General features: G+C 28.5%; 7 protein-coding genes and 1 long non-coding RNA gene across 9 annotated transcripts; 6 read left to right on the forward strand and 2 right to left on the reverse strand.

Annotated features, from left to right (window-relative positions):
* The first annotated feature begins 1,053 nt into the window (after nucleotides 1-1,053).
* LOC139426502 (cuticle protein 10.9-like) lies at nucleotides 1,054-11,712 on the forward strand. The gene is made up of 6 exons (XM_087162814.1): nucleotides 1,054-1,064; nucleotides 1,192-1,216; nucleotides 4,563-4,685; nucleotides 7,446-7,556; nucleotides 8,674-8,960; nucleotides 11,408-11,712. Exons 1-5 carry the CDS (start codon nucleotides 1,054-1,056, stop codon nucleotides 8,911-8,913), a joined length of 510 nt encoding a protein of 169 aa, XP_087018940.1. The 3' UTR covers nucleotides 8,914-8,960; nucleotides 11,408-11,712.
* A 6,823-nt stretch (nucleotides 11,713-18,535) lies between these two features.
* On the forward strand, nucleotides 18,536-22,363 carry LOC139425505 (uncharacterized). The gene is made up of 2 exons (XM_071180513.2): nucleotides 18,536-19,153; nucleotides 19,243-22,363. Exons 1-2 carry the CDS (start codon nucleotides 19,118-19,120, stop codon nucleotides 20,146-20,148), a joined length of 942 nt encoding a protein of 313 aa, XP_071036614.2. The 5' UTR covers nucleotides 18,536-19,117; the 3' UTR covers nucleotides 20,149-22,363.
* LOC147809447 (uncharacterized) lies at nucleotides 20,773-21,291 on the forward strand. Its single transcript, XM_087162815.1, has one exon. It carries the CDS (start codon nucleotides 20,773-20,775, stop codon nucleotides 21,289-21,291), a length of 519 nt encoding a protein of 172 aa, XP_087018941.1.
* A 170-nt stretch (nucleotides 22,364-22,533) lies between the features above and the next one.
* LOC147809448 (uncharacterized protein F54H12.2-like) lies at nucleotides 22,534-23,977 on the forward strand. The gene is made up of 2 exons (XM_087162816.1): nucleotides 22,534-23,718; nucleotides 23,933-23,977. Exons 1-2 carry the CDS (start codon nucleotides 22,534-22,536, stop codon nucleotides 23,975-23,977), a joined length of 1,230 nt encoding a protein of 409 aa, XP_087018942.1.
* Nucleotides 23,978-24,857: 880 nt separating this feature from the next.
* On the reverse strand, nucleotides 24,858-31,835 carry LOC147809449 (uncharacterized). The gene is made up of 2 exons (XM_087164143.1): nucleotides 29,807-31,835; nucleotides 24,858-29,130 (listed from the first exon to the last, which is right to left on the reverse strand). Exons 1-2 carry the CDS (start codon nucleotides 30,854-30,856, stop codon nucleotides 27,082-27,084), a joined length of 3,099 nt encoding a protein of 1,032 aa, XP_087020269.1. The 5' UTR covers nucleotides 30,857-31,835; the 3' UTR covers nucleotides 24,858-27,081.
* Nucleotides 31,836-43,941: 12,106 nt separating this feature from the next.
* On the forward strand, nucleotides 43,942-63,450 carry LOC107455559 (integrin-linked kinase-associated serine/threonine phosphatase 2C). 2 transcript variants are annotated; one of them, XM_016073174.3, is made up of 9 exons: nucleotides 43,942-43,965; nucleotides 44,111-44,168; nucleotides 44,255-44,413; nucleotides 49,045-49,168; nucleotides 51,673-51,779; nucleotides 53,612-53,793; nucleotides 53,944-54,065; nucleotides 56,495-56,696; nucleotides 58,257-63,450. In XM_016073174.3, the coding sequence occupies exons 1-9, from the start codon at nucleotides 43,948-43,950 to the stop codon at nucleotides 58,380-58,382; spliced, it is 1,098 nt and encodes a 365-aa protein (XP_015928660.3). In that variant the 5' UTR covers nucleotides 43,942-43,947; the 3' UTR covers nucleotides 58,383-63,450. The 2 variants fall into 2 exon arrangements, with proteins under 2 accessions (XP_015928660.3, XP_087020270.1); XM_087164144.1 differs by lacking the exon at nucleotides 43,942-43,965 and adding an exon at nucleotides 44,014-44,032.
* Nucleotides 63,451-71,000: 7,550 nt separating this feature from the next.
* Nucleotides 71,001-76,024, reverse strand: LOC122269068 (uncharacterized). Its single transcript, XR_006224957.3, has 2 exons — nucleotides 75,694-76,024; nucleotides 71,001-73,613 (listed from the first exon to the last, which is right to left on the reverse strand). It is a non-coding gene; the product is annotated as an uncharacterized LOC122269068 (long non-coding RNA).
* Nucleotides 76,025-76,031: 7 nt separating this feature from the next.
* defl (Integrator complex subunit 7) lies at nucleotides 76,032-119,345 on the forward strand. The gene is made up of 22 exons (XM_016073165.4): nucleotides 76,032-76,426; nucleotides 82,157-82,269; nucleotides 84,398-84,527; nucleotides 85,656-85,802; nucleotides 86,871-87,008; nucleotides 89,013-89,142; nucleotides 92,261-92,377; nucleotides 93,997-94,119; nucleotides 94,212-94,326; nucleotides 95,446-95,553; nucleotides 95,641-95,759; nucleotides 96,428-96,524; nucleotides 98,827-98,975; nucleotides 99,831-100,016; nucleotides 102,964-103,122; nucleotides 107,745-107,939; nucleotides 110,567-110,670; nucleotides 111,363-111,431; nucleotides 113,179-113,326; nucleotides 115,854-115,952; nucleotides 117,526-117,711; nucleotides 118,930-119,345. Exons 2-22 carry the CDS (start codon nucleotides 82,173-82,175, stop codon nucleotides 119,191-119,193), a joined length of 2,880 nt encoding a protein of 959 aa, XP_015928651.2. The 5' UTR covers nucleotides 76,032-76,426; nucleotides 82,157-82,172; the 3' UTR covers nucleotides 119,194-119,345.
* The last annotated feature ends 4,708 nt before the right edge of the window (nucleotides 119,346-124,053 follow it).

Genomic DNA, 124,053 nt, shown 5'->3' on the forward strand with positions numbered 1-124,053 from the left:
AAAAATGATTTCAAAATTGATGGTATTAAAGCTAGAAAGATGCTTTTAACTTCTCATTTTGGTCAATCCGAATTTTGCACATTTTTAAAAGCTTCTAGCATGATCTTTCAAACTGTGAGAACAGTTTTGCAAAGTAAAATTTTCCAAAATATTTACTGCTAATAGAAAGATTGTTTACATAGAGAAAGTATAGAAGTGTTCGTATTATTTCGTCATCGATCTGTAAATAATGATACTGAGCTCAAAACTAATTTAAAATCTTGTACTTAAGAAACACCCTAAAAATAAATACTGAAAATGATACAATTTAACTGCGCATTCTTATAAAATATTCCGAATGAAAATTCCGAGCGTTTTAAAACCATTTATGTCCTTCTTTACCATATTAAAAATCGTTAATCCCTACATATTTAATAATTTCACTAACATTTTATTAATAATAGGTTTTCTTAAATTTCTACGTAAGACTTGATGTAACAATCATTGGAATCATTTACGAAATTTTTTTTATTTAATTAGGTGACATTAAAGCCACCTTATGTAACCAACCTTCAATTGACTAAATGTGCCTTATTCTTAAATTGCTTCATATTTAATATTTGCTTTCATTTAATTAAAAGCGCATAAATATTACTCTGTGGATATATGTCCCAATATTTGAGACTAATCGATTTTGTGAAATCGATCAAATAAAAAGTGAGAAAAAAAATTGTCAAGCTTTCCTTCAAGAAATTGTAACTTTTTTCGCTTAGAGGCTAGGCGCGGTGGTAAAAGCGTGTAACTAATAAGTATACCTTTGACCTGAACTTGAAGTAAAAATCTTGAAGACGTTTAGGACAAATTCCGTCGTAACCGTAATTCACAGTTTTTTTTTCTTCTTTGACTCGTTAATGTATTTCAAGGGTGTTGTATTTTTTTATAATTTATTTAATAAACTTCATGTAATTTTTTTCTAAATTCTAGTAGTATATAAAGTGTTCGACTATCAGTCCTTCTCACTGAAATTTTATTGTATTTCATTGCTTGGTGTATCTTGCAGTAAATCTTATCAACATGACGCTAAGGTAAGAAAAATTGCTTGATAATTGAGTTCGAAATTCATTTTCTGTGATTCCATACCATTCGTTTGCAATATTTTTAACCATTTTTAAGTGTTTAGTTATTTATTAATTTATAAATCGAAATTTTTAGAATTAAAAGTCCTACAACATGGATGGTAATTCCAAATTTCCCTTTCAAAACGTCAAAAAAATATTTTTATTCCAAAACTGCTTTTCTTGAGATTGTTCTATTGAGCCAAATTTTTTAAGCCAATTGTTAAACTGCTTTTTAAATTGTTGAAATTTTTATGATATTTGATAGCAGGGTTTTATTTTTTCGAATAAAGTGTTTAAAAAAAATTATACGTTTTCTCAAAAATAAGCATCCCTTGAATTACGGTTTAACATTTCCAACATATTATAATATTGAGATATTATTATATCACTTTATTGAATGAAAATCATACCAACAATTCAAAAATTAATAAGATTGAGAGTTTTCCTTTTCTTAACTATGCATTTTTTCCTTACTGAATACTTTATTCGATTAATCAAATTTGGCCAATATGAATAATATTAACATCGCTAATTTTGATTTTAAAAAAAATTGTTGAAAATTTAATACAGCTGCATGCAGTAAGACCAAAATGGTTTTGGAACCCGAATTCATTTTTCAAGCGATGCTGACGTGATTTTAATTGTTGTTGAATTTAAAACAATTACTGTTTGTTCTACAGCATTTTATAAATTCTTCATCAGAAATCATAAACTTTAACAGCATTACTGAATCTTAATGAAATTTATTCCATGCTTAATCAAGGAATCATATTACTCTAATTAATTAACACAGCCCTGAAATTAATTACATCAAATTAAATGAGTTGTTCATGGTATTTCTCTAAAATCAGCGGACACATCAAGGGGAAAATTTTTTTAAAAATTCTATTTAAATCAAACGCGAAATATTACAATCTCCAGACAACAGTATTTTTGAAAAATATTTCTCGTTTTTTTTCCTGCAAAATTTACTGTAAATTTGTTAGTACCTTTTGCGAAAATTTTACTTTTTTGAGCAGAATATGAAACACATAAATCAGTCCTATTTCATTTGTAAAGAGTTTCAAGATGTTACTACTTTAAGAATTCCCAGAAAAAATACATTTGCTTTTATAATGTATAGTTTCAGCTAAATATAGTTAAAAATAATACTGATTAAAATTACCAGATTTTTTCTTAATTTATTTAAGAAAAAAGCTTTGTCGTTATTACATTTGAAGTATAATAAGACAAACATCTTTAACTGTAAGCAATATGTTTCTGTTTTTAGTTAAAACATTTAAGGTTATTCGACCAAATCATACTGTTTTCTCATTTTTCTTTATCCTCAAAATATTTTTATTTATCCTTATCGTCATAAAACTTGACATTCAAAATTAAAATGTGAAATCTGAATTCACTAAACTATTAAAAACAATGCATGCCTTTAAATGAAAAAAGAAATGTTTTATCATTTATTCAAGCAAAAAATAAGAAGAAAGAAACTTAGATTTGATCTCCATGCCAATCATCATTTTCTCCGCTGTGAAGAAAATGAAAATGTCCGATATAGATAGATATCTTTGAGAGTTGTGAATCACATTCTATACATTTTTTGTTCTTTTTATGTAACTGGCTGGAATATTTTAACGAGTGAATGAGTGAATCACATTATACATATTTTTTTTATTTGATATAACTGACTGGAATCTTTTAATGAATGAATAGGAAAATCACATTCTATGAATTTGTTTGCAAAAAAAAAAAAAGTTTTTAAAAAAAAACTTTTCATGTTTGGTCTCCATGCCAATCATCATTTTCTCCGCTGTGAAGAAAATGAAAATTTCCGATATAGACAAATATCTTTGAGAGTTGTGAATCACATTCTATACATTTTTTGTTCTTTTTATGTAACTGGCTGGAATATTTTAACGAGTGAATGAGTGATAGACATTATATATATTTTTTTATTTGATATGACTGACTGGAATCTTTTAATGAATGAATAGGAAAATCGCATTCTATGATTTTTTAATTTTTTTAATTTGATATAACTGATTGGAATATTCAAAGACTAAAAGTGTGAATAACATTCACTGCTTTTTTTTTATTTGATGCAGCTGACTGGAATTTTTTAATGAGTGAATGTGTGAATCAGTAAATTGCGTTCGATATATTTTCCTTATTTGGTATAACTGATTGGAATATTTTAATGAGTGAATGTATGCGAATCATTTTATACTTTTTTTTTTAATTTGATATAGTTGACTGGAACCTCTTTCTGCTAAAATGATGTTGTTTTTTTGATTTTTTAACAGTAAATCTCAGTTTTAGAGTTCAATTAAAATGTTTAAAGGAGTCTACGATACGAAATACATGAAAATTTATGAATTTTAAGTATTATTATTTTTTCAATTATGCTATTAGTTCCCTTAACCTTTTCGAAACAACAAATTTCGGTAAAAAAAAATTTAGTCAGGCAACACATTAACTACAGCGACCTCTTGGCAGTGTATTGCTATTAAAGAGGCATATTTATCTCTTTGTTGCTTAAAGAGCAGTGATAGCTATTCTAAAAATTGGTGAAAGTTTAGAAGCAAATGATTTTATATTTATAGCGATTTGTAAAATTTTCGCATTACGAGTTGACAGACTAGCAACACTGAGCCTAAAGGGTATAGTATAAAGGGAGGCCTGAGGTATAGTATAAGGGCCTGAGTATAAAGGGAAAATTCATTTATGTCTCTAAATTAGAACACAAAAGATAAGACTTATTTTTTACTGCTTTTCCAACTAAACTTCAGGTGATGTTGAAGTTTTGAATGCTTTTTCATAGTGATAAATTTTTTTCGCATTTTTTTTCAACAATAGATATATTTAAAAAATTTAAATTAGGAAATGTATATTTTGGATATTTTAATTTAATATGTTTTCAGGAAATTAAAAATTTTCTTCCAGTTTTGATAAGTAAATTTTTCATAAAATTATTAAAAGAAAAATAAACATTTATGAACTTTCAGAAAAAAGTACAAAAACAAATTAAAACAGTTATAATTTCCTTAAAGTTAAATTAAAAAGTTCTAATATTAAAATATAATGTATTCAGTCATATAAGAAAGAAGAAAAAAAAACATTAAGTTTCTTAAATTTTAACCATTTTAAAGATATCGCTGAAGATTCTTAATAAAAAATAAATTCGATCTATCTATCTATATGTGTATATACCTAATCATTACAAAATACAAAAGAATGTAGTTACAAAAGAATAAATTGAAAAATTGAATATTAATGAAATAATATTCTACTATTTCATTTTACTTATTTTTTCATTTTATTTTTTGGCACACATCGAATTTTTTAGTTTTTTTACACCTTTGTCATTAGTGAATATAATAATGGATCACATGATATGCATTTTTCTTAAAGTTTAATGAAATTATTCTGTTTTTCTATAATATATTTTGAGTATGATTTGTATTTTTCTAGGTTGTTCTTGTTGCAGCTCTTGTAGCTGTTTCTTTCGCTTTACCCTATAGACCACAACCTGTTGAAGAACCAGCAGCTCAAGAACCAGCAGCTAAGGAAGCAGTAGCCGAAGAAAAATTTGAGGTAAATTTACTGAGTAACTATATGAATAGTTTTTATAATTTTCAGAAACAAAACAATCGCCAAAGTTTAAATTCTTAAAATTCCTAAGTTAAGCTCAAGCTGTAAAGAGGATTGTGGAACTTTCTTTGGTAATTGTACAGGTATGATACTAAACAAAAAGGTATGGTACTTGGAGAAAATGCAAGAGAACAATTTTTAAGAACAACTTGGTACAAGCTACCATTTAAGGCATAAATTGTGTCATAACTCCGATTCCAAACCTAAATCTAAAAGTATATACTTGTTCAAAATCACATAGTGATTAGAAATGCTGAAACATTTTAAATAACCATCTGGTTGATCCAGGGCCGGATTAACCTATAGGCACACTAGGCACGTGCCTAGGGCCTACGAAAAACTTGGGAGAAAAAAATTTTTTGACAAAAATAATTTAGCTTTAAAAACAACAAGTGTATTTTGCACAAAATTATGAAGATACAAATAAAAATATAATGTTTTTTGGTAATAAATTATTTTGCAGAATCTTATGATCTAATATATTACTTTTTTGCGATTTTCGGATTCAACGAAATCTTGTATTATGCTGTCGAATTCCAAACTACGCAAAATGTCGTATTCAATAGACATAAGTGCGAGCGATGCCTAACGATCTTGATTCATTGTTGAACGCAAATAATTTTTTATCAATTTCAATCTGGAGAAAGATCTTTCTCCTTCTGCATTTGATCCAAGAATCGACAAATATATTCTTAATGCACTGTGAGGAAAAGTATTCACAAGTTTATCTTTTAAATGTTATATTTCTACCTTTTTTTTTTCTCTTTAAAGTTAGGAGTACCTTTCTTTTTTCTCTTACTTTATGCATTACACTTTTTCCTTGTAATTCGGGTTCGATAAAACATCGATTAACAACACTTTTTGGTCGATCCAGAAAACTGGGAAATTCAGACATCCGGGATAGCGATGATCTCGAGCATCCCGGATAATTGATTCTCTACTGAATAAATATTTCTTGTAATTAATCTCACTATCAATTTCACTGTTTTCTTTGCTGGTTTGTTGTTGTATTTTTGACGTGAAGTGTTTACATAGTAATCGATGGAACTAATCATAATGGTATTATCGATATCAACTGCAATATCGGCAGTATGTCGGTATTGCAAATAAAGTTCGATAAACAAATTCGTAAATTAAAATCCATATTAATAAAAATGTAAAAAAAAATATGCAAGAAAATTTTAGCATATATTTTGAAAAGAGGGGAAGGAGGGGAGGGTCCGAAAACGGCTATGCCTAGGGCCTACGAAAGGTATTATCCGGCTCTGTGCCTAGGGCCTACGAAAGGTATAATCCGGCTCTGGGTTGATCGGAAGATCAAGTTGGACCTGGAAGTATCCTCTCCTCCTTTCAACGAGTTCTAGCTTGTTAATGAAATAAATTATGATTGCATAACAAGCAAAGAGTTGCTCAGTGCATATTTGTTCAGAAAAGTGTAATACTGCTCTAAGAAAGCAGACTCTAAGCAAAAAGGCAAAAAAAGTCAAATTTTTGCTATTTTCAAGAAACTTTAATGCTTATGCGTGACCTAAAAACTATTAAAAAATATAAATATTTTTAAAGATCCATTGAAAGAGTGTTTAATAATATTATTAAAAAAAATTTATAGTATTTGTATTTTAATGAAAAAAAATTAAATTTGAATACCGTTTTTAACTTTTTTGTCCAACTTTGAAGGTTATGCGCTACTTAAATATTTATTTTCCTAATTAAAAATCCATAAATACTATTTTTTTATGCTTTTGCAAGTTGTTTTAAGCCCACCCTAATGTATAAAAGGCAAAAATACTAGAAAACCGTAGAGTTTTTTGACAAACGTTTTTCACATGTTTTCAATTCGAGTAAAAATTTCGCGTGTGTTCCGTCTTGTTTTTTAAAAAAGGGACTTTCAATACCGTTGAAAATCTAATACTTTAAAGCACTTCTATAAATACATAGCCTGAGATACCAGTTTGCTCCACTTTGTAAAAAAAAAATATTCTTTTGAACGGTATTGAAATTTAACTTATTTTTAGTTCAGTAATTTTTTCTTAAAGCAATTTTTCCATCACTTCATATCCAATATCATCATATTAATTGCAACTTAATTGCAGTTATATGTCGCTGACTCTTTTGAATTGTGGGCATAATTACTCTTATTCTACAAGTTTTACTATTTAATTCGCTACCAATTTATTAAACGTTTTTCAGGAAACAAAGCAGTCAGAATCCCTGTATAGCTGCAGACCCGTAAACAACTATTTCATACTTTTAACGACAGCCAAATAACAAATTAATGCAACTCTACTTTGTTTAATTTTTGCCCGTCTTAAAAACTTCTCTGCACAATTAATAGCTTTTATGAGTATGTTTAAGTTGTTTATGGTGGACAAAATCATCTTAACTTAGATGAATGAAATCAATAATAAAATGTTAAACCTTAAAATTTATTACCACTCTAATCATTCAATTATAAATATTTCTATAAATTAAAACATGATGGCTAATAAGTAAATATCATATCGATACTAAAAGCAGTTATACTCTTTAAGCATTATGTGAATATTTAGTATGTGATAGTTTTTAAATGATTTCATAATTAAACAACTACTAAGCAGTACATACTTTTATCTTTTAGAAAATAAAAAAGGAAAATAATATTTCTACAGATTATGCAATTTAAAGTTTTATCAGTCTATTTATTTTTTTATATGCCTATTTCAGCCAATTCCATATGAATTTGGTTACGAAACTAATGATGATAAAGGCACTACTACCTTCAGAAAAGAAACCTCTGATGGCAAAGGCAATGTTCAAGGCAGTTACGGATACAAGGTATGTCTATATGAGTTATATGTATATACACCGAAGAGCCATTACATTATGACCACCCTGCTAATAACATGTTAGCCCTCAAAACTGCCAGCACCCGCCGTGGCATTGATTCCACAAGGTGCTGATAGGTAGTCTGAGGTATCTGGTACCAAGCGCTCGCCAACTGGTCCTGCAATTCCCTCACATTGCGAGGGGGTAGCGTGGCAGCACGAATTTGGTTTTCCAAGTAGGACCACAAATGCTCTATTGGATTAAGGTCAGGTGAATTTGGGGGCCAAGACATGACTTGAAAGTCACTGGAATGTGCCTCGACGATTCGACCTTTATGGCATGGTGCATTATCCTGTTGGTAAACACCATCCCCAGCAGGAAAAACTGTTGCCATAAATGGGTGAACCTGGTCTGCAACTATATTCAACTTGCTTACAGACGTCAGGGATTGTTCTATGAGGATTATGGGTCCTAATGTGCCCCATGAAAACATTGTTTCTGGGCGAGAAACCATGAAAACCTGGGCGAGCCGATTGTTATAGATGGTGGGTGGTCATAATATAATGGCTCTTCGGTGTATATGTTTTAAAATATGCATAAAAGGATTGAGAAGAACATCGTTCATATTTCCACATTAGGAAAGCTGGTCTAATTTTGATAACGTTATCGACCAATCCCATGCCAACCTTAAAAACAAAAAGTTAAAACTGAGCTGCGGTGGCTCAGAGGATAGAGCGCTGGTCTCCAAAGAATTAACCCCCCAGGTTTTATTTCCCCCGGCTCGCAGTCGCACCAATCACAGTGCTAACGCAAAATATCCTCCGTCATAGAAAGAATCACGAGTTAGAATCCCCTTACCATCGAGCTAATTGTGAGTGGTTTTCTCTATTCTTAGACCATGTAAAATAAATGTGGGTTAGTTCCATCAAAAAGTCCTTCCCTGACAGCTTGATCCAGGAGTTCTCTTGTCTCTTGGATTGGGTTCATAAAATCAAAAAATCAAAGTCATAAAACCAAACTTGGATCGGCTATTCAACGTCAATAAAATGTTCTATATCATGATAAAGTAAGTTGCAATAATACAAGAGTTAATCAGTGTATAACGATATTTTTTCTTTTCTAACAGGATCTCCATGGCATCGAACGTATTGTAGAATACGTTGCTGATGAGCATGGTTACAGAGCCCAGATCAAGACTAATGAGCCAGGAACTGATAGCCAAAATCCCGCTGATGTTGTTCTGGATGCTAAACCCATTGTCATTGAAGAGTCTAAATACGAAGCCCCTGCACGACAAGAGTACTCCGCCCCAGAACCACACTACTACCACGTCCCAGAACAACCATACCACCCATACTACTACTAAATGGCTCTATTTAAAAACTTTCTTCTCTTTATCTGCTATTATTTTCTGTAAGTATGTAGAATTATTTATCTTTAAAGCAATTTTTTAAGCTTATATTTAATGACAAAACAATTTTTTCTGATAAACATATCTAGCAATAAAAAAATCCAATTGGTACAACATCCCAGCGTGATTTAAGGTCTTCTGTCCAAGATTCCTCCAGAATAACCTATTTTTTGACCTAAACTGTTAGTATTTTACTACAATCATTCTAAAATATGATTCCACAAAATCGAGTCATCGTTGTTTTGGTCTTCCTCCTTTTCGACTGGAGAAGGACTTTGGCATAAAAATTTTCTTCACTGGATCTTTTTCTTTACCATTCTAAGAATACGAGTAGCCCAGTTCATTCTTTTAAATTTAATACTTTTGATGATATCGGACTCTGTTAAAGTTCCATAAATTTCTGAGTTAAAACGTTTTCGCCAAAGGTCCTTTTCTTGGAAACCACCAAGGATGCTTCAAAGAACCTTTTCTATCAAAAACTGATATTCTATGTTCTCCATTTTTTCTTATAGTCTAGGTTTCTGAACAGCAAATAAATAAATAAACATCAATAGTCAAATACGATATAGATTATAAAGTAATGTGATGTTATATACATTACAACATAGAATTCTAGTATATTAATCTATTTTGTAGCAAAAATAACGCACATTACATTAAATTTCAAAGTCATTGCTCTATGCTGAAATACAATTTCAATAAGTGAATATTTTTAGGACGAATATAGTTCAGAATGCCTTTTTCACTCAAATAAATCAAATTCAATCTTTATTTTGACAATTCTGCTTGTTTAGCCCTCAGTTGTCACGTAAGACTAAATGTTTCAGTATTATTTATCCACCTTTTGCGTGCAAATAAAATAAATAAGATACCTAAGTTTTGGTTCTTGTACAAGTTATTTGAGCAAATAAAGTTTTGTTTACATATTTTCATGTTATTCGCAGTTTAAATAGCTAACCAGGTACTATTAAGAACGTTTTAACTATCAGTGAGATTTCTTGCTAGTTTAACTGTGTGCTTTAACTTTATCAAACTAAGATAGAAAAAAAGAGAAGAATTACTGTACTTGTAAAATTGAATTATTGCTGTTTTCTAAAGCATGCAATCTGGAATAATTTTTCTTGTATAAAGTGTATGTTTGTATAATAATCTACTTTTTACTAATACATATTTAAGCAACAGAATTATTTATTTATCCTATTTACGTTGTGTGCTTATGATGTGTCAAAGTCTAAAAAATAATTTTACATATCACCGTACTTAATTTAAAATTATTTTACTATAAATCCCATTTCCACCGTATTAGTCATAAAAAGTTTTCAGGTTAATTTTTCTCAAAAATAAATTAAACTTAACTAAGTGAAACTTAATAGCTTAAACCATTTCATGTATCAAAACTTATGCATAGTATTGAAAAAGACCACAAAAAGATGTTTTTTTTTTCTTTTTAATGAATCACAATTTTAATTTTTTAAATAAGTACTATATTATCTAATTTAATGAACGAATACTTTAGGAAAGCGTTTCAAAACCGGCATGTAATTATTATTATTATTTTCTAATTTCTAATTGTTCTTACTGGTTCTTACTGTTACTCACTTAATCGCCATAAGCAAAAGAACAGGAACAAGAAAATTTGAACAAAGAAATTAACAGCATCGAAAAGTTCATGAGTTGTCGTTGGCCATTAAGGCAGAGGGAGCGATTGTTCTTGTTTTCCAGTGGCGCCATCTATGGCCAGGAATTCAAAATCTGCCTCACCCGTTTATAGGGCGGACCCATTCATACATCCATTCGTTCATCCAAAGTTCGTAATTTGGACCTGAACCAGAGAACGATCAATCACCAATTCAGTACCCCAGAGGTATAATTTGTTATGATAACATGGAGGATTTTGTGATCTGACAGATTTAACGTGCACGAGCCACCATTTACTACACGGAGAGTTTTCGGCCGGTTGGATTAGAACTCCCGTTCTCACGAGCATGAGTAGTTTATGAGATAACCGAGGATTATCGCCCCATAACTCTTCTTGCTTCCCAATAGCTTGATGATTACGTACCTCCATTTATAGTTTCATATGTACGCAAGTGCTATTTGTCCATAGGCTCGTTTTTTGTCGCAAAAGGAAGCCAATGCGATCGAGATAGGCAGCAAGGCGATTATGCCCAGTAAAAAGCGAAAATCTGTAACTGTCTCCCATCTAGTTTGTTAGGTCTATCAAGAAGCCAATTATATCTTCCATATCTGGGTTTCTATTTTAGCTAAGAGTTCCTTCTGATTCGACGACTGCATAGTTTGTTTAATAATTAGTTTAGAGGTGTGAAAAGATTTTTCTCGTGTTGTGTTATCTGTCAGCATAGTACCCTTTATGGCAGGAAATGCTATTTCTAAGTATTTAATTGTGTTAAACATAAACAGTTTAAAATAAGTTTGTTTTTATTTCTAGGTACTTCTTGCGACTTCCTAGTTTCTTAAAAGGGACTTCAAAATACTTGTTGTTTCAAACTCACAAAATTTCATCCTCTGTTTGTTAATTTTTCTTAAATTATAAACAAATGGTGCATTGGTTATGAACAAAAATCTTTAAAATGCTTTATGTTTTCATCTTTTTCTAAATTACATAAACTATATTTAGTTTATTTTGCTGGACTGTGCTGTCTTTGTTTGTCCCATGTATATTGTTTGTATTTTTATGTTAATTTATTTAAATGTTCATTTTGTGAAAAATAAATTATTATTTTTGAAATTAAACTATGAGTGGTTCGCCTTTTATTTGATAAGAACTTGTTTTAAAAAAGTCAATCTTTAAAAATTGTGTTATCAGCAGCAAATAATTTGAAATTTAAAAGAAAATTGCGCTAACATTTTTCTAGGGTATAGACAGGTGTTGTGTAACCACCACCTTAATATGTGTCGTTTAATTCTATGTCAAAAGTGAAGTAAGAAAAAAGTGTACACATTAGAGGTCACAAATTAATAATTAACCGAGAAAAAACAAACACTCTTATAGAAATCTGGGAGCAGTGTTGAATGACAAACGACAAAACCAGTTTGAATGCCTAGTGAAACTTGAGATGTACTTCATAATAACTTTCAAATCCTCTGTTCTTTTGTCAATTAAACAGGTTTTAATGTTTTAGTCTCCCCTTTCAGAGTTTCATCCTCGCCTAAGTATATTATTTTATAACCGTCGTTGAACAGCAGACCCAATTTTTCGGCCTTACAACTACTAATTTGAATAGTGACACGACCCACCCTATTTGCTTAGGGTTTACGTCAAGATTACATCAAGATCATACAACTGGATTGATACATGATTACAACTTCAATCAAAGATCGCCACAAGGGACAGTGATGCAAAATGCAACCAAACAAACAAATTATATAAAATAGGTCAAAGGACCCTTATAGTGTTAGCTGATTATAGGGTAGGAGGTCCAAGGACCCTTATTTCTACCACTCCACTTCCACACATTATATAACATGGCAGATAAAAACAATAAATAATACAGATCATTGATCTACAGAAAATGTACAATAAATAGAAGTAAAAGTTACAGAAGTACCCAAAGGGGCAAACAAACAGTCAAAAGACCATAGTACTAAAATCAAACACAATAAAATCACAATGTAATAAAGTCGAACACAAAAAAGTTAAAATTACAGAGAAGTTAAACACCATCGTATTGGAAAAAAGCAGGTAAAACCAATATAAAAATTTTAAACAGTTGACAGAGATAAAAAAAAAAAACCATGAAAGCGCAAAATCAAGCCCCAGTAGAAGAGATGAATGGTGCTACTAATGTTCAACTTACAACTACTAATGTTCAACTCCGTAATCTTGTAATTTTGAACCCAATCCAGAAAACAAATGAACTCCTGTGTCAAGTATTCAGAGAAATTTGTCTTCGTAGAGCATCTTTTGATGGAACTAACACGCATTTGCGCTGCATAGAGAGGAAAACCACGAAAACCTCCCATGGTTAGCCTGATGGTTAGCAAGGTGACCCATGATCCGTCTACCACTAAAGACATTTTACGTCAGCACTGTATTCGGTGCGATCCAGATGCGGAATTCGCGTCGACCAGCCACCACTGGGATCCAAACTTGGATTACATCATGGGGTGGCGAGCACTCTATCCCCTGATCCACCATCATTGACCCTAAAGTGTACATTTTCACTACAATTTTGACAGTTATTTTAAAATTATGTATTAAGAAAGGCCATTAAGGAGCGCTCTGTATATTACATGTATAGTACGAAAATTGGCTAACTGTTGTTGTTGTTGTCGTGTCTATGCATCCAGTGCTAGTGCAAGGATTAGAAATCATAGAAGAGGGGTGCCATTGCCTCCGAAAAGATTGGACTTCTGCCTGTTGGTCCGCGGGAGCTATTTTATTTCACTTTGGCTAACTGTAATGTGCCAATTTGGTAAAAAAAAAATTAAAAAATTTAAACTTTGCTTTGTTTTACTTCAAGGTCTGTTTTATTAGCTCTCACATACAGTTAATGGTTGGGTTATGTGCTTATCGCCATTCAGAAACTATAACTATTTATAAAAAATTGATACATGTCTCGAAACAGAAAAATATTAACTTATATAGTTTTTATACTATACCCACAATATGAACAATTTTCAAAATGTAAAAAAAAAAATTAATTAAATAGTTAATAAGAAAAATTCAGGAAGTTCAAACATAAAAAAATAAATTTACTTGAACTTCTAAACTTTACTGTTTCAGTCAAAATTTTGTTCAGTAGCACCAGAAATTTTTCCCAACTATTATTTCTTAGATTAATAAAGCCTTGTATGCGAGGCTTTTGATATAAATAATTAAAAACAAATACATAATTGCAATTTTAAACAAATATATAATAGTCCTAGAAGATGATGTGGGGTCCACCCTGATGAGCTCATCGATCACCCAACGCTCTGTTGCGAGGAGGTAACCAGTTCGAATCCCATCATGACCATGGGTGTATCTTTGCGATTTCTTCTCTCATTTGTGCTATCTGCTCTTCAACTTGGAACGGGCTTAGAAGCCATTAGCATAAAAAAAATTATACAGTAATAAATAAGTCAAGCAAGGATGTGGTAACGTTACTGGCTGACTAATTTCATCTATCCATCCTAACGAGCCATGGTGGCTCAGGGGATAGAGCTCTTGCCTCCCAATGAGGTGACCCGGGTTCGAATCAATGTTCGATACGAATTCCGTATCTTGCTCGCATTGACCACAATGCTGACGTAAAATATCTTAAGTGGTAGACAGATCATGGCTTAGAGTCCGCTAACAGCGAGGCTAACCGAGAGAAACTCTCGTATATTTGCTCTCCATAAAACGTAAATGCGGATTAGTTCCATTAAAAAATCCTCCACGAAGGAAACTTTCTCCCAATACTCGATCCAGGAGTTCCCCCTTATCATGGATTAGATTCAAAATTACAGGGCTACTTAGTTAAACTTTGGTAGCCGTGAACTCAAAATTGGGTTGGGTGTTGAACGACGGTTATAAAATTATACAAAATTATCCTTCCTAACATTGCATAAAAAAAAACATATTTTGTCACAAAAACATATTTGTCACTACTTTAACAGCAAACACACGAGTCTTAGAAGTTCTAAAATATGGTAACGTAAAGGTGACAAACCTTGATAAATCTATACATTTGTTACAAAATCCGTTTGTCATTATGTAAAGAATATAAAACTTCACCCTATCAGATATGTAAACGCTAACCCTTTCAGGAACGACAGAAAAAGATCGGGAGAATCTTTCAGTCTTAGACAGAGAGCCCAACAAACTGCCTTTTCACGCTTCTTGAGTTTCTACACTAGATCCCTTACTTTCAACCGAGGCCAAAAAACTTATCCTGAATGTCATTGGTGCTCGACAGACATGGCCTCCCCTGCGCATATTATGACTTGTTTGGGGTTCGGTAAAGATGAGGTCCTGCGAGACTCCAGTCTTTTTATGGACTTTTTGGAGGTGTTCGGATTCATTGGAGTAGTCTAGCTCTGCTAGACGATTCCGAGATTAGCAACAACAACAAGAGGAACGACAGAATAAAAATTGCCCCGCTTACAGGGTGGTTACTAAATACTGTAAAGCTATAAAAAAAAAATAGGAAGTAAGTTTAATCGTTTAGTAAAAAAAATTTTTCCCTCGGTTCTTGTGAATGACGTTTTCTACACGTGCAGACGATTTTTACTTCAAGCAAAACATTTAGAATAAATTTAAGGATAGAATCGAAAAGTTGGATGATTAAACAGCTTTTCGATCACGTATTATCAACCCAGGACAGCTCGTCCACGCTCAGTTCGTTTCAAAAGAACGCATTAAAAGAATTCGTGAAAAGATACGAATAAATTCACAACGCTTCCTTTATAAAATAGCTGCTGAAGTGAACGTGAGTGGAAAAACTACGCAAGTTATATCAAAACGAACTAATATTTAAAGAATTGAACAAGCTTTTCAAGAATTTCAGAAACTTAGGAGCATTTTTGTGTCTTTCGACTGGGAAAAATAAATGAAATTAAACGTAGCTTAATGCCGCTATCATAGCAACAACGAAATTTCTGTCAAAGGTTCTATCAAAAAGTCTTCCACGAAGGCAAATTTCTCCCAATCCAAATCCAGGAATTCCTTGTCTTCTGGACTGGGTTCAAAATTACAAGGCTAGGTAGTTAACATTAGTAGTCGTAAACTCAAAATTGGGTCGCCTGTTCAACGATGGTTAAAAAATATATAATACAATTAAACTATTGAATTGCAATAAATATGGGGAAAAAATGGTTACATGGGAAGCTGTGGAGGTCAGGACGATATTTATTGCAGAGAGAGAGAGTGTGTGTGTGTAACAATGATTAACGATTTTGAAAGGACTGTGAAAAATTTTGTATTAGTAGGGCGTGTAATTAAACAGAATTCACAGAAAAAGGGACAGAAAACTTTTTCCTTCAAACTTAAGGGCTTTCAGTTTATTTCGTTATAAATTAGCTTATTTAATTTCTTTTTCGTATTAATTTTTTACTGCGCACATTGCATTTATTCAAGAATAAAATAGAATTGCAAAAACAGTAAAATAGTACAAGAATGAAATCAGTTTTTTCAAAATTAAAAAACTGTTGATTACTTCGATTGTCGTCTTGGTTTACTGAAATTTTCCCCTATTTTTAATATGATCAACTTTTAGAGTACCTTATAGAATTAATGTTTAACTTACGTAAAAAAATTAAAAAATTATAAAGTATAAATCTTATTTTTTATTACGTTTTTGCTTCGTTAATTGTAACATAAGATCATAACATCACGTAAGATAGTTAGCGTCAGATAATAACATAAATTAATTTTTATACAAGTAGATTATTGGGAACTTTAAAGTGACTATATAATAAGTAAAATGGCAGGGCGAGTCGCGAAGCATAAAACATAAGAACAAAAGGAACTTCGGAAAATTTGAAAAAAATAATAATAAATAAATAAACAAATATAAAAGAAACGAAAAGCAAAAACCAAAAAGTTATTGTTCCCAGGTATGTTCACAAGAGCTGTAATCCAAAACCATTGAATATATATAATTGTGGAAGTAAATTGTAATTAATAATTATTGGCAAATTTGATTTTTTCCACTCGTTTTTCACTGCATTTCTTTTTCTGAAATAACAAAAAAGCATTAGCAAAAAACGTGTTCTGAATAAAGAAACTATCTCCTCCCATCATTCGAATGGCGATCACGTCTGATAGATTTTTTTTTATTACTTTTCAATAGCTTTTTTGGCTTTTTTCTTTCTTGTTCTTCGGGCAATACTGATTTAATGCTTGAGAATATTGCTTGAAAAACCATCTTGTCAATTAGATAAAATTGCATTTCGGTTGAAGTTCGAGAAAAATATTTCCTTTTTTATTTTAATTTCTAAAAATTTTAAGCTATTCATTTCTCTGAAAGATTGTAAAATCTTGCAGTCATTTTCGAATTGTTTTGCTTGTTTTAAACGATTGGTAAGCACTGTATTAAAAAGGCTTATTTCTCAGCGATGATTATCATTAAGCACTGTATTAAAACTATGTTAAAGATAAACTAGTGAATACTTTTCCTAACGTTCACACATTGCATTAAGAATATATTTGTCGATTCTTGGATCAAATGCAGAAGGAGAAAGATCTTTCTCCAGATTAAAATTGATAAAAAATTATTTGCGTTCAACAATGAATCAAGATCGTTTGGCATCGCTCGCACTTATGTTTATTGAATACGACATTTTGCGTAGTTTGGAATTCGACAGCATAATACAAGATTTCGTTGAATCCAAAAATCGCAAAAAAGTAATATATTAGATCATAAGATTCTGCAAAATAATTTATTACCGAAAAATATTATATATTTATTTGTATCTTCATAACTTTGTGCAAAATGCACTTGTTGTTTTTAAAGCTAAATTATTTCTGTCAACAAATTTTTTTCTCCCAAGTTTTTCGTAGGCCCTAGGCACGTGCCTAGTGTGCCTATAGGTTAATCCGGCCCTGTCTGCATCACAAGCACAGTTCATAACATAAAATACAGATCACCGACATTCATTTTTTACATCGTATTTTCAAGCAAAATAATTTTTTTTTTACATATATAATTGCTTATTATTGTTTATATTTAATTTATCAACTATCAAAACATTTTGAAATACTCAAATTTTGATGTCAGTTAAAGCAGTGCAATTTTATATGTCAGAAAACCTAATCAGAATGAAATTGATCAAATAGTTTCTGAATAATAAAACGCATTTTTGCATCTTTATTTTTTTGAGACCGATTCTTCATTTCTTAAGACGAATTTCATATTTTGACATTTAAATCCTGCATATAATTTAAAAGTTTGTGTGACAAATGGCCGAAAGAGTAATTATATTAATGTATGTGATCATTATAAGAAGAAGAAGAAAAAGGTTTAAGGAACATCCTAATACAAAAATATAGTTGATTCGGACATTCTTCAATGTTAATTTTTTATTAATTTAATTAATTAGTTTAACTCTAAAATGTGCTACACGACTCCTTTACTTTAAATTTTGAAAAAGTTTTGAAATTATTAAATTTTTTAGTTTCGTTCTTTTTTTTTTTTAAGGTTTTTTAAATGTAAGCGAAAAAAATAACGGCAGTAGAATTAATTTTTTTATCGTTTTATGTGAAGATAAGAAGGACCTTACCCTTAAAGTTCCATTAGTTTTAAAACTATTACATTTTTAAGGTTTGCTGTAATGTTTCTTGTAATTTTTCCGATAAAACCCTTTTATATTATTCTGAAAGGTAAACATGAATTTGATTTTCTTCGATTTTTCTTTTTTAAAGATAGCATCTAACCCTTAAAAAGTCATATACTTTGCATTCGTTCAAAGTACTTTTCTTAGGTGGATTTCATAGTATTTGACATAAATATTTACGTAAATTCAGGTAGAGAGTGAGACTGAGATTTTTAAAATTTTCACCTTTTGGGCCTTAGCTTTCAGATCTGTCGCTTCATGATCTCATGTCATACTCCAAGCCCATTTCTTCAATTGAGACTAAGAGAGAAGTAGTTGGATAAAGAGAGTACGGCGACCGGGATTTCGGGGATTTTCGGGGATTCCGCGGGTGTACTCTTGAAGGGGGTTGGGGTGATCCATCAAATGTGACAGCTACTATAGTTGAGGGTGTTTTTTTTTTCATAATTATTTTTTTTAATCTTTATTTTGTAATGAAATCTTTTTAATTGATTTTTATTAACTATGAATATTAATTTAATTATAAATTTATTTTTAACCGAATTATGGAAAAAAAGATAATGATTCATGGGAAAAAAGCGCAATGACATACACATGCAAGATCACGTTTAAACACGATAACGCAAAACTGATCATGTTAATGACTCATAAAATGGTGAAATGCGAAGCGCTTCAAGCTTACTCATTTCACCACTAGGGGCTCTGATACAGATCTGTGATCAACCAATCAGAAAGGAGTATTTCAATGACATCACTATTTTTTCAACCTATGAGCGTATAACTTTCAAGAACCAATCAGAAATGAGAGAAAATAGTATAAAAGTGTATGTTCTTACCCAAATCGTCATTTATAATTTGGTTTCTGCCTTAGTGCCTTTTAAATATTCGTAACGAAGGAATGGCTAACATGAAGCGAAAAGCTGATCATAGCGAAGTAAGTATCTTTTAAATTTTTTTATTTTAGAATATGCATATATTTCTATACTATTTTATAATCTCATAAATGTTTTTGATTTTTTTTAGAACAATCAAGGATCTTTCCACGAAAGCAGTATTCCTTCCAATATGTTTATTTTAGTAGAAGATGTCTTTATTTCCACTACTATTTACCGTGATCGAATTCTGGTTAATGTGAGACGATATAAGAAACATGGAGAAAAGTACTATCCATCGAAAGAGGGGGTGACTCTAACACCTTACCAGTTCATCCACTTGGTCAACAGCTCATTTCTCAGAGAAAAGTTGACAGAAAAGAAGAAAGATCATCCGTTATACGAGTATTTCCTCAACTTACCACGTCTAGTCGATCCAGTGACCGCTCATTCTGATAAAAGTGTCGGTATTCAAGACAAGGAGAAGTGCTACAATATAGTGATGATTGAATTTGATGAAGCAGTCCTCCTCAAGAAAATTACTACTTGCCGAAATGGAAATACCTACACGAAATGCATATCTTTGAATGATGACCAATGGGACAAAATATTTTCCCTTGGAGATTTTCTACTAGATAATCTATTTCATTTAAAGTATAACCAACTGGACTTTAGGAAAATGTTTGAAGATCTATTAAAACATCCAGCACCATCAACAGCTCCTGAAGACGATGGGACTATCACCAAAGTGTTAAGACACCTCCTGAAGACTGAAATTTACAAATTGCTAGCATATCAAACAGGCTTATTGAATCCTATGGAAGTAAGCCCTTCAGAACTTTCAAGTAATACTCGAGTCCTGTTTTGTGAATCTGCTTTGAACTTAAAGCCTCATATGTTTGTCAAAAGTTTTTATAATACTGTTAAAAATGAAATGCGTCATCCTGTCTCACAAGAAAATCTGTTAAATTTTGTAACTGCTCGTTTTCTCGACACTATTGATCTTGTTGAAATACTTCAAATTGCTAAAACTGACTTTTGTACCAGTTTTAATTGAATAAATAGTTTAAGATTTCCTTTATAACTTGGTATCTTTTTTTTATAAATAACAGTGATCATCTAATGTTTTACCCATTTACTCGTTAGACTTTGTTCAGATAGCATGCAATCATTTTATAAAGATCCTAAGCAACCAGCTAGTTTTGGGGGTGCGGATGCAATACATCACGCACTCAAAGGAAAAGAGAATGCAAATACCGTTAAGAAGTGGCTCTCTTTTAAAGATTCTTATACACTGCATAAACCTGTTAGACGCAAATTTCAACGGAATCGTGTTTTGATGAGTGATATGAACAGGCAATTTCAAGCCGATTTAGTCGACATGCAATCTCTTTCTAAATTCAATAAAGGGTATAAATACTTATTAACGTGTATTGACGTTTTCGCAAAGTATGCTTGGGCCATACCGCTAAAAGATAAAACGGGAAAAAATGTAAAAGTAGCCTTAGAATCTATTTTTAAGGAACGAAAGCCTGAATTACTTCAATCGGATGATGGAACAGAGTTCAAAAATAAAACAGTTCAACATTATTTGAAAAGCATGCAGATTAAATTTTTTACAACAAATAATTCTACGAAATCAAGTATTGTGGAAAGATTTAATAGAACATTGAAAACAAAAATGTGGAAATATTTCACAGAATTCAATACTAAGAATTACATCGATGTGATTGATCAATTAATATGGAGTTACAATCACACTCGACATAGCAGTATTAAAATGGAACCAGCTTCCGTTAATAAAAGCAATACCAGTGAGGTCTTGGAAAATTTGTATGGAGATTTGAAGACATTAAAACGCAATCCAATTGTTTTTAAAGTAGGAGATACAGTACGAATCAGCAGACTGAAAGGTCATTTTGAAAAAGGATACGAACACAACTGGAGTCGGGAAATATTCACTATTCATGAAATTATTCCTCGAATTCCTGTTGTTTATAGATTAAAAGACTTACAAGGTGAAGAGATCAAAGGTACTTTTTATAAAGAAGAATTGCAAAAGGTAGTAGACTCTGGCTTCTATCCGGTAGAAAAAGTGATCAAAAAGAGAAAGAAGGGAGGAAGCACAGAATATTTCGTGAAATTTTTAGGCTATCCTGAAAAGTTTAATGCCTGGGTGAGTGATATTCAAAAAGTATAAATAGTGAAACTTAACCTCTGAAGGCTCATTCTCGAAAATGTCTTTCTACGTGACGTTACCTTCTGATAGCTCCATGCAGTTTTTTCCTAACAACAAAATCTCTCATTTTAAGACGCAGTTACCGATACCAGTTAATCTAAACGGTGAATGGGAAGTAGGCCTATCTGAAATCATCTATCCCCATTCTTGGCTGAACGTAAATGAAAGTAACAATTATTTTCAATACAAGATAAGTAATGGTAATATCGTATCGACTGTAAAGCAAACAATTGATGTGGGGTGTTATGAATCAATGTTCGATATTGTATCAGCTATACAACTTGCTTTACCTAAAAATCCTAGCCGGTTTACAATAAGTTACAATAAAGCTACGAAACGAGTAAAAATTAACGTCGTTCAAGGTTGCAGTCTTTATTTAGAAAAGCTAGGTGAATTGTTAGGATTTCGACGCGATGCAGTGATTACGGGTAACCAGAAAAGCGAATTTGTGGCTGACGCGTGGTCTAATTTTTCAGTTTTCTATGTGTACACAGATCTTATTTCACCCCAAATTGTCGGAGATACACAAGCTCCTCTACTGCGGATGGTTCGAATAAAAGGACATGATGGTGAAACAATCAGTCAGTATTATGATAGACCTCAATACTTACCTTTAATGAGACACTCCTTTCAAACTATTCAAATGGAGCTTAGATTGAATTCAGGTAATTTCGTACCTTTTGAAAGTGGTAAAGTGATCATAGTTTTACATTTCCGCATGAAGCAAATACTATAAATAGTACGATGCGTTTTTGAAACATTCATTTGAAGAGAAGACGTCAAGATGAGTGTACCGTACGTTTGTTGTACTAAAAAATTCGAAGAACATTATGCGAGTCAAATTGGCTCGGGTTTGTCCTATTATAAAGGTATTAATTTCCAAAAAGGCTATGGACTCGGCGGTATATTTCGTCGATTATTTAGAGCAGCACTACCCTTTTTAGTAAAAGGTGGTAAAACTATTGGAAAAGAAGTTTTAAAAACTGGAACCCGTGTAGCATCTGATGTATTATCTGGCGAAAATTTGGAAGAAGCTGTAAAAACAAGAGCGAAAGAGAGTGGAAAAAATTTAGCTCGAAAAGCTATTGATAAAGTACAATCGATGGTGGGAAAAGGACAGTATAAAAGGAAGCGTAAGAAGCAGAAAAGAATCATTTCATCAAAAGCTCGCAAAGTGAGTGGACGTGATATTTTTGATCCATAATGGCATTTTTATTGAAAGATTCTCCCGAATGTGTGAAATCTGAATTGGAGTTGTTTAACTTACCTAGTACTCAAACTGTTATTCAAGATGGTCAGTGGATACAGTTTCATCCTCTTTCTAATGTGTTTGATAATGCACCTGTAGAGTTTCACGTTTCAGGAAGTGCTGAAGATTACATAGATCTCAGCCAAACTCAATTGTATGTGAAAGCGAAAATTGTAAAAAGTGATAATACTCTCATCACTAAAGATGATACTATTGGACCTGTGAATTTATTTCTTCATTCGTTATTTTCTCAAGTTGATATTTCATTGAATGATCGTATTGTATCCAATTCAAGTAATACTTATCCTTATCGAGCCTACATAGAAACTCTCCTCAACCATGGATACGATAGCAAAACTTCTCAATTAACAGCTGAATTATTTTACAAAGATTCTGATGATGGCTTGAAGAAAAGAACTGCTTTTATCAAAGAAAGTGCTACAGTGGATATGATTGGATGTATACATTCCGATTTATTTCACCAAGAGCGTCTGTTACTCAATTTGGTGGATGTGAAAATAAAATTGATACGAAGTAAGCCAGAATTTTGTTTACAAGGATCTGAAGGATTTAAAGTAGTATTAGATCATGTGTCTTTGTTTATCCGAAAAGTTCGTGTGAATCCAGGAGTGTTACTTGGTCATGCTAAAGCACTCGAGAAAACAAGTGCAAAATACCCCATTAATCGAGTGCAATGCAAAGTGTATTCGATTCCTAAAGGAAGTATGTCTTTTATCCAAGATAACGTATTTTCAGGTCCTATGCCGAAAAAAGTTATTATTGGTTGTGTAGATAATGAAGCTTTTCACGGAACATTTTCGAAATCTCCCTATGATTTTAAACACTTTGATTTAAATTTTATTGGAGTGTATGTAGATGGACAACCTGTACCTCATAATCCATTGGAGCTAGATTTTGCAAAAAATCAATACATTCGTGCCTATCAAACTCTATTTGTGGGTACGGAACGAATGGGCCAAGATAAAGGAATATTTATTTCGAGAGAAGAATACGTGAAAGGAAATACTTTGTTCGGATTTGATCTCTCCCCCGATTTATGTTCTGGAGAGCATTTAAATCTAATCAAACACAGCAACTTACGATTAGAACTAAAATTCAGCAAATCATTAGAGCAGACTGTGTGTGTAATCATTTTTGCCGAATTTGAAAATTTAATAGAAATTAACAAGTCAAGAAATATTTTGTACGATTTCGGAAATTAAAGAATGGATGGATTACAATTATTTCACATTTTATCTCGAGAGAAGATAACATCGCCTTACTTTCAAGGAGTATATTCAAGAGATAAGATTCCTAATCTACAAGAAAATACATGTGCTATCATGAATGCAGATGACTCATCCCGACCAGGATCTCACTGGCTTGCATTATTCGTGAATGATAAAAAGGAATTGGAATTTTATGACTCGTATGGAAGACCTCCCGAATTTTATAATATGAATACCTCTTCCTATTCAAATGTACAATGGAATTCCAAAGTTTTTCAATCACCTACGTCCAATGTATGCGGACAATATTGTATTTACTTTTTATTCAAGCGATGTCAAGATTATTCTATGTATTATATTTTAAATCGATTGTATATCAATGATTTTCTGATGTTTCAGTTTGTAAAGAAACGATATGGTTTAAGATTTGTCTTTAAAAAATAAAAAGAAATTAAACTAAATAATTTGTGTCTTTCTTGTTTCTATTATGAAAATTTATACAACATTTATAGAAAATTTTATATTTCGGAATTTTATTTAAATGAGAAAACTTTAACGAAGTTTTTATTTTTAAAATGTTTCTGCACAATTTTTTTTTTTATAAATTTAATTTTATAAATTTTTTTTTACATAATTTTTTTTCGGAAATTTTCCTTTTAAAATTTTTTTTCCAAATTTTTTTTTTGTTTTTAGAAATTACTTTTCTAAAAATTTTTCTACTTAAGAAAAATTATTTTTCCAAATTTTATTTTTAAAATTTTTTCACTCTAGAATAAAAATATTTTGTAAAGTTTATTTTAAAACAATTTTTTTTTTATTGGCGAAAAATTATTTTTCTACGCAAGAAAAAACTTTTTCGTTTCTTTTCCAAATTTTTTAATGCATTAGAGAAAAAAAAAAATTTCTAACACTTTTTTTTTTCTTCCAAACATTTATTACTTTAAAAAAAAAAAAAAACATTTATTATTTTTAACTTTTTCTGTAAATTTTAGTAAGTTAAAATATTTACACCTGAAAGAAAAAAGTATCAATAAAGACGAAAATTCGAATACATGAAATAGCATTTATTTCAAAGTTTTAACCATGCATTTCTGCGAGCATACATTACACGTTTTTTTACAATTTTATTTTCTTTATACAATTTTTTATTTACATCCAAATGTTTTGGTAATTTAACATCACTCAAAGCACTTAAAAATACATGTCTTCCTTCTGGGGCTGATTTCCGATTTCTTAAAAAGTCATTGAGGAGATTTACAATGTTACTTCCAGGAACAGTTACATCTTTATAAATGATTTCACCTTTATTATTCCAAAGGAGAGATTTTTGATCTTTCAAAAACTTTAACATTTCTGTTGCTTTATCCTGCCATCGAGCTGGAACTACACTAAGGATTCTTTCTCCCAGATCTTCTGTTTCATTTTTTATTTGTATGGGTTCTTCTTTCGCTGGTTCTGTTGTTGGAATTTCTGTTTGACGTGACTCAAATTCTTCTATATTAGGCTTCTGAATTGAAAAATGTGTATATTTTTGCAACAATTGTAAATACAAAGTCACTTTTTCTTCATCTGATAACTTTTTATTCTGAAGAATATTTTTCATTAGTTGATCCAGTTCGGATAGATGTTCTGCTACTTGTATTCTATCTTCTGGAACTAGCACAAATTTCTTACTATACTCCATGAATTAAAGAACTGATGACAGAAATAGCTGCAGGCAGTAAAATGGATAGGAATCCCTCTCCTTTTTGAATAAGAATTTTTTTCTTCTTGTATAATGGTGTTTTCTTGTCCGCAAGTTTTCTTAAACTTTCTTTGTGAGGAGATAAACGACTTTTTTGAGTTTTTGTAAGTGGTATATTACCACAAAGAGCATTCAAAACACACTCGCACAGGGTTTTAATCTCACGCTTTGAACACTTTTTTATAAGTGATTTGCAATGTTTAGATTTTGAGATCAGTTTTATGAGCTCTAAAGTTCGTACATCACACGCAGACATCTCGCTTTCAAATGATTTCTTTTCTCAGATGTGGAAGCTTTTTATAACTCTTCTTTGAGAAAACAAGCAAATGCTTTTGCTTTGACAACGGCACAATGTTTAAAGTCAGGTGAATGTGCTGGGCAGGAAGAAATGGATGGCATTAAATCATCTATTTTAGGGCAGCCGAGATCTTCTAAATCGTAACACACTCTTCCAGATAGAAATTCCAAAAACATTTTTTTCTCGAGTCCTTTCACATAAATGTGTGAAAACATATCAAACAAAAATGTTAGAATGGTACGAAGTTTGGTGTAAGGCTCCAGTCCTTGATTCCAGTCGATTCGATGAATATTTCTTGTTATCCAAGAATATTGCATTTTCTGACGGGCTGATAGTTCTTCGAAAGGGTACGGTGGTTGGAAGGTGCATAGTCCCGAGATAGAACTACCTTCTACGGCTTGAAATGCGAGTTCTTTGATGATGTAACTTCCTGATGGGAGTGGAAAACCTTCAAAATCAATTACCACGGCAGACATCTTATTGGCTAAGAATTCGCAGTCGAAATGAAGTTAACGAGGCTGGTAGACATAATAAATATCTCCAGGAAACATTCCAGAGCGCATGCGCAAGGATTCATCTGTATCACATTTCAAGTCTATGAGTAAATATCCAAAAGGTTTCGATGTGGCATCTGCATAGCATTCTTGAAAAAATTTAACTTTTCGAGGGTACAATTGACGTCCTAAATGTGTAATTTGCGATTCGTCTCTTCGATTCTTGAATAATACAAGATAATGGGCATTTAGAGATATTTCTCTCATTTCCTTTCCTTTATGAAAAATGTTCTGGACCACAAAGATGATACTTAAAGATTTATGGTGGGAAAACTTTGTAAATAGTTTTGTTAATTGTGGATCATTTCCCAATTCACTCATGAGATCATCAATCACAATTAATGCATTTGAATATTGATTCAAATCAGATGGAATTCCTTCATGAAAAATAACATTAGGCATCTCATCGTACAGTTTTTGATAAACACCATAACACCACACTATAGATTTTGGGAAAGGCTGTAACATTTTGTTTTCAATCACTTTCTTGATGAAATAGCTTTTGCCACTACCAGTTGGACCTGCTAGGACGGCTGTAAAGGGATGCTTCAACTTCAAAACGTTCATGATGAATGAATTATATAATTTTTTCAAGGCTATTTATAGTTTTTTCTGGTCTTACTTATTCCATTTATTTTATCTTCTTTTTAATTTCTATTTTTTAATTCCATTTTTTATTATGAGCTATTCTGCAATGAATAATGTCCAAATGGAACGGTGCTGATTCTGTCTTCCAAGACGTGTCTTTTCTGATCGTGAGGAGACAGTGCCAACTTATTGGAAGTAATCGAGAAGACTTCGTGACTCTTTGAACGTATGAGATTCATCGAAGTTATGAGCTCCCGGTGTTCAAATAGACACTGCCTATAATCCTCGAAATCAATTTTCCGATCAATGGCTGTCTTCTTAACTCCTTTCAGTTTCTTTGTCACCTGGGCACCGACTGTATATGCATACATTTTAGACCTCAGACCAACAAATTCCGTCATAATCTCCCCCTTGGTTTCATCTTTCATCTTTCCAAGAACCTTCTTGTTTATCAAGGGGAAGCCGTAGACATTGTTTGTAGGATAGTCTGAAGTGTCGTAGAGCTCCAAGTTTTCCCTCATGTCCGCATACACATCTGGAGTGGTGATGTTATAGATGAAGCTGTCGGTATCGGTGTACAGAAGTTTAAGAAGTCCTCCATATCTTGGTAACATCTTGGAGAAGTGGAAATCATACATTAATGTTTTGGAAACATCGAGTATAACCATTCCGATGGCAATTGGCTTGTTAAAGGTTAGGGTTGTCCGCCTCATGTGGAACGCTACGAGATCTTCAGAAAAAATGGTGCGATCCTGGAAGTTTGATCGGGCGATGAGTTTTTCCGCCTTTTTCGCATTTCCACAAAGTTTCACATCCACTCTACGCCTGATGTTCTCCATGGTTTTTCCGAACACTGCGTTGTTCATCAACTTGAAGAAATTCTTTTCGAAATCGTTGGTTGCAGCTGTTCGGAGGGTGGTATTTAAATCGATGTATGATTTTAACCATGGAGACTGTGTAAATTGGAGGATCCTGTGAACTCTGGTGAGTTTAAGACCGTGCTGGATATAGAGTTGAAGATTCCGGTAATACAGCACGTACCTCTCTTTGTTGTTCAAGGTGGTCAGGAGCCTCTTTTCTTTACAGCCAGGTGGTATGGTAGTCTCAGGCGCGAGTGGTAGATCCACGTGAGCATCATGGATGGAGGTCGGATATGCTAAGTCAACTTCTAGGATGTATCCAACTGAGCTGTCGAGTGGAGTCCCCAACACATCCGTAGCAGGATCAATCCATTGAAAATCCTTAAGAGGAAGGTACTGAGATTGAGCCCAGCCATACAAATTATTGGCGTCTAGATACAGGAGATAATTTGATGGTAGAGCTTTATTGTAATCCTCCCCCATATAAGGATTGTTGGCTCTCGCGTGTCGGTGAGAGCACTGAGAGATCCCACCACGGATACCACTCTCCACAAACAGATGCATATCATAATCCACTAACAGCTCCAGTTGGACTTCAGTCTTCTTCAGCATAGCGTCCCATGACAGTCCTGGTGCCGTGTAATACCAAGCGGGGTCCAGCCCATAAGTCTTCATGCAGACATCTCTGAAATTTTCAAAGATGTCCGCAAGCAGCAACACATCTGACTTAACGTACAAGTCAGCATACTCTCCGAGAGTGTTCAGCTCAAAAGCATTCCACACTCTTTGAGCATGCTCGTAGTCAGCTGTAGTGATGCCGATCTCATTCAGGCGATTATAAAAGGCATCTTGAGGAGGTAATGAAGTCTCATTGAACTTAGCCGGATGGCTGATGTAGTCATAGGGGTACACCCCCTTTCGCAGTAGTAGAGGCACTTGAGACGGTTGAAAATATCTCCGGATGAGTCTGAACTGGTCTTCCGATAAGTTCTGGGCGAGTTTGTCCAGGCTGCTGGCCATGAATCGGAAAGAGTCCAAAAATCGAAGACTAAGTCGGTTTCCCACTTGCTTTGAGAAGGAGATGTACTTCTCCGTGTTTTCTGGTATGACAGTAATATCCCCATCGTCTCCGCCTAATTCCTTAATGAAGAGATGACTGTCGTACCCGGACAAGTTGTGAAAAATCACCGGGATGAAGTTAGGTGTCCTTGCCTTCAAGTTGCATGTATTGCAGGATATACCGCGAAGTTGTTTGGTTTGATGGTCATGGTCTCTCACCTAAAAAAAGAATAAACATTAGAAAAAGAAATAACTAGCAGTTTTATAACTAAATAAAAGGTTTTTCCCATATGAGTTAAAATTTATATGTTAATTTTTGTTAGTCTTTAAACTCCACGTTTAAGAGTAAAAACATTTATACTTTTATTGTAAATAGGATATGAAATATTTAGAATGAGTAATCGAAACTTAGAAGCTCAATTCAGGAAAAATCACTGAAATGTTTAAAAAAATGCTTCAAAATTGTGAATTTTTATTTAATTAAATAAACAATTCTAGTATTGATACTAAGTTAATTTCTTCATTAGATAATTTTTAAGTTAACATAATATTTTAAAAACTAAATATAGCACTCTCATGTTACGATATTTTAACACTCAGTAAAAATATTTTCGTACAAAGTGTATAAAAAAGGAAATGCACTTTTAAAAATAATTGATTTATACAGTAAATATAACTCTTTGATATTAAGATATTCTAATACTACTAATAATTTTTTTTTCTAAAAAGATTAAATTTTTTGTAGGACATTTAAAAACAAATGATTTAACTTCTAAACTTTCATTTTAATCAAATTTTTCGTAAGGAAAATATTAAAAAATAATGATATATTTATGATAATATTTAATATAATATTTTAAGAATTAATGTGAGTAAAAAAAAAAAAAACACTTACCTTATAATTATTCGTGGAGAACTTTTCTTTACACATATAGCAATTTGTAGCAGTGTCGAAAACTCGCTGTTGCTCTTCGGTCAATGGGTCCATAGGTAGAGGATGCTTGTAGATGCGGTGAATATCTTCAGCCTCCAATTTCATTCTTTCCATAAAAACTTTCTCGGCATTAGGACCCCGATAGATAAAAGGTTCCTTGTATGGTCCCGTCGTCGAGGCTATGTAGTAGCAGAAGCTGATGGGCTCGTGTTTTTGATATGCCTCACTGTAAGAGCCTTTGGAGTCGGGTTGGCACGTGTCTAAAGGCCTGGTGAGACACTCGAAGTCGGCATATATGACGAATGGGACTGGATGTGTATGCTTGATATTTTTAAAGGATAACCATTTATCCTCGGGCATCTGTACGCGGACAGCTTCGCTTACTATACCGTTAGGAGCTACTTTCCGGTAACGACACAAGAGTCGGCAGTTCACTTTCAGTTCATAGTCAACGAGGTGGAAGGATACGATGCGGATAAAGTCTTCTCGCTTGAGTTCTAGAAATGTTCGCAAGTCCTTGATGTGGTCATCATTAGGGAGACGAATATTTTTCACTCTTCCTTCGAAAGCTGAGAGAGGATCGGAGACCGAAGTGGCAGCAGCGTGAGAGGTAGTTGGACCAGCAGTCTGTTGAATAGGGCTGGTATTCAAGCGAGAAGTAGATGCAGCAGCAAGGATGTCAAGCCGAGGTTGCTTGGAAGTAGGTAATGAGGTGGTAGCAGCCTTGCGTTTGTGAGCATTGAGGTGGCATTTCAGTTTATCAATCCTGGTGAAGGTCTTTGAGCAGTCCGGGCATTGGAGGTGTTTATCCCCATGTATGGAACGTTGATGTCGCAGCATATTGGGTCGGGTGGTAAAGCTTTTCGTACATTCAGGGCATGGAACTTTACCTTCATCCGCTTGATCTTGTCTCAGCATGTTATCCAAATCTTTACCAGTAAGGTCTCCAAAATCACACACAGCAAGCACTTCATCGTTCTCAGGCAAAGAAGCACTAAATTCTTGACTCATCTTAAAACTTGATAAATTTACAAGAAATAATAAAATAAACTACTAACGAAACTTTTAAATAAAAAGTTAAACAACTATAAACTTCTCCGTAACAACTAGCAAAACTTTTAAATAAAAAGTTAAACAACTAACAAAAACTTTAACAACGATGACAAATAAAAATTTAACAAAAAAAAAATCTAACGTAATAACAAAGAGAGAACAAACTAAGTTTAGAAAAGCGCCCTGAGAGAGGTAATCCTACAATCAGAATAAGGCCTCTGGGCAAACGCATCTGATTTTAAACTGTAGTCGACTACCCAGAATGCATTGCGAACGGCTATGTAATGCTTGTTCTGATTGGTTAAAAATGATATCATTATTTTAGTACTGTAAAATTTATTCTGATAGGCAGAAAATGACGGCATGATTTTCTGACTCCACCCCCATGGAACATTCTAGAATGATCTAATGAAACAAGACCGAACAAGAAGTGAGCGAAACATTTCAATATACTTCATCTTTCCAGACCACACAGAAGTGATGCATGCCTTATCTTGAAGACGCGTACTTCATATTCATGTTGAATCCTGGTTGTATGACGTCACGCATTCCTGTTTTGATTGAATCGAAGAAATGACATCACCCTACGGAAACATGTCTTATCTTGCTTTCAAGTTTTATCTTACAGACTGATTATTACCTGATTCATGTTCATTCCTGACAGTATGACATCGGGTTTCATTTTATGTCATTTTTCAAATATCACTCGTATTAGAAAAAAAAATATTAACTCAGAAAACAGTAATTAAAAAATAAAGATTAAAAACAATAATTAAAAAAAAATTAATTAAAAAATAAAGATAAAAAAAAAAAAAACACCCTCAACTATAGTAGCTGTCACATTTGATGGATCACCCCAACCCCCTTCAAGAGTACACCCCCGGAATCCCCGAAAATCCCCGAAATCCCGGTCGCCGTACTCTCTTTATCCAACTACTGAGAGAATGAAGTTCTTAGCGGTTTGTTGTTGTTATTGTTGTTAATTTACATCGCACTAGAGCTGCACAATGGGCTATTGGCGACGGTCTGGGAAACATCCCGGAAGATGATCCGAAGACATGCCATCACAATTTTGATCCTCTGCGGAGGGGATGGCACCCCCGCTTCGGTAGCCCGACAACCTGCGAGCGAAGTGGAGCCCTTTACGGTAGCACAGTTTAACGAGGACCAATACCGCACACCCTCGGTCCCTACGCAGACTGATCCAAGTGGTCACCCACCTGCACACTGACCGCAGCCAGTGATGCTTGACTTCGGTGATCTGCTGGGAACCGTGTCTTAACGATCAGTCCACTGCGGGACTCTTAGTGGTTTGCTTTCGACTGATAAATTTTCTCTAACTTCGGAAATTTGAAGACATGATTTTTGAACTGTCAAATACTGGTTATTCTACTAGCATAGTTATTAAATCGAAAGTTCTAGATCACTGTAATATTTAAACTGGTTGTGAAATAACGATTTATACAAGCAGATTTATTTAAAATTTTGAAATCACGCAACTGCAATACTTTTATAAAACTAAAATAGTAGACTACACTATAAATTACTATAAAATAAATAAAGAGCAAATTCCGTTTTTTTTAGCAAGATTTAATGTTAGCAGGATGTTACGCAGGATTTCTATGGGTTTTAGCAAGATTAAATAATGTTTATAAATTTACGTTTTCTGTTAGATTCACCATTTTTAATAATCGCTTTCACCACTCTTTTTAAAAATTATCAAAGAGAATATTAAAAATTGTTGTCATCAGTTGCACAGAGATAAAAAAAAAAGGGATATACTTTTTTTTTTCTTTTTCAAAATTTAAGTTAAGATGGAAGTTTAAGAGATAAAAACATTGGAATTTTAGAGTTTTATATTATTGTCATAAATACAGGGTGGCTACAAAATACTGTTACAATGCTTAGCATTAACTATAGACTTCAGAATCTCTCAAACACTATAATGTAAGGGATTTAGATCCGGTGAAGAAGGAGGCCACTCTTTTGATTTAATAAATTTCGAACAATTGACATGGACTAGCCTATGTTGTTTCGGCTCGGTGTGATGAAATGCACAATCTTGCTGAAATATCCAATCGATTTTGGAATGCAATCTGTCAGCATGTGGCAATAAATGTGCAACCAATACTTCCGTTTTGTAATATTAAGCATTGATTTTTATCCCTGTATCGATTAATTTCAGAGGAAATTCCCCATTATTTGACACTGCAGCCCAAATAGTTACAGAATTCTAGTTCTGAAAGCGTTGCACAGTTCGTACACTTTCAGGTATATCATCAAAGGTTGCTACATATACAGCATTATTTTTAGCATTATAACTTTGCTCTGCGCAAAATATTTTCTCATCAGAAAAAATTATTCAGTCAGCACTTTTGTTACTGTGTCGGTTTAGCAATTTCTTACATTTTTGTAACCGTTTTAATTTTTGTGCAGTTATCAAACCTTGAAATTTTCTTTTGCAATTAGGGATCCTCATTTAAAAAATTCTTTAATAAAATACTTCTTAACAAGAAAACTAAAATTTTACCGTAAAATTAACTTTTCTTTTGGCATATTAATAGTACTAATAATTTGTTTTAAAAAAAAATAGTTCGCAAATATATGCAATTATTTAACAATATATATATTTTCTGTTATAGTACTAGTTTAATTAATTTTTAGAGTAAGGCAAAAGGATATATGGGTGATTCTCACGAAATATGACAATTCACTGTCCCTTGCTCCAAGATCTAATTCTAAAATAACTTTTTTTTAAATTAATAAATAGCATTGCTGTTAGCATTTTAAAATGACTTTGCACTAGCGTTGACAGTTTTGTATAGTTAAAAAATTTAATTGAACTTCAAAATTTTATGTTTCTGGCATGTCACGAACAATGTTTCCAATAATAACTAGCTTCAAAACTTCCCATAAATTTTTTAATATCTAATTTTTTTTATCTCAACCGGTGTAAGCATTTCTATAATGTAAGCAGAGGGTATTATTTACAAGAACTTCGTTTAAAATAATTTTTTCTGTCAATAATTTGTTTGTCCCAAGAAAATCTGTCATTTTCCGGGCTACTTTTATTGAGTGGTTTATGACCAGCAATCAATATCTTATGTTACTAGATTGATTAGATACCCTGATACATGAACATATCTTGTTGCATGAATAAAGAACCAATTTTCCGGTTTAAAATATATTTCAAAAAAAATTTCAAGGTGAGTAGGTTTTTGTGTTGTCATTTTCTAGGCTTCTTGAAATCATTAATAACATAAACTACATAGATTTATCTGAGTTATTTTAAGAAATCCTGTTGTTTTCTACAGAATATAAACGTCTTAGGCCAAAATATTAAATTAAAGTTATATGCTATAAAATGGTGAATTTGTCATTATCCTGGCTGTCATTTTCCTGGCTTATGATTGCCAGGACATTGAAGTGTTACCAGAAATTATTTTAACTACTAATACTGTAAGGAGGGAAAGCAAATATTAGCCTAATACCAAGTTCATGTATGATTGTTATATGGGTGGATGTAACCAAAGTTATTTATTTATTTAATGTTTGATTATTATACAGTGGATAAAAAGAACTAATTTAAGCAATTTATGGTCCATCTAACATAAAGGCTTAAGTTGAGTTACTTACTATTAAGTTAAAATGACTGTTTTTTAAACTTCTAAGCTAATATGTCATTTTCCTGGCATTCAAGATTTGGTGAATTTCTTTTTTTTTTCTTCCTCGAGCAAATGTCAATAAACTACACTGCTGTCTGTAAGATATTAATAAATGTAACTAAAGAAGTATACAAGAAAAATTTTAGATTATTTTGAAGACTTTAAATTTGAAGAAATTTTTTGGTCCGAATTGTCATGTTTAAAAAAAATGACCCATATACCATATACCTATAATTTTGATAATCTCCCGGATAGAAATGCCTAGTCAATGACTCCATGTTTTGTTGACGAGAAAACGTTTGTTTCGTTTCTTTTCGATGTATTTTTGCTTTTTGTCTGATAAATTTGAAACATTGTATTAGATAAGCAGTTACCTTAAAAGGCAAATTTTAAGCATTTGGTTGACTGATCTCAAATGACAATATGAAATGAAAATGACTCCTTAACAATATAATCTAGTTTCAGTAGGGAGCAAGCAAAAGTTTTGAGACGATAGGAATTTTTGTTCTTTTTCTGTAAGCAAAATTTCTTAATGATGTAAATTACTAATTCGTAGCTTTAGTCATCCTACATGGGGAGCAGCTAATAATAGACTTAAAAGTGCTTAGTTCAACAAAAAAAATTTGAGATGAAAAGTTTTAAGACAATTTTGTTTTTCTACACTCTAATTGAAAGTAATCATCTTAAAGTAAGAAAATATTGTAAATTTTTCATACTTCGTGGCATTTCCTTTTGCTTTGATGGCAGTGGCACACCGTTTAGGCATCGAATTAACGAGGCCTTCTAGAGTGGACTTAAGTATTTTCTCCTATTTGAAGAATTTTCCTTGACCCGACTTTTCTATCGATGAATTTTCAAAGATGTTCCTCTGGATTCAGGTCAGGTGACTGAATTGGCCAGTTCAAAGTTTAACTTTCTTAGCTGTAAACTAACTAGCCCCAGTTTCAGAGGTGTGCTTAGGATAATTATCCTATTAAAACATCCATTCAAGAGGCATCTTTTTACGATTATAAGATAGCATGTGAACTAAAAAAGTGTTTTTATAAACATATTGATCCATAGTCCCACTGACGGATTTTTATGAGGGGGTGATGTCATTATGATACCATTTCTATTTCATTTTCTCATTTCACTCTTAGCCATTGGTACCAGAGGTCCATTCTGCTGCTTTTCGGACGTCAAATAAAACGTCGGTCTCCCAAACGAATTGAGCTTGGATTTATCTCTTCAAACGACTTTCTTCCAATTTTTAGTTGTCCATGTTTCGTGCTTCTTTGCAAATTTAAATCGGATTATCCTATTTGTGTTGAGTTGCGTTAAATGAATAGAACGAAATACAAACGAACTGTATAAAGCGTTTGTTTTTGTGTTAGCGTTCAAGCATAGACTGCATGAAAGGGTTAAGGTTGCCATGTTGGCGCAATTACAGGTGTGCCAAGAATTTCAGTAACCGAAATTGCATTAATAGCAGTGTCCAGGGCATAAAAGAAGTTGTTTATGGCGTGTAAATTTTAAATATTCAATTGGACCTTTAAGTTTGATATCAAGTTCTTTTTTAAATTCAGCTGGTTTTGACTTTGGTATGCTGGATTACCCGTTCGTTGGTTCAACATAGATAGAGTAACTTTTAATTCCATTTTCCATAGCTGACAAATTTAAATTATAATTTCAATTTGTCAGCATTTAATATTTCTGGAGAATATGAATTCAGCCGTAGATTGTCCAGGGTTAATTTTTTGAACATTTATGGTTCAAGTCTAATAAGCGTCATCCGTTCCTTCAGCTAAGCCAAGATGTCTGACTTACGTTAAGGTATCCGTACACCTTCGATAACAAATTTTTGAAATTTCTGATTAAATTATCATCTTTTGTGATTTTAATATTGTTTATGAGTAAAAAAAATAATTTTAAAAAACAAATTATAAAATTTATTATTATTTTTAGAAATTTTGATAAAAAATAAGTTAATTTTACTAAAAAAACTGTCTTACGCAAAACGTGATATTAAAAAAAGTTATTGATATTTTTTCACAAAATTAATTAAAATATTTTTATTTAACACTAATACAGGTTTTGAACTAAAACAATTCCGATATGTCTGCCTAAACCATTTTGACAGCCAAAAATATGTGTCAACACTCCAAAAACGGAAAAAGTCTAAGATCAAAAGAATTATAACTAGCTGTAAAACATTCAATTGTTATTATTTCTTCATGATTCTAGTTCAAAACCTGCTTTATAATGATAAAAAACTATGGTTAAAATTTGGAAGCAATACATGGAAAAGAATTTAAGTTTTTACGTTTTGCGTACTTTCAAAATCACAAAAAATGCATTTTGAGAAAAACGCAAAAACAAAAAATTTTTACAAAAATAAAGTACAAAATAGCATTATTCATAAAAAAACTAGTTATTTTTTAGTAACATAAGCATTCTTAAATAAAGTTATATCCTTTTTAAATCATATAGTTGCAAAATTAATTATTATGATATAAATAAGTACATGTCATTACATAAATACGAGTTTACTAATTATAGCATAAGTGTAAGCATATAAATACCATGATATAAGTATATTGAATAAAAATTTTTATTAAGAACGAATTTTTATACTGATTACAAACAATAATACTAGCTTCATATTTAAATCATAACAATTTGATAATATAAATTTTATAGATAGAGCTAACTATTATGTAGTTGAAAAATTAAATAAAATTTAAAGTTAAAATTGGAAAAATAACTGTCAAGTGCAAAACTGAGAAAATATTTGAATAATTTTATTATAACATCTTCATGAAGATGAGAGAAAATTTGAACAACAATTTAACTGAATCTTTTGAAACTTATTAAATCATTAGGCTGCTTTAAAATCAAGGTTCGGGTAAAATGAAAAATTGAGAAAAACACATTTCGAGAAAAATTAAAACTCATGTTTCTCTTAGGCAATTATAAAAATTTTACAAATTATAATTCAATACATATATCCTTTAAAAAGTTGAAAAGAACTAAATAAATATGAAAACAATTCAAAAAATGACATTTCTGTTATGTATAATGTTTATATAGTGTCGCGTCCTTAAAATCCGCCATACTCATAGGTAACACCTTCCTTCTTCTCTCTCAACACATATTTATTTTTCCTATTTGCCCTTAATATTTTTCTACGCCTTCTGGTTGATGGTGTTGAATGAGCTTTCAACAGTTTTACATTGTTTTTATTAAATGCAGATCTTGCAGGTGGTGGAGGTAAATTTAAAGTTGCACAAAACAATTTTGCACCTGAATATCCTTTGCCTATCCGTCTCATGCCATATACAAATCTCATATTTATTTCGGAAGCATTATTTATTTTAGGTGATGAAGAAAATCCTTCAGTAAACATACACTCATGGCACTTTAAAACGAGATTACTGCACAATCCATATCTTGAATCCTCTTCAAAAATAAACCCCAAATTTGAACACTGAGGACATGCTAGTTTGTTGAATACCAATGACAGCATTGATAGATCAAATATTCTGTTACCAGAAAAATCCTCCTTTCCATCGGAATCATTATTGTTCACTAATGAATCATTTAATTTTGATGAACTAGCTGTACTAGAGTTCATCATACTATCATTAGTATGACGATTGCCGTAAAACTGCCGCTTCCTCTTACGGGGAATTGACTTCCCCATTATTAATTTCAAAATAATGTAAACAAAAACAAAGTCAAACAGAACAAAACTTATTAATAATAAATAAAAAAACAACAGCAAATTTAACAAGAAAATAACAAAATTAACAAATTAATAACTATAAATTGAAGATCTAAATAAAGCGCAATCACAAGTATCAAAGATAAACAAGGATCTGATTCATTGATTATTAATTCATTGCCAGGTTAAAAACTTATAAATATCTAAGAAAAACGTTGCCATTTCAAAAAAGTAATAAAAAAAACTGCCCTTAAGTGAATAATATTCAAATATACGTAAGTAATCAAAGCAAAACTAGCAGAAATCAAAACGAAACTAGCAGAAATCATTCATATCCTGTGCAAGAATGTGACTTCCGGTTTCACAATTTCTAAGGAGATGTTTCGTTAAAATGCTATAACTCGGGTTATATTAAAGCTAAAAACAAAATTTAAACAGATTTAGAAAGCTGGATGTTTAAAGCATAATAAAATGTTAAAACCAAAAAATCGATAATTTGTTCGATTTTTGAGAAAAAAGGGTGATTGGATACCTTAACAAAGTTAAATAACGACTAACTTGTCGGTATTGAAAATAATAAGCTATATAATAATCCAGTTCGGGAAAAAAAGGAGACGAAATATTTTTCCGTTGACTTCTAACCAAAGTTTTAGCACAGTAAAGGGATTAATTCAGATTTCCAAAACTTAGAGGAAAGTCTCCGACATTATTTAACTTCGGTAGCTGGCTTTTGACTTTTAATGCTGCCACGCTTGCTGTTTAAGTTATGATCTCTGTCATATTTAGCGAAATGAATTTACGAAATTCATTTAAAAGATGAAGTTATTCCAGGAGATCTAGATCAACTCTGAATCTTTAAGTACTAAAATGTACGGAGATTGTGCTAAATGAATAAAACAATTGGTCAGTATAATGCGTTTATTTTCGCGTATAGTTTTGCTTAGCGTTAAAACATAGACTGCATGAAAAGATTAAGGTTGCCATGTTGGCGTAATTACAGAGTGCGTTAAGAAAGATGCTCCGTCGCCAAAAGCGGTAATTAACAAATACTGAACATTATTCTTTGTTAGGCTGAGAAGTTTTTTTCACACAATCCAGCTGTATTCAGACGATGCTTTATGCTGTATTTTTTCCCTGTGACTGTGAGCACGTATCGAAAATTGTGACAAGATGGTTTACAGCTAAAAAGGTTAAAACTTTAAACAGGCCCAGTCAATCACCTTATAAAAGGAAAATCTCGAGACAGATAAATATATTTTCATGCAACAATGGATAATTAATCTTTATTTAAAGCGAAAAAATAGTGAAAAGAATATCCACGATAAAAGCACTTGAAATTGCAATAACTTTCAAGCAAATAAATTCCGTAAAAAAATTTAAAAAAAAAAATACTTATTAAAGCTTATAAATGAGAATAAGACTTTCATCACGTCAAATTTCAACTCTGTAATTGCATTTCAGAGGGCAGTAAACATGGTATTTTTACAACAAGTTTAACAAATGATGATTTTTGAATGAATAATCACATCTTAATTTTTATTATTCCCTTTTACTTCTTGTACATTTTTCCTCACACCTTCGTAATTTCAAGTTTCTAAGTTTCATAATTTTTGGGGAGCAAAACAAAATATAACATAAAGCAAAAAAAAGAGAAAAATTTGCAAAAAAAGCACTTAAAATAGCAATAACTCTTGGACTTCTTTTGGATCCGCCGGAATTTTGCACCGCTGTGTAATGGACTTGCATAAGGATCATGGATTTCTCCCATGACGTCTGACAAAGATTCATAAGAAAATTTTCTACTATATGAGATTTCAAGTGGTACTTTGAACATTTTGACTCCTCTGTCTATTTAGGTGTTCTAGTACTATCACAGATCTGGAAAGAACAACATTTTTTTTGGTGGAAACATTTTGCGTCAGTCAAAATTCACCTTCTTTCCTAAATAAAATGAAATAAAAAATATTAAACTTATAGGAAGTCCTACTGTCCTCCTCTGTCATAGTGATGTAGCAAAAAAAAAAAATGGAAATTAATGCTAGCGAATCTTTTACCTGAAGTTAAATAACCCTGCCGTTTAGAACGCTAACCACGTTCGAAGTTCGAGAATAAAGTCAATAACTTCACGAGCATTCAAGAGCCACTTTAACTAAAGTGGCCTTTAAAGCGAAAGATTCGCGTATGCGAATTTGGAAATGCAAACGAAAACCTGTTTGTTGCTGTAGTTCATTTACGTCGCACTAGAGCTTCACAATGGGCTATTGGCGACGGTCTGGGAAACATCCCTGGGGATGATCCGATGACATGCCATCACAATTTAGAACCTCTGCAGAGGGGATCAAAATTGTGCACCCCCGCTTCGGTAGCCCAACGACCTGCACGCGAAGTCGAGCATTTTACGGTTGGACAGTTTAACGAGGACCAATACCACACACCCTCGGTCCCTACGCAGACTGATCCGAGTGGTCACCCATCCACACACTGACCGTAGCCAGTGATGCTTGACTTCGGTGATCTGCTGGTCGGTGATCAGTCCACTGCGAGTGGACCTGTTTGGTAAAATGCATTTATCGAAGAAAAACACGGCATCAAGTTCTCAGTTGCATCTCTGAATTTGCATGAACGATTTTCTTTTTTCACATTCGGTTTTTTTCGAGCGATTTTTTTCACATACGTGAATCGCTTTGACGTACAGTCCGCAAAAAAAAAAGATATCACCCTGAATAACTTTCGTTCTAATGATCGGATTTTCACGAACTAAGTGTTAATCTTAATGGTTCTTGGGGGTGACCTCAAATATGCTAATTAATTAGTGCTAACTATTAATTAAGTTACGAAATCAGACACAAAAACGTACTTTCTCTGAATAAAGATATATTTTTTCTTACATATTTCAATTTTTAACCTTCAAAATATAGGGGGTAGCAGCAATCTGGGAAATATGGTCCCCATAGTTTGGTCAGGAGAGCGATCCAAAGTTCGTACCACTTAATGTTAATTTCACTTTTTACGTTTTTAGTCATATTTTAAAAACTAATAAAGCAATTCGAAGAAAATTTCACCCAGTCATAAAACTCATTTACCCAAAGATAATTTCATGAAAAAAATAATTTTTAATAACTGTTAATTATTTTTTATTATTTAATTAAATAAAGAATGAAAAATTTTTGAATTACAAGGTATGAATTTTTTTATACCATATTAATCTACATATTTTTCAATTGAAAAATCTAAAGTTTCAACTGTTTTTATTTATTAGAAGCTGAGAAAAATTAAAATTAATTATTTTTAAAAAAATAATTTGGCGACAATGAAGAAATGATTAAATGGGGCGATTAATATTAAAATGTGATAAACTTGCGAGGAACTTGACTTCGCGCGCTTAGCATAAAATTTCATTCATATTTTTTTCGCTAATAATCGTTTGCTTATCTTTTCATTTTTATTTTTTTAAGCTATAAAATACGATGTTTCTTTTTTAGTCGTCTAAAATTATATTTGCAATTTAGTAAAGAAATTTGAATAAAACATTTTATTGAATATAATACATTTTATTCAGAGAATGTGGAGTTTTATAAAAGCATGCTTCTGATAGAATATGATTATACAACAGATTGTGCTTCTTTAATGTGATTATTTTTTAGTTTTTAGTTTTTTTTTCTCAATAACTGATAAAATTTCAATAATATACATACGAATGAATAAATTTGGAATAAAATATTCATCAATTTCTTGAATATATATTTCATAAATATTAATAAAAATGCGTAGTCAACATTTTTAAGCATCTCTCACAACATCGCAAATTTCTCAAATTCTTATAGGGTAAACTAACCAGTGATGGAATACTTAAGCTTAGCTTGTCTTTAAAAAAAATCATAAAAATTTCAAAATTTGTAATTTTAGCTAAATGACGTATTTGTTATTAAATGCATGTCGACATATTTGTTAATAAATGCAAATTATGTAAAAAAATTAGATAACTTACATAATATTGTTTTAAGCTTTTGGTGGCTTAAATAATAAGTAGTAAGATAACCAAGTGAAGGAACAGTTCTTAAATTGAATAAACACTAAATTTTCCAGTGAATGAACACTTAATTTTGAGAATGTTTGATGCTCGTTAGGAATCCTTAGGCCACACAGATATCTGTCGCCCTGTAGATGCCTGAATTAACGGATGTTAACACAGGCGGACATATATATATATATATATATATATATATATATATATATATATATATATATATATATATATATATATATATATATATATATATATATATATATATATATATATATATATATATATATATATATATATATATAAGAAAACAGAAATAATCATAGTAGCAGTATTTGGTGGTAAATGCAGCTTATCGTAATTGAAGAATATGCTGTGCGACATTTTATGGTGAATTTGCGAACGTAAGTTTCAGAATGTATCGAAACATGTGGATGCTATTTGCTAATCATCTTTATCCAAAGAAAACCATGTAACGTAAATATCTAGCAAAATGAAGCAATTTTTTAAACGATGAATCATACAATATGCAACATATTATTTCAATATCCTATTCTTAGACATAAAATATTTCAATGTTTTTAAAATGTCACTAAACATTCAGCAATTCATTGAGTTATAGAAAAAAGAAATATCGTAAATTATAGAAAACCTTGTGAATGTGCATTAGAATTACTATACAATCTACATTTTATTTTTCAAGCACTTTTTTTTCCTTCAAACTTTCATGCCTAGAAGACTCGATTAAAGCTGTAAAAATCATTATCCCTAAAATTTTGTATATAGCTAATTTTGTATATAGCTTAAATTTTGTATAAGTTATGTTAATTTGATTTTAGTATGAAATCCTCAAATAAACATAGCAAAAATAGCATAATCTAAATAATATCAGATAAAAAGTTCATGTATTTAAATTCTAAAAACTTATAAATCGATTCAAATTTTCTTTTCAAAGGAGAATAAAATAATTTTTTTTTTTTTTTTTTTTGCTTTTTGAACATAAATGAACTTAAAAATTGTCTATTGCCTAGAAACTTCGAGATGTTTTCTATTAACTATTAATTAAACCTCTCAGAGCAATCACAAAACATTATTTCAATTTTTTTACAGTCAGAAATTGGTTGCCTAGCAACCTAGTAAAATTAAGCGTTTCTCTTTTGAATCAGTCAATGGGTTATCTTAAAATATTTATTTGCGCAGGCGACTTTTTTTGGCGGTTTTCTGGACTATCGCCAAATATATAAACCTTTATTGCAACCCAATTTACGACCCAATTGTTTTAAAATTTTGTCTACCCCCCCTAATTCAAGTGTCTAGATTCCAAATATGTAAAAAAAAATATATGTTTATTCAGAGAAAGTACGTTTTTGTGTCTGATTTCGTAACTTAATTAATAGTTAGCACTAATTAATTAGCATATTTGAGGTCACCCCCAGAAACCATTAAGATTGACACTTAGTTCGTGAAAATCGGATCATTAGAACGAAAGTTATTCAGGGTGATATCTTTTTTTTTTTGCGGACTGTACTACACAAATAACATGCAAAGAGAATTTTACATATACTTTTATTGAAAATATTAAGTTTAACAGAAAGAGGCACTTGAATACGTTTCAAAATACAATTTTTAAGCAAACATAAACCTCCCTAAGCGTTTTATGTCAACAATAATATCGGTATTTAACAAATCAATTGGAATTGCTAACTTTTTTTATAAATAAAAAAAAAATCCTGAAGTTGAGAGTAAATTCATACAGTAGAATGACTTGAAATAAATTCTATGTTCTTAATAATTTTAGTCACTTGATTTTTTTCTTACAGATATTGTGTAAATATTTTGGCGTAGCTATGGATTTATTTGAAGATTTACCAGAACCTGGTAAGTTACAAACTAATTCTTAAATTATTTTATTATAACTGAATATTTTTTTATAAATGTTATTGCTTACATTTTTTTAAATATAGGCTCTCAAAAAGCTTCTATTTTAAGTCCCGAAACTCATTCTTGGGGTAATGCTAGCATTGATATATTTTCCGATTTACCTGATCCTTCTACACAAACTCGTGGTGTCAAAAGAAAAATTGAAGATGAAAATGGAAAAAACATTTGTGAAATATTGAATGGTAAGTCCAAGTATTTATCATCATTAATTTTATGGTGAGTTTAGAAAAACTATGCTCATAAATGTTAAATGGTCAGTTGCACATTTGCCCATGCTTTATAAATTTTTTATGGGTACTTTTAGCAAAAAAATGGTCTTTATCTCGAAGCAGACTTAAGTAAAATAAAAATTTGCTTGCGAACACAAAATCTCAATTGAAAAACTTTCTTCACGCATTGATTGAATCAGGGATGAGAGTTTTCCGCTTTTTAGCAGATTTCCGCTTTTTTCACTTTTATCTCTTGAATTTCAGCTTTTTTTTTAATCAAAAATTCAGATTTTCTAAAAATTTCACTTTTTTTATAAGTATTCCGCTTCACCGATTTTCAAAGGGAAACAGAAAATTCAAACTACATAGCTACCAATCCTTTCTCATTTTTACTTATTTTAGCTATTTTCTCCCCTTTTACACGTAGCAGATAAGATTTTCTGAATTTTTTACCCGCCCTCCAGATAGATCCGATTTTCGTAGTCATAACGACGCTGCTTCTAACAAGCCTTTTAGAGGTCTCAAGCCTGGAATCTGCTAATATCTCGATTCTTATTCACACGATTTTAATATCAAACATAGCTTTTCATATTTGCGTGTTGCGATTCTTATTCACGCGATTTGAATATTGTACGTTGCGATTCTTATTTACGAGATTTAAAAATCCGATAGTAGATAATAGATGAAAAATCCGTAGCGATTCGTATTCACGCAAGTTTAAAATTCAATGTCTTGATTTGCTCATGTGGTTTATAATATCAAACATTGATTTTCGTATTTATGCGTGATTTTAAAATAAGGCATTGGGATCGCATTCACGCACTCTAAAAATTATGCATCATAATTCTTATTTATGCAATCTAAAAATTACGCATCATGATTCGTATTTACGCGATCTAAAAATTATGAATCGTGATTTGTATTTACGCGTTTTAAAAACTCGATATCCCAGTTTGTATTTTCTCATTTTCAAAATCGTATATCTAGTTACATATTCATGTGATTTCAAAATCCATAATTGTTATTCATATTCACGCAATTTTAAGATCAACTATCACGATTCTTGTAAGAAGTAATTTTTTTAAAATTAGTTACTATTAAGGTGACTGTTTTTCTGATGACGATTATTAGTATATGTAAGTGTTACAACATCAGAGAAACTGGAAGGGAATATATTCAAAACTTACATTCTGTGCTTGCAAAGAAGAAAAAATAGGATTTGTCACAAGATGTTTGAAGATGGACTAACGACTAAATATAGCAAACATAAAAGATATAGCAAACAAAAGCAATCGCTTAAAAAGGGGTTTAATTAAATTTTGTTTTGTTTTGGAAAAAGAGTTAATTAACTCATCTTCAAAATTTTATTTATAATCGCTGTTATTTATGCTATAAAATGCAAAATTCTTATCAAATAAAAACAATTATCTAAACAGTTGCTGATTGTTGTGTAATTTTTCAAACTAAAATAGCAATTTTTGTATGTTAAGGAGTTACTATATATTTCTACTTCGCTTATATGTTTCAGAGGGCTCTAGTTAGATTAGACTATAATATGAACATAATGATTCGGTCCATTGTTAAAGTTTTTTTTTCCCAAAATAATTTAAAAAGTAATATTACTGATATATTTGCTATAAATCACATAACAGTATTTATTAAAAGAAATGAAATATTAATGTATATTCTCAGTAGTTTTAATTTGCTAAACCAGGTAGTTTTTCAAGTAATAATTGTTTCGTATGTGAACTAAGGAAAAATATAATTTCCAGCCTTATTTTTTCAATTGGTAATTTTTATTTTCACTAAATGTTAAGTATCAATATAATCATTTATATGATAATAGATTAGTACACAATTGTATGTCAAAACATTATTTATTACCTTAAACTGTCTGGAATTTATTATTAAAGGGTTGCGCTTGCGTGTAATTTACTATCGTGGAAATTCAGCTTTTTTGCCTTTTGGCTAATCTCATCCCTGTTGAATAAACTCTTGTAACTAGTTTCAACCCTTTCGTCACCACCTCATTTTGACGCAATTCGTTTGAAAATCACAATTTTTTTTAGAAATGTTTAATTTTTATAGAACTTTATGTTGATTCATACCACAGGAATGAGTTAGGTAAAAAAACTGAAAATAGATATCTAAAAAATGTTTACGTGCCAAAAGCAGTTTTTAGATAATTGAAAAAAAATACCTTGAATTTGAACAAAAAGAAAGTTACGTAGGAAGCATTTATCCACAAAATGTTATGAACGTTTTAATAAACGTATCTAAGTAGGATTTAACTTATTTGTTTCAATTGTGCGAGTATGAATCTCAAAGGGGGATTTTTAAATCACGCAAATGCAAATCTCGACATTTAATTGAAACTCGAAACAATCGCGTGAATATGAATTCGAAATTTAATTTAAAAAATCTTATGAATACAAATTTGAATGTTTGATTTTAAAATCGTAAATATGAATCTCGATGTTTAATTTTGAGAACATATTAATAAAAATCTCGGTATTTCATTTTCAAAATCACATGAATAGGAATTCCGGTGTATAATTTTTAGGTTGCGATGCGAATTATAACAGTGGCTTTTAAACTGTGTGAATATGGAGCGCAATATTTGAAATAAAATTGGGAAAGTACAAAACATGATGCGCAATCTTAAATCACATAAATAGGAATCCCAATGTGTGATTTTATATTATTCAAATGTAATTTTATATTGCCTTTGCATTGGTTGGAAAAGGAGTAAAAAGGAATTTCCTTTTCTGCAGAATTCAAAAATGACTAATTTTCTTTTATAGTAATAGTAAAAAATTTGGAAAAAAAATTTTTGCAAGATTTTTAACTAGTCAAATAAAGCTGAGATAGTTTTCAATTTTACTTGTCATAACAGTGTAAGAATATTAAAATGTAAACAAGCCTGCATTTTTATTTCAGTGTTAATTTATTTTTGATGAAAAGCAGTTATTTAATTTAATTTTAAACTTCAGTTGAGTTTCTCAGAGGCCACCGCCTAATTGTTGCATAAGATACCTTTTCTTCAAACTGTGTAAACTAAATCTTCAAACTTTGTACATGAGCCGTAATAAAAAATTAGTTGTTTTGAAATAAGCATGTTGGGGAAAGACATGTATGTTTTGTATTACTAAATATTTCTGATGATAATAATAATGCTTCTTTGTTAATAGTAATTAACTTTACAGATTCATTGTTCCTTTTTTTATTTATGGTAAAATACAAATTCATCACCCTTCAAATATTGGCGTGAATCACTAAAATGCTGAATGGGCAGTATAAATAGTTTCAAGGATGTAGAGAGAAAAAGAAAGCCAATTACAGTTGAAAATACTAAGATGTTATTGAATTGTTTTATGATTAAGAATTTATGAAACAAAGTTAGCTTATCATTATTTTTTATCCTCCGTGATAATCATGTTTACTTTCATTAAAAATTAATTTATAACAGTCACTGTGCAATAGGAAACAAAACACAAAAACAGCCTTGTTTTATAATTCTTACTTGAAATCAGCTTAAACTCTACTGGCATTAAAAATCTCAGCCTGGTAATTTTTTTATTTGTAAGAATTTTATTTAAAATCTGTTCCCACTTAATATTCATATCTGCTTTGGCTCTTCTGTTTTGTCTTTTTGGGAAAGTGAAGAAGATTATCCTGTATCTATAAATAAATAAAAATCAAAATGTTCTAAAAAAGTACTGCTAGTTTATTTTTTATTATTAAATTAAATTGGAAACTAATTATCTTCTGTATTTCTTTCACTCTATGAATTCTGTTTATTGAGATTTTGTTTTTTATTAAGATTTTCTTCTTCGTAGACTACCCACAAAGCATATAAAAAAAAAAAAATTTATTCTTTTTATTTTTATAGTACATTTATTTACAGATATTAATTCCTGGTGTATGCAATAATATTCATTCAATACTCATTATTCAATAATCATTTAGGAAGAAAATATGCCTGACCTTGTAAAAGTTTCCTTTGCGCATGTATTTTTTAGACTAGCATACTGAGCTAGGCATGTGAAAATTGCATTGTTTTATAATTCTTACATATTTGGGATTTTTCAAGCCCTAGTATATTGCTAGCTAAAATTTCATAAAGCTCACTATTAACATTTAATTTTGATTTTCTTCATATAATAAATGTTTTCAATGACAATTGCTTAAAATCAAAAATATATTGTTTCTTGGTGCACAATTTAAAGTAATTCAGAGTAGAGTAAGTTAATATTCTGGCTTTTACAACCATGTCAAGGTAAGATGTTGAGAAGTATAAAAAATCTGCAACAGGAAGTTGAAACTTGTGTTTCAAAACTATTTTGCAAAAAAAAGTTTAAATTACTTAAGTTGGATTGGAATTTTCATGAATCTTACATTATATCTCAATTAATTGTAACAATTAGTTTTTATTTATTGTTTCAAATTTTTGTGTGTTTAATCATTTGATCAATTCTCTTTTATTTATATTAAGCTTTAATGTTATTTATTATTGATTTCTTAATTTCAATGTTTATTATAGTTACATATTTTCAAATAATAGTCGGCTAGATTTTAAAGCATGAATTTCTTTTCTATTTCAGAAGAAAAATTGTATGATATCCAAGGTTTTTCTGCAGAAAAGAAAGGTGAAAGAGAAGAAATGCAAGACTTCCACATATTAATTGATGATTATCATAAATTTATTTCAGATCTTCATCCATCTATGTAAGAGGAATTCTCTGATTTAAGTATCTTCCTTTTTTTTCTATTATACTGCCATTTATTATGTAACAGCTGTGTTTTATCTATATTTAAAACAATGATCTTTATATTAACTCATCATTCATTTTTTATTTAAAATAGTTTTCTTTTGCGTTTATGATATTTTTTATATTTTATTAAAATTGAATTCACCCTGTCTTTTTTTATTATTATTTGTTTTTCAAATTTTTTAAATAATCACTATGCAACTAATGATGTTATTGAACAATTGTTTTTTTTTATGTATCTATGAGTTATACACATTACCAATCATGCATTTAACACAATGATGCAACATTAATTTTTCAACAAAGTATCCAATGTAAAACTATAATACTTGCATTATATGTCACATTTCCAAAAATTCTTTGACTGCAAATATTCTTTTGAAATTTTCCATGTTATTTTTTATTTATTTTATTATTTTTTGCACCCCAATTTTTTATGTTGCATTACACAGCATGATACTTATCAACTTTACTCTCAAGTCACACATGTCAGCTTTTGGCAGGATTCCACCTAGTTTTGTTCATCTTTTTTTTAACCGTGCGCTGTGATGATTTTCCATTTGGTTTTCAAAACTCTGATTTTTTAAAAATTTTTAACAAACAAAGCTTTATTGGGAACAAAAACAAACACATAAATACAAAGAATATATATTTGAAAATCCTGTCCAGGCGACAAAGAAAGTTAATGCAATAAATTTAAAATAGAAGTAAAAAAATAAAAATTACATGAAACTATATAAAAAAATAACAAAGGTAACATAAGAAATTCATTTGGATTGGCCCAAGACTGGTATAAAAAATCAGATGCTTCCTTTAAAGAGAAAAATAGAGATCTAAATCGTCAATGTTCATCACAAATTGAAATAAAGCACACTTAAAAGAAGAATATATTTGGATATTTTGCAACTGAAATGGTAATTTATTATATAATTTAGGTGCTAAGTAAAAAAACTGTTTTTGGGAAATTTCTTTTGCAAAGTGGGGAATCTCATATATTTCAGTTGGTCTCCTTTCAGACACATTAGTTTTTAATTTGCATATTAATTTATTGTTGTGTAAATAAAGTAAAATATGAAAAAATACATTATGGCAAAATGGTAGTAGATTAATTCTTGTATTGGTAGTAGTTATACCTGAATTATTTATATTTAGAGAATTAATAAACTTGAAGCATTTATTCTGAACTGAGATTAAAGGAAGTAAATTAGTTTTATATTCACCGCCATATATTATTGCACCATAATTAATTAAAGAATAAAACCAGGAGTAATAGAGTGCTTTCAGAAAATTAAAATGAATTTTATTCTTAAAGAGATAAAATTTAACTAGAACAAAACGCAATTTTTTAACTAAATTGTTAATATGTTTTTACTAAGCATTTACAATATTAAATTACTCATACACTCTCAATTTACAATAAATTTACATCATTTCATGGATCGCTTTTTTAGCACCTAAAGCTATGTTTTTCCCCATGATTTTCAAGTACCTAATTTTCAATATAATTATATTCTAACCCATGAATTTAAAGCCACATATTACAGTGATCACTTTTTGCCATGATAGTTTCATGCACACTTGCAATGTTTTTTCAAAATTATTCTATCATAATTTATATTTTTATCAGTCTCTTGATTTTACAAGATTGAATAATCAGTTTTTAGTGAACAATTTATTCAATCTTTATTGTCAATTTATGATAAAAGTAGAGCACATTTACAGATCTTGAGTGCGTTTTCTTGAAGTTTTTTCCGTGTAGTATATGATATGCTATATATCACATGCTAAACACTATAATCAGAAACCTTGACTCTTATGAAAAAGTTTCTTTACTGTTTTTATTTATTTGCATTTCAAATGATTTTCTAATAAATATTTACTAATTGTATTTCACTAGATTAATTTATTTCGTATTACTTTCATAAAAAATTTTTATGATTTCTATGATAATCCATAAAAACTTTTATTAAATGCGTGCACATAAATCTTATTGAAAACAATATTGAAAGATTAATTATCAGAGTACATATTTACTCCACTCTAAAAATAGTTTTTCTCAATTGTAAATATCAAATTGAAATTAATTAGTATTGAGATAAAATTTTATTTTTTAAAAACATATTACATTTTCATGGTACATTTATCTTATATAAATAGAATTTTTGAATTAATTTTTACATCCTATTTAAAACTTAAAATATTATAAGAAAATTAGAATGTGATAAGTTATAAAAATATTTTTTCAAATGTATTAAAATAATACAATACATTGCACATACTGACATTGTATTTTTAAATTTACTTTTATATATTAAAAATTTAAATTATTTTTTTGTTTCTTAACATATTAAGCAAACTTAGTGCAACTATTTGCATTGTATCTGTGAGTTTAAATTTTGATTTGTAGCAAAATTTATCTAAATAGCATAGTGTTACATGTATTTGTTTACTTGTTTCCAGATCCAGGCTTTCATATTATGCAGTATTTGATGGACATGGAGGAGCTAGAGCATCCAAGTTTGCTGCCAATCAACTTCATACGCATCTGGCACAAAAATTTCCCAAGGGTATCCACAGTGTTCCAGTCTGAATTTATTTAACCATTTTGCTTCATTAGATTTAAGGTCAGTCATTTTAGACCGTTGCACCGAATTCTTTGTTAGAGGGGGGATCTCTTTAAATTGGAAGTATTCTACGCCCAAGTTTCGAACAATCCTGTCAATAGGTATGCTGCCGTACAATGAAGTTGCATAAATGTATTTTACTTTCATAAAATATTAACTTTTCTGAAATTTTTCAGTTCACGCTTTCAATGAAAAACTAACAACCTTTCTATAAGTTCCTGTTGTATGTGAAAGAATATTTTTAAATTTATCATATTTTGCCTCGGTGATAAGATTTTTTTCCCCCTTAAATTTGGGACTCATATGTTAAATGAGAATATGATTTGGGACCAAGTATTGTATGGTTAAAATATTTTCTTATTAAGAAAGTTGAAATTAAATAAAAGTAAAGCTTTTTTTGTATCATATTTTATTTTTAAAATTAGTGTTTATAGCCTACTGAAGAACTGGTGTATATATTCATTATTTGTTTTAGTAATATGAAAAGCAAAGACTAAAATTTTATTTTGAAAATTATAAGTCTTTCTTTTCTTTATTTTAAAAACAGTATTCAATACATTTTTATTCTAGTACTACCTTTTGCTAGGTTCCAATTGTAAAATAAAACTTGTTTAAAATTCGTTTTTCTTTCTGAAATTCATTTGATATTAATAATTTGTTGTAGCTGTTCAAAAAGTTATCTGTTTATATTGTCAAATTACATTTATACATCTTTGAAGATATCAAAAGCTTCTTTTTATTTCATTTTTAAACTATGTTCTAATTGCATTAATAGAATTTTAAGTGCACTTTTTCTCTGTATCTTAAAATAACCATTTGTAATAAATAATGTACCAATTTAGGGATAATTATTTCTTTTATTAAAATCTATGTAAACTCAATATTATGGGTAGTACCCCATTTATGAAGTTAATTTGTCTACTTGTGCAAATATTAATAATTATTATTTGGAAAATAGCATTTGGGGGTCTTTATTTTGTAACAAAGTAATGCTGAATATTTTTTTTATTTATTCTCTATAATAGCCTTTCATATGAACATTTTTTACGTAAAACTGTTTTATGAAATTTTTCCATTTTTCTTAAGTCCTGTGCATAGTATTATTAACACAAGGAAAATCAACCGTTGTAAAAATCTTTCTGAGAGTCATATCAGTATTAAAATTAAGATTTCTATTAATATTGCTTTAATAAAATAAATTTCTAAGAAACTTTTACCTGCGAGAATAATCTTTCACTATATGTACAAGAATAATTACAGATACATGATGATAATGATATATGAGAATAATAATTACTGAAGAATACTGATATAAGAATAATTATGAGGCAGCTGTTTTTGTGAGGCCATTTATTAAGTTGTTTTCCCCAGTTTCGAAATGTTATTGAAATTCCTTACAAAAATGTGTGATTCTCTCAGCATCCTGAGTGGGAAAAAATTCTTAATGTAGTAGTGAATATTTTTGAAGCTATTTAATCTTTTCTTTCTTAATCTGCATGAATAACTTGAACATTAAATCTTTATGAATTAGATTACATTACTAGAAATTTAATTAGAAAAAAATATTTTTTTATTCGGTATTAAATTATTATTTTGTGAACTTAAAAGACAGTTGTTAATTAATGCATCTATTTAATATATGTGGTAATAACTAAGAATATTGATATCTTAAAAAAGGTGTACTTGTTAAGTTTGATTTCTAAGTTTTTTAAGTACTACATTATTTTGTTTGCTTCCTTAATCCTTTTATTCATAATTCCTTCCTCATTTTGCAGGCCCTTCTGTAAACATTGAAAAAGATATTAAAAGAACTTTGACAGATGTTTTCAAAAAAACTGATGAGGAATTCTTGAAACAAGCTTCAAAATCTAAACCATCTTGGAAAGATGGAACTACTGCCATTGTAGTGCTTGTCATCCAAAACATTTTATACATTACCAATCTTGGGGACAGTAAGGTAATTTATATCTAAAGTATTTATTATTTTCTTTAAATGAACTTAAATAAATCTTTCTCAGGCAAATATAACTTGTATGTAAAATACATATATGATGGGAAAAAAAAACACTATTTGAATTCATATTCTTTTGATTAACTTTTATTTTAGGCTATACTTTGCCGTTATAGCAACAAAGCTGGTAAACATGTTTGTGTTCCTTTAAGCACTGATCATTCTCCAACTGATTACAAAGAAAGGATGCGTATTCAAAAGGCTGGTGGATCAGTACGGTAATATTCAATTATTAATGATATTAAGCGTCTTATGTATCTTATTGATCAAAGTTGTTACAAATAAAACAAAAACTGATTGCAATGTTATAAATTAAATATGCTCTTTATTAAGATAATGGATGATAGATTTAATGATGGTTTTGGAATTATATTGGATGTCACTTCACAATAATAATGTATATTGAAATAGAACAAAATTGTATTTGGATATTTTGTCGGTCATTGAATGAAAGACAAACGTTATCGATTTCAAAGTAAATAACAAACAAATTAAGGCCGGAAATAGAATCTAGAATAATTAAAGTAAGAGTAATATGATCATTTGCTAAAAGGGTAGTACAAACCCGACGTGAAGTAGCAATAATCCAATAAATTCAATAATTACACTATGTGAGGTTAATATTAACTAGATTGGTATCATCAAATTTGGAATAAAGTGGGCACTAAAAGTTATCAAAATTATAGATTTAAGATATAAGACAATAACTTTCCATATCCAAATAGAAGCATAGCATTTAGGATCGTGATGGAATGTTTCCAATCAAAAATGAATCTGTGCTCACAAAACAAAATCTGTTCTCACCGCGTACCGGAGAGATATTGAAGAAAAGGAATAGATCAAAATAAAGACACTTTCAATTCAGCACAATTTCCTTTAATTTTTTTATGTATATATTCCTTTATTTCTCACATTTTTGGGAACAAAACATTTTTTTAGGACCTAAACACACACAAGACAGGTATTAAAACATAAAGTCAGGAAGCATTTTAACAGATGCCTATAATATTTCAAGAAATGGGTGGCAGAAGAGTAGTTTTGAAATTTTATAAAGGTTTTTCATTCAAACGTATACATTATAAAAAATACAAAAGGGTAAATTTAAAAGGTGATAAGCAGATAAATACGAAAGGAACACTTAATTGGAAAGAATTTTAAATATTAAAGAAACATTCAAGGGTATTAAGAGGTAGATATAAAGGACATTGAAATTGATGAAAAAGTAAAGGTTTTGAGAATTTGTATTAATGTTAAAGCCAAAAGATAAGGTTGTAAAAATAATTTTAAGGAAAATAATAAATAAAGAATTCCATCAATATGGACCAGAGTCTGCATCTCGGAAAGAAAGGGTAGGAAGTAGTACACTCCTTGGTGCATGGAAAGCTAGAGAGTGTGTCATAATATTCAGAAAAATTTGACAGAAATCCAGACAAGCAATAACTAATTAAAGTTCAAGAAGCAGATGATTAAGATTTTTTAAGTAATTCCCCCCCCCCTAAAAAAATTTAAATAGAGGAGTAATTGTAACATTAGACTAAGTGCAACCGTGACAAAAGTCTCCTTCAAAATATAAATTAAAAATACTTTTGTCTATATTATTATTTTTAATTATACCGTTTTACAAGGTAAAAGTTCAGCTTTTTCTAATTTCATAACATTTAGAACTTTATTTTTTTAAATATCTGGAATGCTGATCTCACATAGATTTTCTTTTGGTAAGGAAACAATTTTTTAAAGTTAAAATTAGATCTATTTAGTGAAGTTATTTTAACAGGAAACAAATCACTATTTGAAATGTTTCTAATTGTGCTGAAATTCAACAAATATTTTAATTTGCTATTTTATTTGTAAAATGTATTAATATCCTATACAGTCGTCTGGTGCCAGAATTCGCAGAACTTATCCTCCAAACTTTTGGAAAAATGTATTGCTGATACAGACAAGACAACAATATTGATAAATAATTTTACTCTATAGTAATTTTTAGGCTAATCATTTTTTTTAAACGCTTGTGTTAGGTTAATATACATAAATGTATTCTCTAATGTGTATGTACACTATTCTCAATAAATTCAGGAGTACAAATTCAACAAAAATTAGAATTTTCATTAGTAATGTTAAATCTGTCTACTATATGCATCTGAGACATGGTACTGCAATAAAAATAACATGGAAAAGCTGTTAGCATTATTAACAACTGTTTAAGAAGAATCTTATATATCAGATGGTTTAATAAAACTTGTAATGCAGAAATCTGTAAATAAATAAAACAGAAATGAATTAATCTGGAAATTAAAAACATAAATGGAATGGTCATGTTGTACATAAACTTAAAAATAATCCTACATAAACCTTTAAAAGCATTTTAATGTAAAATTTTAAACTTCAGCTCAAGTGAAATAGAGCACATATCATTAAAATGCATTTTGAAAAACAATGAATGCTAGTGCACTGACTCAAAACTCATGTTTAAATTACTATATGCATTTTTTATTCAATTATGATTTTTACAAGTATATTAATTAGGCTGATCTTTCTTAGAAAAAAACAGTGCTATTACATTTATTTGTTTACTTAAGAAGATTAGAAGTTAATTAGAATTTTTAATTAGCAAAGTCTTTTATAAAATCTTTTTTTATTATTTAAGAGATGGCAGAGTAATGGGAGTTATAGAAGTGTCAAGATCTATTGGAGATGGTCAGTATAAAGCTCTTGGATTGTGCTCTGTACCTGATGTTAAACGCTGTCAGCTTACTGATGATGACTTGTTTATTCTTCTTGCATGTGATGGATTGTGGAAGGTTTTCTCATCTGAAGAAGTTATCAACATAGTCTTAAGTTGTAAAAAAGTAATATGCTCTCATTATTATAAATATTTCAAATCTATTATATTTATGGCATAATATACCAGTTGTATTTGGAAAAAGAAATAATCAAATTACCTTTTCTTATATATATATAATACTTTTTTATATTAACACAAATTTTATTGCAAATTATATAAAATTTTGTTGCAAATTTTTTATTTGCAAAAATTAGTTGTTTATTACATTATACAATGATTGGTTATTTAAAAGATATATGATTCTTACTATCAAAATTGGAAATCTTATACAACAAGCAGTTTTGTGACTATAAGTGGTCAAACACACAGAGCAAAAACTACTGTAGGGAGCAAAATTTTTTAATGACATCAATTAATAATTTGTACATTTAGTCATCTTTCATGAAGAGCAATTAATAATGGACTGGAAAGTTTTTCATTTAACAAACACCAGACAAGAATTTGAAAACTGTCTAACTAGACTAGAATTGTCTAACATAAATTTTTTAAATTAAGGCAAGTATTAAATAATGAATATACTATCTCTTAATGAATATATAACCTCTAATGAGTTTAGAGTATATTTCTTATGAATGAATATATAGTTTCTTATTCCATCAAGGGGCTAGGAAGTTTCCCTTTTCCTGGAAATGCTTTATACCTAGAATTGATTTAGATTGTTCAAATTTTTAAACATTCCATATGTTTTAACAACTTTTTTATTAAAATATTAATTAAAATTTCATTAATGAGATTAATTTAAATGATATTTTCAACAGCAAAGAATATACTCAGATTTAATAGTATAATAATATTAGTTGTAATATAGGATATTGAAAAGAATCCTATTAACATCATTAGTTGAAACTTTCAATTTCATTCTTATCACTAAATAAGCTTATTATCATTGAGTGACTCATGGCGGTAAAATTGTTTTTAATGAAATCATTGTTCTTAGTTGGCATTAAATTAAAAAAATCACTTTGGTTCTAAGTTTATTTTTTTTTTTCAATTTTACATATTAGTTGAAAGAATTATTTTTACTTAAGGCTGAAGTTGACAATTATCTTAAAATTTAATGATATACAAATTAATTAACTACATCCCATCTAAAATAAGCTAATTAAGTATTAGCTTACGGCTAACCATATCATTAAATTCAAAACATAATATCATTAAATTCATGTTTTCCTCCCATTTTAACACATCTCCTTTAAACTTGATGTCAAAATCTTTAAAAATATGAAATATATCATAATCATTGAAATTATGATGATGTAATAAAAATTGTGATTTAGTTATTATAGTTTTAAAATTTAATTTTATGGAAATACCTTTGCACATTTTAGAAATAATACTGAAACTATTCTAAATGACATGCTTTATTAATTAGATTATTGTCTTATTTTACTCACTTACTAATGTTACACACCAAATAACCGAACTTAGTTTCACTTTATGAAAGTTAAATTATATGCTATTTTATAATAATTAATGCTTGACATTAAACTAAGGAATCAATTGATTTTTTATGTGTTTCAGTTATCTAGCAAACTCATTGCAACTTACATTTTGTCTTTTGCAGGAACGTTCAGAAAATAAAAACGAAATATGTTATGAGAGTGCTTGCAATAAATTGGTCAATGAAGCTATCCGTAAATATAGTGGAGATAATGTTACAGTTGTCATTTTATCTGTCAAAAAGAACTGAAATTACTAAACGAAGTATTTAAGCAATCACTAATAAACATTTCAGTTTCATCCAAGTTACAGAAGCAAAATATTTCTGGTTCAAATTCTTCATAATGTAGTAAATATCAAGTAGTTTTTGTAAATTTTTATAGTTTATGAGAAAAATATATATTCATTCACAGATTTTTCCTGTCATGGTAAAATTTTGATTTTGACTGAATGTTTTGTCCTGTTTTTAGATTATAAGATGATAATAAATCGTTAAACTATTTATTATTTATTTATCCAATAAATAGTTCTACTATTACAAGTGTGGAAAAGGAATATTGAAAATTAACTGCAGTTTTTGTTTTTAGATAATTTCTTTTCTCTTTCTTTTCACAATTTTTGTGTAAAATGTAAACCTTATCAACTGCATTTTTGATTAAATAATGAAGATGTGATAGCGACGCTTGTTAACTAGGCTTTTTTTTAAAAAAATTTAAAATAGTAAATTTATAAAAATTAAATTTAAAACTTAGAAAATACTAATAAATAGATAATTGATGATTTTTGTCCACAAAAAGGGCAGTTAGCTATTTTAACTAGTTCTGCCATGCAATAATGTGCATTGATAATAGCAATAATGTTTTAAATTCGAGATAGATTTTTATACGTTTGATATTTTTGTATGATAAACTGCACACACTACAATTTTTTCAAAAATCAATTTTTTTTATCAGTTATCAGAAATTCTATTTTTATTGATTGCATGAGCGAGGGAAAGAGAATAGTTGTCAAGCTGCTTTCTACAAAATGTATTGTGCAGCAAGCACAATATATTGTGCAAAAAACATAATGCACAGCAATGTAGGTAACTCATTTTAGATGCCAGTTTTTATTTTTACAATTGACTCTTTGAAAAGAAAATATCTAAATAAATAAAAAGAAGTTAATGAATGCTTAATAATGGACATAGTTTAACAAAAGTAAGATTTAAAGCAATACATAGTTTAGCCAAAAATAAAATAATAATATAATATAAATAAAATAATTAATAAAATAAATATAAATCACATAAATAAAAATATTTAATTAATAATTTTAATGAAAAGAAAGTTTTTGAAGAAAAAGTAAACTTTTCTTCAAAGTTTCTAATTTTTATTGTTTTTCCTTTGTTTTTAGCTTAAAAACATATTCTACATTACTTAGTGTATGGTATGTTAGGTGTATTACTTAGGTTTTCTTTTACTGCAGTCCATTATTTTGAGAATAACTCATTTGCATAGATTATTGTTATGTAGTACATGCTCAACATTTTATTTACATGAATGATGAACACTGAACTGATAATTCAGAGTTCTGATACAGAGCTACTTGCACATAAAGATGTGCAATATAAACCCATATGTTAAATATAAGAACCAATTCATTGGAATTTTCCTCCATGTAAGATGACATGGGGAAACTAATGAGTAATATTGTTTTGTGTTATTTTTCTATTTAATATGTTTGCCTAATTTTGTAAGATAGTTTACAACTTTGTAATTGAACATTATCCTAAAAATTTTGATGACTACTCTTCAAAATATGTAGCTCATATAATATTTAAGATTTCTAAGTATATGCTATATATAGACAATCCATATTTTGTAAATTTAATTTAAATTTATTATATAGCATCCCTAATAATAGAAAATAGTGCTTAGTAATGTGTAATTGCATGTAAAAATACATTGTTCAGAAATTAATGACATATTTGAATAAATTCATGGCATAAATTTGCTGATTATCATTTAAAATTTTTGATAACATAAAATTTTTGCTTACCAACTAAATTTAAAATGTAAATTACCTTTTTTTAAATTAATTTTTCTTAATCTCTATTATAACAACAGAATCCTTAACAATTTCATTATAAGAATAAATGTATAATTAAAAAATATTATTTTCTAAGCATATATATTATTCATCTTATGTATATAAATCTAATAGCAATCCATTGTAAGCCATTACTTAAAAAAAATTGGAGTTTCTCAATCATGCCCTAATTTTTCAATTAAATAACGTAATGCCAGTTGCATTTTTAGAAAAATCAACAAGACTGCTTTAATGTGTCAGAATTGTTGCCAGTTATTACAAACAGTGAAAATAGTTAAAAAAATTATTGAAAAGTCCCATTCCTCATTCCTTATTTTTTTTATTTTTTATTTGCAAACTTTTACCCTTACTTTCCGTAACTTATTCAATTTGTGGACAAACTCCTATTTTTTATGTAATGATAAACTTTACTTTGTTATAGAATTAAAAGTAATATTTCCTATACTTTTATAAATTCTATTACTCTTTGTGCTAATAACTTATATTGGAACTTAGTTTTAAAAAAATGTATTTTAATTATAGTAAATTAAATAATACAATTTGCATTTTAATATTGCCTCAGAAAGTAGAAGCTTATCATCAGTAGTATAGAAATCTATGAAATATTAGCTTTGTTTCTATGGAAAAACTTAGCTTCATTTTGAAAACTTTTATACATAAATGTTATATTATCAAAAAACAGAAAAATAATGTCTAAGTCTAAAACAATAATCATTTTATTGGTTACAGTAATTTAAAACGTAATGAGAAAAAAAAATTATGCTGACTAATGATAAATTTTTTTTCTTGCGCTTATTTGATATATTGTTTGAGGACATTGAAACTATGAGTCATTATAAAGCTTTTAAATGTCATTTATGTTTTCCTTCTTTTTCTTTTAATTTCATTCACTGTAATTAATTCATTTAATTTCTTTGGCATTATTCATTGTGTTTCCTTTGTGTAGCTTAGCTATGCTAAATCTTGAGTTATAAAATCAGTTTTACTTTATTTTATGCAAGCATATGCGTAATATTTTACTTAGTTTCAGCATTCAATAGAAAAAAATTGAATTGAAATCTTATATTCGTGGAAAATATTACATGCGTATTTGTAGGTTATTGATTGTTTTGTAGTCAGAGTTGTATGAAATGTAATAAAAAGTATTAGTTTTATATATTTATGTTTTAAATATTTTTTTAGGTGTAGAATAGATGGTAAATCAATGAATACCATTGTAAACACTGAAAATTATTCCAATTTTTATTCTGATAATATTTGGAGTTTTTTTTTCAATTAAATGCTTCTTTAAATTTAAAATGCTCTCTATTTCTCGGTGATTTGAACATATGGATCATTGTGTTTTACTACATTTTTCACTTTGTAGAATATTTTATCTGCTACAATTTTTTTTTTATATATACTATAAGATGTTTTTTTTTCTTATGTCTAGCCATATAAAATCACCTTTTGAACTAAACATACCATAATAGATAAATTTTGTTATATCCTACTTGTTTCACATATTGCAAATACATGTACATTGTATCATTACATACATATACATTGGATTAGCAGAACTGCTTACCAGTAGGCAATTGAAATATTACATATATCTAAACTTTCTGTGAGGAAATTCATATTTTATTTATAGCTATGTTAGGCTTTAGATAGATTGTAAATTTAGCAAAATAATATAATACTTTTTTTTTACATGACATTATACAATCATGGCGCACACAAACAATACTTTCATGGTACCTCATTTCCCATTGTCTTGTTTTGTTTTTTTTAATTTATTCTTTATAAATTCTGAGTTCATAATGAATAATAAACACAGAATTTGCTTCAGGTTAAACAAAAAATAACTATATTTTACTAGTTAATATTTTAAATGAGGAAATAAATACTAAATGCCTCGTCAGATAATTTTAAAAACAAATATACACAATTTCAAATCAAGTTAATTGTGTTAAATATTTTGTGCTTCAAATAAATTTAAAAAGAATAGGAGCAAGATTTAGTAAAAGAAATTGCAACTGCCTTCTTTTGAGTGCATTATAAAATATAACAAAGTATGTCAAAGAAAGAGAACTATAATGATGGTGACAGAACATGAATTTAGCTTACTGAAGTAAAATATGCTGTTTAAAATTTATTTAAAGGCGTATTTAGTTTTTTTAATGCATATTTCACTTAATTTTATAAGAGAAAAATATGTAAGAAAAATAGGTAAAAAAAATTTAAATATAAAAAATACAATAGTGTCAGGTGTAAATTTCAGGTATTATTCATTTATGAAAGAATTATTTTATATTTACAAAATTTAAATAAATTATACCAGGGAACCTTAGGATCTTGCTTTAAGCAGAAAAACTCATTTTTCTAGCTCTAATTTTAGTTACTCAGAACAAATAATTATGCATTTTAGTATCGGACATAAAATATTTGTCCAACACCAAAATTAGAATTCTTGTAGAAATTAAAATGCGCAATGTAGAAATTAAAATGCTATGTACTTATGCAACAGGACCAGTTTTTATATAATGCACATTACTGATTATTTACTTCACTTCTCAATATTTATATGAATTTATAAAAAAAATCAGGATTTTTTTAATAGTCACTTAATGCGACTAAAAATTTCAGATATTGGTATTCAGATACTAATTAGAAAATAAATTTATCAAGTTAAAAGTTAATATTTCAAAATCTTCAACTTTTTACCTTTAAAAAATAACACCTTGTTTGCTAAAAAAAATATTTACTTTAAATTTTTCATCATTTGGTTGACCGTACCATGGAACTGCTCATTCATTGTTTTAAAGAGACTTGACAAAAAAAAATTTTAAGTTAAAATGTTTTTTTTTTTTTTTTAACTTCTATGCGATATTTGATTAATAATTGTGAATATTTATAGCATGCAAGTATATATGTATATGCATAATTTTGTTTTTTTATGGAGTATAATTGAATGGGGTTTGATACATTTAAAAAAAATTTTTTTTACCGATTTCACTCTTCATGCTCCAATGTTTCTTTTCTTCAATATTTCTTGATTAACTATGCAAGCTACTTGGGGGAAGAACACTTTGTCAAAGCAAAATGTTTGTGTTCCAAAATAAAATTATACATAGTTATTGTCTGTAAATAACGCTTTCAAATCAATTAAGTGATGTCACTTTTGTACCCATGGTGTCATGTAACTATTGTCTTAGTTATTGAATAAAATACTTTTATTCTAATGATTATATATTAATTTTCTTTTATTCTAATGATTGTATAAAAAATTTCAATAGCCTAACCAAACTAGTTAGATGGAACATTGTTAAACTTATATTCCCATACATGCTGCATTATTTTTGCCATGTCACCATTCAATATTTTCACCATCTGACTCCAAAAATATAGAAACATTATCCTTAAATTTATACTCTTGAAAAAACGTTAAAAACTAGATACTAATGTTTGATTTTTAAAACCCTAAAACAAGGATGCCTCTCTTTTAAAAAAAATTTCCTTCTTATCAGCGAAGAAGAAAAAATTCATTTTCTTTCAACAAAATTTTATTTCAACACAATCTTTGATTTTATCTAAATAATTGTTTACAGCAGAAATGGTCAATATTTTTTTTCCTCTACCATTTTCTTTTATATTTATCTTTGTTAGTAGTAAAATTTAGTTTTTCTCTCCAGTTCTTGACTCTTAGATAGCTTGACAACAAAATACTCTTAAACTTAGCAAGGAATAGTAAAATTATATAACTAGTTGAAGATCTTTATAATGCAAACCTTAAAACATGAAGCTTAGCATTACATTTGCTGTTATATAGATCATTTCACATTTCATTAAGCTTCCTATCAAACGTTGTAATATAGTTCTGGAACAGATTAATGTGTAAATGCTTTAAAATAATTTTCAGGTGCAAATTAGTTTAAAATACAAAAACATTCACTCTAAGAATTTCTTGATTATGGGGAAAAGATCAATTTATCTAGAGCATTAGAATTAACAACAAAAAAATATAACAATTTTGGTTTGCTTCAGAGATTGTAACCTTTTTGCAAATAATTTTTCATGAAAACAATTAATGGTTCTAGGTCAATTTTAGAAATCTCTTGTTTATTATTTTCATTGTATAAACCCTAAAAGTTACTGTAATTTATAAACTCATTACATAGATCTATTTTGTTACATTTGTCTTTTTTATTCATTTTTTTTTTACCTTTTTATTTTATTTTGCTTTTTTTGTACTAGTTTGCTTAAAGTATTATATGTAGTCTTCCTTTTTCATCTGTACAATTGCTTTTGATGAAAACTTTTATATCTACATTAAAGCTTTTATCATCCTTCAATGAATAACGAGGACTTAACTGACTACTGTTATGTTAGAACATTTAATTATGAAAATTCTATTCTCACTTTATGTATGAAAATTCTATTCTCACATGTGTCTTTTATGTTGCATATTGAATTATAAAAAATATAATTAGTTTCCTGCCAGAATAATTTTCCCCTTGCTATTCCGGTTTTCGTACTTAAACAATAAAAGTTGTAAAAAAGATTTCAAAAACCTAAATAAATGTCTTGTAAATAAATTGCACCTTGTGCCTAGATATGTAATAAAATACTTTGGCAAGCTACGTAGTTCTTATATGGTGAACTATTTGGACGCCAGATAAAAAGAAAATGCATATTCTGTAAAATTCTTTTTATTTTCAATCTAAATACATCTAACGCAATGCATGAAGCAAATTTTCAGTTATTATTTTTCCTAATCATATTTATTCCCCTGCTACTTTTTTGTAGTCTTTTATTATTACTTCTGATTGTTTTTCCATCCAAATAAATTTTCCTCCCAGTAAATGTTCAAGCTTCTTTTGTAGAATTTCAGATTGTTTACAACATGCTTTTTCAAGTGTATCTGCTATAGTATTTGCACAATACATGCTGTGAAGTTGGATCACTATATATAAAGCTTGATTGGCTTTATCAACTTTGCTGGATGTTGTTTCGACAATAACTAATGAATTCATCTTACACTTGAAACATTTCAGATCTTTATAATAAGCACTAAATATAACGACGCCTTTGGACTCTTTCCCAATGTTTTGAAGAATAGCGATATGATTATTTGTTAGACATAAATAATGGTTATTAACATAATGATAAGTAACGTGGTTATGATAGATTTTATACACAAGTTTTTTGCAAGGTATACTATTTTTAAGTGATATCATTTCGCTTACTTTTACCTTTTCTTGCAGAAGTGGTAAAATTGATTCTTTTTTAAGACTAACAGAATTATATAGACACCTAAAACGAACTAATTGCTTTACATTGTAAAGTTTTATTTGTTCTTTTGTTTCTATTTTTATACTTATACTATCGGTTAAATTTAGAATATCAATTGAGATGCGTTCTAACTGATGTAGACTATGCATAAAATTTTTATACTCAGAATCAATTAATGTAAGTAAATTTGTATAATTTTCAATAATAATTTGTTGGCATTTTGTTAAATAAGTTTGAATAAGTAATTCTGTGTAATGATTTCTGAAAGTTTCCCACAGAATTCTTTCAGTGAAGTTTTTTTCTTTAAAGATCGTTTTATAGAATAAAACTATCATATCTAATTCAATATAGGTTGACGTATACGTATCTGATTGTAAAATATTGAAAAGAACTGAACCGTACGTATCTAATAAATTAATAACTTCATGCTCATTCCTACTTTCAGCATAAAATCTCGCTATGGAATTTAATAGCCACAATAAATACCTCCTTAATTCGTTTTCGTTGGAAAGAAAGCTAGTTACCATAGCCATTATTGTACAATTGAGCTTTATGTATTTATTTGCTTTGCTATTTATATATTTGTCTTTTGATAAGAAAAAACTGCAAATGAATTTTTTAAATTTGCAATCATTTACGGCGTTTAATGTTATTCCTAACAAAATAAAAACAATTTTGCTGTTAGTAAATTCTTTATCGTTTGGTATTAATCGCAGAAGAGGAATCATAATATCAATCATAAGACATGTTCGAACTCTGTCACTAATATTTTTCTCCATGTTTAAAATATCATCTATAAATTCCATCTCTTCTTCATAACGATTATATGCGGCTTTCAAATTATGATTTCTACCACTGATAGTGAGTTTTCGAATACTCGTTATCGTTTGGCTAAAAAATAAAATGATATTTTTAATAAAAATTGGAACCAAAAATCTAGATATTTTCTGAGCGATTGATCCGTGGCAATTCTTGATCAGATTGAGCAAGCTCAGTTTTGCAACACTTCGTATCATATTATCTTGATGGTAAATATAGTGAATTAAAGGCTCTAAAATCGTATAGATTTGTTGTTTAGTAAAGCATGTTTCATTTAAAGTATTTGGTGATAGTTCTCGTATTAAAATATTTATGGAAGATATATAAGATCCGATTGCATCTTCGTTGTCAAGATCATATTTTCTCAAAAGTAAATCCTTAAAGTATTTGCATGACAGCGTCATATTTGTTTCTCTTGAATATGCAGTGTGAATGTTTAATCGCGATTTGACTTATTCCTTTCCCGAAATTAAAATTTTGTTGATCATTTGTGTAACTCTATTTGAAATATGATTCCTCATTTCAATGTGTAACTACTTTTTTTTAAATTATCTTTTCAGAGTTAGATGTTACAGCAAGAATCATAATTGTTCTTTAATTTAGTATCAGATATTTCCTAATATTTTTCTGAACTATTTACATTAAATTTTTAAAACTGAAAGGGTAAAAATTTGATTTTTTTTTTATGATTCATGCTTTAGGAAACCACTAATTGAGTACTTGCAACTCAAGAAGAAGTGGAGTACTAATTATGACTTGCCATGAGATCTAAATCAGATTTACCTGTAAGCGACATCACGTGTATGTGTCGAACCTGATTGACTTCTGAATCGACAAATGCTACAATTTAAGGATGAAATGACGTCACTTGCAAGTCAAACTATGGTCACATGGGTCATCCAATCAGATTCGACTCACGCGCATGACGTCGTTTGCAGTTTTCCAATTAAATATGATCCGGAAATTGATTCAGCGTGACAATAAACCTAAACCTTATTCGCGATCCCAAACGCTCGAATATGCCATCTGGAGAGAAGACTGGTTCATGTCTTGACCGTCCCCCCTCAGTTGTATGGGAATGTGCTACGGTATTTTCCCCTTAAATAGCATTTTTCATAGTTAATTGTCAAAAATATTTTCTAAAATTTCCACGACGCTTTCTTTTAGAACTATTTTTAACGCAGTTTTTGTTTCTATATAGTTTCCTAACCTAAAAGCTTTTAATTTATTTGAAAATCAAGACAGCAAAAACTAACATACTTCATTCTCCTATGATCGTCCACAAGCTGATGGGGAAAACATACACATACTATTAAATTTTTAACCAAAGTAAATGAAAATTTATAAAGTTTTAAAAATCGCCATTTAAAGTTTGCAAAGTCTTAATCTATACATATTTTGCCAAGAGCAGTAAATTTCATATTTTACACAATTTAGGACTAAAAATGGTCCAGAAAAGTAATAAACCTTATAATCCGTTTTGAAAGAAAGTGCAAAAACTAAATTTGTTTCCAGGCGATGTGCTGCCGTCACACAGTTTAACGGATTACCGTTAAAGCGGCAAAAAATAAAGGTATCAGAGTGGATTTAAATGTTCAATTCTTGCATACGAGGTTGACTTTTAAGTTAAAAAATTCTGAAAATATTCTCTTACATGGCATATCTAAATCCAGGGTGCGTAGCAAAATCTCTCGACAAAGAATAAGCACCTTTTAAGCACTCAAAAATATTTTTAAGCACTATATGCATAAACAAAATAATTTACACAGACTTTATGCGATCATGATAAAATAACTAGTTTATGACAAAGAACTCTTTTCTTGATTATATTAGCCATTATAAAATAATCCAGAGATTTTTCGGTTCGATTTTAGAGGGTGAAAAATGAAGCATGAAATAGAGAATATCTTGCAAAATACATCAGAGTTGCACATAAGAGTGCAATAATCTCACCAAACCCAGCTCATAATACGTGACGAAAATCGACCTGGTAAAGAAAAAAATCTTATTTTCGAAAAAGCAAAATTAAGCACATTTTAAAAATACCCCATGAAAAAAGACCCTTTAAGGGCTTTTAAAAAACGAAGATCGAAAATAAGCACTTTTTAAAAACGCTACGCACCATATAAATCTATTACCAGTTTTTATAATATATTTTAAAAATATCTAAGAATTTAGGTAGCGATTTGAAGATAAGACTATATTTCGTAGCTAATTTCAATTAGCTCTTTAAATATCAAAGCAACTTGCATATGAGTGGCTTGCATATCTATTACCCTACAAGGCTTTTTATATGCTAAATACTATATTTTTTATTACTTTCATTTAAACCAATTTATAAAAAGATATTAAAGTTGTAAATGTAATGGGAATTAATTCTCAATTTTCATATATTTCATTATTATAAACTAAAAAAATGCATCCCAAATCTTAAATTCTTTTAGAAATTAAATTTTATTGTTATTATTATGCAATGAATCACAAAGTTTAGCCTCTCAGTCTAACGTAACAATATCATTAAAAGAAAAAAATAAACTTCTCTTTTTCTTTCCACAAAAAATGATTTCCGTTAAACTGAATGGTAATAGCAGCAGGATCCATCAACATGGTTGTCTCGACGTCATTTTTTATTAAATCTATAATCTCGTACTATTTTTAATCCAGGGTTTGAGATTCACAACTGGCATGTAGAAAGATTTAAGTCAAATAAACCACTATTTTGAGGAAATGTTACCGAATATCTCTTTGTTGCTAGTCATTTGAGAAAAGCTTAGTTTCCTCCTAAAGCGTTTTTTTTTTTCCTGTCAGAGCAATTTTGCCAAAGGTAAAAGACTGAATGCAGAGCTTAGAGGGTAGAACAACTGGCACATAAAAGTGGCTAATAATTTACAATTATGAAAAAAAATTAGTTCTTGCTGGGTAAATAGATATATGTATTTAAATAATCAAATAAAATGTTTACAAAATTTTTTATTAAAAACAAAAATGTATCACCAATTACATACTTGCGTTATATGATAATTGAGCAAAAGAAAATTTCTTTGAAACGAAAGTAAACATAATAAAAATATTCATGCATATACATTATTTTAATAATTCATATTATGGTAATTTTATGAGTTGAATTCATGTGAGAGATTAGCAAAAGATTTAAGGATACATAAATTTTAATATGCCCTGTATAACTGATTTTATAAATCTTTGAAAATTATAAATAATATTAAGCTTTACTTTTTATTGGAATTACATGAAAAAATGATCCATTTTGTTTAAAATTAAACATAATCCTTTTGGAATTACTGTTTTGTTTCTGATGTATTTTTTATTTATTTAATATAAATAATATATTTTCAGAAAATTCAAATTTTGTCCGATTCTTATTAATATTGTTGGAACTTCAATATTTTCAAATACCAAATTGCAATGTATATTATGTATCATGCTAAGAACTGCACAAATGAACAATTTTGTAATAATTGCTCACTAACTAAATATTCAACAAAATTTAAATATTTAGCAATTTATTAATACAATTCATACAAAATATTTTAAAATCTGGGACTGATCCTTTAACTGTTAAAATGCATCCATAAATAAGGAATAGGATTTACTGAACATTCATTCATAAATTGACAACTTAATAAAATATATACAACATGTTTTTCAATTTTTTTAATAACAATAATGTAATAATAGTGTAACAACAAATAATTAACAAAAATTTGAAAAGAGCACAGAAAGTTTATTATACACCAAGTGTTCTTAAGTTTTACTCATGCAAAATAATAATAATAATTTCAATATGTAAGTATTTTTTGTCTGCGATGTTTTCTTCCTATAATATATCCTTTGTATATAAAATTATAATGATATAAAAAAAAATGAGGTCCTAAATGTACTCAACCACAAGTTGATAAATAAAATCTGAATATTTTTTACACAAATTTTAGTATAATTTTGTAAAATATTTTTGGTTAGAATTTATTTTATGTAAAATATATAATAAATTTATTAACTATTTTGGCATATGGTGGGCTTTCTTATTTGAAAAATAACATTTAATTAGAAATCATAAGATGAACATTTTTATATTCATTTATTGCGATATGCAAGTTTTTGTATTTTATAATGTGTGTTGAACAAAGAGAATAAATAATAAAAACTAACAAATATTAAATAAAAAGTTGTTAATTTTATCATATAAAAAGCTTTTAATTGTTTTTAAAATACTAAGGAGTTGAGGCACTAGCTAGCTTTTCTCACCAGACCTCATGAGTATTTCATCTTTGTTTTAGGTTGTCAAAGAGATGAAAATTCTATTGTTTGTATTGTAGTATAATTATATAATCCTCAAAAATAACCTGCTGCAATGTTTAATAGATATAAATTTGAAAATCTAGAGATTATATAGTACATGTTGCTTTGGAACTTACTTTCCTTCCCTTGCCTAATTTCAACAAATTCACAATAAAAACAACTTTATTATATTATACTTAACAATATCAAAACATTTACTTTTAGTCATTTAAACAGAAATGATAATGGTAATGAAAAAAGTACTTAATGTATTCCCTGATTATCACACCCCTGTTGTAATGACAGATAAATAAAAATGTTTTTAAAAGTAATACATTCAATAAATGATAGTTAATACATTCAATTTAAAATTCTTTTTTTCTCCATCTTTCGCTTTAATTTTTTAAAAAAAAATTAATTTTATTTAATTACATAAGTAGTTTTGCATAGTATAAATTTAATAGAGATTTGTAATCATACAAGTTATTTCATATAAAAAATGCTACATTTTATTGCCGAGATTCTTTATTTACTTTTAGTATCAACAATTTCTATCTCCCATAAAACATAAAATGGCAGTAGGGATATATATGATCATTATTTAGAGTAAAAAGTGAAAATAAATCTTTGTAGTGCAATGAAAGCCACACAAAACAAAATTTTTGAACATTTGACTGATGCATACGAGATCCTATTTCATTTCCAACTTTTTAAGTATCAATTCTGTAACTACATTTTCTAGCCTGTGTACACCACACTCCTTTATTAAATTATACTACTAATTTGATATCAGTGAAACTTGTAACTAACTAATTTTAAAAATTTTATTGCATGAGATATTTTTTTAAAGAAAAATTTGAGATAGAACTAAAAGCCTATATGAGAATCTGATCAAAAATAACTAAGATATACAGACTGAATTCACCTGTATTATAAAATATATCCTATACAATTACTTTCAGAAACAAATAGTCAATTGGCAATATAATAAACCTTCGAGATCTTTCATAAAATTTACAAAGAGTAAAACTTATTAAGCAATGGGTACAATAATTCTACAGTAATAATACACTTATTCTTAGAGAACCTTTTTGAACATTTTTGCAATAATTTGTCAATAAATAAGTACATATGTCACTTAAAAGTTATTAAATGTTCATAATTTTAAATAGTTTGGTTTTAATAGTCAATATAACAATATTTACTATAAATTAGATTTTAAAATTAAGAGCCATTTTTGAATCAAAGAAGAAGAATGTAACAAATTTTGAAAAGCATTTTGGCAACATAATTTGGAATGCAATAATATTAGTACTTAAAATGCAATTTAAAAAAACTACAAATTCGATAATTATATAGAATTTGTAAAATGTATCATACAGTTAAAAAATAAATGCACAAGCAAATACATGTTTAACAACCACAATATATTTTTTGATATGTTGCTTAAATATAAAATTGTTAACAATTTTATACATATATTTTAGAGATCACATTTATTTTCCTCATGGAGGAAAGTTACAAGAATGATTGATATTTACATCGACTAGGATTTTTCATCAAGAGAATATGATACATATCACACAGCAAATTTTCTTGATTAATAAGTTGGAATAAGCAATTTCATCATGATAATTGAATTTGATTATTTTATGTAATTAATCAAAACTATTTAGACAATTAATTGAAACTGTAAAATAGATATAAATTAATAAATAATAATGCAGTTCATTTATTTTGAAGCAATTGTATCTCATTAATATTTAAACATTGAAAGTTAGTTAATCAATTTAATATTGGTAAAATAAAGTCAAAACTGTTAGATGATATTCTGAAAAGTATACTTGAAACAAACCTAATCACCTTTATACCAGACCCTTGAAAGTATACAATATAATGCTCTGTCACCACAATGAGAAATCTTATGTTACTCTTGCATGATTATACATTCTTAAATCAGAAACAACAAAGCTGATATAGATACTAGTTAGTAAAAAGTCCAGATATAATTATAAAGAAATAAATCAGAATGTGCTATAAATATTTGTATTGAATGTAAAAAGGAAAAATATATACATAAATTCAGTTAAAGAATCAAGAAAAGAAATTAAATGATTAACCAACAGATAATCATTGTTACCAAGTAATATTTTTTACTGTCACATACTCCTGTTAATAAGCAACAGTTAGAAGCATAAAAATAGTCTCTTCTTATTTAAATCAAATAAGCATTTTTTAAATAAAGGACATGTATTTTTGAAAAGATCAATACACAGTTAGTTAATATTCATTTGTTCCCAATTAAGAATTAGAAAAATAACTTCATTTCAGATCTAAAACATAGAGAACACATAAATTTGTAATATAAATTTCACTTCATAAAACAATTGAAATAAAAAATAATCTACAAAACATACTAGCAATTTAGTGTATAGATTTTTAGAATTTTAACCTTCTGATTACAACTGGTACAACAAGTTGACCAGAATGACAGACTTCACCAGGCTAAGCACAGTAAACAAATGGTTAATATCCAAATAATTATAAATGAGAATATGTTTCAATAGAAACACATAATATATACAAACTCTACATCACCTAAATAGGAGACAATAACACTTTATCATGTTTAGATATCTTTTTGGCACAAAGCATGCATGGCAATGAATATAATATTTCTTTGGGATCTGGTTGAGTACAAACATAAATGCAGAAAAATATTTGAAAATAAAATAAAGCAAAAATAAATAACCACAAAGTGAAGGGTACATCTGGCAAATGCTTCCACAAAGAAATCCAATGAGAACTACCACTTTTCAAGCCTATGGATGAATGGTGAACTTTATTATGTTCAAGTGCAAGAGTGTTATATTGATCACTAATTTCAAAATAATAATAAATAGCCAAAAGTGACAGTAGAAGGTATAAAAATAAAATAATCCAGGCTAATCTCTGACGAAACTTCATGGTTGCACTGTGCCATAACTACATCCTCATATACCTGAAAGTAAACAAATATATATATTATATTGAATATATCATATTTTGTTGTTAACAAAAAGTAAGTCAAATAAAAAATGGTAAGAAGTAACAAGGTAACATATAAATGTTTAGAAATCTTAAGACTATTTTGCAGTAAAAAGTCAATGCAATTTCTGCTTAATTTAATTGAAATTGGTAAAAGATCATAAAATCAGAGGACTGTAAAAAAAAAAGTGCACTTTATTTTTAAGCACTATTCTACAAAACGCAAACAAGATTTTTTTTTTTTTTACTTACATAAATATAGAATACGTACAAGTTGAAAATAGCTTAATTATTCCTTTGAGCCATAACAGTGTTTTCACTACAGAGCGAGAAAGCGAGAATCTCGCATATTTTTTTCTCTTCTCGCAATAAAAAATTATTAACGTGAGAAGTTCGCGCACTCTATTAATCAATTTCAAAATGCGCAAATTTTGGAAAAAAATTCGTCTTTCGCCATTTTGAATAAAACCCGTTTCACTTTTCTTCCTTGATCTTTCATTATTTTGAACTTCGGTCCTTGTTATCTAGCTTCCCTATTTAACAGTATATTTCAGATCCGGTGCAAACAGCAGACCACAACTCACCCGAATCCCTTTCAGAACACATTTCTCTGCAACCACCTGGTCACCGTAGGTAAGGTCTCTTCATGTAAGATGGATAAATACCTTGTTAAGGCAACATCTTCTACTCCGTAACAGACAAATGAAAATGAAACAAATGTCGGTAGATACGCTCAAAACGAAACGAATACGGATATTTTTCAGGCAAATAAATATTATAGCTGATGAAAAAGTAGATATAGAACATTTTCCATATGATGATGCAGCAAAAATATTCAATTAGAAGATGTTAAAAATGTATTATAATTAAAGAAATAATTTTTTTCCAAGTCTATTCGTGTTTTCTTAATTTTTAGAAATTAAGAAAACACGATTTAATTTTTTTTAAATCTCACCCTGTTTTTGAGAAAGGGTAAGAAATTCTCTCCCATTTTTTTTCTGTAATGAAAACACTGCATAACAACAAGAATAATAAAAGACTTCAATAACAATAGGTCAAAAACATTGGGCTATATTTGGAAAATAACTAAATTCAGATTTTGGTATTCAGAAATCCTGAGAAATTCCAAGCTAAAGTGAGACTGCAGATTAGATGGTAAAATAGCAGTGAATAAGATTAGAAAATTTAAATATAGAGCAGCAATGCGGACAAAAAATAACCGCGAGGAGTGTGTGGTTGAAGCATTAAAGCCTGCAAGAAGTTGTTATACTTGTAAAAAAGAAGTAAAGCGAATCATACTACATAATGCATACAGTATTAAAAAAAATTGAATTAGAAAAAAAAGCTTTTTAAGCTTTGTACACTTAGTATTCTTTAAAAAAAAATTTTATAACACATTTTTAACTTTTTCCTTGAAAAAAAAATTGGTATTTTCTTTATATAGAAATTATATCTTTAATTTTTTTTTAATCTTCTTCTTGGGCACAACAGTCTATGACAAGCCAAGGCCGTCCCAATAAGTTTTTGCCATCTTGATCTAAATTTTTTTAAATAAATCTCTGAATTAGGTTGGTTCTTAACAAGTTTTAGTAAGAGAGAATTTGAAATAGAAACGTTAAAAGAATCCCATTCTTTTTTGTCAATGACTTAAAGAATTTTCATGTTACAATTTTTGTCTCTTTCTCTTCTTTTTTTCAGCATTTATTGAAATCAGCTTGAAAAAGTTATTAAATTTGGAATACACATATTGGTTTTACAGTTTTAAGCTACAAAATTTTCAAGACTAATTATGTAGATTTCTTCCAAGGTATGAATGAAGATTATGTAACCAAGTTCATACAAGTCTTATTGCTTCATAAGCAGAATCGAACGCTTTAAATTGACACTTGTATATAAATAAAATATTTCACATTTTCATTTAAAGACAACTTATTTATTTAATCAAAAAGAAAAAATCTTAAGTATGATACGAGTAAACAAAATTCTTATTTACTTATAAGGTACCAAATTTTAAAGATAAACTAAACTTGGAAAAATTAAACCATAGATCTTACAATGAATAAATTTCTCAGTTTCTTTTAAGTGATGCAATAACAAAGAATGTATTGTTTTCACGCAACATAATCTAAAACAGTTTTCTCAAGAAAATAAATGATTTAAAATGTTCAAGTGAATGTGTTGCTAACAAAATGCCACAGCTTAACTGGTAAAAGCTAATTTCGAATCGTCACGAACACAAATTCTTTTTATTTGATTAAGATCCACAATTTTCTTACAAAACTAAATGAAATTTACTTTATCACGATTTTATGAGTGGCACAAACAATAAAAACACATTAATCATCTTGGATCTGTTTGTTTACATTAGACTTCACGTGAAAATATAACGGTTAAGGTTATAATTGTGATGATAAGCAAAATCATCTGCTGAAATTACTGCGAAAACTTGAATAACACATAATAATTAAATATTCTTTTCTAGTTAGATCAAAGTAATCGTTAGGGTACTAATTTTCATCATGTCATGAATTAATAAGTCTTTGGATGAATAAGCCTATTTGACATCTCTTAGCTGCACAGAAGTAAAAAGCCCAAAAGCGTAAACAATAATTAAAAAATAAGAACGATGCAAAGTCAACGATTATAGACAATTAAAGATTTAGATTAATTACTGTGAAAGGATAAATGAAAGATATTTTTTGTTGCACCATAAGCACTATTTTTTAGAGGAATTCACAGATTCTATTCATTTCAAGATTCGATACTTTATACTTCCTTATTTTGCCGGTATTTATTGTTTTAATTTTTGATAACTTAGTATAAGGGATATTTCATTTCCTTGCCTAATCGCAATAACTGAAAACCCTAAAATGCTATTATGTTTTTGGAAAGTGACATATTTTTTATAACATTCAGAATATTTACCAAGTCCTGGCAACTTTCGGGTAGGCCGGCTAGAAACTAAAAAACAAAAATAACTTCTCAGAAGGGGACCTAACTCGTAACCACTCTCAGGCAAACCTCTTCATATATATATATATTTTTTAAATTAAGTTGGTGCTTTGGCAATTGTAGTTAGTGTGACAGAAATATCCCATAGGATTGAAAAATATTCCCAGAACCAAATATTTGCATAAAACATTTTTTTTAAAGAATTCCTTTAATTATATGGCATTTTTTTTTTCTAGATAAAAAAATCTTTTTAAAAATAGTTTTTGAAAGTGAAATTTGTGTATTGTTAAAATATTTTGATAATAATTTTTTTTAACAAAAGGAAAAAAATTTCATTTGATTTTACACATTTCTGAAATAAAAGTGTTTTAAAAATGATAGAAATCAAAACATGTACTTTTCGGTTAACCAGGCACAACAAAATTAAATTATTTTTTTGTGAACATTCATTTTATTTAGTGAAAAAACAAATAAAATAAAAATAAAGGGAAAAAAATGTGCAATATTTCGCCAACCGAAAATTGCCTTAAAATATATTAAAATAGTTCCTATAGTTAATAGAAATATATATAAGTCATATAGAAATTTAATTTATAAACTTAAGGAATTTAAACTAACAATCAAATTTACTTAGAAAGTTATTTGTGTTACATTTAACATAACAGAAAATATTCTTACTCTTTTAAATTAGTAGTTATTACTTTTTCCCATCATCAATTCTTGTAAGATTTCCTGCTGCAATCATGAATTTTCATTCCAATTTACAAGGAAAATTTTTGCTGTGATTTCAGTGATTTTTCCCAAACCATACTTTGGCATATTTTGCATTCCTGCCTAGTTCATGCTAATATGTATTTATGTCTGCATGCATTCAGCATAGATAGAATTATTATTTTTTTTAAAAATTCTTTATCGATTTAATGGATTTCCAAGTTTCTGATTGATTAGAATGTAAATTTACTCATTCAAAGTTATTTATTGCTATATTTATTCTAGCAAAGAAGGAATATAATGAATAATTTTTATTAGTAATTTACTAAATCAATGTCAAACTATCTAATTTATTAAAGATGAAATGTGAAAAAAATGAATGTTTCACAATGTGATTTGATCTAGAGTTTTCTAATGGCTTAACTCTACTGTAAAGCATAATTTATGTATCTTTCAAAGGACTGTTATTAAACAATAGAAAAATTAACAGTTGTAAATTCAGAATTTTAAAAATCAAATTTTTTTACTAAAATTTAACTCAAATATGCATAAAGACAGTAATTTTTAAGTTTCTAGGATTGTATTACTGTATGTAGTATTTATAATTATAACAATAGTATTAGATAGCACCTATTTAAAGTTAAAAATTAGACATTATTGAAAAAATTTAGCCTTTGTTGTAAATTTTGAATATTTTATTTTACGCAATTTCTCTATAAATATATACACATATAATTAACATCATCATTCTTAAAAATTTTAATAACAAAACCAGTGAAATTAAAACACAGGATAAAAATGGAGAAATATTGACTAAAGCAAAATATATTTTTTAAATCTTAAGAAAGACGTGACATATAAATGATGTTTTTTAATGTAAAAATGAAGTACTTTACCATTGGAATAGATATATAAATATAAAACATACAAATAAAATTTTGCTTTTTCATTTAAAAAAAAATTTTTTTTATATATACAGTAAAACCTCGCTACAACAATATTTTGCGGACCAAATAAGAATATTGTTGTAGAGGGATATATTGTTATATCGAGGGCCCACATAATTCTGGGACGCAATAAGATTTTTTGAAATTTAATGTTATATATTCATTAACTATAAATATATTTATATATTATCGAAAAAATTAATTTGCAAAGTGTTTATTACGGTTAAGCATTAAAAACAATGGATATAAATACAGAACATAAGATTGTAAACTTACCTTTAAAAAAAATTTTATTGAAAAAAATCCGATATTTTTGTTTGTTTATTCATTTTTCTGACTGTTAAGTCAACCAACAAAGTATGCATAGAGTCCAATGCCCGAAAATGATTTTCATTTGTGAATGGAAGACTTGAGAAAAATGTCTTTAGAGATTTTACGGATTGAAGAGCTTCAAGGGGTGACAATACGGACTGTGATACACATGGATCATCATCACCATCTTCTTCCTCATCATTATTTTCCATTTCATCCGTAATTTCAGAGATAATCTCTTCATCACTAACTCCTGCGAAAATTGTGAGATCGTCATCGGCAGTTAAATAGTCCTCCACGTTAACACCATATGTTTTACCCATTTTTTCCTGAAGTTGGGATAAAGATTTTTGAAGATTCAAAACAAATTCTTGATTATCTGAAAGATCACTGTCTGTGGAATTTTCTTCACTATTAGAAGCAATTTCATCTTCCATGACACACAAATCGGCCTTTTTCCAACAATTTTGAATAGTTTTTCTGTTACCTCCCACCAACTACCAGCAATAATATCACATGCTTCCTTGACATTCACAGTTTTAAAAGGATCTTCTACTTTATTTTCGATGTTGACAAGTATCGATTCAACCAAACGCTTCCTGTAGTATCCTTTGAAACACTTGATTATTCCCATGTCGAGTGGCTGCAAAATCGAAGTGCAGTTGGCCGGGAAATAAACGATTTCGACGTTGTGTAGTTTTGGAATTGAGGTGTGAGCGGTGCAGTAATCAATTAATAAAGCAATTTTTTTCTTCCTCTTTTTCATTTCTTTATCTAACATCAACAACCATTCAGAAAAAAACTTAGAAGTCATCCAAGCTTTTTTATTGGCTTTATATTCCACTGGAAGACTTTTCACATTCTTGAAACACCTCGGCTTCAATGATTTGCCGATAACAAGAGGTTGAATTTTGTGTGTCCCTGTGCTATTGGCACACAGAAGAACAGTCAATCTCTGCTTTGATTTTTTTCCGCCGTAACATTTTTCACCCTTAAATGCCAATGTTCGATCGGGAAGGAGTTGAAAAAACAGACCAGCTTCATCTGCGTTATAAACGCTCTCTGGTTTATACTTTTGAAGAATATCTGTCATCTTCTCTTGCTTCCATTCATTTGCTTCGTTAATCGGAGCAGATTTTCTCTCCGTGAACTTCCTGGAAAGTTATTCCATGTCGATCCCGAAAACGCATTAGCCAACCATTACTAGCTTTAAAAGTTTCGTTCCCTAGCATTACTGCGAATTTACGTGCTTGTGTGCATAACAAGGGCCCATTTATCGGGATATTTGTTGCTCTCATCTCTTGAAACCATTTTAAGACGGCAGCATCAATGTTTTCATTAGTTGCGACTTTTATTCGTTTACGCTTTGGATTAATTAAACTTGAACTTACAGTATCTTCGATCTGTTTTCTTTTCTTAAGAAACGTTGCAACTGTAGATTGAGATAATCCGTATTTTCTAGCTGCATCAATCTGTTTCATTCCATCATCTATATCTTTAATAACGTTAAGTTTATCTTGAAATGAAAGTTGCTTTCTCCCTGCCATCTTATGCTGAATTACACTAGTAAAAAATATCCAATACACTGAAAATTCACCAAGCTGAAAATGTTAGCAGCACTAAATGCGAAAAGCTCTGATCGTAGAATTTGCGCTAGCTCATGAAAACACCAGGTGTAGTTTAAATCAGGGATTAAGTGACAGTGATGAACGATGACCAATGGTCAGTATACATTTTTTTCTCCTCCTCAATTTCAATAAACGTGCTCCACCCACCTTCTACAGAAACAGTACCTTCTCAGGGTAGCAGGTGTTACTGTGATGTGTGTGGTCATTTATGACTCATGATGTTACAATGGTGATTTCTTAAGAACTGAGGGAGGCAATTCTAAAACATGAAGCTCTTAGGGTGGTCTAAGTACCTCAACAGTGGGGGAATGAAATTTGAATACAAAAGCCATTCTCTGATGTGCAAAGAAATAACAGTGGGGTTAAAGATCATAACCAGCAGTGACCCTTTTATCAGAAAAGATGAAAAAAATGGTAAAAGATGACAAAAAGGCATTTTACATTATTTGAAAACCAATAAAAAAAAAGAAGAAAATAATGTTGAAATTTGAAAAAAAAATCGTTTTACAGAGGTTTACTGCTTCAGAGAATATCGTTATATTGAGAGGAAGATAACATTAATCCATATGCAAGTTTGGCGGGACCACGGAACATTATCGTAATAGAGGGAGTTATTGTTGTATCGGATATCGTAGTAGCGGGAGTTCACTGTATATATATACATGGTTATTCATAATTCTCTCCAGGATTTCGAACCGTTATAGTAAAAAAACGAAGACGAATATGGCAAAAAAGAACATATGAAATTATTCCGAAAGTATTCAAGTTTTAATTTAATATGGATAACATGTGATGCATGAAAGGATAACACGTGCTATCAATAACATAGACAGTACCCTGTTGAGTAGAGTATGGCAGGAACTGGACTATCACATGGATGTATGCCGTGTGACCAAGGGTTCACACATAGAACACAACGTATGTAAGTAAAACTTGAATAGTTTCGGAATAATTTCATATGTTTCTTTTTTTCATATTCGTCTTCTTTTTTTTAACTATAACGCTTCGAAACCTCAGAGGGAATTATGAATAACCCTGTATATATATATATATATATATATATATATATATAACAAATATTGTTTAAAAAAATTTTTTTTAGCAGGACATTATTGTATATTACATTAAGTTTGAAAGCCAACTTTCTTTTTATTTTTAAAATTTTTTTTTTTATATATATATATATATACATGGTTATTCATAATTCTCTCCAGGATTTCGAACCGTTATAGTAAAAAAACGAAGACGAATATGGCAAAAAAGAACATATGAAATTATTCCGAAAGTATTCAAGTTTTAATTTAATATGGATAACATGTGATGCATGAAAGGATAACACGTGCTATCAATAACATAGACAGTACCCTGTTGAGTAGAGTATGGCAGGAACTGCACTATCACATTGATGTATGCCGTGTGACCAAGGGTTCACACATAGAACACAACGTATGTAAGTAAAACTTGAATAGTTTCGGAATAATTTCATATGTTTCTTTTTTTCATATTCGTCTTCTTTTTTTTAACTATAACGCTTCGAAACCTCAGAGGGAATTATGAATAACCCTGTATATATATATATATAGCAAATATTGTTTAAAAAAAATTTTTTTAGCAGGACATTATTGTATATTACATTAAGTTTGAAAGCCAACTTTCTGCGCTTTTTTTTTCGCTTTATTTTAAGTATTTTATCTGTAAAAAAAAAAAAAATTAGTCAGTTTTGAAATTTGTTAGTTTATTTGTAAAGCTAGTTTATTATTTTTTTTCTACTCACTAAAACTTCATTGTAGACATTAAATTTAAGATTTGAAATTTGTTACTGAGGTAACATATCTGTTAAAGGTTGTAATTTAAGAATATTCTCTTTTTTTCATACTTAAGTTTTAACTTCATGATTATCTGTATGTTGCTTTCTTTGATCATAAATATTTCATTAGTTAAATTCAGTTTTCCTTTTTTATTTTCAGAAAATAATCCCCGATTATGGCTACTGTTTCAGCTCGACTTTCTATAATTGGAGAAACATCTTCTGGTGAACCTGACCAAGATGCTAATTCTGCTCTGACAGAACTTGATAAAGGCATTTTTTTTTCTATTATGTTCTTTATTATTATTAATCATATTGTGAAACACTCATTATATATCATATAATAGAACATACAAATAACTTTCAGAAGTTAATTTTATATATATTACCCTATTTTTTAAAGAGGGTACCCTATTTACATACCCTATTTATTACCCTATTTTTTAAATAGGGTAATATATATAAGATGAACTAGCATAAGACAATATTCTGAAAGGAATCTAAGTGTCAACTTACTTACAGATTGCACCATTTGAATGTAATATTAAGGGTTGACATTTACAATTAGGGATATCTTTTTGCACCTGAAAATATTATTTTCTCTAAATCAGTGTTTCTAAGATGTTAGATTGCAGTAGAAAGCACGTTGATTAAATTCAATACAATGCTTTGAGCTTTTGTTTTTGACAAATGAGTAGGTAAAAAAAAAAAATCCATTCTTTCATTTTCTTTCCAAAGAAACTATAAAAATTAAGAAAGTCTTCTTAGTTAATAAATTCAATCATATTATTGAATGAAAACAATTTCATTATCATTTTATTCATTTAGTTTTGCTAATGAATAGGTAATGGGGATGCCCAAGTGCAAACTACTACTACCAGGGGTCTGTCTAGGTTTTTCTGAGAGGTACCTATTTTGTGAAAATTTAGACATAATTTGTGAAAAATTTAAAATTATATTAAAAAAATCAACACAAAAATATGGATTTATCGTTTCTTAAGGGATACAAAAACAAAATTTTAAGAAAAAGTATTTTGTGAAACTACCATTTTTCCTTAAGTTGAATTTGTGAAACTACCGTTTTTCTAAAGTTGAATTTGTGAAGGTACCGCTAAACGGTAGTAAATTCGGCCTGGACAGACCCCTGACTACAGTGTACTACTAAGTGTACTACAACTGTGCAAACTATAATCTAATGAGTTATTGCATAAGTTGTGTTTAAACCTTTATGAACCTTTATGCATAAGTTGTGTGTAATCCTTTATTTTTTTTTATATTTTAAATGCAATTATACATTTAAGCATTTTTATCATTGTTTAACTTAATTATCCACTCTCTTACAGTTAAAAATGTAGCATTAGAAAATGTTTGCTTGTTTTGTATAATAAAGCATCATTACTATATACTTTTTTGCAAAATGTTGATCCACATTTTTGTAGTTAATTTCTATTTTTGCATCATTTTGCTTATATATTATTTATGCACAAATCATTTCATAACTAAATTCAGAAAAAATATTTGACCAAACTAATATATTATTTTTAAACTTCGTATTCAGCAAGATTGGTCAATAGAATATCTGGTGTATCCCTAATACATAATGATTATAGAAATTGTTAGCACTTTCTGTCATAAAAAAAAGTTATGAAAAAGGATTGAAATTAATTTATATTATTTCTGTCTTCTTATGAATTCTGTTTATCATATTTTATGATCAAAAAGCAAAAATTTTAAATACATCTTCAATACATTAAGATTAAAAAAAAAATTTAAGTGAAACCAGTTAAAATTATAGTCTTTTATAAATGAATAAAAAAAGCAGTCCTAGTTTAAGCCTAATTGAATTATTTTAGATTTATTTTAAGTGGTGATTTTTATTAAAACCAAAATGTAGATGGCAGACACCTGAGATCACATGTTCAAATTTTATGCTGTTCTGGCCCAAGCTCACCCTGCAAGAAGTTCACTTTTAAACACCCCTTGTATAATTGTATTCATAATGGTGAAACATAAAAGAAATAAGTGCACAATTGCATTCATAATGCTGAAGCATTGAAAAAAATTATATAATTGTATTAATAGTGCTGAAACATTGAAAAATAATTGCATAATTATATTCATAATGCTGAAATATTGAAAAAAAAATCACATTAAATTGTTCATGAAATGAAAAAATTTTAAACGGTGAAGTAAAATACTTCAAAATTATATTTTGGAATGAAATCTTAATATTGTCTAGGTAAGAGTTATTCTGTAAATTAGTATGGCCACTTAAATTGTTTATTTTATATATTTTTGATGTTATTAAAATGTATTTTTCAATTTAAAAGTTTAAGAAAATAACATTTTTGTTTTCGTAAATATGTCTTGCTCCTCTTTTTATTGTAATTTTATATTGTAGGTTTAAGATCTGCTAAAGTAGGTGAACAGTGTGAAGCTATCATCAGATTTCCACGACTCTTTGAAAAGTATCCTTTCCCCATTTTGATAAATTCAGCCTGCTTGAAGTTAGCTGAATTATTTCGCACTGGGTATAGCACATCTTTTATTTATTTATTTGCTTTATAGTTTTAGTTGTTTTTCTTATCCAGTTTTATGTTTTTATTGTAAAATGATTACTCTCTTTGAAAAGAATTTTTTTACAATTTTGATCAATTCACCCTGCTTGAAATTATCTGCATTTTTCCCCACTGGGTATTGTACTTTTTTGTTTATTTATTTATTTTGTAATTTTAGTTTTTTTAAATTCAATTTCATGTTGTTTTTTTTGTGCAATGATTACTAGTAATGATTTTTCCAATGTGCAATATTTTTTTAATAATTACTTTATGAATTCAAGACATTAATAATTTAAGATCGCTTTGCACAATTTTGTCTATTTCATAATTAAATAATATAAATTTAATTTATAACTATTGATCATTTAATTTATACGAAATTAAATGTATAGCTGGAAATCAAAGTATAAACTATAGATTACAGTTTTTCTTTTGTATTCTACAACAATAGAATTTATAAATAATGGCCTTTAAAGCTCTGCATGAAAAGTCTGCTGTATTAATAAAATTTCTTGGAAAAACTTAAATATAAATATTTTTCTTAGTTGAGGAACAAAGTTCAAGTGTCTTTATCCCTACTATGAAATGGTTTAAATGCATTGAATGTGTTTTTTTTTTTCTTTTTGCTCTTAAAAAAATATATTGCACATATTAAAGCATATGATTTTATATAAAATTTATTTCTAAGTATGATTTATAAATTTGTATTTTTTTTTATGTAGTTTTTTCTTGTTTAAAATTTTATCTAGAGTATTTATCTGACAATATGATTTTAAATAGCACCCATTTCCTATTTACTCATATGTAATTCTTTTTTTAAAAAACTAGCCATCTTGTACTTAGTTTTACTTTTAACCTTATTTATTGTTTGTTATGATAAAATTTGTTTCAAATTGATTTTGAAATAATTTATAGTTTGTTTTTCAATTCGTAAAACTTTTATTAAATTTTAAGTTAATTCATTAATTCTAAATTCTAATTAAGCTTTTATTTCTTATGAAGCTTTTATGCAACTTATATTCTCCATTTTATTTTCTAAAAAATATTCTTTATGATTCTAAAAAATGTTGCTTCTTTATGTTGTTTAATTTTTTATTTTAGGACCAACTTCCATAGAGTACTTATTCTACGAGTTATGCAACAAACACAAAAACATCTTGACAAAATTCTTAATTTAGATGAATTTGTTCATCGGTTGTATGCTGTTATCCATAGCAATGATCCTGTGGCTAGAGCACTGACTTTAAGGTTTGTAAAATATTTTTTTTAAATCACTTCACAAATTCACTTCCAATTTTTATAATTATTAAAAACTGTAATAGTTTATTTTTGTGTTAATTTTTTTACCAATTTTAACTAAATCACATTACTAGAAAATGTCACAGCAATTTATAAAATTTTTTCATACTGTGTATTTTTGTGTTTTCATGTATTTTTTGTGTATTTTCTTATATTATTTTATCTTTTCTGTGGGTTGTTTCATAGTTCTTATTATTCTTTTTAGGTTTTTGTATGTTTCCTTTTTTTGTTATTTTTCCTTTTAAAGATAACTTCATGTATTCAAAGAATATAACTACTTCATTTCTTTGAGTATTCATTACATGCCAAATTTTGTCTAATTCAATAGCCTAATATTATTATACATATGAGAAAAAAGGATACAAAATGTAAATGTTTTATTTTGAATAGAATAGAAAATGTAACTGATGTTACATAGAAAGGATATTAAGTAAAATATCATATTTTCCTTTTAAAATTATCCTTCCTCTGTAAGCAATAATGGGATTCTTTAAAAAATGTATTTAAACAAAAACTTCAAATAAACAGGAAACATTGAAAGGACACATGAAATCGCATAGAAAAAAATGGCAAAAAGAGAAGAAAAAATCTTCTGACTGATGGTACAAATAAAACTTTATAAATTTTTATTAAACTTTTTTATTATAATAACGAAATACTAAAAAGCTGCAATTTTTGATTTTATATCTAAAATAATGCGAAAAAAAGAAGAGTTTGTTAATGGAGGGATGCTATTAAATATTTATTTAAAATATTTTTATTGTGTTGTCCTTTGCTTTAAGAAATTGTTCACATTAAGGTTGAAAAGAAAAAGAAATATGAGTGAATACTTTAAAAAAAAATTATAATTTAATCACTTTCCTGTGTATTATAATGGAGCAAAAAGTATATAATTATATTTTTTTGCTCAGTTGGAAATTTGTGCATTCAATAATGAGTAATATATTTTATTTAAATTAAATTTTAGTTCTATTCTCAACAAATAAATTTATTTAAGGAAATCAATTCTTTTTTTAGGACTTTAGGCAATATTGCTAGTGTTGTTGCTGAAAAAAAGAGTATACATCACAGTATAAGAAATAGTCTAGATTCTCATGATGCTGTTGAAATGAAGGCAGCTATTTATGCTACTGGAAAATTTGCTGCCCAATCAAAGTTTGTTCTTTTCATTAGAAGTATCACAAATGAAAATTGCTATAAGATGGATTTTGCAACAACATTTTTGTTTTATTTCTTTAAAAGTATATACTTTCTTGATGATGTTTTTTAACTTAATTCAAATAAGGATGCACTCATATGTTGTGTTAAGCACTTAAGGGGGATAGGGGGTTTGAGCTTTGCTTATTTTTGTTGACAAGATAGGAGAGGCATGGGCAGTGCTTATGTAAGATACCAAAAATCTCATTATTTTCAAAAATATTTTTAAAAAGCCGAAAATTTTGGAAAAATAACAATTGTAAAATTTTTTATTTTGAAATAAAAACTTAACTTTTATATGAAGTGAGAAGAAAAATTTCTTCAAGGCAAGGTATTTCAAATTTTTATAAAACATACATTTTGTTTTATTCAAAGTTACGTAATTTATTTGAATTTAGTCTGTAAATTCTATTTAGTTATCTGAAAATTCTAATTGGTGTAGAACTGTAAAAGTATACATTAAAGCAAGAAACAATATGGCTGTTGGGAGCTGTGACTTTCTTACATAAACAGGGAAAGGGTTTGTAATTAGTTTATGTTTGCTAACAATGGGGAAAGAGTCTAAAATTGCCAAATGCATGCTTGCATAATTTTTGAACAGTCCCTAAGTATAAAAGAAATTTTTTTCATCATCATTAGTGTTAAGTTTTCATGCTATCATGTCTTTCTGATTAAGCTGGGTTTTTTTATAATTTAATTGAAATCACAAATGATGAAATGCTAATATGATATGTTTGGTTATCCTTGTACTATAATTTTATCTTTTATAACACAAAAATATACTTATTTCACAATCCTATTTAATTTTATTATTGGTAATATCATAGAAGAAAAATAAGCAATTTCTTTTCATTTGATTTTATGTTATTTGCAAAAATGAAGTCTATATTCTGGCAAGAAATTTTTTTATTTTACTTTAATCAATTTTTTAAATTTATCACATTTGTTGAAGCTTCACTTGTTTAAAGAAATCACTTATGATTTTAATAGTAACAAGTAAATAAGGAAACTTTTGATATATTTTCAGAAATAAGCTAATTACACCATTGTTATTATTATGGATACAAATTAATAGAAAAGCTATTATTATTTTATTATTATGGGTACAAATTAATAGAATTATAGAAAGCTTATTATTCCTCTCTTTGTAACAATATACATAGATCAGAGCTGTTTTAAAATATACAAAAAAAAATGACAAAGAGGTGACAAAGTTGCTTCATGATTTGTGTAATAAGAAATTGATATATTGTGGTAACAACTTAAAAAAACTGGAAAATATATGTATTGAAAATATTGACCCTAAATGCCAATTTTAAATGAAAATTAGTAGCTCTCTCAAAATATTTGTTGCCACTATTTTTAGAACATAGCCCGTGATTTTAGATTTTTAAAATAGAACTCTGAGTCTCACAAATTTTAAGTTCTAGAATCAATTACTTGAAAAAAATAATTTTTATCTAATAATAACTTAAATAAACTATAACATATTTGCTCAATTTCCTTTACCTTCACTGAACTTCCTTTTTTTTTCTTAAATTAAAAAGTATTCAATTTTATGAAGACTTATCTTTTAGTAGGAAAAACTAATACGACAAATCAGCAAAGTTTGCAACTTATAAAATTTTTTTTACATAAAGATTGTTTGGTTTTCCTTAAGCATTAATAATATTAACAAATGTGAGTATTATTAATAATAGATTTTTGTAATAATTGTATAATTTTCCTAATAAATCATTACAAGTTGTAACTAATTCTGTGTAAAGTTTTATCAGAGAGAGGAAAACATAAATTTTTTGTAAGTGTATTATTGAGACCGTAACATGTTTTTTTCTGTTCTAAAACTAAATGTGCTTGCTTAATTATTTAGATAATAAAACATGAGTTGTTCTTATATGTTTTAATATTATTCATAGCATTATTGTCTTTAATTAACTTAACATTTCTTTCATTCAAAATTAGGGCGTTTGCTTCTAATATTTGCAGCAAAATTGGAGAAATGATTCAAGGACTGGCTACTCCAGTTGAAGTCAAGTTACAACTCCTTTCAATATTTCAACATATGCACCATGATGCTCAAACTATTGCACAAGTAATCAAATTGATTGACATTCCTGTTCTTAAATTGTTTTAGCATAGTCATTTCACTAATTAAATGACTATTTTGTTACATTTTCTGAAGAAAAATTGCTACTATTTATGTATATGTTATTAAGATCATTCTAGATGCTTTGGGAATCATTCTATTTAAATTTAACTTTAAAAAAAATTTTATGTTATAGTTGCATAGATATAAAGTATACGATTAAGATTTAGAGCAGCGGTTTCCAGCTAGCATGAGGCCAGGGGCTACAATTAGAAACACAAATCAAATGGCGGGCCGCAACTTTATAAAAATTTTATGTAGGACTCTTTTATGTTTGAAGGCGCATTGAATATTACTGTCAGAATTTTACCAAGTTGTACAAAACAAAAGTAGTGAATTGCAAATTAAAGTAAGAAGCAGATTTTTAAAAATATTTAATTGCATATTAAAAAAATTGGGCTACAATAACTTTAATGTGAACCTATGTATTAAACAATTAATGTGCAACATATATCTAATTGTTAAGATATAAAACTTTATAAAGGTTGGTATTAAAACTTACATAGTAGCACACACAATTGAGGTTTGTCTGCTGCAATAACCAGAGAATGGATATTTACATTTTAAATTTAAAATTTACAAATGTGTGTGTAAATATTTTCGTCCAAATAAAGTGGTTTCAAAAAGTTAAATCTAAGAATTTCTTCAAGAAAATTTCTGATACACACATGCTAAATTATATTCACAAAATACAAAAAAAAATTAATAAAAAAGAGCAACATACACGATTATTTTTGTATTTGAATAAATATTTTCTTGGATGCAAAACCTGAGAAATAAATTTTTTTGCACCTTTGATATGATAAATTTCACAGAAACGAAGAAATTAGGTTTTTATTAATGAGAAAAGTATTTTAAATCCATAAAGATTTTTTACGAAAATTCCCACAAAAAAATGACAACTAATATATTTTAGTTCGCGGGCCACGAAAAAAGACTTCGCGGGCCGGCAGTTGGAAACCACTGATTTAGAGTAAAATAAATTTGATTCCCAGATGGTATTTCTTTCCCTGTATCATCTTGTTATTCAAGGCTATACTATTTAAAAATAAAATGTCAGAAGAAACATAACAATGTCAGATGAATGTCAGAAAAATGTCAGATGAAACATAACACACTTCATGTGTTATGTTTCAAAAATCATAATTTTTACTTGCTTCATATCTTATAAGCATGAGCATGCACCTAAGGGACGAACGCCCCTCAATTAACTTTAAAAATTTCCACTGTCAACCACTGGAAAAATTAAAAACTATTTAAAAAAAAATTTTTTTTAATTTTTGACTTTTTTTTCCTTTTTTTTTAGCATTAGAAATTAGAAGCAATTCTTTTAAATCTATTTTTCTAAGGGTTCTTTCTGTTCGTTCCAGTCATTTAAAAGAATTTAAATATCTCTAACAATTTAAAATAAAAAAAATACTTTTAGGAAAAAAAATTATTTAGTTCATCTTGTGAACATTCTTTTTATGAACATTTTTTTCATAAGTAATATAAATTATACAAAGCAATGTCATGAAAATAAACTGTTCAAAGGGAATAATCTGAGTGAGTCTTCGTTTGAAAACGGGACAATATTTTTCAGATTACGGCAATAGGAAAGTAGGTAAGGGGCAAGATCTAGAAGTTCAAACACCCCATTGTATCTGTTTTTCATTTATAATTTAAGATTTTTTTTCCTTACTAGTTTTGAAACAGTTTAAATGTTTTATTGGGTACAAAATAAATATTAAAAATTCCTGGTTTTCTTTTAAAAGAGCAATAAAGTGGTCTCTTCACAGACCAAAATAAAGCAGTCAGCTAGAACTGCACTGCAAAATCTACCCCCTCATCACCAACATTAATTTGCGGATTTCTTTTCCTTTTGAAAATTCGTCACAGAAAAAATAAGAGAATCAAAATGATGCATCCTTTCCTCCTTGATTTTCATGCTTTTTACCACCCACAGCATTTTCAACTTAACTCAAGTCAATCAATTTCTCAACTAAGTATAATGGAATTAGTGTTCATTTTTACATTTTAGCTAATAATGAAGCTATTATTATGCTTATATTTTTTTTTGTAATATCTGTGCTTATCTTTGGTACTTTAATTTACTTTTAAATTAGTGATAAAGATCATATTATAATAAATTGTTGTATTAGCTTTTTTTATTTGTAAAGTAAAGTGTTTCTGAAAATCGAAATTGAAGTAAGAGTTAAATTAATAAAGAATAAATTTTTTATGAACTCTTAAATTACAGTAGAGAACCGATTATCCGGAACGATCGGGACCATCGTGATTCCGGATAACTGATTTTTCCAGTTTTCTGAATCGCTACAAAATACCGTTTTTTTAATGTTTATAAAACGAAACTAAAAAATTATTTTGAAATAGTTTTAGAAATAATAAATAATGGAAATAATAAATAGTTTTAGAAATAATGGACTAATAACAAAATGGGCTCAAAATCTTGCAGGAAACTAAAAAAAAATTTTTTAAATAGTTTTAGAAATAATAAAAAGTGATAAATAATAATACCCTTAAGTTTAAATAAGGAAAGAAATTATGAAATAAAAATTATATACAGGCTTATATATGTTATTAATATTATTATTAACTATAATAACATATATAAGCTATTTGTGCTTATGTGAGATTCGTCTACAAACGGCTTTTGATCTGTCCTCTAAATCAGTTCTTTCGTCAACTCGATACGCCGTACACTCTAAATAACAAAATGGGCTCAAAATCTTGCAGGAAAAAAAAATTTTTAATGGAAGAAAATTAATTTCCGGTTCCGAATTATATTCCGGTTTTCCAGATAAGAGGTTTTGCACTGTATTATTTTTTATTTTTTGATCCAATGTGCAATTTTGAACAAAATAGTACTGAATTTTCTTTACTGCATTTTGAATATTTCTCATTGAAGAACAATATTTTTGTCTCACAAAAGTGATCTGTTTAAAGTTTGTAAAAAAAACTTATCTCATGAAATTAATTAGAAACTGCGATGAAATAATTTCCTAATTGTTCAACTTATGTTGTTTGAACTTGTAAATCAGTATTTTTACCTAATGTAATATAGGTCTGGAAACTATGCACATCCCTTCTACCTGATTATCCATCTCAACAATTTGTTGTTTGCACTCTGCATACTCTCACTGAACTAGCTGCTGCTTCAATAACTCACATTCCTCAACAGGTATGAGAAATTTAATTATTTATATTGAAAGCATTAGTATATAATTTATGTAGTACAATAGAACATTTTTCTAATATAAACATTGAAGCATGAGGTTTTACGATATATAGAATTTGCACAAAAATATGCACTTCAGTTTTTTATTCACAGAAAAAAGAAAGCAAACAAATTTTTCAATTTTTGTTTGCTTTAATGTTTTAACCTCTTGTAATTGGAGATTATAAATTTGAAACCGTGAACAATTTTAAATACTTGGGATCTGAAGTCAATAGTCTTAACGGCATCTTGCCTGAGATCCGTAGTAGAGTCACAGCAGCTAATCGATGTTTTTTCGGTCTTAAAAAGTATCTGAAATCTAACTTCATCAGCAGAAAAACAAAGATTCTGATATACAAAAGTTTGATGAGACCCATTCTTACTTACTCTGCTGAGACTTGGACAATGACAGAAAAAGTAAAGCACACTATTTCTGTGTTTGAAAGAAAAATTTTAAGAAGCATATTTGGTTGCCTTAAATGTAACAATATCTGGAGAAGAAGAACTAACTCCGAACTTTACATACTATTTAAAGAACCTGACGTAGTCAAATATATTTCAATTCAGAGAATCAAATGGGCAGGACACCTATCAAGAATGGATAATAACCGCATTACAAAAAAGATCTTCTCTGCCAGACCATTAGGCACTCGAAAAAGAGGAAGACCTAGTCTTAGAGGGCTCGACTGCCTTGAAAGTGATTTAAATATTCTAAAAGTCACAAATTGGATGTCTCTGGCCAAGTGTAGAAGAGCCTGGAGTTCAACTCTGCGGTAGGCAAGGGCCCATCCTGGGCTGTCAGGCCAATGAAGAAAAAGAAGAATGTCTTAACCTTAAATTAATAATTTTTCTTGAACCCTGTGAAAAGTTAATAGTTTTTTCTCTGATACAGGGATTTTTTAACTGCAATTTCCATTGCTTTCTTCTGCAAACTTATTGTGATTTATGGAAAATTATGGCTTATACAATTCTTTTTTAAATCTTCAACTGTATATGATATTTTTAAGAAGCATCAGATATTAAAATTTATTTTTTTAAACAAGATTTGGCTATTTCTTTTGCCTCAAATTGAGGTTTAAGATGATTTTTAAATATAATTACTGTATATTATAGTTGTCTTTGAACATAATACATTAAGTGCTTAATAAGTTTCAAAAATAATTAAGCTTAGATGTTTGTTTTTTCAGTTAAATTGAAATCACATTATTTTCTATTAAAATTATTGTTTCTGAAACTGTTATTTGTCAGTTACCAAATAATCATCTTAAACAAAGTTTTTGGAGTCTTTTTTATTCAATATCTTCTTATCAGTTATTATCGTAACATGACTAATGGATAATATTTGGTTAACATTTTAAAACAGTTTGATTAAAATTATATGACTTTTTATAAAAATTTGATTTTTTTTATACTAACTTATTGTTATTTAATTAACATCAGTAACCAAAGCTTTTCTGTAACTTTTGGGAAATATTATTATTATTTTGCAATCTATTCAAATATTCAATCTTTATCTGTTTATTTTATTTCACATCTTTTCTAATAATTAATTTTAGATCTTTTTTTTATTTTATTTGTTATAGGTTAATTTATTAATTTCTTACCTCAAAGAAGATGGCCGTATGTGTGTGAAACTAAATGCCTTAAAAGATATGGAAAAATTAGCAAAGACAGGTCCTCACTTGTGGACTTTAGAAAACGTAAATGTGAGTTTTCCATTTTTATACATTTATATTTTTTTTAAAAACAAAAATTTCATTTAAAAATATAAAATCATTTATATTTATTTTTGTTTCAGCAATTGGTGAATTATACCATTGAAACGCCCTATATTAGTTTGAAGTGTGAGATTTTCTCTGTGATGGTGGCTTTGGCTTATTCAGTTTCTGTGGACAAGTTTGACTTATCAGCTGGTATTATTTAAGTTTATTTATTTTTTATCTATGTTTTATCAAGTATTTGTGTATAAACATTAGCTGGTTGTGTAATTGTAGCTATAGACATAAAAAAAAATTCTTTTCGAATTTGGGCTTTTTAATTTTAAATTTATTGTATTTTTTGGCGTTGAAGTCAACTTTTTAAACTGCTAATAAATTTAGACATAATTTTTTTCTAAATAATATCTTGATTAACTTAAGATATATAATCAATATAAATAAATACAAATGCAGGTCTATATGATGTATGCAAACATCAAAAGAATAACTCAACCAATGCTTTTGTACAAAAAAAAAGAAACTTTTTGCATTATATATAACTTCTTTTAAGTTGATACCATTGATTTTAGAAATCTGAAAGTTTTATCTACGCCAAGTTCAAATACTTAATTTACAGTATCAAAGTTAGAGTTTAAATTAGATTTCCTAATAAAAGTAGTAGAAAAACAGCTTTAAAGTATTGGTTTAAATTATTGTTATTAAAAAGTTTTTTTTGCATTTAATAATCAGTGCATATTAAATAATATGTAATAATTGAACTATTACATAAATAATTGGCTCCAAAAAATATGTTAGTTATATTTTGTGATGGTAAAATACCAGATTATTATTATGTGGAACTGAAGGTGACAATTTTGATTCTAAAATGGCATTCAACTTACCTTATTCTTTTTTATTTGTCATTGTCTTGATTCATGTAATTCCGAATTATTATTATAAAATAATTTATATTGCTTATCACACTCTTTCTAACATATAACCATTGAAATTTTCCATTGAAGCAGATGTTGATCATTTAAACTAAATTGCATCATTATTTATTTATACCACAAAGTTTTGTTATTCAATTACTGATTCTGCTTGCATGAATTCATCTTCTACAAGTAAATTTGGAACTTATTACTCTTAAATGCTTCAATAATTGTTACTTTAAAATGTTTTAATGAGTGAATTTTAGTATAGAAACTGCAGTATTTAGTTTTGAATATGCCTGATTGTGAAGCATTAAATAAATAAAGGGAAAAATTCAAACATCAGGATACTGATGATTAAGTGAAAATATTGTTAAATATTTCATAGTTTTTTATTTTTTAGAATGTAAAGTTTTAAAACTTTCTCAAGATTGTATATTGCATGATAATGTCCCACTTGCTGCAATATCTGTGGAACTGTTGTCTCAAATAGCAATTCATGTATTTCAAGGTAAACTTTGTTCCTTTGCAATTTGTTGAATTTTTTATTTTATTTATAAATGAACTATTTTGAATTTTTTTTCCAATAAACTTTTAGAAGACGTAGTTGTTCAGAATATAGATTTAATGCCAGAAGTATCAAGTGCTATTGAAGCATTACTTTTAGTAATTTGTACATCTGATGATCAAAGACCAGAAAACCTCAAATCACTATTAGTAAGTGGTGTTAATTTTATTTATTTGTTTTTTATTTATTTATTTTTATGTATTTATTTATTTTTATGTATTTATTTATTTTTATGTATTTATTTATTTTTATGTATTTATTTATTTTTATGTATTTATTTATTTTTATGTATTTATTTATTTTTATGTATTTATTTATTTTTATGTATTTTTTTTAATAACATTTGTAAGTAATGCAACCAAGCTTATTCTAGAATGCGTAATTTTATAGGTTTTCTAATTATTAAAAAACATGAAGCTTGTGTAGATTTTCTTTTCAATCTTAAATTATAATAGCTTTAATTTTCTGATATAAAATATATTAGTAATGATTTCAAAACCTTTTATTTTTATTTACATTGATTAATGCATGCAGAACAAAGTTATTGATTTTGTATTTTTAATACAAGAGCAGTTTTAATATTTTTTTAGAGGGGAAAAACATAATATTCTTTTCTTCTTATAATATGTATAATTTTAAGGTATCACTTTTGATATGCAAGCATTTTCTAGAAAAAAAGATTAAATATTAATCACAAGTTTCTTATTTCTTTTAAGTTACTTATTGGAAGGAAATATGACTGTTTCATTTTGTGTTTTTCTCTTAATTTTAAGCAAAAGAATAATCTAATGATTAAATATATTACATTATTTTACAGAAATGTTTCAAATGTGCTGTAAATATATGTGAAGTATCTCCTGAGATGTGCATTCAGTTTGTTGATACTATTGGCTCTTTGATTGGTAAAACTTCAGGTAATTGTGATAGTTTTTACTAAGTTCTCTGCTTTTTAAACCCTTTTATAAATTGTCCTCTGCATAATATTCCTAGTTATTTCTTATTATGTATTTAGTGCTGATAAATTAAAATTTAACAACATAATTATCTCTCAAGAATAAACAAAATTAAAAGCATGTCATAAAATTCTTAACTTATTTATTTAATAACAATTTATGTGTTCATCTTTGCCTTGGTTAGTCTAAATCTTTAAAAAGAATCGTGGTGGTTCTGGGGATGGAGCATTCGCCTTCCAATGAGGGGAACTGGGTTGGAATCCCAGCAATGCCTAATCAATATGAATTCTGCACTGACTTGCTGACATAAAATATCCTTAGTGGTTGACGGATCATAGGTTATAGTCCTTTTGCCGTCAGGCTAACCGTGGAAGGTTTTCATGGTTTTCCTTGTGATAGGCAAATTTCTTGCAATAATTGATCCGGGAGTTCCCTTGTCTTCTGGACTGGGTTCAAAATTACAAGGCCATGGAGCTGAACATTAGTAGTCGTAAACCCAAAATTAGGTCAGCTTTTCAACAACTTATAAAATCTTTAAAAACGAAGTCTAGTAAGAATATTCTCTTATGAATGAAATTCTTTTTAGTACATGCTGAACCTTGAAAAACACTCTGAGAAAAGGATCAAGTAAAGTAAAGCATTTAAATTCTGTTTTTATTAAATTAGATGGCAGACTCTTAGTCGAAAAGTTTGAGAAATTTCTAGAAATAATAACTTGTTTTAAATTTTTTTATGCACAAATGCCTCTTTAATTTCACATTCAAGAGAATATATTATTTCTATGTTACATCATTTGAATTAATTAGATATCTTTTGAGTTCAGCAGAAACTATGTTAAATTTTACTTTTTTACTATGTAGTTAAAATGTTTCCCAGAAGATTTGAAGATCTGCTTTTTTTTTAAGAAAATGCTTTTTTTTTTAAGAAATCACTCTTTTTTTTTTTTTTTTAAGAAAATGTGTGAAAGTTAACTTTGAAATTTTTCCCCACGATCAAATCGTGTAGTAAAATTTGAAAAGAGTTAATATGCTTTGTTTTCTTGTAACACTATTTGAGCAAAAAATGTAAGTTTAATATTCTCCGTTTCATTAAATCTGCTGATTAACAAGACAAGATTAACTAGAAAAGCGGTGCTAGATGGTTCATTTTTAATTTGTATTTTTTTAAAAAATCCAACACATTAAGACAATTTTACATGATCTCGTTTAGAATAATTTATAAATATAAAGTTAGAAAGTTAAATAAAACATATTTCTGATAACGAAAAAAAAAATTTAATGTGGAGTTAAAGTTTATTATAAGATTTTGAAATAATAGCCATAAAGTTTTATAAAACTAGTCACCCATAAAATTTTAAGTTATTGCTTATGCTTTTTAATTATATATGTATATAACTTTTTTATTTGCATTTTTGATACGTTTGAAGTAAAACAAATTTAGTGCAGGGTGTGAAATTTCCACTCATCAGCTCCCCATTGGCAATCAAGCGTTTAAGTCTGACGAGTAAATTTTATCTTTTAAAATTTCAAGTTTTGTGTTAAATTCTGATAATAGTTTATATTAAATTTATATTAAACTTAGATAATCGTTCTTCGACGCCCGGTGGCTGAGCGGTAGCGCTTCGCGCTGTCATGCCACAGGTCCATGGTTCGATCCTCGGGCCGGGCAAGGTTGACTCAGCCTTTCATCCCTTCAGTGGGTCGATAAATGAGTCCCAAGCATGCTTGGGAACTATACACTGGGGGTTCCGCGTTCGGCTGACCACCTGACCGGAACATCTGCTCCTGCACCCCAGAGCCCAAGGTCAAGAAAACTGAGATGGACACAGTAGGCCTTGGCCCTCTTTGGGCTGTCGCGCCGTTGAGTTTAGTTTTAATTGTTCTTCAGTGTAGCGGTACCTAGAAGTGTTTTGAAATCAAGCAAAAGCATTTTCATTCTATTAAGAACGTAAAATGCTGAGTCACTCATTTTTCATCCATTTAAACCATTGCATCTGAGAACATTGAAATCTTAAAACAACCACGACTTGATTCAATATTATTATTCCAGTTAACATGTCTACATTCTTTTATGATTTCGTTCACAGAAAGTTCTTCATACAACATCTACAAATATTTTAAAAATTGTTAATATTTTTCATGAGTGTGAAATAGTGTTGAGCAAAAATTTTAGAACTGAAATGTCTGCTCTGATTTTTTGAATGAGCAGAATTCTTGTTTTCGCACTCACACACAAAAAAATGAAGATAGAATTTTTATTCTAGATGTATGGATTGTTCCACTATGTACAGCTCTATGTGCATTAGGCAATAAAAGTGCTGGTGTTGTAGTTTGCTGGCAAACAGATTTAATACCAAAGCTGAAGGAATTCATTTTACAACCTCAAATAACTTCTGAAAGAGCAAAAGCTATAGTAAGTAATTTATATATAATGATACTTTCTAGATAGTTTTTTTAGCGAACTCTATAGAATTTGTTTATATTATTTTCTTATTGTTTCAGAAAATAAAGGTTTGCTAAGCGTTACTTGTTTGAATGTATTGTATTTCTTGAATGAGAATTTTTTTTATTAAAAGAAATAGTTCTTGTTCTTATTAAAAGCATTTTAAAATAAAATTTTTAAATTTATGATCAAAATAAATAAATAAAGTAAAATAAAAATACGAAATGCCACTGAAAATTTAATATTTAAAAAAATTTCTTCAGACTTGTAATCTAATGTTAAAGTATAAGAAAAACTTTTAATTCATATTTTTTATGTATTAAGATTGATTTACCAATTTTGGATAAAGTCTCACTTTAGAATATATTATCTAAAGAAAGTTTTGCTATGTCTTATTCTTTTCTCATTAAAAGATGTTTAAAAATTAAATTTTGAAAAAAAATCTATTAATATGGCTATTGAGGAAATATTGTTCTATAAAATGTTATTCTTTCTCTAACTTTGAAATATATTTTGGCAATATAAAGTGTAATTTGTAAAAATAAAAAAAAATATATGCTTATTCTTATGTTATATAAAGAAGTGCAACTTAGATAAAAAGTTTTTAATTTTTAAAAAATACAGGGTTTTTTTCTACCTTTTACAACTTAAGTTCTTGTTAAATTAAAAAATTAAATTCTAAACTTAAGGCCTGAAATATTTTTTTATATTAACTTACTTTAAATTTATATTTGTCTTTTTAGTTTTTGGATTAAAACTTTAGTGTGATACATCTCATGATACTTCATTCTAATGTTTTATCATTTAATGACGTTTTTCTTTCAGGGTATGGTATGCACTTTACTATTTCAAACAAGCGTTGATAAGCCATGGGTTCTTCATGATGATGAGGTTGTAATGAATGCTATTGATTCCGTGGATTTCTGGTCTTCTTATAAAATAGGCCGTCAAGCTACCAGATATGGGCATCATCAGTATGCCATTAAAATCTTTTCTACCCTCTGTAATAAGGTAAGTTAGTTATATTGATATATATAAGTTACTGTGTCTTATATTGACTTATATTGATATACAGTGGTGGCCAAAAGTGTGGACATTTTTTTAAAGTTTCATGTTTTTCAACTTTGTGTGCTTGTAGAATATATTAATTTTCACTTAAATACAAACGTTTATATATCAAATTGAAGGTAATTTAATGTAGAATTTAATATTAAATACAGTATTACAATATCTGTATTACAAAAAAGGTTATGCAACTAATAGTAAGATCTATCTCAGATTTGCATTTTTTTAAAGTGATACTTACACAATCAATACTTAAGGATAACCCTTATTTTTTAAGACAGTTTCACAGTGTCTTTTCATTGAGTGATCGAGTGTTTGGAGTTAATCTTTTGTAATCACATGGTGCCAAGAATCAATTATAGCTTTAATAAGTTGTCTTTTATTGGATGGACATTTTTTTCGTACAAGTATTTTCAAACGTCGCCACAAATTTTCGATTGGAATGAGATCAGGGCTGTTTCTTGGCCTTGGTAATATATCTATGCCTTTATTTTGAAACCATGCTTTGTATACTTTTGCTGTGTTGCATGTAGCTGAATCCTGCTGAAAAGCAAATGGTGGGTTGTTGGGGAAGAGATCCCTGATGGAAGGTATCAATTTTGGTTTCAGGACAGGTTCGATGTATTTTTTGGCATTCAGGATGCCATCAATCACTTGAATTCGGCCCACACCATCTGCAGACATACATGCCGAAATCATGACATTTGTTGGGTTTTTTGTAGTTGCTTCAATGCAATCAGGATGAAGTGCTTCACCTACTCTACGTTTCACATATTTTCTACTATCACTACTACGATATTTTACTCTCATCGCTCTAGATTACTTGCTTCCATTGATTTTCTGACCATTTAATGTGTTCTTTTGCCCACTTAACTCGTTTTTCGAGTTGCTTTTGATTTAAATATAGTTTTTTCCTTGGAATTCTAGCTTGTAGTCCAAATCCTGATAACCTTCTTCTTATTGTTCTTGAACTTACTGCAATACCCGCTGCATTCATTTCACATCTAATGGCATCTGATGAAATTTTTCTATCTTGAAGGCATGGTCGTTTAATTTTTCTATCGGCAGTAGCACTTGTGCATTTTTTTCGGCCTGATTTGGCTTTATTTTCCACTGATTTCATTTTTTCATAACATAAACAGAACTTTTGTACACCAGAACAAGTCACTGAACCACCAACTTGTCTTGCAATTTCAACATAAGAGAGGCCATTTTCTCTCAATATGACAATTCGGCTTCTTTTCGTAGATGTCCAATTAGTTCTTCTTGTTGATGACATTGTTTGAAATTAGTTTAATTTAAAAAAAAGGACTTCAAATATTGAAAAACAGCAATACTCTATTTAATTGTACTAGTATGCATCATTCCGCAAAATATTTCCACAACAATAACTCTTTTACCATCCAAATAACCTAAACAATAGTTACAGACATTTGATTGGTCCTTAGAACAGTGTTTGTGATTGGCTTGTACGCTTTTTCTACAAAACACGTCCTTATTCAAAACGATTTGTGTTTGTTTGTTCTACTAAAATGAACATAACTTTTTTTGTAATACAGATATTTTAATTCTGTTTTTGTTATTAAATTCTGCATTAAATTACCTTCAATTTGTTATATAAACGTTTGTATTTAAGTGAAAATTAATCTATTCAACAAGCACACAAAGTTGAAAAACATGAAACTTTCAAAAAATGTCCACACTTTTGGCCACCACTGTATATAAGTTATATTGATGTATATAAGTTACTTTCTCAAGTGAATTTCAACAATTGCATAGTCACTTGAATGTCCAAGATATTTGTTATGTCAGTTTTGATATTAATTTATCTACTGATATTTTTAAAAAATTTTTTGTTGACATTTTAATATCTGGTAAGGATATATTAGGAAAAACTCTTTGTTCAGAATACTTGGCAAGTATACACCGTGCGAAGATTTTTAATCTTTCAAAACATTAGGTTAAGAATACCGGTTATTATCCACACTCTTTCTTTTAATGTGATTATTGTCATTTACCGGGAAAACTGGGCTATCACGAATTTCAATCATTCTTAGTAAGATATAGAAATATTAATAATTGTTGAAATATAATTAAAGAAAGAAACTGATCTACAAAGTCAGAAATAGACAAAATAAGTAACTAACATTTAAAATAATAAATCAAAATAGAAAAACACTTAAAGCAGCTAAATCCAAATTTGTTTTATTTTAATTTATTAAAATCCGAAAAACAGTTCTACCAGAAAATTTTAAGATATGTGTGTTAGCAGGACAGCACTTCATCAGGAGACACATTGCCTGCCTAATTGTTCAAATATTTTTGCTTTCAAATCATAAAAAATTAATATATATTTGCTCAATTTTAACAATTTACTTATTGTTGTCTTATTTAGATTTTTATTTTGTTTTAGCTAGTTAAAGCTCAATTAATATATTGTTTATATTATTACCATTTGATTATTTAGCTTGTTTTATGAGCTTAAACACTAAATATTTATAAACTGTTAATGTGTATTAATTACTTCTAAAAAATAATAAATTGTTGTTAAATCATAATATTAATATATCGTTGATAACTATAATGATTTCATGTAATTGTTTTCATTCAATTGTTTTCAAATAAAGTTAGTAATGTATACTTGTAAGTATTGAAATGTATTTTTTCTAATATCTTCTTATTTTATTTTATAAGGAAATAAAAAAAAATTATTCTAATTATGTTATAAATTTAACCTTGACACTCACTTTTTTTTTCTTTTTTTTTTTTTTTTCTGTTCCTTTAATTTTTGAAAGCCTCTGTAAAAAATTCTTCTTAAGATTTGAAATTTAATTTTGATCATTTTGTGTGATTCATTTTTATTGCTAAAAAAATAGTTATTGTTTATTTTTAGGTTAGCTCTGAGCATTTGTATTTCTGGTTGATAAGTCTTTGTGAAATGAGTAAAGCTGAGAACTGTTTGACATCTAAAATTGTCAGAAGTAATCAAGATATAATAGAATATGTTACCCAAGCTATAACTCATTACATGAAAGCTATATCAGCTCTGAAGGTATGATCTTACACTTTTTTTACATTTAAATTAATGTGAAAATGAATTATTTAATAATAATTTGACTTAGCAAATCAAAAAACGATAACCAATCAAAACTAATGTTCACAACTGCAAGGAAACTAATCGGTTAAAGAGTTAAGGGCAAGCTACTAAAGAGCACCTGCTTGGTTACAAAAGAAATACAATGAATATAAATAATAAAGAAACAACGAATATTTATTAAAAACTTTACAACAAATGCATAAAAGAACAACCATCAACTGGCGTGTAAGCTTTAAATAGACAATGAAGTAAATCATGCAGATGTTGGAAGATTCCTGACATTTTATTAACACTTACAGCTGTGACATTGATTTAGGACAACAATAAATCTTCAGTGATGCCACTAAACTTTGGAAACTGTGCATCCCTGGGATGCAGAACTTCCAAATTTCACTGACTTTTTTTACTAAGAGTAAATTCATATCCTCTTTAAAATAAAATAAATTATTTAAAACATTCTAAATTTTCAAAATTTAAAAAAAAGCGAAACAAAAAGGATGGGGAAAATTGGTCGCATGATGAAAAAATCCATTAAAAATGATCTGTGGTATTGGATAGACAATAAACTATCCAACTCTTTATCCATCTATTAATTCACTCATTTATGAAGATTTCATCTATTGAAGAGGAAACAAAGAATTTCGAAACAAGAAAATAGTTGCAATACTTGCCTTGCCAACTCTAGTTAAACACTTGTCTCAAAGAAATACAGTTGTATTTCCGTGAGATACAATGTATTTGATACTCAAATACAATGCAAATGATACTCAGATACGCTATACAATGTATTTTGTTACTCAAATTTTGTTCACTTTCTCTTTCTGCCATTAATATGGAACTATGAAGAAATTTTATTAAAAAGAAAATTTGGTTTTATTTTGCCCACATTAAACAGCTGACAATTCTCACTATGAAAAATTAAGTGTCCTGTGGGTGTGTAAAAAAAATTTTGCCCCACCTACCACTTTTTAGTCCTTGACGCACTAAGGTGTTTAAGTGCAATTGCTGAATCTTATTAAAAATACTTTTTAAGTGTCCACAACGAAAGAAATCTAAATTGGGAAATTCAGGAGACCTGAGAAGCTCAGAAATACATGCCCACCATAGGGAATCCAACTATTCAAAAAGACAGCATCCAGTCTAGGTAGTTTGAGACTACTGTGAAAAATATGCTGCTTCAACATGCAGGAACCACATAACCGTATAAAATCATTTGGTACATTTTATCTTAAATAAATAAGGCAGCATTTGCTGATGACAGATAAGGTTTTTTTATCCATTTAAGATTCTTTATCATCATACTCAATTCTTTATCATCAATCATTCGTCTATATTGTATTTTCCATTTTCACTAAGCAGGTTCTTTTGTGCTTCAACTCTTAATTTTTGATTCCCTATGGAAGTAGTTCGTTTTAGGAAACTCTCTCAATCTTTACTGTAGTGACCTTTATTTTTGTTTCACTTTCTATATAGCTGCCTACAAGTTTACACATATTCAAATATCAAATTCAATGTAAGTGTTTTACTTCTATAAAATATTAGTTAATATAGTTTTCTTCTTTTTTTTATTTATTATCTCATTAAAATCTCACTGATCTCTAATGACCCTTTATTTAGGCCTATGACCTGTTAAAACATGACGAAAGATTGTAAAAATGATTATTGAAATAATATTCGTAATATTGGACCAAAATTGTAAATTAATCTTATAGCATAGGGCAGAAATTTTTTCTTCTTAAATATATTTAGAAAAGAAAGATTTTAAATGAACATTTAATTTTACTGGTATTTTATAAGCAAGCCATTTTTTTAAATCTTTGAGTATGAATGGATAAACAATGTTATTCCTGATGTTAAAGCAAATTTTACTTTCATGCACATGTTAACATAAAAATATTTTATTATCAGCTTTATAAAGCTATCCAATTTCCTAATTATTTTTGTAAAGCAATTTATACCTTTCCAATTCTCCTTAATAGTTCATGTATTTTATTTTAAAATGTTTAAATTGAAAATTAGTAAATAGTTTTAAGATATGTAAAATTTCTGGTAAAAAATAAAAATAATACTCATTTATAATGTTTATCTCATGTAAACAATGCATGTATATAGTTTTTAAGCAATGAACAATTTTACTAAAATAATTACAGTGAAATAATAACCTTTGGTTTTGAAAAATTTTAAAACTTATATTAATATGTTTTATCTTTAGAACATGTTTAGATGTGGGTCTTAATTTTATGTTTTAAGTTTCAATATCTTGCCTTCAGTATCTGCAGGATGTTTTTGATATAATCTGCAAGCAAAACTTTTAATTTTATTACATGATTTTTGTGCAGAGAGTTTGAAAGATTTAGATGTAGTATTATTTTATATGATTGAAGTCTGCAGAGATAATTTTAATGTTTTATAAAGAAAGTTATATAGGTCTACAATTTTAAAATTAATGCTTTAAAATTTTGAATGATTGTATCTGATACTCAGACAGTTAATTTAACTGATAATTATCTATTAAACAAAAAAGTATGTGAAAAAGGGTGGAATTTGAATAAAAAGGGAGGTAAAAGTATTATATAAATATATCACCTTAAAAATAAAGGTGATATCCTTTATATTATCTTTTTCCACAATTGTATTACATCTTTATCGATTAACACATAGCATTTTTGTCTATATCATTTACTAACAATGTGAGAGTAACACAACTGTGTTACATTTTTTTGGATTTATAAGGGAAGGAAAAAAGATGATATGAAAATATCATCTTACTAGTATCTTTCTATATAGTAAGGTGGTATTTTTACATTGTATTTTATAATAATTTTGTTTCATATTTAAGGATTACCTCATTCTATATTTAATATGTATTACATAGGAGAAAAATTTTTTTTGTTGCATGAGATTTTTTTCAGAAATCTTCGATACTTTTGTATTGTTGATTTTAAATCTGAAATCGGTTCCTCTCTCCATGCTATGGAGTTATTTTAATGCATTTTGTAGTCTATTTCTTGTCGACATGTACAAGTTTAAAAACGATATATAAAAGGGTGTCACGTAATCGTTCCAACAAATTTTTAAGAGCACATTATCAGTAGGGCTGCAAATTTGTCGCGGGACAAAAAAACCCCAAATTCGCGGAAAAATCGCTTGAAATTTTGAAAATTACACAAATTCTAAACATAAAAAAATTTATTATATTAATGATGCAAAAGACGGAAATTGCGCTAATAATTAAAAAAAAAAGCGTAAAAATATTTCTTTGAATTTCAAGCAATATTAATATTTTTATTTAAATGAACAGAATTTTGGTACAAAGTATTGTACATTGTCAGATTATTCTCATTTATGCTTCGTCTTTCATCACTTAATACATTTTTATACTTAGAAAACGATCTTTCTGCGTCAACGCTGTTTTTAGGCACCGACAAACTTCGAATTGCCACTTTTGCCAATTTTGGAGCGTTTGGTCTTTGATTTCCAAAACTCCATCAATTTTCCTTCACCAACGCGCAATTCCTTGACCATTGCTTTGTAAGAAGTAATTGCTGTGAAAACTCAAGCATTCTACATTCAAACTACTAGTTACAAGTCCCTACTAATTACTAGTCCCCCCCTTCATCTAAGAAACTGATCCATATTTAAGAAATCACAAGAAGCCGCCTAGGAAAAGTTAACTGGATATGTAGAAAGGCAGTAGAAATTTCATTGCCCAGTGCAATAGCATGTATAACAATTTTTCTGTCAAAGATTTGATTTATAACATTTTCCTTCTTTTGTGATTCTAATTTCTTTTGTACTCTTACTGACTTCAGGAAGGTAATTACCCTCCCTAAGTGTAGAAAGACCACCTTACTTGACAAGATTGTGATTATCTCTTATCTCTGAACTATTTTCATATCATTTTGCTATCGATTCACTCCCCTAAATATCTAATCAATTTTGCATCTTCAATTTAAGGTTCAGGAAAATAAAAAATTCTGTTTAATAAAAATAATAAATAAAAAATGGAAAAAAAATCAAATTTTAAGCAATTTTCGCGCAAGTCAAGACATATTGAGAAATTCGCGGATTTTAGGAAAAAAGATGACAATTTCGTGGAAATTCGCGCCACGACAGACCTGCAGCCCTAATCATCAGGATTAAAATAGCCTAGGAACCCATGTCCTGATATGTTGTTATACACCCCTAGCCGTGTACAAAAATATTTCCATGCATTGGAAATATTTCTTATGCAATTTTAATCTTAATGTTCTGCCCTTAGAGTTTTGTCTCAACATTTATGTGACTCCCTGTTATACATGTTGACAAAAAACAGACTAAAAATGTCATTTTGAAAAACTCTGTAGCTCTAGGATTAAAACTTGTTTCAGATTTGAAGTCTTTACACCCAAATGAGACAAGATCTATTATTTATTTCACTGCCACAAAAAAATTTGTTCCTCAGTGTTAGTTATAAAAATATTTATTATATTGTGAAGGAATAAAATCTTTTCTATTTATTTTTCATGTAATTAATTGGTAAATGAAACTGTTGAATGAACTTTTATGGAGTAATAAATTATTATGTGTGTTTTTAGGCAGCTACAACACCTCAACATTCTTTACTTTTCCAATGTGAATATGCCAGGCTGCGAAGTGAAGTACTTCAAGCACATCTACAACTGTTGTTGGCGTGCTCTTGTGTTAAGACTTCACCACCTCCAGCAATTGCTGTGTCTGTTGCTACTGCTACCAGAGATGAGCTACAGAAATGTGGCAGAGTTGTTATGCAGGTATGGTGCAATCTCAACTAATTTGTGCATGAAATGAAATGATGAGTATGTGTCCATGTGTAGAGCCATGTCTGTTGCATGATATGTGAGTAAATGGGGCTCTTACGATTATTAAATTTGACATGGAGGTTTATATTGATCACCCAATCATCAGAACATAGCCCACATTAGAGTTTTAATGCTTCTATCAATTTCGGTTTTTGAATTTTTAATTTCTCAAAACATATAGACAGGCAGTGATTTATCTAGACCAATGAAGAAACATAACAAAAAATGCACTTTTGATTTTGTTATATTTTATTTATTGTTTGGGGAGAATTTTTTTTTTCCTTGTTGATGTTGCAGCTTGAGTGATTGGAGTACAGTACACTCTCGATTAACCGTGCGCGGATTATCCATGCTCATTCCGGAGTCAACAAAAAATTTAAAGGGAAACATTTTCAAGATTAAAAAAATTTGATTCATGAAGTTATAACACTACCAAATTTTTGAAAGCAATATTCGTTATTGAATTGCAGCATATGGAATATCAGCAGCATGGTCAAGGGTAAAATCGTCTACTTTATCACGATCTTGGAGAAAGATCGTACCGCTTGATGAACAATCCTCTTCAGATATTCAAGAAGAGTATAATAATAGTATTCTTGAACAAGCAAAGGAAATCGAAGGTTTCGAAATTCTTGATGAAGAAAATTTAGAAGATTGGTTTCAAAGTGATGCATGTGAGCCTGGCTTCCAGTATTTGACTGATGAAGACATCGTTATGTTGTTAAATCAAATAATGATGATAGTAACTGATGCAGAAGATGTAGTAAATGAGGAAAATACAATTTCTCATTCTGCTGCTCTGTGGAAACTTTATTAGTTTATATGGGAGTATCTGATTACGGTGATATTAATGTGATTCGTAAAATATGTGACAATATATGGCGCATTACACATTTTTTTTTAAAAGGAAAATTCCTAGTTTGATTTTATACAGCATGCAAATGTCAGTAATTTTTATATTTTTTGTATATTAATTTTGTATATTTTTTGTATATATTGATATTGATTTTTTCTTTAATAAAAGGAGTTTTCAGATTATCCATATTTTTCGATTGTCCGTGCGACCTGTCCCGGTGATTAACCCGGATAATCGTGCACTGTATAAAGAATAAAGTGCACTGTATTTTATTTTCATTTTCCTACAAATATATTAGAAGAAAAAGTTTTTTTTCCAGGGAGAAAAAGATTTTGTTTTGAAAAAATAATCAGAAGTCTCAAATAAGATATTAATTAATCGGCACCAATTCCATATGATTTTTTATATCATTTAAATAAAAATAATTTTTTTTTATTTTTTCCTCATTGATACAGCAGCTTTCAATTAATATACAATCAATTAATTACAATCTTTCTATTAATTTTAATCTACATTAATTCTAATGATATCTTAAAAGTAGTGATATTAATGCAATTATTTGTTTCTGAAAAAAATGAAAGTTTAATAAAAATTTTAATTTTAAAATGCTATTTAAAAAACTTGCAAGCAATTTTGAAGAATTAAATCCTTTCTTTTGCATCACAATTTTATTATTTTTGAATAAAAGTTAAATACTGCCATGCGAATCTTCTCGTGGCTGATATTTTACTAAATAATTATTGTGTTTAATTTTTTTTTCTTGTAATAAATTAACTGTTATTTTGAGCCTAATATGATTTGAGACTATTAAAGTTGTTTAAGAGGCTCAGCATTGTGTTTTAATTTAGTTTCTTTATGGGCATTTTGTTATGTTATTCTAACAGTGATGAACAGAAAGTTCAATATTGATCTGAGAGAAGAGGCAGGGATGCTACTCTTTTATCTGAGTGATTAATTTCGTCCTATGAAAAATTCATCAATCATTAAGGAATAGTCTTTGTTTAATCTATGCTTTTAATTTTGCGTAACTTTTGTTTAAAATAAAAATTTCTAATTTTTACTGACAGTTTTCATTACATAAAATATTGTCGTATTGCATTCTATTTTCCGATCGTCGTGAATCCTTTTTGTGATTACTATTATTATTTTAATAAGTCGTGAAAATTGTCATTAAACTTGAGGCTAATTTATTCATTTTCCGATGGAATTAGCTTTGATATACTAAAAATCTTAGTCACTTTAAAATAAATGGTGTATTTTTTTATTTGTTTATTTTTTAAAAATCAAAGATGTATGCAATAAAAAATTGAAATTTCAAAGCTGCAGGTTACATTATCTTTTTTAAGCTGTTAGTTTCCTCTTCTTGATTTACTCATAGTTCCCTGGATCAGATGTATACCTAAAACAGGAAGGGAGCACACAGAATTTCTCCCTATAGCTCAGTCTATCTTTGTAATTAAATTATCTCATAATCGTTTCTCGAAAGTTCACTTTGAGATGAATTATAATTATTAGTAATAACCTAATCTTCTTACAATATTTATATTTGTTGTATCAATAATTTTTATGATAATTGGCTTTTAAAACCAGATAAATATCTTTCTTTAATATATAGTTTAGAAATAAATTTAAAAAAACAGAATTTTTTATTCAAAAAAAGTATTTTGCAACTAGAAAGAAAACTCTTTATCTCTGATTAAAAAGGATTTTTTTTTCTATTTAGATAAGAAAATGTGCAAAGGACTTCAAAAACTTAGCTGACCAGTACGGTGCACTATATCAATCTGTGTTTGATGCTGATTCTAAAACACTGATAAACATTCAACTGTATCCTTTTATTTTTTAAAAAAATATATCTGTATTAGAGGTCGTAAACTATTAAATTCTTCTTTTTTTCTTTTAAAAAAAATTTATGGTTTTAAAAGTCTTAGGGCATGAATAAAACTATGTTATACTAGCTGTACAGTTTTTTTCGAAATTGTCCTAGGTAGATTTTAGTTTATAAAGTATTAGTACTCGAAGAAAAAATTCTTTTTTTTTCCTATGGTAATAATTTGCAATTTTTATAATTGACAAATTTTAACTGCCAAGAATAAACTCTGATTCTAAACTCTGATATTGCTTGGCTGGTATGAAAAATTACAAATGGGTATTTTTATTTTTTAAATTTTAGTATATTATGAGATCAGTGAATAATACAATTTAAATGTGCTATTCTGTGTGTATTCTAATCTATCTATTGATTTATTAAGTTACTGAATAAAAGTCGTTAAAAGAAAACTTATTTTGTATTTAATATTGTAACTGATTAACTCATGCTTTCTGAAACGCTTATGATCTGTTCTTCTATTTATATTTCTTTTAAAAAAAATTTTAATGCTGTTAAAAGATGAAACCCTAGAAAACGGGGATAGTTTTTTGGCCATGTTAATGTGATATGTCAATTTTTGAATTATTTACATAATAGGATATTTTAGTTTTTGTTGTGTAAAATTGACTTGTCTTTAATACCTTTTAAGATTACACCAAGGTTGTTTACTTATTGCTCAAGCTATTGATAAAGTATCTCAACATAATCAAGGAATGGGGTATGTTAATTTATGTCTAAAAAAATTTCGTAAATCTGTTCTTTTTCTAAGAAAAAAATAATAAATAATATAATTTTTAGTTTTAATCTTTACTTCTTATTTGCTTTTCAAATGATGCATATTTAAGTTAATTTCTTTCTTTTCCATAAATTATAAGCAGGTTACTGCTGATGATTATTGTATTTTCAGAAGAAAAAAATGCTCCAATTCATTATTTGCAGCAGATCTAATTTATATTGTGTGCTAGTGTTAAAGATATATTTATTAATTTTTCTTTATATTGAGATTTGTTGAGATTGAGAAAAAATGTATTGTCGATACAAAGGAGAAATTTATCATCTGTTACTTTTAATTTCTAAAATGTAGTTTTTATTTTGATGAAAGAGTGCCCAAACTTGTAATGATACAATGTGGCATTTAAAACGTTCAAGTCACAAATTTTCTTTGTGAAGCCTATATTTTGAAAAAAATGAATAATTTCTACTCTTATCACTCTTCAAAGGGCTACCATACACTTTGCATCTGAGTTGTGAATTTTTCTGGAAAATGACAGTCAAATCTAATGTTATTTTGCAAAAAAGTTATTCAACTTTTAATGACGCATTGGACACATGAAAAACTGACTTTGTAAATTTGCATCACAGTAATTAAATTTTTATGTATCTAATTAGTTTCTGCTTAAATCGCATTTCAAATGGTTCCATACAAATTGTGTCTGTCTCTGATGTAACTTTTTATAAAATCGACAGTCAAAGATAAATATTTACTTCGTTTAGAAATCCCCTGATATGTAATAATTCAATGTACAAATAAAAAATGTATGTAAAACAAATTCACCTCAGAACTTCTATCTTAATGTGAAAAGTGATTTATACTTGTACCACTCTTTAAAATGGTTCCATGTTCTTTGTATCTGAGTTGTAACATTTTCTATGAATAGCAATCAAATGTAATTTTATTTTGGTGAAAAAGTAATTCAAATTAATGTAATACAATACACACCTAAGGAATTTCCTTTCAAATTAGCATTACAGTTAATTAATATTTTCAAAAGTTAAAAAACTCTTTAATTGCTCCATAGTTTTTAAATCTGTGTTGCAACTTTTTGTAAAATCGACAGTTAAAGATAAATATTTACTTCCATTAAGAAATCCCCTTATATGTAATAATTCAATGTACAAATAAAACATTTATGTAAAACAGATTCACCTCAGAATTTCTATCTTAATGTGAAAAGTACTTTCTACTTGTATCGCTCTTTAAAGTAATTCCATTGTATCTACTTTTTCTAAGAATAGCTGTCAAAAGTAATTTTATTTTGGTGAAAAAGTAACTCCTATTAATATAACATGATACACAGCTAAAATATTTTCCGCTATTATAACTCTTTAAATGCTCAATACATTTTGAATCTGTATTGAAAATTTTTGTAAAAAATAAAATTAATAACTTTGTAATTGTTGTAACTTTTTTTTAAAAAAAAAATGGCTGTCAAGGATAAGTATTTATTTTAGTGAAAAACTGTGCTTAATGAAAGAGTACACACTTGAAAATATATTTTTTTTTAAAAACTTTTCACTGCAGAACCTAAATTTTTTTAAGATAAATATATTCTACTTGTGTCACTTTTTTTAGATTGTGTTACATTCTTATACAATATAATTATTTAATTTTTATGTTATATCTTGACATAGTAAAGTATGAGAATTATAGATTATGTTTATTGTAACACTCTTGCCTCTTTTAGGTTTAGTACAAGTGAAGAAGACATATTGTCAATTGAATATTCCAAGCAATCTTTAGAAAACTATCAAATGGGAGAAGCCTGTAGAAAAGCCTCCACAATTATTAGAGATTTTGCTTCAAATTATGAGGAACGAACAGTTTCACGACAGGTTATTTATGAGTTGTTGATTTGTTATTTTAATATAAAAATATATTCATTATTCTATTAAATTTTTTTGTAAAAATTCATATAATTTTTAAAAACAATTTTGAATATTTTTATGTATTTCAATATAGCATTGCGGTTTGATACTAGTTTCCTTTTTTTTAACTTTTGAGTATTATTCATTTAGGGCTGCTCCTCTGAAATGCTAAAGTATAAGAAAACTCTCCATTTGTTTTATATGAAATACTTCTAAATTTTCTCTAAAAGTTTTCAGAATTTACAACTAATGCAATATTATAATGTGTTACTTAAAAATTATTTTGATTTCATTCATTTTGTTCGTTAAAGCCTTAAAATTAAAAAAACTATTGAAAAAATGTGCTATTTTTTAGAAAAATTTTGTTTTATATAATTTTATTTTTTTTAATTATTATTTTTCAAATTATTATTACTAAAGCAATTTTATTAAATTATAATATGTGTGAACAAAGTTCTTGTTCAAATACTGTGATTTGATATTGGTGTGGACTTTATTGCTGACTGAAAAATCTAAATAATATGATTTCCAATTTTTTTAATATCTTGATTCATCTCTAGTAGTTCTAAACATATATTTGTGTATTTCAAAAATATGCATAACATAAAAAACTAAACATTTAACTTAACATTTAAAAACTTAACATTTAAAAACTAAAGTATATCTTATTTAATCCTTTTCTCTAAAAAAAAAATTATTAATATAATCGGTAATCTTTTTATACCACAACTTTGATTTGAGTGCAGAATAAAATTTATTTTCAGAGATTCACTCTACTTCTGTCTAACATATTAGCATAGAATTCGAAAACCGTTACATGGTTGCTAAATGTTTTGATTTTAGTAAAGTTTGCTATTTGCTCTTGCACTTCCTTTTCCGCTAACTCATCTGAATTTGCAAGGTTAGGAAAAAGAGCCTTGGTAATAAATTAAAACAATTAATAGCCAATACATAGATTCTTTAACTTTCCTTGGAAACTATTCTGAATACATGTTACTTGCGTTTTTGATTTCTTGATGCACAGACGTGTCCTGTGGAGCTTGGTCCTGCAACCACACCTTCCAATCCATTTTAAAGATTAATTATTTATTTAGTAATTCATATGTGTGAAAAAATAAAGATTAAGTTTTATTTTGATGGAGCTCCATCAAATTGAAGATTTTTATTATTTACTATATTTAATTCTTCATTAAATCAGTTTATGATTTTTAATATATAATTCCTTGCTTATATCACTGGAATAGATTAACGGACAATTAAAAATGAATCATCTTAAAATAAATTTCCTCGATAATTAATAAAAATCAAACTATTTTTAATTGATTGAAAATCTAATCTCACAAATCCTAAACCGTCTGAAAAAAAATCTTGCTCCTAAAAATCCAGATACATGATTATATACAGTGAAACCTCCGTTAAGCGGACATTCATGGGACCAAAAAATTTGATATAAATGCATAATTCTGGATGTAGCTACAGATAAATAAATAAATAAATATAATTTTCCTATTAGCTTAGATGCTCAAGTTAGACATATGATACCAAATAGGAGCGTACTGTCCTCAGTCCGTTTCAATTATTAGGTTCACATCCCCTTACACCTTCTTATCATTTGATAGGGAACATGGTTAATACCTTCTTGGAAAATAAACCTCCCATGATTCACAGAAAAAAAAAGTAATGAATACCTGTAAGTCATGAGGACCAATGGATATGATTATTCACAAGTGATCCAAGTGTCTGAATAAATATTTCATTTATATAAACACCTCAAAGATTATACTTCTGTTCTCTTTTTTTTACCCCAGTTCTGTTAAATACAGTCTTCAAATTGATAAGAAGATTAAAGGAATTTCCAATGGGGAAGAAGCATTGAGAGAAGTCATTTCAACTTGAGGGTCTCATAACCTGTGTGGTCCAGATGAAAAGATCAAAAGATGCAGATGTCAGAATTATTTCAGGAGTACAGTACCATTTTCTCTCCTTTCTTTACAAAGATAAGGCAAGGTGACAGGAGAAAGATTGATTTTTCAGTGGTGAAATAGCTTAACAATATTTTTAGTTATGGATAAGGCAAAAATTTTTATTTACATGCTTTAAAAATGGTGAAAAGTTGCATTTTTTAGCTTGTAATTTATTTAGAAAAAGTAGTGTCCTGTTTGTAGAGATAAAAAACAACGTTTCAGGACCAAAATGACTGTCCGCGTCCGGTTACGGGAGTGTCCGCTTTGCGGAGAATGTACGTAATGGTTTATTCATGGAAGATTCCCAGGGAATTAAAAATATGTCTCTATTGAGAGGTTTCCGTTTTGCAGGAGTGTCCATAACAGGAGGTTTCACTGTATTTTGAAAATTCTTTTTATTTTTTCATAAATAAAATTAATGAAAAAATTATTGAATGTTATCCTTAATAATTTTCAGTAGTAAATAAAAATATGAATTCAATCTTTTGATTTTGCATTTTTATTGTATTATCCTTTATTTTTTCTTACAGGAAACTGATTTTTTAATCAAAATTAGCAATGAAATCTTTTTAATTCCATTATGTTTCCCGAGGTTCTTCTTCCAAGCTTTACAATCAACTAGCATTAAAGTAAGTTATTATATTGTTATTCAAACAGTTTAGCATATGTTTGATTGCATTTGTGCTTCAAAAATAAGCTTTTTTAATAAATAAATTAACCATAAAATATGAATTATAATTTTTAATGCATTATCAAAGTTTTTAAACTCGATTATAAGTCTGAAATGTAAAAGTTACGATGGAACAAGTATTATATTCCATAACCAAATTTTTCGAGTTCTTATTTAAGTGTACTGAAGCTCAAAACATGGTTGCCACCTTAAGGTAACAAAATTGTAACTTATTATAAGGTAATTTATTATGGTGCAACATCCTCCCCACCCTGGTTAACCTTAAGTCGGATGACCGGAGAAATAGGGTAGGATATTTCCTTTCCATTTACTCTAAGTTCGGGAGATCAGATCTTGCCGCCTCGCCTTTGATGTATGTTCATTACTCGAGACTTCTTCCACGTGTGCCATGGATGTACGTCTTCTTGTAGTAGTACGATGTTCCTAATTCTGATGTTAATGGGATAATTTATTCAAAACTATTTTAAGAAATATAACACAAATAAAACTTTTAAAATATACCATAAACCGATGTCACATATGGTAAGATAAACCTAATTAACTGGCCGTGTCACAGCATTTGCTATTGGTTATGGTTAATCTCCTTGATTATAATGAGATACTTTATTTGATAAGGTGCATTGAAGCATCTTTATTTGAGGGCAAATGTATCTTATCTAGAGAGAACAATGAAATACTTTTAACTATTTTTCTTTTATAGTCTTAATATTTTTGTTATGTTTTAAATTTCAGAAATTTTCAGATTTGGCTTTCTAAGTATGTAGTCGATTTATACACTGAGATACATGGTATTTACTTTGAATAAAGGAAAGTTTTAGGGTATATTTCTACCCAAAAATGGAAGCTCAGCACAAATAAAAAATAAAATGTTGGTTTTAAGACTGGGAAAATATAATATGGAATTTTTCACGTTGTCCTAACATTTAACTGTCAAACTACTTGCTCAAAATGATAATAAAAAAGAAATTTCTCATTCATATAAATGAGAAAAAAAGTACCTCAGATATTTCTTATATCTATAGGATATAAGAAATAACAACAAGCTATGATGTATTCTGTGCAAGCCCTTTTAGCTAAATTCTTGAAAATCTACACTTTGTGCTTGCGCAAAGAAACCAATACTCTGAGATATTGACATCAACAGCGTTCTCTATGAACTTACTCTAACAAAGAACAAAATGTCTCAAGGATTTCTTTTACACACACTAGGCAATTTGAGACCCACATTAAAAGCGTCAGATTAGGTTTCATTTGTTGTAATTATATTTATTAAGTATGATTTTGTTTATTTCATACTTTTCTAGTATGTTTTTTTATGCAAAAATCTTATGTGTATTATAAAAATTCTCAAACGTGTTTTGAACTTTTAAAAAAAGTTACAAGTATGTAAAAATTACTTTGAATTACTTTCATAAACTGCTGCATAAACCAAGTGAGCAAAACTTATTTGGTTTCCCGAGACATACTAATTATAACTTATTTGTTTATTTATAATATTTTCATATTTCCAGCTTGCTATTTCACCTCAACCTAAAACAACGGGCGAGCCTATTATCATTCAACATACTTCTCAACTTTCAATCAAGGTTGAAGGTGTTGTGCAGCATGGATCAAGACCTGGATTGTATAGGAAAGTAGATAAGATATTAATAACTGTTGTCAGTCAACAAAATCGACCTCCTTCTCAAGATCCCAAGGTAACTTCCCTCATTTAAATTAATGAATCATAAATATTTTTTAAATACAACATGTCGTTTTTAACTAAGTGTTAATTATTGAAATTGAAATAAGCTAGAAATCAGTTATTAATTGTTTATGAATTTTGTTTATTGACTGAGAAACTAATTTATTCATAATAAAGTTTTAAATACCTTAATTTTAAGTAGAGATAAAAATTTCTTCATTAATCAAAATATGCTGAAAAAATCCACCAAAACATGCAAATTACATTGAATTGAAAATTGAATTTCTGTTTTAAAATAAGTAGAAGACTTTTCAGAAAAACATATAAACTAATTTCAATTAAATGTTCAAATACAAATTCATTGGGTCGAGAAACTGCTACAGAAAAATTTCATTGTTGCATTTCTTTGAAGTTAATAAATTGTGCAGCAAAAATAATGCTTTGATAATGCATTTAGTGATTTACACAAATTTCATTCAACATTTATCTTCAGTAAACAATCTTTCCAAACATTTTTGACAAAAAAAAAAATTCTTAATTTTTGATGAAAATTAAAACAATGTTATGAGTTCATTTATGTTGTAAATTTAAGTTGTTAATTACTTGTTACAAGGATTTTAATTACTTGTTCATAAATATATAAATTTTCTATATAGGAATAAATTTTTTTAAAACAAAGCTATATACTATTTAAAGTGTATATTTATTAGTTCAGCATAATGATATAACATATATTCTGAGTAGTTATTAAGTAAAGTATTTATTGCACTAGCAATTTTTTTTCCTTGCACATTTAGTTCTTAACATTACAAAATTTTACATTTAAATTTTTTCTTCTATAAACTAATGTACTGAATTGTCCAAGCAAAAATATGGGGAAAATATCAAATAGTTTTGAGATTTAGCTGAGTGGATGAAGGAAGTGCCTTGTTAACCATGTGCCATGTTAAGTGCCCCTACTGATAAAAGGTGAGATTGATTTTAGAGAAAGCTGGTTTTAAGGTACTTCTTTTCAGTACTTCATACGGTCTTGGTACAATGTCAGTACTTCATCTTGGTTGTTCGAGCTGAATTTTGGCCACTTCTCTTAAGTTTCAACACATATTGGAACTGGTTGTTCTTGTATTTAATCTAGAAATATAATGATATTGAATAAAAACTGTTAATATGATAACAGGTTGTAACATCTTGCTGCCTACTAAAACACGATCATAATGTTATTCATTTTTAGACTTTTCCGGAACCTAATATTGTGCCAACTACAACTCTGTCTCAAAATGTGACACCTCATTATGACTATTTCCATGCACAGTTTCTTTTGGGATTTCCCATCGCTGGCTTGCACTCAATAACAATAGAAGCAGCAGTTATTGACGACAAAGAAAGTCTGTGGAAAACAGGTCCTAAAATGACCCTCAATGTGAAGTCTTACGACGACAGCAATAACCAAAAACCAGCATCTCGGCCAACTTATGCTTCACGATTTCAAACATAAGATGATGACTTTTGCAGTTTTTAAACTTCACAAAATTGAACTCGTTTCTATCATTACCTCATTTGTAAAAATATTTCATGTCTCTACATTTACAAGAGAGTTGTAACTTGTTTTATGTTTCTTCATAAAGTTTAAAACATATATTTCGCTTACGACAGTGTCTGTCATTTATTTCATATTTTGTGATAATGAAGAATCAGCATTATATATTCCATTTCATAGTTTAAAAAATATTTTTAGGCATGGAGAAAAATTTTATGATATTTTTTTTTGATAGATTATTATGATAGAAAAAGTTTAGAAAATATTTACTTCAATAATAAGAATAACTCAGTAAAAACATAAATTAATTTATAACCTTTCACTTAATCTACATTTTCTTTGAAAAATTCCAGAATGGACTGCTATTTGTAGAAAATTTTAAAACTCTAACAGAAAATGTGTTATACTGTTTTCTAATGACTTTTAAAGTCATATTTATTTTAAAAACAATGTAGGTTTTATTGTACAAATTCACAAAATTAATTTATAGTTTATATTTTCTACTATTTATGGTAAAGTCCCTATTAAACATTTTCTATTTCATCGTGTATTATTTCTTATATTTTCGATAATTTTGCCCAAATTTTGTTTCATGAGCAATCTTATTCTATGAGAAAGCTGCCTTAGCTCTATGATTTTGAAGGAGTTTTGACTGCATATGTTTTCAAAATTAATATCTATGCGAAATATTAGGGGGAGTAATGTTTCGATGTGTTTGATATTTGTTATCAAGATTTTAGTTTTAATCAATAATGTATTTACCCTTGTTAACAATAACCTTTCAATACCGGATCGAAAAGGAATCGAAATGGACTGAAAAAATTAATTTGTTTTTAAGACTAACTAATATTTAATGCGCCAAAACGACATTACAATCCAGTCCCCCTAATATATGCTCTCGTTTACTCTTTCCTTTGTAATTATCTAAGTCATAATTGCCAAAAATTCAAGCTAGCATAGAACCTTTCATTCAAATTTTAATGAAAAGTTAATAACTCTTCTACTTCCATCAGCATGACAGCCTAGTACAGGCCAGAACCAAATCAACTAGTTGTCTCCATCTGGCTCAATCAGACACTAGGTTTCTCAATCTATAGATGCCCATGGCTTTAATATCTTTTTCTACAGAATCAATCTATCTGTTATTGGGTCTCCCCCTTTTTCGGTTGCCAGTAAGCTACTTAATTGGGTCACCATCATAGCTTGTCATGTGACACAGCCATCTTGTTCTGCAGGATTTAATAACTGAAATTATGTTTGGTTGCTTAAATTTTCAGTATAATTCAGAATTGTACTGAATCCGCCAAACACTATTATTTCTTCAACAGCTCCGAAGATAACCCTGAGTAGTTTATTTGAAATATTAGAAGTTTCAAATAACCTACTCTAAATTTTCAAATAAACTACTCTAAATTTTTTGTATAATTCATAATTATACTGAATCTAGCAAACACTGTAATTTCTTTAACAGCTCCGAAGATGGTTCTGAGTAGCTTTCTTTGGAATATTAGAAGTTTATTTTCCTCAGTTTTATTTAAAGGCCAGCATTCGCTGTCATAAAGTAATACAGGTTTTTACTATCAAAAAAAGCCAATGCCAAATTGATGCTTTTTCATATGGCAACTGTCGTAGATTCTACAATTATTTTCCTCTGACTATCCAGCTATCTGATTTCCCAGCTATCTGATTTCCTGAACAGCCAATATACCCATTCCATAGGAAATTAAAACATCGATCAGGTTTCTTAAAGCACAATTAACTCTAATGAAGCTAATGTTGTTGAATTACTTAATAATGGACAATGTAACTTGAGAAACTAACTGATTTTTTTTAAATCTCAAAATTTTTAATATTCATCTATTTTTTTCCTTTTTTTCATAATTATATAAGCGATTAAGCTTAAGTGATTTAGTTATCTAAATCCTATACACATTAAAGTTTGATGAAATTACTTATTTTCTGCGAACAATAAGTATGAAAGATAGCATTGAATTGAATATTAAAAATCTTTAATTACTTTACAATTTTTTTTTTTAGTAATATTATTAAACTTAGATTCTAGTTTAAATCTATCTCCAGTAATTTCATTCTCTCAAAAAGAAACCGATGTGTACCTTTATCTTAATATAAAGGCACTCTATTTGTAGTTGCTGTATTATATTGCCTACATTGATTATGTATGTACATTTTTTTTAAAATATATGAATTTAAGATAAGGGTATTGTGCCCAATTGATTGCCACTGTTAATAGTTTTGAAAAAGAAAATTTTTCACAATATTTTGCATTACTTCTGCAAACAAATAAAAAAAAATAATGCAGGGGTCCTATAGATGAAGACACTACTAGTCCTACTGGTATGAGAAGAAAAATAGACATGTTTAATTTGGAAATGTTGTTTGGTGAAATAATTTTGAGTAAGTAGTACCTATTATTTATGTTTCTTTACGATTTGTTTAGCTCATTCCATCACTTCTGTGATTATTGTTAAATTAGTAATATGAAATACAAATGATAGCTTCAATTCTGTAAACCCCTGGTTGTAGAATCAATTGAGTGAATCTGCAGCAATATTTAATTTGTCTACCAGCTCAACACAGTCGGACAGAAATTATTATTGTAAAAATTCAGCCTTAATATAAAGTACATGCAGTAAATTTTCAAATATAAAGACGCTATAGATAAAAACTTTATGTTGTTTAAATTTAAGTTGAATTTTACAAAATGATATTTTTTAAAAAATGGAATAAATCCTTATACTGTTAGGTCTGTCATCAAATAACGGGGGTTAAAATTCTTGATTTTTTGTTCTTTGCGGTATTCTCTCGATTCCACTTTTTAATTTTTACTAGAAACAAATTTTGGGATGTTCTAAAAAGGAGTCTCAGCAATTTTTATCTTTTTATTTGTTTACCTTTTAAAAATAAAACTTTGATGAAAAATAATCTACGAATGCTGTAAAATTCTGTGCCTGCCATTGTGCTGGTAGGTTTCTGCTATTAAGAGTATACTATAGTAAACGAATTATAATTAAATTAAAATAAGTTCAAAAAAATTAACATTTGAGTAAAAAACAGTTACAAGAGTCATTTTAGAACATTAAGTATAATCTGGAGCTCTTCAGCGTCTACAATCAAATTGAAACTTTTCATCTTCAATTCAACAGTTGAAGCCGTCCTACTTTATGGGTGCAAAACTTGGAAACTTACTGAATCTCAATAAAACTTCTTTTAAACTAAAGCTCTACGCAGGATTTTCAAAATCTTTTAGCCTTGTGTAATTTCAAATGAGCAACTGTACCAAGGAGCCAAAACGAGAGTGAGTGAAAGATATGTGCTTGGATGGTCTAGCTGGAGCTTGGCTAGGGAGGCTGCTTCGGACGCAAGGAAAAATACTTCTTAAATTGTAACTTTGTATTTTTTTTTTTTTTTTTTTTTTTTTTTTGGCAGGTAAGCTAAAAATATATTTTTTAGAAATCATTTGTTTCTATTATTAGAATGATATGTATACCATATTAAATGAAATATAATTACAGTAAAATTTGTTTAAAATTTTACTCATGACAAAGGGATAAAAAACTTCTTAAACGGTAAAACTTTTTTGGCAGGTAAACTAAAATTAATTTTTTAAAAAAATCATTCATGTAAATTATTAGAATGATATGTATACCATATGAAATTAAATATAATTACAGCAAAATCCGGTTAAGAAATTTCTTACGGCAATGAAAAAAAATACTTCTTAAATGGTAAAACTTTTTTTTGGCAGGTAGACTAAAATTATTTTTTTTAAAAATCATTCCTGTATATTATGGGAATGATGTGTATACCATATTAAATAAAATATAATTGCAGTAAAATCCGTTTAAAAAATTTATTAGATGGTAAAAATTTTTTTTTTGGCAGGTAGGCTAAAATTATTATTTTTTTTATCTTTTGTATATACATATTATTAGAATGATACGTATACCTTATTAAATAAAATATAACTAGAGTAAAATCCGTTTATGAAATTTCTCATAGAAAAGGGGGGAAAACTTTTCTTAAATGTTTAGGATGAAAAAAAATGTGATGAACAAATGACGGTTTTAGCTGTTGAGAGTTTTCAATGGACGAAATGCGATAGTTTTCACTAACAACTTCCAAACGTACGACAGGCTCTCTTTTTTTATAAAGCAGACATAACATAAATAATTGAGAAAAAATGTGTTTTTGCGCGTGATCGTCAAATTAAAAGTGTGCTGCTGCGCGTAAACCGGAAAAAGTTAAAAACAGAATTTCTCGAAAGAGTTAACCCATTTTGACCTAGCGCAGTCTTTCTCAAAGTGGGTGATAACGCCCCCTTGGCGGCATTTGAAACCTAGAGGGGGGCGTTAAGGGGCCCAGAAAAGATGGAGGGCGTTGATGTGGGTTAGGGGGGCGATGTATAATTTGTAATTTCATTTACTTTATATAGTATTTTAAATTTTACTAAAATTAAAACCCACCTACTACACAATAACGAATAATTAGTTTATATTTCTATCCTGTATGATGTTATAAAAACTTAAAATACTTAACATAGATTTCGTAGGATAGCCCGCACACCGTACGCAATTAAGTTGTAACAAGTTTCTGCGGATAGATAAAGGAACATGATCGATGATAGTTAAAAAATTAGAGCAATTTTACCTTAATTATATTGCACCAGAAATTAATTTAAACATTAGGAAAAAAACTACCATGCAGAGTTTTAAAATATTATACATACGTAAACTAACATAAATTGAAGTTTTCTTTCTTTCTTGCTTTTAACATAAGGGCATTTTACAGCATTTTCCT

The sequence above is a fragment of the Parasteatoda tepidariorum genome, chromosome 5 (genome assembly GCF_982258835.1).
Source record: "Parasteatoda tepidariorum strain Cologne lab strain chromosome 5, Ptep-v5.0, whole genome shotgun sequence".
NCBI classification, from domain to species: Eukaryota; Metazoa; Arthropoda; class Arachnida; order Araneae; family Theridiidae; genus Parasteatoda; species Parasteatoda tepidariorum.

What these genes read in the sequence shown, in the direction of transcription:
- LOC107455559 (XM_016073174.3), top strand. An exon ending in TGAAGATTTACCAGAACCTG is followed by an intron (nt 44,169 to 44,254) that starts GTAAGTTACAAA and finishes TTTTAAATATAG; the next exon opens with GCTCTCAAAAAGCTTCTATT. An exon ending in TCAGATCTTCATCCATCTAT is followed by an intron (nt 49,169 to 51,672) that starts GTAAGAGGAATT and finishes ACTTGTTTCCAG; the next exon opens with ATCCAGGCTTTCATATTATG.
- LOC139426502 (XM_087162814.1), top strand. An exon ending in AAAGTCCTACAACATGGATG is followed by an intron (nt 1,217 to 4,562) that starts GTAATTCCAAAT and finishes GTATTTTTCTAG; the next exon opens with GTTGTTCTTGTTGCAGCTCT. An exon ending in AAGGCAGTTACGGATACAAG is followed by an intron (nt 7,557 to 8,673) that starts GTATGTCTATAT and finishes CTTTTCTAACAG; the next exon opens with GATCTCCATGGCATCGAACG.
- LOC147809448 (XM_087162816.1), top strand. Translation starts at nt 22,534, where the DNA reads ATGGCATTTTTATTGAAAGATTCTCCCGAATGTGTGAAATCTGAATTG. An exon ending in GCAAATCATTAGAGCAGACT is followed by an intron (nt 23,719 to 23,932) that starts GTGTGTGTAATC and finishes TCATGAATGCAG; the next exon opens with ATGACTCATCCCGACCAGGA.
- LOC147809449 (XM_087164143.1), bottom strand. Translation starts at nt 30,856, where the DNA reads ATGAGTCAAGAATTTAGTGCTTCTTTGCCTGAGAACGATGAAGTGCTT. An exon ending in TCTCCACGAATAATTATAAG is followed by an intron (nt 29,131 to 29,806) that starts GTAAGTGTTTTT and finishes TTCTTTTTTTAG; the next exon opens with GTGAGAGACCATGACCATCA.
- LOC139425505 (XM_071180513.2), top strand. Translation starts at nt 19,118, where the DNA reads ATGGCTAACATGAAGCGAAAAGCTGATCATAGCGAA. An exon ending in GAAAAGCTGATCATAGCGAA is followed by an intron (nt 19,154 to 19,242) that starts GTAAGTATCTTT and finishes GATTTTTTTTAG; the next exon opens with AACAATCAAGGATCTTTCCA.
- LOC147809447 (XM_087162815.1), top strand. Translation starts at nt 20,773, where the DNA reads ATGTGGAAATATTTCACAGAATTCAATACTAAGAATTACATCGATGTG.
- defl (XM_016073165.4), top strand. Translation starts at nt 82,173, where the DNA reads ATGGCTACTGTTTCAGCTCGACTTTCTATAATTGGAGAAACATCTTCT. An exon ending in AAGCTATATCAGCTCTGAAG is followed by an intron (nt 103,123 to 107,744) that starts GTATGATCTTAC and finishes GTGTGTTTTTAG; the next exon opens with GCAGCTACAACACCTCAACA. An exon ending in AACGAACAGTTTCACGACAG is followed by an intron (nt 113,327 to 115,853) that starts GTTATTTATGAG and finishes TTTTTCTTACAG; the next exon opens with GAAACTGATTTTTTAATCAA.